Source organism: Acanthochromis polyacanthus, chromosome 24 (assembly GCF_021347895.1).
Source record: "Acanthochromis polyacanthus isolate Apoly-LR-REF ecotype Palm Island chromosome 24, KAUST_Apoly_ChrSc, whole genome shotgun sequence".
Classification (NCBI taxonomy): Eukaryota; Metazoa; Chordata; class Actinopteri; family Pomacentridae; genus Acanthochromis; species Acanthochromis polyacanthus.
The window spans coordinates 5,570,968-5,707,332 of record NC_067136.1 but is presented as its reverse complement, the minus strand read 5'-3'; the positions used below and the strand labels follow the sequence as shown (position 1 = coordinate 5,707,332).

General features: G+C 45.2%; 7 protein-coding genes and 4 long non-coding RNA genes across 118 annotated transcripts; 8 read left to right on the top strand and 3 right to left on the bottom strand.

Moving 5' to 3' along the window:
- The first annotated feature begins 19,183 nt into the window (after positions 1-19,183).
- LOC127532667 (uncharacterized) lies at positions 19,184-22,616 on the top strand. The gene is made up of 2 exons (XR_007940241.1): positions 19,184-21,915; positions 22,001-22,616. It is a non-coding gene; the product is annotated as an uncharacterized LOC127532667 (long non-coding RNA).
- A 5,992-nt stretch (positions 22,617-28,608) lies between these two features.
- On the top strand, positions 28,609-30,705 carry LOC127532668 (uncharacterized). 5 transcript variants are annotated; one of them, XR_007940244.1, is made up of 4 exons: positions 28,609-28,935; positions 29,185-29,231; positions 29,959-30,016; positions 30,402-30,705. It is a non-coding gene; the product is annotated as an uncharacterized LOC127532668 (long non-coding RNA). The 5 variants fall into 5 exon arrangements; XR_007940245.1 differs by having other exon boundaries at positions 28,611-28,935; positions 29,967-30,016; XR_007940242.1 differs by having other exon boundaries at positions 28,619-28,828.
- A 5,608-nt stretch (positions 30,706-36,313) lies between these two features.
- On the top strand, positions 36,314-39,251 carry LOC127532742 (RNA-binding protein 25-like). The gene is made up of 5 exons (XM_051944784.1): positions 36,314-36,997; positions 37,564-37,613; positions 38,402-38,576; positions 38,745-39,048; positions 39,241-39,251. The coding sequence occupies exons 1-5, from the start codon at positions 36,314-36,316 to the stop codon at positions 39,249-39,251; spliced, it is 1,224 nt and encodes a 407-aa protein (XP_051800744.1).
- On the bottom strand, positions 38,908-70,096 carry LOC127532656 (uncharacterized). Of its 5 annotated transcripts, XR_007940187.1 has the most exons (8): positions 69,991-70,096; positions 54,422-54,901; positions 50,250-50,789; positions 49,578-49,977; positions 48,819-48,893; positions 41,935-42,003; positions 40,354-41,836; positions 38,908-39,310 (listed from the first exon to the last, which is right to left on the bottom strand). XR_007940187.1 is itself a non-coding variant. In XM_051944607.1 (7 exons), the coding sequence occupies exons 2-7, from the start codon at positions 54,893-54,895 to the stop codon at positions 40,875-40,877; spliced, it is 2,520 nt and encodes an 839-aa protein (XP_051800567.1). In that variant the 5' UTR covers positions 54,896-54,901; positions 69,991-70,096; the 3' UTR covers positions 39,953-40,874. The 5 variants fall into 5 exon arrangements, 4 of the variants coding, with proteins under 4 accessions (XP_051800567.1, XP_051800568.1, XP_051800569.1 ...); XM_051944607.1 differs by lacking the exon at positions 38,908-39,310 and having other exon boundaries at positions 39,953-41,836; XM_051944608.1 differs by lacking the exon at positions 38,908-39,310 and having other exon boundaries at positions 39,953-41,836; positions 54,422-54,904; positions 69,991-70,092.
- Positions 70,097-70,207: 111 nt separating this feature from the next.
- Positions 70,208-78,068, top strand: LOC127532664 (tumor necrosis factor receptor superfamily member 19-like). Of its 50 annotated transcripts, none has more exons than XR_007940235.1 (9): positions 70,208-71,056; positions 72,508-72,583; positions 73,710-73,793; positions 74,198-74,299; positions 74,415-74,451; positions 75,949-76,034; positions 76,124-76,497; positions 76,733-76,783; positions 76,824-78,068. XR_007940235.1 is itself a non-coding variant. In XM_051944673.1 (7 exons), the coding sequence occupies exons 1-7, from the start codon at positions 71,042-71,044 to the stop codon at positions 76,138-76,140; spliced, it is 417 nt and encodes a 138-aa protein (XP_051800633.1). In that variant the 5' UTR covers positions 70,208-71,041; the 3' UTR covers positions 76,141-78,068. The 50 variants fall into 50 exon arrangements, 1 of the variants encoding a protein (XP_051800633.1); XR_007940226.1 differs by adding an exon at positions 76,682-76,732 and having other exon boundaries at positions 76,764-78,068; XR_007940231.1 differs by having other exon boundaries at positions 76,682-76,752.
- On the bottom strand, positions 71,028-72,501 carry LOC127532670 (uncharacterized). Of its 2 annotated transcripts, none has more exons than XR_007940253.1 (3): positions 71,398-72,501; positions 71,321-71,362; positions 71,028-71,145 (listed from the first exon to the last, which is right to left on the bottom strand). It is a non-coding gene; the product is annotated as an uncharacterized LOC127532670 (long non-coding RNA). The 2 variants fall into 2 exon arrangements; XR_007940254.1 differs by having other exon boundaries at positions 71,103-71,362; positions 71,398-71,950; positions 71,993-72,501.
- An 871-nt stretch (positions 78,069-78,939) lies between the features above and the next one.
- On the top strand, positions 78,940-87,594 carry LOC127532594 (2-acylglycerol O-acyltransferase 2-A-like). Of its 2 annotated transcripts, none has more exons than XM_051944504.1 (9): positions 78,940-79,170; positions 81,499-81,677; positions 81,799-81,859; positions 81,985-82,128; positions 83,179-83,309; positions 84,976-85,019; positions 85,108-85,292; positions 85,867-85,975; positions 86,939-87,594. In XM_051944504.1, exons 1-9 carry the CDS (start codon positions 79,077-79,079, stop codon positions 86,991-86,993), a joined length of 1,002 nt encoding a protein of 333 aa, XP_051800464.1. In that variant the 5' UTR covers positions 78,940-79,076; the 3' UTR covers positions 86,994-87,594. The 2 variants fall into 2 exon arrangements, with proteins under 2 accessions (XP_051800464.1, XP_051800463.1); XM_051944503.1 differs by having other exon boundaries at positions 78,945-79,170; positions 85,108-85,198.
- A 2,271-nt stretch (positions 87,595-89,865) lies between these two features.
- Positions 89,866-96,346, top strand: zgc:153012 (TSC22 domain family protein 4). 45 transcript variants are annotated; one of them, XM_051944507.1, is made up of 7 exons: positions 89,866-90,208; positions 90,265-90,354; positions 90,455-91,339; positions 93,007-93,746; positions 93,981-94,114; positions 95,370-95,421; positions 95,688-96,346. In XM_051944507.1, the coding sequence occupies exons 4-7, from the start codon at positions 93,081-93,083 to the stop codon at positions 95,841-95,843; spliced, it is 1,008 nt and encodes a 335-aa protein (XP_051800467.1). In that variant the 5' UTR covers positions 89,866-90,208; positions 90,265-90,354; positions 90,455-91,339; positions 93,007-93,080; the 3' UTR covers positions 95,844-96,346. The 45 variants fall into 45 exon arrangements, with proteins under 45 accessions (XP_051800467.1, XP_051800504.1, XP_051800473.1 ...); XM_051944544.1 differs by having other exon boundaries at positions 89,866-90,354; positions 90,545-90,610; positions 90,851-91,339; XM_051944513.1 differs by having other exon boundaries at positions 89,866-90,354; positions 90,545-90,610; positions 90,677-91,339.
- A 6,565-nt stretch (positions 96,347-102,911) lies between these two features.
- On the top strand, positions 102,912-129,148 carry LOC127532549 (phosphatidylinositol 4,5-bisphosphate 3-kinase catalytic subunit alpha isoform-like). Of its 4 annotated transcripts, none has more exons than XR_007939980.1 (28): positions 102,912-103,279; positions 110,627-110,754; positions 111,149-111,252; positions 111,331-111,493; positions 111,589-111,798; positions 112,314-112,381; positions 112,500-112,628; positions 112,762-112,815; positions 113,120-113,229; positions 113,314-113,455; positions 113,554-113,639; positions 115,493-115,598; positions 116,133-116,285; positions 116,370-116,501; positions 117,133-117,257; positions 118,382-118,463; positions 118,717-118,881; positions 120,944-121,047; positions 121,178-121,292; positions 121,617-121,688; positions 123,227-123,333; positions 123,564-123,685; positions 125,054-125,132; positions 125,225-125,395; positions 125,479-125,596; positions 125,727-125,878; positions 125,930-126,139; positions 126,334-129,148. XR_007939980.1 is itself a non-coding variant. In XM_051944366.1 (28 exons), the coding sequence occupies exons 2-28, from the start codon at positions 110,670-110,672 to the stop codon at positions 126,456-126,458; spliced, it is 3,213 nt and encodes a 1,070-aa protein (XP_051800326.1). In that variant the 5' UTR covers positions 102,913-103,279; positions 110,627-110,669; the 3' UTR covers positions 126,459-129,148. The 4 variants fall into 4 exon arrangements, 3 of the variants coding, with proteins under 3 accessions (XP_051800326.1, XP_051800325.1, XP_051800327.1); XM_051944366.1 differs by having other exon boundaries at positions 102,913-103,279; positions 121,193-121,292; positions 125,991-126,139; XM_051944365.1 differs by having other exon boundaries at positions 102,913-103,279; positions 125,991-126,139.
- Positions 117,615-118,478, bottom strand: LOC127532564 (uncharacterized). Of its 2 annotated transcripts, none has more exons than XR_007940035.1 (3): positions 118,368-118,478; positions 118,272-118,331; positions 117,615-118,223 (listed from the first exon to the last, which is right to left on the bottom strand). It is a non-coding gene; the product is annotated as an uncharacterized LOC127532564 (long non-coding RNA). The 2 variants fall into 2 exon arrangements; XR_007940036.1 differs by having other exon boundaries at positions 117,615-118,173; positions 118,272-118,295; positions 118,332-118,418.
- A 3,231-nt stretch (positions 129,149-132,379) lies between the features above and the next one.
- LOC127532741 (eukaryotic translation initiation factor 4E type 2-like) lies at positions 132,380-135,982 on the top strand. The gene is made up of 3 exons (XM_051944783.1): positions 132,380-132,541; positions 133,852-133,942; positions 135,779-135,982. Exons 1-3 carry the CDS (start codon positions 132,525-132,527, stop codon positions 135,980-135,982), a joined length of 312 nt encoding a protein of 103 aa, XP_051800743.1. The 5' UTR covers positions 132,380-132,524.
- Positions 135,983-136,365: the final 383 nt, after the last annotated feature.

The following is a 136,365-nucleotide window of genomic DNA, read 5'->3' as shown; positions in this document are numbered from 1 at the left end:
GCTGTTACCTGTTAGCTGTAAGCTGTTACCTGTTACCTGTTACCTGTTAGCTGTTAGCTGTTGACTGTAAGCTGTGAGCTGTAAGTTGTTATCTGTTAGCTGTTACCTGTTAGCGTGCAGTCCGATGTGGGATCATTGATTAGTGATCAGAGGGATTATTGATCATTGATCAGGCGGATCAGGTATCAGACAGGTGTTGTGCACTCGGCTGATTCTGGCCTTTCCACTTTTTCAAACTGGACTTGGTTCTGAGACCAGGCGGACTGCAACCCCAGAACGGGTTCCAAGCATAGACTGTATATATAGTGGAAATAGCATCTGGCTCCAGAATTGAAGCCAACCCGGAAGTGTCAAAAACTTGCAATATCACACCGTCCGCTAGGGCTGGCTCCAAAAAGCTTTTTCTCCATAGACCCCAATTCATTTTTGGAAAAAATAAAATTTGATAGACTGATGTTCTACAGCTCAGGATTTTTTTCCCGTTAGTTTTCATGGTCAAAATGAGAGATCAGGTGGCCGATCTTAAAATAAATCAATACTGAATTTTAAATAAATCGTTAAAGTTGGTGGAGCCAGGGGGCGTGGCTATACTTGATAGACAGCAACAGAAGCCTCTGCGGTAAAATGTGGGCGGGATAAGAGAGTCCTCAGCCAATCCTGCCCCTAGTTGCTCTCCGGTCCAGTCTGTTTGATGACGCTTTTTACGTCACTGGCTCCAAAAAATCCAAAACGGCGACCAGGAAGGAGCAAAATCCGGACTTCATTTTCTCGGCGTTGAAACCAACGGGTGACGTCACGGTTAGTTTACGCCTGGTTCCAAGGGGAACAAACAGAACCAGCTGGTCCTATTGGTCCAAGTTCACTGTGATCTGGACTCGTGTATGTGCCGAGGGGGGGGCCTCCTCAGGTATGCAGGAGACGGGGCACTGCAGTGTTTCCTGGTTGCTAGGAAACAAAAAAACACAGAGCCACCAGGTGTTGTGTGTCTGATATGAAGATTGTGTTTCCAGGTGAGCGTTGTGTGTCTACTGCTGGAGATGATGGTGATTGGACGGAACGCTGCGTCATGTCCTCCCTGTCAGCCAGGTGTGTGTCTGTCCTCATGGTGTTGTGTGTGTCTGTCCTCATGGTGTTGTGTGTGTCTGTCCTCATGGTGTTGTGTGTGTCCTCTTGGTGTTGTGTGTGTCTGTCCTTATGGTGTTGTGTGTGTCTGTCCTCATGGTGTTGTGTGTGTCTGTCCTCATGGTGTTGTGTGTGTCTGTCCTCATGGTGTGTGTCTGTCCTCATGGTGTTGTGTGTGTCTGTCCTCATGGTGTGTGTCTGTCCTCATGGTGTTGTGTGTGTCTGTCCTCATGGTGTGTGTGTGAGACTGTCCTCATGGTGTTGTGTGTCTCTGTCCTCATGGTGTTGTGTGTGTCTGTCCTCATGGTGGTGTGTGTCCTCATGGTGCGTGTGTGCCTCATGGTGCGTGTGTGTCCTCATGGTGCGTGTGTGTCCTCATGGTGCGTGTGTGTCCTCATGGTGCGTGTGTCCTCATGGTGCGTGTCTGTCCTCATGGTGCGTGTTTGTCCTCATGGTGCGTGTTTGTCCTCATGGTGCGTGTGTGTCCTCATGGTGCGTGTGTGTCCTCATGGTGTGTGTCTGTCCTCATGGTGCGTGTCTGTCCTCATGGTGCGTGTCTGTCCTCATGGTGCGTGTTTGTCCTCATGGTGCGTGTGTGTCCTCATGTTGTGTGTGTGTCCTCATGTTGTGTGTCTGTCCTCATGGTGTGTGTCTGTCCTCATGGTGTTTGTGTGTGTCTGTCCTCATGGTGTGTGTCTGTCCTCATGGTGTTGTGTGTGTCTGTCCTCATGGTATGTGTGTGAGACTGTCCTCATGGTGTTGTGTGTCTCTGTCCTCATGGTGTTGTGTGTGTCTGTCCTCATGGTGTGTGTGTGACTGTCCTCATGGTGCGTGTGTGTCCTCATGGTGCGTGTGTGTCCTCATGGTGCGTGTGTGTCCTCATGGTGTGTGTCTGTCCTCATGGTGCGTGTCTGTCCTCATGGTGCGTGTCTGTCCTCATGGTGCGTGTTTGTCCTCATGGTGCGTGTTTGTCCTCATGGTGCGTGTTTGTCCTCATGGTGCGTGTGTGTCCTCATGTTGTGTGTCTGTCCTCATGTTGTATGTCTGTCCTTATGGTGTGTGTCTGTCCTCATGTTGTGTGCGTGTGTGTCCTCATGGTGTCTGTCCTCATGTTGTGTGTCTGTCCTCATGTTGTGTGTCTGTCCTTATGGTGTGTGTCTGTCCTCATGTTGTGTGCGTGTGTGTCCTCATGGTGTCTGTCCTCATGTTGTGTGGCTGTCCTCATGGTGTCTTTCCTCATGGTGCGTCTGTCCCCATGGTGTGTGTCCTCATGGTGTCTGTCCGTCCTCATGGTGCGTGTCCGTCCTCATGTTGCGTGTCTGTCCTCATGTTGCGTGTCTGTCCTCATGTTGCGTGTCTGTCCTCATGGTGTCTGTCCTCATGGTCTGTGTCTGTCCTCATGGTGTGTGTCTGTCCCCATGTTGTGTGTCTGTCCTCATGTTGTGTGTCTGTCCTCATGTTGTGTGTCTGTCCTCATGGTGCGTGTCTGTTCTCATGGTGCGTGTCTGTCCTCATGGTGTTGTGTGTGTCCTCATGGTGTCTGTCCTCATGGTCCGTGTCTGTCCTCATGGTGCGTGTCTGTCGTCATGGTGCGTGTCTGTCCTCATGGTGCGTGTCTGTCCTCATGGTGTGTGTCTGTCCTCATGGTGCGTGTCTGTCCTCATGGTGCGTGTCTGTCCTCATGGTGCGTGTCTGTCCTCATGGTGTCTGTCCTCATGTTGTGTGTCTGTCCTCATGGTGCGTGTCTGTCCTCATGGTGCGTGTCTGTCCTCATGGTGTGTGTCCTCATGGTGTGTGTCCTCATGGTGCGTGTCTGTACTCATGGTGCGTGTCTGTCCTCATGGTGCGTGTCTGTCCTCATGGTGCGTGTCTGTCCTCATGGTGTGTGTCTGTCGTCATGGTGCGTGTCTGTCCTCATGGTGTGTGTCCTCATGGTGTCTGTCGTCATGGTGCGTGTCTGTCCTCATGGTGTGTGTCCTCATGGTGTCTGTCCTCATGGTGTGTGTCTGTCGTCATGGTGCGTGTCTGTCCTCATGGTGTGTGTCTGTCCTCATGGTGCGTGTCTGTCCTCATGGTGCGTGTCTGTCCTCATGGTGTGTGTCTGTCCTCATGGTGCGTGTCTGTCCTCATGGTGTGTGTCTGTCGTCATGGTGCGTGTCTGTCCTCATGGTGTCTGTCCTCAAGGTGTCTGTCCTCATGGTATGTGTCTGTCCTCATGGTGCGTGTCTGTCCTCTTGGTGCGTGTCTGTCCTCATGGTGCGTGTCTGTCCTCATGGTGCGTGTCTGTCCTCATGGTGCGTGTCTGTCCTCATGGTGCGTGTCTGTCGTCATGGTGCGTGTCTGTCCTCATGGTGTGTGTCCTCATGGTGTCTGTCGTCATGGTGCGTATCTGTCCTCATGGTGTGTGTCCTCATGGTGTCTGTCCTCATGGTGTGTGTCTGTCGTCATGGTGCGTGTCTGTCCTCATGGTGTGTGTCCTCATGGTGTCTGTCCTCATGGTGCGTGTCTGTCCTCATGGTGCGTGTCTGTCCTCATGGTGCGTGTCTGTCCTCATGGTGTGTGTCTGTCCTCATGGTGTGTGTCTGTCCTCATGGTGCGTGTCTGTCCTCATGGTGTGTGTCTGTCGTCATGGTGCGTGTCTGTCCTCATGGTGTCTGTCCTCAAGGTGTCTGTCCTCATGGTATGTGTCTGTCCTCTTGGTGCGTGTCTGTCCTCTTGGTGCGTGTCTGTCCTCATGGTGCGTGTCTGTCCTCATGGTGCGTGTCTGTCCTCATGGTGCGTGTCTGTCCTCATGGTGCGTGTCTGTCCTCATAGTGCGTGTCTGTCCTCTTGGTGCGTGTCTGTCCTCTTGGTGCGTGTCTGTCCTCATGGTGCGTGTCTGTCCTCATGGTGCGTGTCTGTCCTCATGGTGCGTGTCCGTCCTCATGGTGCTTGTCTGTCCTCATGTTGCGTGTCTGTCCTCATGTTGCGTGTCTGTCCTCATGGTGTCTGTCCTCATGGTGCGTGTCTGTCCTCATGGTGCGTGTCTGTCCTCATGGTGTGTGTCCTCATGGTGCGTGTCTGTCCTCATGATGTGTGTCTGTCCTCATAGTGCGTGTCTGTCCTCATGGTGCGTGTCTGTCCTCATGGTGTCTGTCCTCATGGTGCGCGTCTGTCCTCATGGTGCGTGTCTGTCCTCATGGTGTCTGTCCTCATGTTGTGTGTCTGTCCTCATGGTGCGTGTCTGTCCTCATGGTGTCTGTCCTCATGGTGCGCATCTGTCCTCATGGTGCGTGTCTGTCCTCATGGTGTCTGTCCTCATGGTGCGTGTCTGTCCTCATGGTGCGTGTCTGTCCTCATGGTGCGTGTCTGTCCTCATGGTGCGTGTCTGTCCTCATGGTGTGTGTCCTCATGGTGTCTGTCCTCATGGTGCGTGTCTGTCCTCATGGTGCGTGTCTGTCCTCATGGTACGTGTCCTCATGGTGCGTGTTTGTCCTCATGGTGTCTGTCCTCATGGTGCGTGTCTGTCCTCATGGTGCGTGTCTGTCCTCATGGTGCGTGTCTGTCCTCATGGTGCGTGTCTGTCCTCATGGTGCGCATCTGTCCTCATGGTGCGTGTCTGTCCTCATGTTGTGTGTCTGTCCTCATGGTGCGTGTCTGTCCTCATGGTGCGTGTCTGTCCTCATGGTGTGTGTCCTCATGGTGTCTGTCCTCATGGTGCGTGTCTGTCCTCATGGTGCGTGTCTGTCCTCATGGTACGTGTCCTCATGGTGCGTGTTTGTCCTCATGGTGTCTGTCCTCATGGTGCGTGTCTGTCCTCATGGTGCGTGTCTGTCCTCATGGTGTGTGTCTGTCCTCATGGTGTTGTGTGTGTCCTCATGGTGCGTGTCTGTCCTCATGGTGCGTGTCTGTCCTCATGGTGTCTGTCCTCATGTTGTGTGTCTGTCCTCATGGTGTGTGTCTGTCCTCATGGTGTGTGTCTCCTGCAGGTTTCTTCTTGGTCCAGAACTGTTCCCTCCGTAGTGGTGGGGGTGGGTGGGGATCCGGTGTCAACCTTGCACTGACTGTTCAGGTAAACTCACCTGTTCAGGTAAACTCACCTGTTCAGGTACAGTTTTACTAAATGAATTCATGTCCTTCTAGTTTTCTCCTTTTCCTGCTCAGATTCATTTACCAAAAATAAACCAATGATCATTTCAGTTAAAGAGAAACTAGATTCCTGTAAAGTTACAGTTATTGGCAGGTGATTGGTTGATTATTGGCTGGTTATTGGATGATCAGGACTCTGTGGTCTGGTTGGTGGTTGGTTATTGATTGGTTATTGGTTAGTTAGGGTTACGACTCTGTAGTCTGGTTATTGATTGATTTTTGACAGGTTATTGGTTGGTTATTGACTGGTTATTGGCTGATTATTGGATGATCAGGACTCTGTGGTCTGGTCGGTGGTCCAATCGTTCTGTCTTCTGTGTCCTCCAGCTACTCATGAGGAAACTGAGGTTGAGTGCTCGAAGTTCTCCGATTCTGTGTGCAGAAACCAAACCACCAGCGCCATGACGGCAACATCTGCAGGACCTCCAGGTGAGCTCACCTGAAGCAGCATGCTTCCTGTGACATCACAGTCAACTGAAAGCTTTCAGTCTGAGCTCCTCATGACTCTTCTCCTTGTTCTCTGTCCTCCTCCTCCTGTCTACAGTCTCTCCTCATGACACGTGGCTCATCCTCAGTGTGATGTAAGATTCAGTCCCCTGTAATCTGCTGATTCTCTAATCACTGAAGAAACTCCAATCTGTCAGCAGGAGGATGGCACAGTTCATATTTCTGGGGGAATAGACGGGAAATAAAAGCATCTTAAAAGTGAAGTCACTTTCAGAGTTGAATATCTCCAGAAACGGAAAACAGTTTCCAGTAGATTCAAATGATTGAATGGATCCAGCAGAGATCAGAGCTGTCATTATTTCAACATAAAAATAAAAAACTGGTCTGGGGTCTCCATAAAGCTCCATCCAGACTGGTCTGGGGTCTCCATAAAGCTCCATCCAGACTGGTCTAGGGTCTCCATAAAGCTCCCTCCAGACTGGTCTGGGGTCTCCATAAAGCTCCCTCCAGACCGGTCTGGGGTCTCCATAAAGCTCCCTCCAGGCTGGTCTAGGGTCTCCATAAAGCTCCATCCAGGCTGGTCTAGGGTCTCCATAAAGCTCCATCCAGACTGGTCTAGGGTCTCCATAAAGCTCCATCCAGGCTGGTCTAGTGTCTCCATAAAGCTCCATCCAGACCGGTCTAGGGTCTCCATAAAGCTCCCTCCAGGCTGGTCTGGTGTCTCCATAAAGCTCCATCCAGACCGGTCTAGGGTCTCCATAAAGCTCCATCCAGGCTGGTCTAGGGTCTCCATAAAGCTCCATCCAGACCGGTCTAGGGTCTCCATAAAGCTCCATCCAGGCTGGTCTAGGGTCTCCATAAAGCTCCATCCAGACTGGTCTAGGGTCTCCATAAAGCTCCATCCAGGCTGGTCTAGTGTCTCCATAAAGCTCCATCCAGACCGGTCTAGGGTCTCCATAAAGCTCCCTCCAGGCTGGTCTGGTGTCTCCATAAAGCTCCATCCAGACCGGTCTAGGGTCTCCATAAAGCTCCATCCAGGCTGGTCTAGTGTCTCCATAAAGCTCCATCCAGACCGGTCTAGGGTCTCCATAAAGCTCCATCCAGACCGGTCTAGGGTCTCCATAAAGCTCCATCCAGACCGGTCTAGGGTCTCCATAAAGCTCCATCCAGACCGGTCTAGGGTCTCCATAAAGCTCCATCCAGACCGGTCTAGGGTCTCCATAAGCTCCATCCAGGCCGGTCTAGGGTCTCCATAAAGCTCCCTCCAGGCCGGTCTAGGGTCTCCATAAAGCTCCATCCAGACCGGTCTAGGGTCTCCATAAAGCTCCCTCCAGGCTGGTCTAGGGTCTCCATAAAGCTCCATCCAGACCGGTCTAGGGTCTCCATAAAGCTCCCTCCAGGCTGGTCTAGGGTCTCCATAAAGCTCCATCCAGACCGGTCTAGGGTCTCCATAAAGCTCCCTCCAGGCTGGTCTAGGGTCTCCATAAAGCTCCATCCAGACCGGTCTAGGGTCTCCATAAAGCTCCATCCAGGCTGGTCTCGTGTCTCCATAAAGCCTAACCCTAACCCTAACCCTTTTTTTAGGGTGAAAACAGAAAAATTCTCAGATCTGAAACCTAAAATCAGTGAATCATTTGACAGATCTTAGGTTTGGGTGTGAACTAATGAATGTGCAGCAGTCTGGTGTTTCAGCTCTTTAAATCTAGACCTAGTTAGTTCACCTCTGCAGGTAGAACTCCTGTCCTAACTGCTGACGGCCTCTGATTGGCTGCACAGATGGATAGGCTGATCTGATTGGCTCTGGCTAACGTTTGGTGTGTTTGTCTCTGCAGATCTTTCTCCGTCTTCCTGATCCTGCTGCTCAGTCTGTCTCTCGCCCTGCTGGCCTGCAGAAAGCAGCACGGCAACAAGCACCCTGGTAACAAGCTCCTCCCCAGCCTCTACCTGCTCCCATCAGATAAGAGGCCCCGCCCACCCTGGCACTCACCTGGCTGTTTTCTGTGCAGGTCTGAATGTGCCCTGACTGGCGAGGCTGCAGCTCTGAAGGAAAATCATTCCACCGTCTCCTCAGCATCCCTGCTGGAGGAAGCTGATCCAGGTCCTGATCCAAGTCCTCATTCGGGTCCTGATCGAAGTCCTCATCCAGGTGCTGATCCATTTCCGGATCCAAATCCTCATCAAGGTGCTGATTCAAGTCCTGATTCAGGTCCTGATCTAGTTGCTGATCCAGGTCCTGATCCAGATCGCCACAACCCAGGACCTAGGGCGAAAGAACATCTGTAGTCCAGGTGTTGACCAGGCCCAGTCCAGTCTGACCGCCTGAGTCCAGGTGAAGCTGCTTTAGTCCAGGTGTAGTTCAGGTCTAGTTGGTTTAGTCCAGGTGTAGTTCAGGTTTAGTTGGTTTTGTCCAGGTTCAGTTGATTTAGTCCATTTTGTTTGTTGAGGTTTAGTTAGTTTAGTTAGTTTAGTCCAGGTGTAGTTGGTTTAGTCCAGGTGTAGATGGTTTAGTCCAGGTGTAGTTCAGGTCTAGTTGGTTTAGTCCAGGTGTAGTTGGTTTAGTCCAGGTGTAGATGGTTTAGTCCAGGTGTAGTTCAGGTCTAGTTGGTTTAGTCCAGGTGTAGTTGGTTTAGTCCAGGTGTAGATGGTTTAGTCCAGGTGTAGTTCAGGTCTAGTTAGTTTAGTCCAGGTGTAGTTGGTTTAGTCCAGGTGTAGATGGTTTAGTCCAGGTGTAGATGGTTTAGTCCAGCTCTTGGTCCAGACATTTCAGAAGCAGTCTAGCATAAGCAGACCTGTGTCTTTTGTTAGCCAATCAGATGGAAGAACCTGTGTGCTGTGACCTCACCGTGTGCAGAGTGTCATACATGTAGTTTCTGTCAGAGACACGTTGTCTCCTCCTGCTGGTGGACTCTCCTCTAGAAGTCCTGCAGATGTTCGGTTCTCCAGTTTCCCAGAATGCACCTGTCTTCCTGCACAGTCGCAGCAGCCGAGAGGAAAATCAGTGGAATGATCCTTTATCTGTATTCATGTATGTGTGAGACGTAACCATGGTAACAGCTTATTTGACAACATTAGTTTACTGGGATCACAGTAACTGCAGTCTACTGTAGCCATGGTTACAGCAGTTAAACATAACCATGGTAACAGTTTTATTCATGTTTATATGATCATACAGCTATGATATTTAGTTTATTTATGTTATTATTAACATACAGCTGTTATATTTAGTTTTAATATTTTTATTAACATACAGCTGTTATATTTAGTTTATTTATGTTATTATCATACAGCTGTTATATTTAGTTTATTTATGTTATTAACATACAGCTGTTATATTTAGTTTTATTTCTATTTTTATTAACATACAGCTGTTATATTTAGTTTTATTTCTATTTTTATTAACATACAGCTGTTATATTTAGTTTTATTTATGTTATTATTAACATACAGCTGTTATATTTAGTTTTATTTCTATTTTTATTAACATACAGCTGTTACATTTAGTTTTATTTATGTTATTATTAACATACAGCTGTTATATTTAGTTTTATTTCTATTTTTATTAACATACAGCTGTTACATTTAGTTTTATTTATGTTATTATCATACAGCTGTTATATTTAGTTTTATTTATCTTATTAACATACAGCTGTTATATTTAGTTTTATTTCTATTTTTATTAACATACAGCTGTTATATATAGTTTTAATATTTTTAATAACATACTGCTGTTATATTTAGTTTTAATATTTTTAATAACATACAGCTGTTATATTTAGTTTTATTTCTGTTTTTATTCACATACAGCTTTAGTTTTATTTCTTTATTTTGCTGCCAACACTGTAACTGTAACATTGTTTATGACACTCAGACGTCGGTGTTTTAAAGAAGAACTCAGTTTATTTCTACCAGACGTTTGTTAAATCCACAGAGTGGGCAGATCTGTGACGACGGCAGCGTGTTTAATGGATCAAAACTTTATTGTGAATAAATCATGTTTAATATCTTCTGTTTACTGTTAAAGACTTTATTCACAATATATGGTGTTTAATGATGGATCAAAACTTTATTGTGAATAAATCATGTTTAAACTTCCTCTTTTTGCTGCTGAAGCATTCTTTCGTCTCAGTTTCACAACCGTCTGTTTCTGAGGATTATGAGTCAACAGCTGCAGTTCACTGGGACTTCTGGTCACACAGCACACACACACACACACACACACACACACACACAGCGTTGCCATGACGATGTCACACACTTCCTCACTCTCTGACATCGTGACCAGAGTTCAGCCTGTCTCAGACTGATCAGGTTATTGATTATTGCTGAGATTTAAATGTGTTGATTTGATCACAGCTTCAACCTGAACACTGCACTCATTAACAATAGATCGATCACTCCTGACCACTATTGATCACTATTGATCACTGATTCTGTCACAGCACATACTTCATATTTTATCCTTCATACTTTGAACCTTAAACTGCGCTTTCAGTCTCAGCCACTGATCTATAAATAGAACCTGGATGTTGCATCTGACTAAGCGGGCAGCTAAACTTTGAGGTAAGCGGGGCTGGGCTAGCAGCCATACTACAGCCCCCAATAAGCAGTAGTGCAGAGTCCCGGGCTTTGGCTTAGGCATTTAGTTTTATGTGAAGGCCTGCTTAATAACAGCCTCAACTATTATTTCTTGTAAATAAATTCTGCGTGTCTTTAGCTTATTATAATTATGTCAATAATATAGAGGGGAGAATTAGAGATGTCTTCAACTTTAGGCAAAAATATTAACAAACTACTTGGACTATAAAAACCAGACACTTGCTTTAGTTCCAGTAATCAGTACTGTACAGTACTATATGCACAATGAAACTGTTTTCTGGTTATGCAAAATGAATATTAACAGATTTGTTTTAAATTCAAATAATGTTTTATTTTTGTTATGCAATAAACTTAAAGTTTTAATATGTTCACAGTATTATTTAAGTGAAATAACCTGTTTTTCACATTATTACAGGAACAGGTTAATATTATATTATTCAATATACATGTAAAACACGCAAATGTACACGTGTTTATATAATATGATAAAAGATAACACACAGCAATAGAAACAAGCAAATACAACTGAATAACAAAATGAATAAATACAATAAAGTTACATGTAGGCCTAGCTGTACATGTCACATTCTACTGGTGTTTAAGAGAACTAGCTTCAAAAACTGTTTTCTTACTTTTTCTCCTGTCATCCTCTCTGTGTGTGATTTAGCAATGTGGTGCATGCAGATTTTACAGTAACAGCTAGAGAGGATTTAATTAGCTATAGATGTGTAAATATTTATTTACCCGTTTAACTTCAGTGGCCCGTATATGGGCCGTCTTGAGATGTGCAAGCGTATGTTGCTAAATTTACCGAAGCTGCAAACTCGATGATAAAAACATTATACACCATGGAAAGCTTAGATTCTCATGAGGGTCGCAGGGCTACTGGAGCTTATCCCAAATAGGAACAAGATTGTGTTGGTTTGTTCCACTCACGTGGATCTACATGAACTCTGCTTTATAAGATATATCTATTGCTAATTAGTGCCCCAAAAAAGTTTCTACTCACTGTTTCCAGTCGTTTTTTAATAATTAGCGTTTTTGTGTCGGTCTTTTTTTACTGTGGCGTAGTGATATTTCAACGGGCGGACTAGGATTTGCAGTGCGTGCAGCGGTTTTTGGTCACGTGGACCAATAGGAGCCAAGTCCTGTTGCTGTGGTTTCAGATCAAAACAACATGGCATCCACTGTGTCGAGCACAGATACGAGTGAAAAGAAAAGACAGACAAGGAAACCGCCTTCAAAAGTTACTAAAAAAGGATCAAAACGATGCTATATGCATCTCGCAGATGTCCAGGGTGAAGACGTGCAGGACTTTACACGGAAACGGTGGGAAACTTACACAACCTGCGTTTAGGCTGTATTGGGACCATGGAAAAAGTGCCTAGAAAGTGAATTTCGCTCCACTACGCTGGATCTACGTGTTCGATGCATTTTTTCATAGACAATACCCGTCTAGACTCTGGGTTAACAGTTCTACTCAGAATATTTGTCTGAACTTTGTCACCAGCCAGAAATGTATCTTTATGAGAATACCCAAAAAACAAAATCTGGTGCTGCTGTTTTTGCTTGTTTTAAGTGCTATGTTAATTCTGGCAACACAAAATCTTTATCACATGTCATAAACACATCTACCAAACATTTGAATCGGTGCCTTAGTGTGCACATAGGTGAATTCAGCGCGAGAAATGTAGGTAACTTCTTGAAGGAAACGCTTCATCTTCAGTGATTTGCACCCAGCACAATGAAATATATCGTACATTTAGCTAAAAGCTTATGTGTCATATATTAAAAATATCACAACCTACTGTGTAATGAAAGATATAAAATAAAAAATGCACACCATGGCCATAAATGGCTGAAAATCAACAGAATTGCTACCACGCCCTCCTAAATCGGAATAATGGCAAAAATGGAATAAGACAAAAAAATAAATGCACAAAAGGTCAGAGTCATTCACAAGTATGGTATAAAACATTTATTCTAATATGACAGTGTCTCTGAATATGAAAATATAGATTAATACACATACAAATACGTTGCAGACTCATACATAAGTTTGTGTGCCCTCATGCTGCGGTTGTACTCATGACCACTGATCACCCCATTGATGGATCCTGGGGCAACAACTTCTGACTCAATGAGTGTATCTTGCAATCCTGCATCACCAAACCTTTTCCTAAAATACCTAGGAAAGACATGCATGTATGAAACTCACCTAGTCGAATCACGAGCCGCTTCATGAAATCGTCAATTTTCCAGCGGATTTGTTGAGCTTTGGCATATACAGCTTGGTCAAAAACTAATACTACCTGGTCCAGTTCTAGCTGATCAGCAACTGCAACACTTCTCATTAGAATTGTGTTAACAGTTGACATCTCTGTTGGTGAAGCCTCAATGACTGGAAGATAATACAATGCTGACTTTTGCAAAGTCGCATTACATTGAAGCATTGAATGGAAACCTGTCCAGCTTGGCACTGTGCATGCTTCAGCATCTGCATACTTCAATAAAACATATGCCAGTTCAGTTTTCAACCTGGATGTTTCTGCCTGCAGTGGAACACTTTCCTTGTGAGAAGCTCTGTGGCCCTTGTCTTTTAGACTGTTGGTAATGTTCTACAGGGATGCTAGGAGGTGCTTTGAACGTGTAAACTGCCTTCTGTAGCGGCGGTCTGTCTGATCCTGACTCATTTCAGTGACAGAACTTTGGAGCATAATGCCATTTGTATGGTGAGTGGTTCCACCACCAGACAGTGTCTCCTCCCCAAAATCAATGTTGTCCCACACCAGTATTGTAGGCACCTTCTTTGAGAAACCCTTTGGGATTTTGTCTCTATTCTCTAGCAGTTGTAGTTCAGCTAGGCTAGTGTCTAGACTGAGTACTGTGTTCCATGAAGCACAATGTCCTAGTCTACTCAGCAATGACAGAAGATTAGATGATCCTGTTACATGCCGTACAGTTAGCCCAAGGCACAATGACTTTGGTGTCTGCTTTCGACCTTTAGATGCAAGGTAAACAATGTCTTGACAAACAGATGGAACCTTTAGCCTAACATCATCAGGAATATGGACATAACCCACTCCTGTTACCTCTTCTGATGCCCCTATAATCCGTTTAATTAGATTATATAGTTGTTCTGGCACAACAGACTGAGCATCAGACACATTTAAATTGTCAGCGGTGGGAGGCCAGGGGCAAGTCATACCAGGAGAGTCACTGAGAACCCTCTTTAAGATCAAGCCTGCACTGTACAGTGTCCTCATCAGTAGTATTCTGTCCAGATGTTGTGCTAGCCATGTGTTCACTGTCACTTTCAGTTTGGCTTTCAGCTTGGCTTACCTCAGTGGGCTCAGTACATTTACCTGACTGTGGAGGTATCTTTTGTAATCGTCTATCAGCTGACAGTGTCTCAACAAAAACAAGTTCACTGATGTTTCTCTTGGCAGGGCAGTGGAAAGTGAGCTGCAGGAAGTCACAGTCAGCCGCCTCTTCAGTAGATCCTGCCTGAAACACAACAAATATGGGGAAAGATGAGTATGTGTGTGCACATGCACGTGTGTGTTTACATAAACATACGCACATACCCTTTTTGTGAGAATAAGTCAATAACAGTTAACCCTGTAGTATTTACTTTTTTGGTTTACAAGAACCGTGAGACAGACACATGATATTTGGGTTACCTGTATTCTGAAGCATCAAGACCCTCTTGATTCTTCACTATGTCCACGAATGTCTTTCATATCTTGTCCATTCGTAGCACTTCCTGGTCAACTATAATCCTTTGACGGATGACAGTCTCACAGAAGAAATTGTAGCTGTCAGTGAATGGTGTTTCAGTTCTGAAAAACACACACACACAAACCTTGTGTAAACTGTTGCAGCCGTGTCATATTTACAGAATCATCCAATCAAGATATTCTAAGCTTGTCTATTCCGCCAATTTTTCCTGAATAAAATGATCAAATAGGTTTTTGGAGCTACAGTTAAACAAACTAAAGACTATGTTGTTTGTCAGTGCCTCATATTAAAATGTACAATGTGTAATAGAATGTTAATGCATTATAATAACTCACGCTTCATCTGGGGCTGCAGTCCTTGTTTCCATTGGCCTTGACAAACTTTGTGTTCTGTTCGTAACAGGTCCTGTGGTACCACACCTCCAGGGCCACACAGTCTTTTCTTTAATGTGCAAAAGCACGCTGGCGTCCTCCTTCAGCTCAGCAGCCTTCTGCAACCGGAGAAAGTCACTGTCTAACACAGGTTCTGTAAGTTTCCCACCGTTTCCGTGTAAAGTCCTGCACGTCTTCGCCCTGGACATCTGTGAGATGCATATAGCATCGTTTTGATCCTTTTTTAGTAACTTTTGAAGGCAGTTTCCTTGTCTTTTCCTCATCTTTGCTGCGAGATACAGTGGACGCCATGTTGTTTTTATCTGAAACCATGGCAACAGGACTCGGCTCCTATTGGTCCACGTGACCAAAAACCACTGCACGCACTGCAAATCCTAGTCCGCCCGTTGAAATATCACTAAAAAAAAGACCGACACAAAAACGCTAATTATTTAAAAAATGACTGGAAACGGTGAGTAGAAACTTTTTTGGGTACTAGTTATATCTTATAAAGCAGAGTTCATGTAGATCCACGTGAGTGGAACAAAATTCACTTTCTAGGCACTTTTTCCATGGTCCCAATACAGCCTAAAATATGGGATGCTCGAGGTGCATGTTCACGAAAACCAGCTATTTGTTGATTCTTTACTGATTTCAAGACATGTTTTGGACAAAATATTTTACTGGCTTGTTTTGTCTGGATGTCCAAGGTTGGATTATGGCCGTTTTGTGGAATATTTTCATCTGTGACCAGTTATGAGCCTTCAAAGGTGAATTGTGCTGTTTACGTTATTTGCTGTTTGTTGAACAAATGTGTTTATATTACCCGCTGTGGTAATCACATCTGAAAGTGGTTTATACCGGCGGATTCATGAGAATCTAAGCTTTCCATGGGTGTATAATGTTTCTGTCATCGAGTTTGCAGCTTCGGTCAATTTAGCAAAATACGTTTGCACATCTCAAGACGGCCCGAATACGGGCCGCTGAAGTTTAATGGGTTTTGAATGACATAAAATAAACTATAAATTCAACTTACTTATGAAAAGTTTTCCCCTCTCCTGTCCCTTTTCTGTAAGTACAGTTAATTGCTGCACAAGACGGCATAATAAATGATAAGAAACGTTGTGAAAAAATTAAAATACCGAGAAAGAATAAGTGTAGGGGACCACAGCAGGACTTTGTTTTGGGGCTCACAGGATGTCTGCTTTAGTATGTCCGGTTACCTCAGCTTCAGCCCAGTACAACATCCAGGGTTTATTATAGATCAGTGATCACAACTCCTCGTGTCCGTGATGTGAACGCGCCCAACTCCACGCTCGCTCCCGACATATTTCTACACGAGCCCTGACTGCAGCCCACAGATCAGGGCGTGGCTCAACAAGTCCGCCCCCATAGCGCAGTTGAACCACCGGAGAAGAAGAAGATTGTATTAAAGAAGAAGAAGAAGTTTGCAAAATGAAGGTAAGCACGTTTATATTTTGTTTAAACGTGCTGTTTTAACGTGCTTTAATGTTGCTGTTTTGATATTTTGTGACAGACAAGGAAGGAAGTGATATCATTTTATCTCCAGTTGCATCATCTCCTTGCATTAGTTTTAGACTCACGTCAGACTTATTTATTTGTCGTGATGTCGTGATTTTGTCACATGCTAAGTGGCAAGCCTATTAGAAAGAAAACATTAAAACGATGCCATTCCTTTTCGCATTAGACTAATTCAAAATAAGTAATCTACTGGAACGATCATGTTTAATTAATGAAATATTGCCTTAGACATGAAATAGAACTTATTGCTTTTGTTTGTGGAATAAATCCGGATCGGGAAGAAAAATCATGGTGGTTGATATGTACATAGATATACATTTAAATGTTGTATTGGGCCAGTCTGGACTAAAAATGCCAATCCGGCTCCAGCTGTCATGTTACCAGACGGTGAACCGTTCTTTCCTGTCCTGTTAGCATCCATGACATGACATGAATCAACATTTGTTGTTGAGGTGAAAAATCGTTTCAGATTCTTTTGTCTTGTGGATTTCTCAGTATTGTGCCTTTTTTAAGTCTATTTTTCCCCTCTGATTTGTAGAGACACATTACCATACTTCTGGATGGCGAAACACCAACCACAACAAAATGCAGCAGCAGTGAACATTTCCACTGTCCTTTCTGCAGATATGAGGCAGCTGAACATATGGTGGAGAACCATGTCAAGTAAAACACAGAGGTACTTCCTGATGACACATATGTGGATGATCAATATATTGTTAGTACAAATGTTCTTTACTTCATTCCTCTCTTTCAGAATTCACAGTTATTAAGTGTGGCTTAAGTTGTCAGACAGCTGCACATTTTCATTGCTGCTGTTGTTCTGCAACAGTTATTAATAGAAGACAGTTTCTAAGACATAGAAATACACCAAGAGGAGGAGCATGCTGCAGCCCCCAAAGAACAAAGGCCCTGCTGTACAGCTCCCTGTGGCCCCCACTCAGCTCCCTGTGGCTCCTGCACAGCCCTCCCATACCCCTAAAGCATCTCGTCACACAATATATGGAAAACACAAGAAAGTCACTTGTCCTCACTGCAGCATGATGTTGATCAAGAAAAACTTCAAAACACACTGCAAAACAAAGCATACCACCACTCTGAGACAGTGCTGAAGGACAGATGTTTGGCCTCTCAATGTGTTGATGTAAAAATAGTGTTTGCAGATGAAAAATCTTTTTGTGGTCCAGCAGCACCCAAACATGTAATTAAAGCTCGTATCTGGAGTTTGAATCGCAGCGTCTCCCAAAACACTGTTGGTCCCTCCCTCTGATTTCACCCCTTTATTTGTGCACGCGCTCAGTACATGAGAGGAGTGCCCGGAGTGCTGCAGCATCTCGCCTGTTTTGCTGTTTTCCCCTCTTCTACATTTAGTACATTTAGTAAATAATAAAGGAATTACGTTAGAATGCTGTATTGAGTCTAACTTGTCCTAATACCAAAATAACATGAATCTGCTAGGACGAACGAGTAAAGTTTCAATATGTGATTACACTCGTGTATCCCTCTCGATGACGTTGTTTATCAAACTTAGTGCATTTACGCGTGTATATGTGTTACATTGTTTATTTATTTCTATCTAGAGTTCAGAATTGCATGACTCCTCTGACGAAGAGCATGTCCCAGACGCCCCAACATCTTCCTCCAGAGGTCGGGCATCTAAACGAAGCCGTCAGGCGGGCTATGGAGGCCGTGGTCGGGGAGCGAGGCGAGCACCCCGAGCCAAAAAACGTCCTGCAGTCTCTTGGCCCGACAAGCCGTGGGATTGGTAACTTTTCTGGAAGTTGCTGATCCCTGATGCTCTCTCCTCCACAAGCAAAACAAATGTGCGCGTGGTTGCGTAGTGCGTAGCTCGCCCACCTCTGCATGGGCTTGCTTGCTGTGCGCGTAACCGTTGATTGACAGGATGACAAAGCTGAAGCTCGAACTTGATTGGTCGGCAGCGACCGGCGCTTTTTGGAATAACATGGGGGTCTATGAGAGGAAGGCGGAGCTCAGGAATAAATTTTCATATCGCGTTATTCTAACTTTATATTATAGTATCGAACTAGACTAACACATTTAAGCTTTGTTAAAAAATGATACATAAATTGAAAACAAACGGAAACTCTGGACAGCAGCTTTAAGAATACATGGGGACCAACACACAAGGTCATGTGAGGTCAACCAGTGCCGTCTGAACAGTGACTTTGCACAGAGAGGCAGGATGTTGCCATATGAGCGCCCTCATATACTCTCTAACAGCTGAGGGGTTGAAAACAATGCTGGACAATAAATAGTTTGGTGAGGAGCGTAAAGCCAGTGTCTTGTGTTTTCAGCAAAGTGCTGTTGCAGAGGGTCTGTGCATCTGACTGTGGGTGGTCCACTTTCCAAGTTTCAAATCTCTGTTTATGAACCAAAGATAACCTGTTACAGTAGGTTGGAAGAGTGATTGTGTCTTATGACACAAAACAGAACAACTGGTATTGTCCCTGCTCTAAAGCAGGACACTCTTTTATTCACAAAGCTGTTGCTAAGCGGCATCTCTTTGTCACAAAGAGGGAACTAAAAGCTGAAGAGCACAGAGGAAGACACACAATCCAGGCCAGGCCACCACAGATCAGAATGCAGGTGAGGACGGTGTGGAGGACAGTTATCCACCAGATGACAGAAGTGTTGAAAGGATGCTGAAGTACCTCCTCACAAATAAAAAGCTCCCTGCAGATCTGCCCCAAGCTCTCATGGAGAGAGAGGGACGAGCAAAGGACAGCTTTCCAAGAAAGAAACTAAATGTGTAGAATGTGAATACACAATGTGTGAACAACAACTGATGACATCAAAAGCCACGATCCTGACAGACACGGCTGTAGCTGAAGGTCGGTCTGTCACAGGTCTTTCTATGATCATTTAGTGTGTGGCATCATTTATATGTATGTGACAAACAAAAGAACAGTTCTACTGATGTCAAAGGACATTCCAGTACCAACCATAACCTTTGGTTGGACTGTGTTTTAGGACTATCAGCGTACAGGAAGTCATGGCTGAACTGTGGACTGATCTACAGGAGTGGAGGATGGTGTCCACCGCTCTGACCACATAATGTTTTCTCTGCATTTGTTCCTGATGTTAGGAATGTTTTACAGTGAGATCGTATAACTATAATAATGCATTTTGCTCACTGAACAGTCCTGTGAGGTGGTTTTGTACGTAATGTGATGTTATTTTAATTTCTTTCCATCCTTTTGAGTGACACCACAGTTCAACTCACAGTAATAGAAAAAAGTTCTGACAAGATAAAATATATTTAATTGTAGTTCTTAAGGTGATTGAAGATTCTAACAAAACTCACATTCTGAAATGATCTAACATTAGAATACTGTTCTCATGTTCCAGACGCACACAGCTCTCAGCAAAGTGACAGAAATAACTAAAACAAAGGAGAAGGTTAGGGTTAGTTCATGAATGTTTATGCACATTATTGTCCTCATCCACTTTATACAACGTATGGAACATCATCTATTCTTTTTGCTCATTCCCAGCGGGGTGATCTGACAACAGCAAAGACCAGGAACAGTGTCAACAGTGGGAGTCCCTGATAGAAATAATATATACATATATACACTCAAGGAAAAAGGAAACGCACCATTTTCATTTTCTCAGTTTCTCAAAAACATTACAGCCAGTGAAACATGACAGACTCCAATGAGTTTAGTTCTATTCTGAGCCAAACTGCAGTGACTGTTTCCTGGTTCTGGTTGATGGATTCTGATGAGCAATAAACTGTATTTTTGTATTAATCACCTATGTGTGGGTCAAACTCAGAAATGGACCTGTCCTCAACTGTGAACAACCATTCCCTATAAAAAGACTCCAAAATGGAAAAAAGCACATTTGTTCACAGTGCCATCAGCTGAAGGAGCACAGGGCTGCAGCCTGTTTGGACTCCATCACTCTACTGCTGAGCGTTTCCACACCACTGGATCCTCCATGACCGTCCCAGACCTGGTGGACCACATGTCACTGCTGCACAGCACCGAGTGGATCAGCTGTCAGATCTCTGTGACGGGTCCATGAGGAGACGGATAACGAGTGTCCATGAGGTGAATGGATCATGTTAGTTACTGACAATGGAATCAAATATCTGTTTGTGTTTACTGTGCTGCTTCATTGTTTGGTCCTGGTATTGTTACTGGAACTGTCCTCAGCGTTCTGTATCACAGGAGACTGCAGTGTTCCTCATAGAACGTCTGCCTCTTCTGTTAAAGCTGCTAATGAATGGAACAAGCTCCCTGACAATCTGAAGAACGATGATGGTCAAAAACTGGCTTTAGAGCATCAGTTTAGCACTCACTAACTATGGAGCAGACAGTAGTAGTGAAGCTGTTACATGTTATTATCTACACTTTGACTATTCTGTATTTTTGTTTTCTATGAATTTTATGTGTTTTTAATGTTTGTATTGTATTCTATATTGTATGCCATCTTTATGACTGCTATATTTTTATGTATGTTTATTGTGCAAAGGACTGCAGATGGAAATGAGCTCTGTGCTAAATCTGGTGCAGGCTTATTTTTAGTGTTACTGCACATTGTCCTTTTAAATAAACTAAACTAAAGCATTGATGAACTGGGTCTGAATATCAGGGACAGTAAATGGTTGATGTGCACGTGTAATATTCCATCAGAAATAAGTAACAAAAAATGTGTTAAAAGAGCAGTGGTGCCTTTCTTTTTCCTTGTGTGTGTGTGTGTGTCTGTTTGTCTCTCTCTCTCTCTCTATGTGTGTGTGTGTGTGTGTGTCTGACTGAAAGTAGAAATGTGACATTTCCCACTTCTTTTATTTTGATGTTTTTTCTCCCAGGACTAACTGATGCAGTCACATGGACCTCATGGACTCACGTCTCCATAACTTGTCAGCACACAGAAGCTCAACGACATCCAGAACAACTGCTAATGTCAACCATTAATATAAACTGTTAATATAATCAGAAACATGTTTGAAGACTTTGTTTTCTTCTTGGATCAGACCAACAGTCCCACTGAGTACGTTGTAATGGTGGAGTCCTGGGGCCTGTTTCATGAAGCAGGTTCACTGAAAACTCTGAGTTTCTTAACCCTGAAATGAGGGAAACTCAGAGTTTTCTGTTTCACAAAGCGAGGTAACTTAACCCTGAGACAGAGGGGTAACTCTAGCCTGTTTCACAAAGAGGGGTAACTTCAACTCTCGGTCAGTTACCGCAGTAACAGACTCTATGACTCTAACCTGGTCACCAGCAGGTTTATCTGAGAAAACCTCCAGTTTCTCTCCGTCTCCGCCCTCTTTCAGCCACACGCTGTTTCATTTCCTCATTCATTCAGTCAGTAAGCGAGCGAGTTTTGGCGTAGAACAGCTTTTATTAACGATCCAGTGGATAAAGGAGCAGCATTACTGCACAGATAATTAAATATTCGTCGGTAGATTGTTATCAGACCGAGCATCAATGTTCTCGCATTTCCGGACAGTTATCGGTTTGAGCGGTACCGTTTCATAATCGTTTCAAGTCCATAATCTGCATAAACAACCTAATCCGTCCTTACATTTACATTACCAACCAGTCATGCTCTCACATCCAGCAGATATTGTGTGTTGCGCTGCGGTTCTTTGCAAATGAAAGTTTTTATATGATGTCAGAGATGCAGAGTAAGGCAACTGTATGGAGGACAGTCAGAAAAGTTTTCCTGGCTCTGAAACGACTTTTACCATCATTGTGGACATAAACCTGTCAGAGCATCAAGGAGGATCCACAGGATTACAGGTGAATGATGTAGAGATCTGTTAAATTCATTTTAAATCATATTCTGTTAATGACATTGTGCTGCAGCCTCAGACTGGGATTAGTCATTTTAATTTCTTTTAGGATTTCCCAGTGTGATTGGCTGCATAGATCCACACACATCCCCATCACAGCTCCCTCACATCATGAACAGGAAGTCCATTCACAGCATAAATGTGCAGGTAGGCTACAGGTAGACTGACTACTGTTTCTAAATGTTAAAGACTGCATCATAGTTCTACATCTGTCATTCTCTGCACTGTCCAGATCAGATGTGATGCTGCATACATCATTTCTAATGTGGAGGCCACGTGGTCTGGGTCTGTTCATGACTCCAGGATTTATGGAGAGTCTAACCTGAGCAACAGACTGCAGCGTGGTCAGCAGCATAAAGATTTTCACAATAGAATTCTCTTGTCTCCCTCCTTTAATATGCTCTGATGTATCCACTATACATTACAGGAGAGTTTGATGGCCTTCTGCTGGGTGACAGGGGTTACCATGACAACCCAGGCTGATGACCTCATACCCTGACCCTGAACCAGGCCCCCAACAGAACTTCAACCGGACTCACTGCAGGACCAGAGCCCGGGTGGAGATGACCATAGGCCTGCTGAAAGCCCGTTTCCAGAGCCTACGTCTCCTCAGGGTGACCCCTGAGAGGGCCTGTGATATTACTGTGGCATGTGTTGTTCTTCATAATATTACCACTATTAGAGGAGAGCAACACCCTGCCCTACAAACTGAAGACCCAGATGATGAGCCCATCCACCTGCAGCTATCCAGGACAGCAGAGCAGTCAGAGACACCGTATGCAATAATCACTTTAGAGTTTAAGTCACCATCATCACCACCACAGCAAATAAAGACATGATACACATTTCATTTGCTCTTCTTTATTTCCTACAAATAAAAGATGGTTCAGTTCATGTTCCAGTAGTTAACATAATTCACCTGTGACCATCACCACCTCTAACTTGTGCTCCAGTATTTCTATTTCCAGATCTGCTCTCCTAATCTGTTTTTTGGATTCTTCTCAGCAAATGCAGTTTGTAAATCTGTTTTACTGATAACTGGGAATACATAGAGGACATTCAATTCTACAGTTGCACATGAATTCCACAGAATGAAGCTCTGGTGTTTCCTGAACATCCATCTCACTGTGTCAGTCTGTGCAGTGGAAGCTGAGGAACCATCCTGCTGCTGTCCAGCCATGCTCTGTTAAAAAGGATGAGAATGTGCAACACTTCAGTGTAGGCTAAATGTCACACTCTATATTCCACCCAAAATGTGAATGAGAAGAGAACTATCAGTAACATAGCTCTGTATGCCTTTCTGGATCCCCCTCTGTAAAGGCAGCAGACACAGTTTCATCCTCTTCATCCTAGATCAGTGACATGTTTCAGTAAACTTAAACTACCATTTGGATCAATCTGTGGAGTGTTGTCTACTTACAATTACAAGGTCTGTTGTGGTGTGAAGGGGCCAAAAGACAAAAAAGACACAAAAGAGAACTAAATAATCATATATACATGTATATATATATATGCATCCATGACCTTTTATTCCACCGTTTTACAGGCATCTGCTTTCTTTCTGTTGGCTGAGCAGAAGTCTATGTTAGTTTAAAAAGTCTTAATTATTTAACAGGACATGATATGGATGCAGACATTTAGGCTATGTGTGGATAAAACAACTGCACAGTCAAACAGCCACTTAATATTTAGGCTACTTTACAATGTAAAACATGATCAACATGAAGTACCTCCATGAGATAATGAACAATGTTTTTATATTTCATCTTAAGCTGCTGCCCCGTCAGGATTTCCTCTAAATGAAATAACTTAATGTTCTACCATTCAGACAGTTATTCCCTGTAATATTATTACGATTACAAAGGACTACATTTAAACTTACGCATTGATCCGGGCTGTTCTCCACGCCGTCTCTCTCTCTTTTGCAGCTGCAGCGGTGTTGCACTTCTTTCTAAAAACGTGTTCAAACTCGCCATATGAGCGCGTTAAAAACTTCCAGTTCAAAAACGCAGCCTTTCGCTTCCCCGTTTCCATGGTGACTCGTCGAATCGGGGCTCCATTGATGCTGTCTTTTCAGAGTTGTGGTTCACGCGTGTAACTCCGGGTCAAACTACTCCGAGTTAATTAACTCATATCAGCCGTTGTGAAACCGAAAACTCAGAGTTTTCTATCTCAGAGTAGATCAACTCAGAGTTGAGGAAGAAACTCAGAGTTTGTTAAACCTGCTTCGTGAAATAGGCCCCTGGTTTGAGTCGAGACATTGACGGGATGGTAGGCACAGAGAATGTGTTGTTCTGATATGATTTATGTTTTTTTTGTTATTATTTTAATGTAATTTGTGTTAGTTTTCTACTAGATCCTGAACTCTTGTATTCAGGTCATTGTGAAGGTAGAGCTGTAGATAGTTAACTATCTACCTGTTATTAGATAGTATAGTTAACTATCTACCTGTTACAGAGAACAGAGCATGTGTTTGCTGCAGACAGTCATTACCACATGGTTTCCACCATCATCCACAAACCCATGGATCATTTGTTAAAACGTTTTGCCCAAAACATGGCTGACACATATTTTCACGCTCTTTGGCTATGTACACCTGTCTATCAATTCTGGGCACTAATCACACAGAAACTCTCCGATATTTTGGGCTATGGGATTCCACATTCCCCGAACATTTGCCTAATTGGTGACCTAACGCTAACAGCCTTACCGGTTATCCACATCCAACCCACACTTGCAGCTATCGCCATTGCCAAAAAAAACTATTTTAGTCAACTGGAAAGATAAGAAAGCCCTCAACATCATCCATTGGCTGAACCTCCTCACATAACACATTTCACTGGAGAGAATGTCTGCTACCCGGAAAAAACAATTGGACTCATTTAAGGAAAAATGGTCTCCATTTATTAATTCATTAAATATTAACTTATAGCTCCTGCTTGTATGTGGGCGTATGCCACTGCCTCCATTATTAAAAAAAAAAAAATCTGTAATACCTGTTCTGTCTGTGCATATGGTCTAACTTTCCTCTGCTTTATTTCAGTTTATTAACACTACAACTCTCAAAGATTGATAGCACCATGGACTTCAAGACCGTATGCATGCACTGGTGGTGACCTTCCTCTAGGGTTCCCGGGGTTGCTCTCTGGCTCTGCAGGGTCGGGGTGGCTTGTGCCCCTCTCCCTGGTGTTGGATGTCTCGGGTGTCTCCCCCATTGAGCTCTAGGTCTGCTGGGTCTGCACGCTCTCCCTGGACCTTGGGGTGTCGGCGGCTGATCTCTCCTGGGCGCCTGGCTGGTCCGGGGGGCTTCGGGTGAGTCGACCCCTCCGTTGCTCCCCTGTCCCTTCCTGCTCCGCTACCCTCCTCCTCCCTCCTCTCCTGCCTGCCCGCCCCTCCTCGCCCCTCTCCCCCTCCCGTGGGGGGCCGGTGGCCCTCTGCGGGCGGGTGGTCTGGCGCGGGGGCTGGGTGTTCTCTCTGGGGGGTGGCTCTGGCCCACCTGGGCACAGGCCTTCATCCTGGCCTGTGTGCCCCCACTGGAGTCCAGTTTCTGCTGGCTGGGGGCCTCCGTCCGGGCCTGGTGCTGTCCTGGGGTGTGGTGGGGTGGGTGGGGTCTCGGGGGCGCTGCGGGGTGGGCGCCCTGCGTCCTTGTCGTGCCGGCTCCTGGGTGGGCGTGGCGGCTTGCGGCCCTCGCTTCCTTGTGGCGCGGCCTGGTCCCCCCTTCGGGGTGGGGTGCCGCATGCAGCTGACCTGTGTTGGGGCTACGGTGCCTGCCGGGGCGCTGCTCTGATCTGCAGCTCCCGGGGGGTTCTTGTGCCGGCTGGGCCAGTTGGTTCGTGTGGGCCCTCCCCGGTCCCTTGCCTCTTGGCTCTGGGGGCCCTCTGCGTCAGTACCGGTGGTCTTGCTACCTGCCTCCCCCACTGCTTTGTCCTCTTGGGCCGGATCCACACCAGAATACCTCTGATTGTGCACCTCACATTTTTCACACCTCACTGTAAATCGCAACCTTTAGGCACATATAGGGACACAACATTTAGGGCCCCGAGGGCAGGTGGGGGTGGGAACGATGGGCACTGTGGTGGGGCGGGTGGCAGGGCTATACGGCCCTGTCTCCCCCTCATCACCTTCTTGCCTGCCTCCCCTGCTCTCCAATCTTTTTTTTTAATGCACCACACACACTCACCTTGGGGCTAGGTCTGGGTTGGCTAACGCCCCCCCAGCCTCCCCACTTTTAATGCACCACATGACACCCAGGGTTACACTACCACGGTGCTGGGATAATGTTTCCCGTTAGGGATTGGGAGACATATTAATAGGAGAGTAATGGGTGGGTTTCACCGTTATGGCCTCGCTGGTGGGATCTGGCCCCCCATACGGCTATGGGGCGGCGGGGTGCACCATCATCCGTGTCGCTGTGGCTGGGGGTCCCCGGGGCTGGGGGGCCGTGGCCTGTGGGGGTTCTCCTGCGTGTCCTGCTGGTCCCGGCTGGTGCGGTGGCTCTTGCTGGGCTGCGGGATCTGGATTGGCTGTCCCGGTGGGTGCTGTGGCTTTGGCGCGGGCTGGTTGTGTGTGGTGGCTCTGTCCTGGTGGGGGGGTTGGTTCGCGTCGCGGGATGTGGGGGCCTTGGGTGTGCTGTGCTCGCCCGGGGGCTGGTGCGGGTGGGTATGCGGGGTGCCCCCCCATTGGCGTTGCCGGGCCCCACCGCTCTGTCCATTTTTGCCCTCTGGACTTGCATTGGGTCCTGGCTCCGGTTCCCTCTGGCCGGCCTCCGGTGGCGGCCTGCCCGGTGTTGGGCTGGTTGCCGTCCCTTCGGCGGGGCGCTCTGCCCCTGTGTCTGGCTTCCCGGCTGCTTGGGGCCGTCGGCCCCCCCTGGGGGTGGGGGGTGGGTGGGGTGTGGGTGGGTGGGGTGTGGGGGTTTGGTGGGGGCTGGGGCGGGCGGGGTTGGGGTTTGGGTGGCGGGTGGGTCCTCTTGCCCCGGGCTGCCTGGGCCGGTTCTGGCGTGCTGGGGGTGTTGGTAGCTTCGCCCTCTTGTCTTCGGGGTCCGTGTGGTACATGGTGGCCCCGGTTGCTCTCTGGGGGCGCTGCCCCGTGGCTCCTCGGCCTGTGGGGGGGTGCCCTGTCGGCTTGGCACTGCACTGCTGTGATGGCTGTTCTGGGCTTCGGGGTCTTTCACACTTGCATGTGCATGTTTGCTCAGGTCCCACCAGCTCCTGTCAAGTTCCGCTGTTGAGCAGTGATGGGACCCGCCGGAATGTGCTGAGACTCTCTCCAGAGTCTAATCTCAAACTAAACCCACTCTCCTTTTCTCTAGTATCTTCCTCTAGTATCATCTGGCCTATTCCGCTCTATACTAACATGACACCCACAACTATGGTGTTTAGTACTGTCTGGCTAATTATTCTTTCATTTATTTATTTATTTATTGTTTGTTTGGTTTTCTGTTCTCTTGTGTATGTGTTTGTTTGTTTGTCTTATTGATGGGTAATTATTAGTTGGGAATAACACAACACCTGATATTCTTCAGCTGTAATAGCATCGCTTGCTAGACCCTGTCCCTGTCTGTCCCCTCTCGTCCTGTCCACCCTTTGTTTCCCCTCACATCACCACTGAGGTGTAGCACTGCCCTCCCTGGCTCTTAAACAGGGAAATGTAATAAAGAGTGTCAGCTCAGCTTTCAGGGAGGGCTGGTGATGGTCACACGCATGCACTAAATAATAAGATATTTGCTGCAAGACTAAAATATGCATTAATCTCATAAAGTGTTGACACCCCTTTCATGGAGTTAAACAATGAGAATAAATGCAGACAAAGAAAAGAAAAAAAAACGTTTTGCTTTTGTAGTGGAGTTTGAGCATTTCATATTCAGTTATTGAAATCTTTTTACAGGACCATGCAGCCGGTCCACAGTGGGTTCTGCTTCCAGTACCTGTACCTGGATTCTCTGTAAATACATTTATATCTTCCTCTGTTATTACCTCACACAACAAAGTTCATTGCTGATTCAATGTTTTGTATATTGTGGTATCTGATCTGTTACATGTATTACTTAATAAGTTAGTAGTATAGAATCTGTTTTGTTTGTTCTAGTATCTGATATGAGTTGCTTGTTATATGTAGTGTTTGCTCTGGTGTCTCTGACCACAGATGGAACCTGCATTATATTCTACCCATGCCATGGGAAAGTGTTCTCCTGTTTACAGAGCCCTGTTGGAGGTGTTTTTATGAGGGTTCTTCTGTCCAAAACACTGATTTAGGGATTCTTCAGCTGTTTTAGACAAGGGGGTTTGTTTGGGGATGCTCTCTGCTTTCCCCATATGGTAGGCAACAAAGAACCATTTGTTTTAACTCCTCCTATATGTTGAAAACCTATAAACCTGATCGCTGGTCATTGTCAGCAAGGGGGATTCAATTGGCCGACTCCTTCCAGGCAGGTTCTGTCTGTACTGATGCTGCTCTTTCTTTTAATAAAATACTTTTAAAGAAAGTCAGTGTCACGGACATTTTCTCCTTCACCTGGACATCATGGACACCAGAGAGAGGAACAACGACAATATTAAATGCAGCTTTGTTAAGTGTTTCTGTAACATTCCATAACTTCATGTGTCTGCTTATATTTGAACACATTGAACAGATACTGAGGCCACAGGCTGATCCTCTGTGGCAGCAGTTCATCTATTCAGGTTTTAGGAAACCTTCCAGGATCCTTCCTGTTCAGTGGTAGTTCTGTTTTAAACCACTTGTCCTTTGTTTGTTTAAGAAATGCTTTTGTTTTTATTTGAATGCATTATCATGTTCCACACAAACAACAAACAACAAAAGTGAGTGTTTGTGAGGGATAGAAGTGATTGTTACGTTATTCTTATTTATTGTTACATTATTCTACGCAGATGGAAACAGAACCATGTTTGTTTAAGCCCTTTACAAAAACGTTTGAAGTTCCAGCCTCTTCCAACTTTGTTCCCAGTGTTGCTTTAAAATGGTTTATTGTACTTTTATTTCCTCTTTGAGCTCATTGCTCACATCTCCTGGCCCTTGGAGGCAGCTTGGTGTGAATGATGTTCAGGTGAGACATTACTACATTGCATTTGCTAACATTTGCTATTTTCTTTCCATTCTTTTATTAAAACACTGCAAAGATGCTCCACCAACTGTGGCGTGTTTGTTTTGATGGTATGTTATATGGATGACACCTATAAAATGTTTTTTCTGCATTTAAAACACACTCTTTGTATTGAAAAACTGTATCCTGACAGAATATACATGACATTATATTAACCAGTGTCTCTGTACATTGTAATGGGGGCCAGTTGTGATTTCAGTGAGGTTTTGTGCAAATTGTGACACGTTATGTTTGACTGTAGCGATGAAGGTTTTATTTTTGGAAACATATTTTAATCTTCTGCATTTCCTTCTTCACAGGAAAACATGCTGCAGATTAGAAGATGGTGGTGTCTTGTTCTGCTGCTGTTAGAGTCCTCAGTATCACACTTTTAAACCAGATTCTTTTAAATCACGTTTTATTCACTGTCATCTGACCTGCATGAATGTTTTCATTGTGAATGTTTGTTGTCATTAAGGGGCCGTTTACATGAGGACGCTTGCAGGTAAAAATATCAAAATATTTCAACAAAACACCCTATCGTTTATACGAGGACGGCGTTTTGGGGGCTTAAAAACGCAAAAATTTGAAACCGGCCTCCAGAGTGGAAAAGTAGAAAACGCTCCGCCGTTACGTTTCCGTCTAAACAGCAAAACGCAAAACTTTGCAGAGATCTGACCACGTCGCGCACGCCATTACGTCACATACGTGCTTTGGTTTGCCGGCCGGTACAAGGAAGTAAACAAAGATGTGTGATTATTTCCATCCTTCGTACCTTCAAGCAACTCTGGCAGCTCTATGTACACTACAGGAGTCGTACCAACAAACGTACAGAATCTGTACAGATTCCATTCATGAACATTTACCGCGGCGGAGATCCGAAAAGGGAGATAGTACACATGCGCGTAGACATGGCAGAGTTTTATCACAGCGCCACCCAGCTGCCTGGCATGCATATCCAATAGAATTCCACACACTATAGAGTCACCGTATATACGCAGATTTCCTTCAAAACCGCTCGTCTAAACGTGAAATGACAAGACGCCACTTTCTGTTAAGATGGTCCTCTTATAAACGTAGCCTAAATCACCAAGATCTGAAGAAGAGAGACTGCAGCAAAGAAAAAGGCAACGAGAGCAGAAAAAACTACAGGTGAGAGGTCATGTGATAAATGAGTATACAGTGAAACTACTGCTTGAAGACTAATCCCCACCACTTATTTCAGGATGTAGCTGAAAGAGTTTAGGCTTTGGGAATCTGAAGCATCAGGTATTGTTCCAGCCAGCATTGTCTCACACATATCCATCAAGGTTGTTGAGGTTCCATGTCACAGAGCAGTCATTATTTCTCTGTTAATCATCAAAACATTGTCATTGTGCCTGTAGACACCACAATCTGTTTCCTTTCTAGATCAGGCTGAGAACAGGACTGGGAACAGGAAACGGGGTATATTGCCTGAGATGGGTAGTCTCATTTCAGTGTTTTCTGCAATCTCCGAGCCTTTACTTAAATAACTGTTTTCTTTATTTTTGTTTAGGAGAATCCTTTGGTCAGGGATGCCATGGCAGCAGCCCGGTGGTGTGGGACCAGAACTTTCAAGGGAAAAATTTCCCTTCCCCAAGTTGTTACCATGGCCAAGGAGCAACGCGTGAGGGCAGTGGAACTCCTTTATGTCTGTGATGACCAGGAAGAAGAGGAGACCGCTGATCTCAGAGAACCGTTCCTTTTTCTTTTTAGTCTGCAGGAAGACTATGAGACATTCTGTCAAGAAATCATTGACAGGAGAAACATGAAGGTGTTTTGTGGTTTGACAGAAAAGAATAAAGTTGTGTTCAACGGTGCTGAAGCTTCATTCATTACATCTGACCCCTACAAATGTACATGGTTCGTCAGTCGTACAGACTCTGATATATTATGTCTGGCATAATCGTATACAGAAAGTCTCTATACAGAGATCAGAGATTATGTTTTTGTTTCAGTTATGTAGAATGAAGGCCAAGCTAAGAGCCCTCTTTGATTTGAGGAAAGACATGTAACACAGACTGTCAGTTCAGTCTTATATCCTTGAGTGGATTAGTGACACTTTAAGAAAGTCGTTAGTGCAAAGTTTAGGAAATCTGTGTTATCAGCCAGGAATAACCATGTTCAGGTATCAATGGCAGAGACATTGCTGCTGTCTCTGATCTCCTTTAATGTAGCTGATATAATTCAGTGTACAAAAAAATCCAAATGTGTCTCTGTATGCTGTATATCACAGATTTCACTTCACTGTTTCAGTCCAGCTAGCCCTAGTTAGACAGGGTTTGAGTTAAAGAGAGTTGAACCCAAGTAAAAAGTTGTCGGCTATAGTATTACAACTCCTGGCAGAAATGATGGAATCACCAGTCTGGGAGGACGCTCGTTCAGTTGTTTTAATTTGTAGTAAAAAAGCAGCTCACAAACATGACAAAAAACTAAAGTCATTTTATTTTGCAACTTTCTGGCTGTAAGAAACACTAAAAGATATCAAGAGGGAAAATTGTAGTAGTCAGTAACAATTACTTTTTTAGACCAAGCACAGGGATAAAATTATGGAATCAATTCTGAGGAAAAAATGATGGAATCACCCCATAAATTCTCATTCCCAAAACTAGCTCCCATATCAGATTAAATCTGCTCGTTAGTCTGCAGTTTAAAAGGAGTGATCACACCTTGGAGAGATGTTGCACCAAGTGGACTGACATGAATCATGACTCCAACATGAGAGATGTCAACTGAAACAAAGGGGAGGATTATCAGACTTCTCAAAGAGGGTCGGTCATCACAAAATGTTGCAAAAGATGTTGGTTGTTCACAGTCAGCTGTGTCTTAAACCTGGACAAAGTACAAACAACATGGGAAGGTTGTTAAAGGCAAAGCATGCTGGAAGACCAAGGAAGACATCAAAGCATCAAGACAGAAAACTTAAAGCAATATGTGGAATACAGAAAATGCACAACAAAACAAATGAGGAACAAATAGATGAGTGGATGAAAGTCATATTCAGTGATGAATCATGAATATGGCCTTCATCCAGTCATCCACAGTCCACCATTGCTTTTCCATTGTCCATTGTAACACTGTTTTTTCTGTTTAGGGGTTAATGATGGCTTTCGTTCAGCTTTTCTGTGTATTAATCCCATTTCTTTTAAACCGTTTCCTGCAGTTTGGTCATAGACGTTGACTCCACTTTCCTCCCATTTGTTTTGTTGTGCATTTTCTGTTTTCCAGACATATTGCTTTAAGTTTTCTGTCTTGATTCATGTCAGTCCACTTGGTGCAACATCTCTCCAAGGTGTGATCACTCCTTTTAAACTGCAGACTAACGAGCAGATTTAATCTGATATGGGAGCTAGTTTTGGGAATGAGAATTTATGAGGTTATTCCATCATTTTTTCCTCAGAATTGATTCCATAATTTTATCCCTGTGCTTGGTCTAAAAAAGTGATTGTTACTGACTACCATAGTTTTCCTCTTGATATCTTTTGTTGTTTCTTACATCCAGAAAGTTGCAAATTAAAATAACTTCAGTTTTTTGTCATGTTTGTGATCTGCTTTTTTTCTACAAAATCCCATGACTCCATGGTCAAGTGGAAGAAGATTCTTTGGTCTGATGAGACCAAAATTGAGCTTTTTGGCCATCAGACAAGACGTCATGTTTGGAGGAAACCAAACACTGCACATCACCAAAAACACACCATCCCCACTGTGAAGCATGGTGGTGGCAGCATCATGCTGTGGGGATGTTTCTCAGCAACTGGACCTGGAAGGCTTGTAAAGATAGAGGGCAGAATGAATGCTGCAAAATACACTGAAATCCTGGGGGACAATCTTTTTCAGTCTGCAAGAGAACTACGTCTTGGGAGAAGATTTATTTTCCAGCAAGACAATGATCCAAAACATACTGCAAAAGCTACACAGGAATGGTTAATAAAGAACCAGGTAAATGTTCTGGAGTGGCCGAGTCAAAGCCCAGACCTCAATCCTATAGAGAATTTGTGGCTGGACTTGAAAAGGGCTGTTCATGCCCGATACCCACACAACCTGACAGAGCTTGAGCAGTTTTGCAAAGAAGAATGGAGCAAAATTGCAGTGGTCAGATGTGCAGACTGACTGAGACCTATCCACACAGACTCACTGCTGTGATTGCAGCCAAAGGTGATCTACTAAATACTGACTTGAAGGGGGGGAATAATTATGCAAACAATTATTTTCATTTATATAATTCTCTTTCATTAACATTACTTTATAGAAATCTGTTTTCACTTTGACATTAAAGAGTTTTTTCCAATAATTTTTTTTTAAAAAGCTAAATTTTATTGACCATGATTGATTTATGAAAGCAAGAAAAGGGTAAAACATCAAAGGGGGTGAATACTTGACAGGCACTGTAGATGGATACTTTATTAATCTCCAAAGAGAAAATCACAGTTCCAGCAGCATGAAAGGTAAAAAACATAAAAGCATGCAAGTTACATATAAGACTACAATAAACATATAAGAATATAAACATCTGGCAGTTCAACAGTGCAGTAGTGCAAAATGACAGTGTGTTACTGTCTGTAGCAGTTTGTTTTTCACACTTTAGTCCAACAAGTAGATGTGTGTGTGTGTGTGGTGTTAGTGTGTAGTGAGTCCGGAGTTGTTTTTTTTTGTTTATTTTGTCCATTTTATCGCCCTCCCCGGTTGGTGTTGAAGAGCCGGATGGCGTGGGGGAGGAACGATCTCTTCAGTCTGTCTGTGGAGCAGGACAATGACAGCAGTCTGTCACTAAAGCTGCTCCTCTGTCTGGAGATGCTGCTGTGCAGAGGATGACTTGGATTGTCTATGATGGACTGGAGCCTGTTCAATGTCCGTCGCTCTGCCACTGATGTTAGACTGTCCAGCTCTGTGCCAACAACAGAGCCAGCCTTCCTCACCACTTTGTCCAGGTGTGCAGCATCCTTCTTTTTCAAGCTGCTTCCCCAGCACACTACTGCGTACATGAGGGCGCTCGCTACTACAGACTGATAGAAGATCTGTAGCAGCTTCTTGCAGATGTTGAAGGACGCCAGCCTTCTGAGGAAGTACATGCGGCTCTGTCCCTTTCTACACAGAGCATCAGTGTTGGCAGTCCAGTCCAGTTTGTCATCCAGCTGCACTCCCAGGTATTTGTAGGTGTGGACCACCTCCACACGGTCCCCTTTGATCATGACCGGTTCTGGATGCGGCCTGGGTCTCCTAAAGTCCACCACCATCTCCCTGGTCTTGGTGGTGTTGAGTTGCAGGTGGTTGGAGTCACACCATGTGACGAAGTCCTGGATCAGTTTCCTGTACTCATCCTCCTGTCCACTCCTGATACACCCTACGATGGCTGTGTCATCTGAGAACTTCTGCACATGGCAGAGCTCCGTGTTGGACTGAAAGCCGGACGTGTACAGGGTGAACAGGACTGGAGAGAGTACAGTTCCCTGCGGTGCTCCTGTGCTGCTGGCCACAGTGTTGGACCTGCTGTCCCCCAGCCTCACGTACTGAGGTCTGTTGGTCAGGTAGTCAGTAATCCACGCCACCAGGTGTGTTTCCACTCCCATGTCTGTCAGTTTGTCCCTGAGGAGCAGTGGCTGGATCGTATTAAAGGCACTGGAGAAGTCCAAAAATGTAATCCTCACAGCACCACTGGGACGTCAGGGCGACCGGCCTGAAGTCGTTCAGCTCACCAGGATGTGGTTTCTTTGGAACTGGAATGATGCAGGATGTCTTCCACAGCTGGGGAACCCGCCCCTGTCCCAAGCTCAGGTTGAGTATGCGTTGGAGGGGGTGTCCCAGCTCCCTCGCGCAGGCCTTCAGTAGTCTCGGGGATACTCCATCAAGTCCTGCAGCTTTGTTGGGGCGCAGCCTCTTCAGCTCTCTGCAGACCTGAGCTGCTGTGATTGTCATGGGAGGTGTTATGGGAGGAGGGGTGGGGTCCTCATCTGTGTTGGTGGTGGCTTGTGGGGGAGTGGGGGCTGCTGTGTTTATAGGTGTGGATGGGTTGGGGTGGTCAAACCTGTTGAAGAAGTGGTTAAGCTGGTTTGCCCTTCCCACACCCCCCTCAGTGGAAGCACTTCTCTTGGAGCTGCAGCCAGTGATGGTCTTCATCCCCTCCCACACCTCCCTCATGTTGTTGGTTTGCATCCTTTCTTCTATTTTTCTTCTGTACTTCTGCTTCACCTCCCCGAGTTGGACTCTGAGTTCCCTCTGTATCTGCTTGAGCTCCTTCGTGTTGCCATCTTTAAAGGCTTCTTCTTCTGGTTCAGAAGGCCCTTTATGTCACTCGTTATCCAGGGCTTGTTGTTGGCAAAGCAGCATACAGATCTAACTGGGACCACAGTGTCCATACAGAAGTTAATATAGCTCGTGGTGCAGTCAACCATCTCCTCCATGTCCTTGTTGTGAGACCCCTGCAGTGTTTCCCAGTCCGTGGTCTTGAAGAAGTCTTTCAGGGCCTGCTCGGGTTCAGGAGACCACCTCCTGAATGAGCGTGTGGTTGTAGGTAGTTTCCTCACTCTTGGTGTGTAGTGAGGTTTAAGCAGAACCAGATTGTGGTCTGCTTTCCCCAGTGCAGGCAAGGGGGTGACTCTGTATGCATTCTTCACATTTGCATACATCAGGTCTAAAGTCCTCTTCCTCCTGGTGTTACATTCCACATACTGGTGGAAAGCAGCTAGTGTATTGTCTAAGGTGACATGGTTAAAGTCTCCAGAGATTAGCACAAGGGCCTCAGGATGCTGTGTTTGAAGTTTAGCTACAGCGCTGTGGATGACATCACACGCAGCCTCTGCTTCGGCTCGCGGGGGAATGTAAACAATGAGTACAATGGTGTGGCTGAACTCCCTGGACAGGTAGTAGGAATGTAAGCTCACAGCCATGAGTTCAATATCCCTGCAGCAGATGGAGATTTTAATGTTCACATGCCCAGGATTGCACCACCGTTTGTTCACATACAGTGCGAGTCCTCCTCCTTTGTGCTTCCCACAGGTTCTGGTGTCTCTGTCCGCTCTGACTGTGCTGAAGTCCGGTAGCTCCACGTTAGCATTTGGTATGCTATCTGTAAGCTACGTCTCAGTAAAACACAGTAAACTGCACTCCCTGAAGGTCTTTAGGTTCTTTGTCAGCGCAGCCAGTTTGTTGATCTCATTTGGTGGTGAGTTGACATTTCCCATGATCATTGAAGGCACCGGAGGCTTGAATCTCCACTTCTTTGCTAGCCGCTTAGCTTTTAGCATTGCGCCGGCTCTGCAGCCCCGGTACGGCTTCCTTACGTCCACAGGTAGGCAGGGAACCACTACGATGCGAGACTTTGTTCTCAGAGCGAGGAAAAAGTTCCTCGAATAAACGAGTCTCGGCGTAGAATAGACCATATCCATAGGATAGAATAATACGTTCCAGGAGAACCAGAAAGAGAAAATACAAATGAAGTATAAGAGCACACTGAGCTGCTGCTGGAGAGGCTGCCACTTGCGTCGGTGCCAGGGGGGGAAAAAAAAGGTTACAGACAGACAGGTTACAGAAAGACAGACAGACAGGTTACAGACAGACAGACAGGTTACAGAAAGACAGACAGACAGGTTACAGACAGACAGGTTACAGACAGACAGAAAGACAGACAGACAGGTTACAGAAAGACAGGTTACAGACAGACAGACAGGTTACAGAAAGACAGACAGACAGGTTACAGACAGACAGGTTACAGACAGAGAGAAAGACAGACAGACAGGTTACAGACAGACAGGTTACAGACAGACAGAAAGACAGACAGACAGGTTACAGAAAGACAGGTTACAGACAGACAGACAGGTTACAGAAAGACAGACAGACAGGTTACAGACAGACAGGTTACAGACAGACAGGTTACAGACAGACAGAAAGACAGACAGACAGGTTACAGACAGACAGACAGGTTACAGACAGACAGGTTACAGACAGACAGACAGGTTACAGACAGACAGGTTACAGACAGGTTACAGACAGACAGACAGACAGACAGGTTACAGACAGACAGACAGACAGACAGACAGACAGACAGACAGACGGGTTAGAGACAGACAGACAGGTTACAGAGACAGACAGACAGGTTACAGACAGACAGACAGACAGGTTACAGACAGATAGACAGACAGACAGGTTACAGACAGACAGACAGGTGACAGACAGACAGACGGGTTACAGACAGATAGACAGACAGACAGGTTACAGACAGACAGACAGGTGACAGACAGACAGACAGACAGGTTACAGACAGATAGACAGACAGACAGGTTACAGACAGACAGACAGGTGACAGACAGACAGACAGACAGACAGACAGGTTACAGACAGACAGACAGACAGACAGACAGACAGACAGACAGACAGACAGACAGACAGACGGGTTAGAGACAGACAGGTTACAGACAGACAGGTTACAGACAGGTTACAGACAGACAGACAGACAGGTTACAGACAGACAGACAGATTACAGACAGACAGGTTACAGACAGACAGGTTACAGACAGACAGACAGACAGACAGACAGACAGGTTACAGACAGACAGACAGATTACAGACAGACAGGTTACAGACAGACAGACAGGTGACAGACAGACAGACAGACAGACAGACAGGTTACAGACAGACAGACAGACAGACAGACAGACAGACAGGTTACAGAGACAGACAGACAGGTTACAGACAGACAGACAGACAGGTTACAGACAGATAGACAGACAGACAGGTTACAGACAGACAGACAGGTGACAGACAGACAGACAGACAGACAGACAGGTTACAGACAGACAGACAGACAGACAGACAGACAGACAGACAGACAGACAGACAGACGGGTTAGAGACAGACAGGTTACAGACAGACAGGTTACAGACAGGTTACAGACAGACAGACAGACAGGTTACAGACAGACAGACAGATTACAGACAGACAGGTTACAGACAGACAGGTTACAGACAGACAGACAGACAGACAGACAGGTTACAGACAGACAGACAGATTACAGACAGACAGGTTACAGACAGACAGACAGGTGACAGACAGACAGACAGACAGACAGACAGACAGACAGACAGACAGACGGGTTAGAGACAGACAGGTTACAGACAGACAGACAGACAGGTTACAGACAGACAGGTTACAGACAGGTTACAGACAGACAGACAGACGGGTTAGAGACAGACAGGTTACAGACAGACAGGTTACAGACAGGTTACAGACAGACAGACAGACGGGTTAGAGACAGACAGGTTACAGACAGACAGGTTACAGACAGGTTACAGACAGACAGACAGACAGATTACAGACAGACAGGTTACAGACAGACAGACAGACAGACAGACAGGTTACAGACAGACAGACAGATTACAGACAGACAGGTTACAGACAGACAGGTTACAGACAGACAGGTTACAGACAGACAGGTTACAGACAGACAGACAGGTTACAGACAGACAGACAGACAGGTTACAGACAGACAGACAGGTTACAGACAGACAGACAGACAGGTTACAGACAGACAGGTTACAGACAGACAGGTTACAGACAGACAGACAGACAGACAGACAGGTTACAGACAGACAGACAGGTTACAGACAGACAGGTTACAGACAGACAGACAGGTTACAGACAGACAGGTTACAGACAGACAGACAGGTTACAGACAGACAGGTTACAGACAGACAGACAGGTTACAGACAGACGGGTTACAGACAGACAGACAGGTTACAGACAGACAGGTTACAGACAGACGGGTTACAGACAGACAGACAGGTTACAGACAGACAGACAGACAGACAGACAGACAGACAGACAGACAGACAGGTTACAGACAGACAGACAGGTTACAGACAGACAGGTTACAGACAGACCTACCCCAGCTGGAGGCCGTCCTCCCCAGCAGTTCGTGGGTCCGCGGGTTCCAGAAGAATTCCCGCCACTCTCCGGAGCCTTTACGGTCCTCCTTGGATCCGGACATGACGTCAGTCTGCGGCTCTGGACGGCTGGTTCTGGACGATCGATCCGGACCGAAGAGGAGACAAACGGAGAGACGGAGACAGACGCAGACGATGCAGCACCTCCTCCCCCAACACCTGCTGACGTCACCGCTGCTGCCGGGGCAGCCAATCACAGAGCAGCTCCGCCCCCTGCAGCCTCTCTCTGTCTGTTATTGTGTGTTCGTGTTACAGTGTGTATTAATGTGTGTGTGTCAGAGGACATTTTACCGTGAGGAAGAACGTGACAGTGACGTCACTCACGTGTGTTTCACGCCAGCAGTCAGTAGTTGAAGACAGTGTAATCAGATTACTCCTTCAGTCCTCAGAGTCCACTCATTCCTTCTCTGTGTTCTCCAGCTGCTCTCTGATGGAGGGGTTCTGTTGTTCTTTCTCAGAGGTTCTGCTGGCTTCAGGATCCACTTTAACTCTGAAAACATGGTCCAGAAAGACAAAGCGTGTCCAAAAAGACTTTGAATGGTTAAACTTCTTCAGATGACTCAGTAATAAAGATCTGTACTCTCCAGTTTCTATCTACTGTGATGTTTTCTGATCTACCTCTTCGCCATATTCCATCTACTTTCATTTGCTCTGTGTGTTACTAAGCTGCAGGTTTTTGGTCTTATTTCTCTGTTTTATTTTTATTCTCATATTACCTGCTCTCCATGTGTACATATATTTATCCGTTTATTTCTCCGTCTTTGTTGCACCGACTGCTCTACGTGCCTTTTTAATTGCCCCCTGGGGACAAATAGTTTTCTGAATCTGAACTGAGGCTCCACAGCAGGAAGTCAGCAGAACTAAGGTGAGGTTCTCTGGTGTCTTCAGGATCACTCTGTCCAGGTCCTGGTTCATGTTTTATACACTTATTCTTCTCTTTGTGGCCATTTTGTGTCTCTACGTCAGTTCTGCATCTTTTTGTGGTTGTTTTGTGTCTGTTTGTGCGTCGGTTCTCCACCTCTGTTCTTCACTGTCAGGACCAGGACCAGGTCTCCACTGTGGTGGTCCAGGTCCATGTCCTGGTCCTGGTCCATAGAGGACAGTGTGTGATATAAAGACTCAGACTCAGGGCTGTAAAAACGTTTTTATTCCCTTAAAAACCTCAACAGTTCATTCCAGAGGACACGCTGCCATCTACTGGTGAACAGCTGACAGGACACACAGCTGACGGTTACCATGACAACAGCAATAACACTGAACGTGGTTGGTTAAAAATGGTAAATGGTTGTATTTATATAACGCTTTTATCCAAAGCGCTTTACATGATACGTCACATTCACACACTGATGGCAGAAGCTGCCATGCAAGGCGCTAACCACGACCCACCAGGAGCAATTCGGGGTTCGGTGTCTTACTCAGGGACACCTCGACATGAACTCGACGGGTAGACGGCCACTCTACCCACTGAGCCGTTAAAGAGTCCGACTTTTAAAGTTATGGAAACACACACAACTAAGACGGAACACACGTTACCTGGAGGGTCCACCTCAGAGGTTCTGGACCTGTCAGAACCTGGAGGGTCCACCTCAGAGGTTCTGGACCTGTCAGAACTTGTAGGGTCCAGCTCAGAGGTTCTGGTTTGTCCTCCCTTGGACTGTGCCAGATCAGACAGTAAATAAACTGTGCCTCTGCTCTGCATAGTTCTGACACCAGAACCTGGATTTATTCCACCTCCTGAACAGAACCCCCATGCTGGTTCAGGAACTGGTCCTCGGAGCAGAACCAGAGCCGACCTGCAGTACCAGGTCAGGTGGTCCTGTTCCTTCAGCATGTTCTCACATCTCCTTCAAAAAGCAGAAGTTCTGACAGTCAGTGAGCTCAGGGTCCGGTTAGAGGGCCCGTCTGTCCTCAATGTCTTCATGTGGACATGTCCATCAGAACCGGGCCTTGGCTGTCAGTAAAGTCCATCAGAACCGCTCCTTGTCAGTCAGTAAAGTCCATCAGAACCGGGCCTTGTCAGTCAGTAAAGTCCATCAGAACCGCTCCTTGGTTCCTCAGAAGTGGACGTGTCCAGAGTGTGGGTCCGGTGGTGGTCCTCCAGGAGGGACGTCCTGCAGCAGGTTCCGACCCAGCGGTCTGCTGAGCGGGTAGTTCTGGGCCAGGGCCTCCTCGGTCCAGTCTGTTCTGGACAGCAGCTGGTCCATGTGGGGTCCTGGGGCCCGGTGCAGCAGGGGGTAGGGGCTGATGGAGGGCTCCCGGTCCAGTAACGGATGTCCGGGTCCTCGGTGTCCGTCGGGTCCGTAAGGGGCCACCGTGAGGATGGAGGGGTCCCGGTCCAACGTCTGCAGGGTCTGCTGGTCCATCTGGTACAGCTGCTTCTTGTGGACCGGGCCATGGTCCTGGTGGTCCAGTCTGCTGTGGCACAGCTGCTTCTTGTGGACGTGGAGGTGGTCCTGGTGGTCCAGGTGGGCGTGGTCATCCAGCTTCTTCTGGTTCTGGATGCTATCCTGAGCCTGGTGGTTCATCTGGAGCTGGTACTGTGGTCTCTTCTGGTTCTGAGGGTTGTCCTGGTCACGTGGGTCCATCTGAGGTTGGTACTGTGGTCTCTTATGGTTCTGAGGGTTGTCCTGGTCATGTAGGTCCATCTGAGGTTGGTACTGGGGTTTCTTCTGGTTCTGGATGTGGTCCTTGTCCTGCAGGTCCATCAGAGCCTTCTGCTTCTTCTGCTTCTTCTGGTTCTGGTTCTGGATTTGGTCTTGGTGCTCCTGGTTCTCCTCCAGGTCCATCTGGGCGTTGAACTGCTGCTTCTTCTGGCTCTGGATCTGGTTGTGGACCTGGTTCTTGATGTCCTTCCAGTGTCGACCCCTGAGGACCGGCTCCAGGTCCAGACAGCGCAGACAGACCTCCTTCCCCGGTACTGTCTGGACCAGAACGTTTACCGCCAGCTGTCTCCAGATCGCCTCCTTCTCTGCAGAAGACCAGGGGCGGCGCTGGACCTTCCTAGGGGCTACAGGACCTGGAAGACAGAGGGACAGGTAAGAGAACCGAAGGACTGGACCAGGCCCTGGACCTGGACCAGGACCAGGAGGGCAATATGAGTCCAGGAGAACCCACCTGTGACGGGGGTCTGCAGTCTGGACTTAGGTGGAACCAGGGAGGTCCCCTGTGTGGGCTTGGACAGGCCTGGAAACAGGAAGAGACGTCAGACAGAACTACCTGGTGGTCCAGAGACACATCAGACAGAACCGCCTGGTGGTCCAGAGACACGTCAGACAGAACCGCCTGGTGGTCCAGAGACACGTCAGACAGAACCGCCTGGTGGTCCAGAGATATGTGAGACAGAACCGCCTGGTGGTCCAGAGACACGTTAGACAGAACCGCCTGGTGGTCCAGAGACACGTCAGACAGAACCGCCTGGTGGTCCAGAGACACGTCAGACAGAACCGCCTGGTGGTCCAGAGTCATGTCAGACAGAACCGCCTGGTGGTCCAGAGTCATGTCAGACAGAACCGCCTGGTGGTCCAGAGACACGTCAGACAGAACCGCCTGGTGGTCCAGAGTCATGTCAGACAGAACCGCCTGGTGGTCCAGAGTCACGTCAGACAGAACCGAGTCACGTCAGACTGAACTGCCTGGTGGTCCAGAGACATGTCAAACAGAACCGCCTGGTGGTCCAGAGACATCAGACAGAACCACCTGGTGGTCCAGAGACATGTTAGACAGAACCGAGTCACGTCAGACTGAACTGCCTGGTGGTCCAGAGACATGTCAAACAGAACCGCCTGGTGGTCCAGAGTCACGTCAGACAGAACCGAGTCACGTCAGACTGAACTGCCTGGTGGTCCAGAGACATGTCAAACAGAACCGCCTGGTGGTCCAGAGACATCACACAGAACCGCCTGGTGGTCCAGAGACATCAGACAGAACCACCTGGTGGTCCTACACCTTCTAAACCTTCTAAACACATTAGCAGCATGAGAACAGGAAGCTCTGAGGACCACATCAATCAGGGTTAGCTGCTGAGCGGGTCGTTCTGGACCACAGCTGTAGAACTACAACATTTCTTTAAGGCTGTCTATCTGTTCCTGTTTCTGGCTGAATGCAGACAAACACTACATTTCCCAGAATCCCACACTCTGAACTGAACAACTGGAACATTTTTGGCAGGAAAATATTTCATCAACTTCATCCAACAAGTTGATGCTCGTTTGTGTTTCACAGATTAAATAAAATGTTTCCTTCAGTTTCACACAGAGGAGAATGAAATCCACCAGTTAGAGTCCTCAGACACCAGAAATCATTAGAATGTTCAATATATAAATATGAACTAGTAGTGGAGGACTGATTTCATACAATTACACTTTTACAAGTCCAACAAAATAAAATAAAGTGGTAATAACATCACTTTCTTACAGTGTTTTGTTGTGTAGAAATACATTCTAGCATGGACTGTAATTAGAGCTTTGACTTGTTAAATTAATTTACATTTTATTGTGCCGTATTCAACTATTTCATATCAGAACAATTCATGCTAAGACTCATATTCTGATACTATTGAACCATCAATGCCTCATCATCTGTAGACTTTGTTAAAAATAAAGTTCTAATATGTTCATACACTAAGAGCTGCTGCTGCAATGTTGGAAAATGAAAACGTCTCAATGTTTTCCTGATTAGAGGCTAAAACAGTTTAAAAAGGAAAATAAATGACACCAGTATCATCAATGGGTTTCAGAGGGTTAAATCTGCAAAGATCCCGTCTACTATAAGTCAATAATCAGATATAACTAATATATTATACATATATTATAATAATGAAACATCAGCATCTTTTCCTGCTTTCCTGATAATAACTGTGTTTCCACCTTCACTTGTTTCTTCCTACAGACAGGTTTATTGGTGTATGTACGTCTGATTTCAGCTCCTTTAAACAAACTGCTGACATGTCCACTTATACAAGCTGTCTGTTACAGTTCTAGTTCAGGTTCATTCAGCTCCATTAGATCAGTTCTCTGTGCTAATATCCTTTCCTTTTCTAGGAGTAGCTTTAAATGACCTTTATTCCATCTGATACTGGTACATGGGAGAAATGACTCCTGTCTGTATTCTATGTTTTATCTCATTAGAATTCTGTACCGTTCTCAGAGAATCCCCTTTGAATGTGGAAAAGAGCTGCACAGTGTAACAGGATGGATTGATTAAAATGTAATTAGAATAAAAACTAAAAAGCATTAAAACATCAGCTTGATAACAGAAATAGTCTTTGTAACAGTGTTTTGGTAAATGATCACTTCTGGTAGCAGTCTGTTATAATCAGGTTACATTCTGAACTTTTTATCACCATTTAAAGGTATTTTTATGTTTAACTGTAAATTACAGTCTGCTGTCTCACACTGACCACAAATCACAGACATGTTAGTCTTTATAACTTTGAGTCTGTTTGTCAGATTTTCTCTTTTCTATTGTTCCACCTGCTGACAGAAAACACTGTTACCATAGCAACAGAATCTTTCTCAGTCTAAGGTTGGTATAGTATTGTTCTGTAAAGTTATTATACAGGTGATGATGTGTGGCATGTGGAGCTTCTTATTGTTTCATAGTGAGTTAAATCCCATCAGATTCATCCTGTAGCACTGACAGGACTTTTAGCTCAGATCCTTTAATTACATCCATTAAACCAGAGACAACATTTATTAAGAAACGTCACATTAACACGTAAACTAGAGACATACGGCAGCTTAAAAAAACACCTAAATAATTAGATCTATAACTAGAAGTTTGACCAAACTTGGACCGCCCGGCGACAAAGATGACTCCTGCGACCTTGAAAATGAGGTCACGGTCACCAAATGCGAACTTGACCTGTGTCTTATTTTGGTACACCTGTGTACCAAATATGGTGACGCTACATCAATGTTTAATGGAGTTATCGCGCAGAAACCAAAGTGTTACAGACAAACAAGCAAGCAAGCAAGACCATGCAGCTGAAAACAATACCTTCCAGAAAACGCAGTTTTGCCGGGCGATAAAAATATATGTTATTGATCACTGAGGATGTACAGCAGAAACACCCTGCTGACTGTCAATCAATCAATCAATCAATAGATCTATAATAATATACACTAACAGCAGAAACACCCTGCTGTCTGTCGATCAATCAATCAATCAATAGATCTATAATAATATACACTAACAGCAGAAACACCCTGCTGACTGTCAATCAATCAATCAATAGATCTACAATAACATACACTAACAGCACAAACACCCTGCTGAGTGTCAATCAATCAATCAATCAATAGATCTATAATAATATACACTAACAGCAGAAACACCCTGCTGACTGTCAATCAATCTTCTTCTTCTTCTTTTCCTTTCAGCTTTTCCCATCAGGGGTCGCCACAGTGAATCAATTGCCTCCATCTAACCCTGTCTGCTGCATCCTCTTCTCTCACACCAACTACCTTCATGTCCTCTTTAACCACATCCATAAACCTCCTCTTTGGTCTTCCTCTAGGCCTCCTGCCTGGCAGTGGGAAACTCAGCATCCTTCTACCAATATATTCACTCTCTCTCCTCTGGACATGTCTGAACCATCTCAGTCTGGCCTCTCTGACTTTATCTCCAAAGCCTCTAACATGTGCTGTCCCTCTGATGTCCTCATTCCTGATCCTATCCATCCTGGTCACTCCCAAAGAGAACCTCAGCATCTTCACTTCTGCTACCTCCAGCTCTGCCTCCTGTCTTTTCCTCAGGGACACTGTCTCCAGACCAAACAACATGGCTGGTCTCACCACAGTTTTGTAAACCTTTCCTTTCATTTTAGCTGAAACTCTTCTATCACACATCACACCTGACACTTTTCTCCAGCCGTTCCAGCCTGCCTGTACATGCTTCTTCACCTCTTTTCCACACTCTCCATTGCTCTGGACTGTTGACCCTAAGTACTTAAAATCCTCCACCTTCTTGATCTCTTCTCCCTGTAACCTCACTCTTCCACTTGGGTCCCTCTCATTCACACACAGATACTCCGTCTTGCTGCGGCTAACCTTCATTCCTCTCCTTTCCAGGGCAAACCTCCACGCCTCTAGCTTCTCCTCCACCTGTTCCCTGCTCTCACTACAGATCACAATGTCATCTGCAAACATCATAGTCCACGGAGACTCCTGTCTAACCTCGTCTGTCATCCTGTCCATCACCACAGCAAACAAGAAGGGGCTCAGAGCTGATCCCTGATGTACTCCCACCTCCACCTTGAACTCCTCTGTCACACCTACAGCACACCTCACCACTGTCTTACAGTCCTCATACATGTCCTGCACCACTCTAACATACTTCTCTGCCACTCCAGACTTCCTCATACAAAACCACAGTTCCTCTCTGGGCACCCTGTCAGAAGCTTTCTCCAGATCTACAAAGACACAATGCAGCTCCTTCTGACCTTCTCTGTACTTCTCTATCAACATCCTCAAAGCAAATATTGCATCTGTTGTACTCTTTCTTGGCATGAAACCATACTGCTGCTCACAGATGTTCTCCTCTGCCCTTAGTCTAGCTTCAACTACTCTTTCCTATAGCTTCATCGTGTGGCTCATCAGCTTTATTCCTCTGTAGTTGCCACAACTCTGCACATCTCCCTTGTTCTTAAAGATGGGCACCAGCACACTTCTCCTCCATTCCTCGGGCATCTTCTCACTATCTAAGATCCTGTTGAACAACCCAGTCAGAAACTCTACTGCTACCTCTCCGAGACACTTCCATGCCTCCACAAGTATATCATCAGGACCAAGTGCCTTTCCACTCTTCATCCTCTTCAATGCCCTCCTCACTTCATCCTCACTAATCTTTGCTACTTCCTGGTCCACAACAGTCACCTCTTCTACTCTTCGTTCTCTCTCATTTTCCTCATTCATCAACTCTTCAAAGTACTCTTTCCATCTTCCCATCACACTATTGGCACCTGTCAACACACTTCCATCCTTATCCTTTATCACCCTAACCTGCTGCACGTCCTTCCCATCTCTGTCTCTCTGCCTTGCCAACCTGTACAGATCAGTCTCTCCCTCCTTACTGTCCAACCTAGCATACAAGTCATCGTAAGCCCCTTGTTTGGCCTTTGCCACCTCTACTTTCACCTTACGCTGCATCTCCCTGTACTCCTGTCTACTCTCTTCAGTCCTCTCAGTGTCCCACTTCTTCTTAGCTAACCTCTTTCTCTGGATCCACTCCTGCACCTCCTCATTCCACCACCAAGTCTCCTTATCTCCTTTCCTTCCAGATGACACACCAAGTACTCTCCGACCTGTCTCCCTGATCACATTTGCTGTAGTTGTCCAGTCATCTGGAAGCACCTCCTGACCATCCAAAGCCTGTCTCAACTCTTTCCTGAAAGTCATACAACACTCTTCCTTTTTCAGCTTCCACCATTTGGTCCTCTGCTCTGCCTTTGCCCTCTTCATCTTCTTCACCACCAGGGTCATCCTACACACCACCATCCTATGCTGTCTGGCTACACTCTCACCTACCACTACTTTGCAGTCACTGATCTCCTTCAGATTACACCGTCCACACAAGATGTAGTCTCCCTGTGTGCTCCTACCTCCACTCTTATAGGTCACCCTATGTCCTTGCCTCTTCTAGAAGAAAGTATTCACTACAGCCATTTCCATCCTTTTTGCAAAGTCAACCACCATCTGTCCTTCTGTGTTCCTCTCCTGGATACCAAACCTGCCCATGACCTCCTCATCATCTCTGTTTCCTGCACCAACATGTCCATTGAAGTCTGCACCAATGACAACTCTCTCACTTCTAGGGATGCTCTGCATCACTTCATCAAGGTCCAACCAGAATTTCTGCTTCTCCTCCAGCTCACATCCTACCTGTGGAGCATACCCACTAACAACATTGAACATCACACTTACAATTTCTAGCTTCAGGCTCATCACTCGATCTGACACTCTTTTTACCTCCAGGACATTCCTAACAAACTCCTCCTTCAAGATAACTCCTACTCCATTTCTCTTCCTATCTACACCATGATAGAACAACTTGAACCCTGCTCCTAAACTTCTAGCTTTACTACCTTTCCACCTGGTCTCCTGGACACACAGTATGTCCACCTTCCTCCTCTGCATCATGTCAACCAGCTCTCTACCTTTTCCTGTCATAGTTCCAACATTCAAAGTCCCTACTCTGAGTCCTAGACTCTTGGTGTTCCTCTTCTCTCTCTTCCTATGAACACACCTTCCTCCCCTCCTTCTTCGACCAACAGTCGTCCATTTTCCACCGGCACCCTGTAGGTCGACAGCACCGATGGCGGTCGTTGTTAACCCGGGCCTCGACTGATCCGGTATGGAAGTCATACATTTGATTTGGCCAAAGTTTTACATCGGATGCCCTTCCTGCCACAACCCTCTGTATTTATCCGGGCTTGGGACCGGCACAATAAGACACTGGCTTGTGTCCCCTTGCGGCTACATTCTATCAATCAATCAATCAATAAATCTATAATAATATACACTAACAGCAGAAACACCCTGCTGACTGTCAATCAATCAATCAATAGATCGATCCGGATCAATACCCGTTGGTTCCTGCAGGTCTGTCTCTGTTCTTCTGTTCTCTGAGCTGGTCCATGAAGACATCAGGAGTAATGATCTGAGAACATCAACGGATCCATCCCTAAACCTTGTAGAACCACCAGGACCAGGTCAGGACTCACCTTCTGGTCTGAGGTTGGACCAGGACCGGGTCAGGACTCACCTTCTGGTCTAAGGTTGGACCAGGACCAGGTCAGGACTCACCTTCTGGTCTGAGGTTGGACCAGGACCGGGTCAGGACTCACCTTCTGGTCTAAGGTTGGACCAGGACCGGGTCAGGACTCACTTTCTGGTCTGAGGACCGGGTCAGGACTCACCTTCTGGTCTGAGGTTGGACCAGGACTGGGTCAGGACTCACCTTCTGGTCTAAGGTTGGACCAGGACCGGGTCAGGACTCACCTTCTGGTCTGAGGTCCTTCTGGGTGGTGGTCTGGACCAGACGTTTCTTCAGCTTGGTTCCTCCCTCTGGAGCAGCTGCAGGAGAGACGTAGATGGAGTTAAACATCTTTAGACCGTTCAGAAGGCCCTCTGAGCAGACGCTCTGAAGGCCCTTTGAGCAGACGTTCTGAAGGCCCGCTCTGAAGGCCCTCTGAACAGACATTCTGAAGTCCCTTTGAGCAGACGTTCTGAAGGCCCGCTCTGAAGGCCCTCTTAACAGATGTTCTGAAGGCCCTCTGAGCAGACGTTCTGAAGGCCCTCTGAGCAGACATTCTGAAGGCCCGCTCTGAAGGCCCTCTAAACAGATGTTCTGAAGGCCCTCTGAACAGATGTTCTGAAGGCCCTCAGAGCAGACATTCTGAAGACCCGCTCTGAAGGCCATCTGAACAGACGTTCTGACGGCCTGTCCTGAAGGCCCTCTGAACAGACGTTCTGAAGGCCCGCTCTGAAGGCCCTCTGAGCAGACGTTCTGAAGGCCCTCTGAGCAGATGTTCTCAAGGCCCTCTGAGCAGACGTTCTGAAGGCCCTCTGAGCAGACGTTCTGAAGGCCCTCTGAGCAGACGTTCTGAAGGCCCTCTGAGCAGATGTTCTCAAGGCCCTCTGAGCAGACGTTCTGAAGGTCCTCTGAACAGACGTTCTGAAGGCCCTCTGAACAGACGTTCTGAAGGTCCTCTGAACAGACGTTCTGAAGGCCCTCTGAGCAGAAGGTTCTGGTCCTACCTGGGTCTGGGCCGGGGTTCTGCAGCCCCAGGTTGTCCCACTCCCTGTCCAGCATGTAGTAGAAGTCGGTGGTCCTGGCCGCTGCCTCCCAGTCTCCGTCCTGCAGATTCTCTCCGATGGCGATCTCACACACCGTCTTCAGCGTGGTCTTCACCGCCAGAGGAGGACGGCTCCACCGGTACCCGGCCGCCTTCCTGGAGGCCGCCAGCGCCAGGCTGAGGCGGCCCGGGGCCAGAAGGTCCTGGAGATTCTGGACCTCAGAGTCCAGGGACTTGGCGGCCAGCAGCAGCCGACCCAGTTCCCTCAGCTTCTGGCTCACGTAGTCGTACCTCCTCTGGAGGCCATCCTGGTTCCCCATCAGCTTGTTACCGTACTTACAGATCAGCCAATCAGACTTCGCCTGGACACAGAGAGGCAGACAGGTAGGGAGACAGACAGGAAGACAGGTAGGTAGGGAGACAGAAAGAAAGGTAGGCAGGGAGACAGGCAGGTAGGGAGACAGAAAGAACGGTAGGCAGGGAGATAGGTAGGTAGGGAGACCGGTGTACAGACAGACAGACAGACAGGTAGGGAAGGAGACAGGGAGACAGAGAAACAGACAGGGAGACAGAGAGAGAGACAGACAGGTTTACAGGCAGACAGGTGTACAGACAGACAGGTGTCCATGGGTACCTGGTGGGACACGTTGTCCTGGTTCATGCGGTGCAGGATCTCACTGCAGCTCTCTGAAGCTCCACTAGAGATGGGGAGGAGGCGGGACGCTGCTGCCTGGACTCTGGTCCTCTTCCTGGGCCTAGAGGCTGCCGGTTCAGAGGACGGGTTCTGGTCCTCTCCGGAGTCAGAGGTCCCGGGACGTTTGGACCCTCCATCAGAACCACTAGTCTGCTCCGTGGTGGGCACGTCTGAGGGCTCAGGGGGCGTGTCCTCTGACATACCTGTGGCCGGGTCAGAGGACGTCTCTGTGGACGGGTCAATGGAAGGGTCTCTGGACGTCTCTGTGGACGGGTCGATGGAAGGGTCTCTGGACGTCTCTGTGGACGGATCTCTGAACGGGTCGATGGACAGCTTCTTCCTACAGGACACCTGGTGCTTCCACAGGTCGGCCCTCAGGAAGAACCCCAGACACAGAGGACAGGGCAGGTAGTTCCTGGCATCCACGTCCTCTGAGGGCTGACGCCACGGGACGATCTCCCCACTGCCCTGTCTGATCACCTGGAGACAGACAGAGAGACAGGTAGACAGGGAGACAGGTAAAGAGGTCGGGAGCCAGGTAGGAGGACAGGGAGACCGACAGGTAAACACAGGGATTAAAGTGAAAAATAATAATCCTAATCCTGAACTTAGGTTCTCTCTCACTAGTCATAACTTCAGATGATAAACTCCAGGTGACAGTAACACCTGGACAGGTCAGCAGGAGGAGGTAGTTCTCCATCTGACTACAACATGATGCAAATATATTATTAATAACCAATCAGTTAAAGACATGGAAAAGGACATTTATTCACCTTATAACAATATCTGCTCTATTTACTCTGAAATACAACTATGTAAACAGCTAGAGTGAAACAATAAAAGTAAATATAGTTTATAACAGCAAACTGTAGTTCAGTTCAAATAATAACACAAACATTAAGAACTGGTGACTGAAATAATCAGAAATAAGAAAATAAACAGATACAGTTTACTACAGTTCATAAAAACATGTACCGTGTTACTAGAACTGCTCATAAATCTGTTTATTCTCTCTGACATCTTTCTCTTCCTCTCTAGGTGATGAGGTCATGTTCATCTTTCTGTCTGCCAGATGTGGAGCTCCTCTGGAAACATGAACACATCCAGACAGGTGTCCAGCTCTGACTAGAGGATTCATCGTGTTTAAATAAAACACATTTACTGATCTGTTCAGGTAGTCTTTTCTTAATGCTGCTGCTCTGCCAGCTGTATTTATAGAACCATGAAGATCTGACAGTTTACACAAAACATTTTATCTTCAGATTAATGAGTGGCTGAGATCCGGTGAACGTGTTCTGTAAGGAACGAGCACACGCGTGTTTTAAATCCCAAACCGGTCAGTCTGATATGTTGTAGTTTCAGAGGACAGCAGCTCTGACTGCTGATGTGGTCCAGAAACACCACACTCCTTCACTTACCTACACCAGCTACCAAAGGGTTTTGTCTGTTTAACTCTAACAACCACACCAAGCACCTTTGATTTTTAGGTGGAGTTATGTGACGATCGGCGTCTGTCTGTCTGCAACATTCCTCTAAAACAGACCAACAGATCTGGATGAAATGTTCAGTGAAGTTCAGAAATGACTCAAGGACCAAGTGATCAAATTGTGTCAGTGATGCAGCTTATAGTCTAGATCCATGGATTGGTTAAAGATTTCTGTATCACAGCTTCACTGTAACCATGACAACCAGTGAACACTACATCAGTTGACTGTGATTCTACTACAGATCCACCACTGAGGACTTATCAGGACTTATCCATCAGAAATGATATAAAGACTGCTCTCTGAGGGCCGTATGGACTCAACCACAGCTGGATCTCACCGTGTTTCTAAGCCCCGCCCCACTCTGGTCTATTGGCTAGTGATATTAGTTTAGTTGGGAGCACAAAAAAAGCTAGAGAAGCTCTAAGGGACTGCTTTGAATCAACAGACTGGAACGTGCTTCTGGAAACAGATGAGGACAGTATGAACACTGACAGACAGGTTGATTGTTTTACTGAATACATCAGCTTCTGTAGAGACACAGTCAGACCTGCAAAGACTGTTCACTGTTTCCCCAATAACAAACCATGGATCACAAGCGACATAAAGGCAATCCTCAACCAAAAAAAACAAGCTTTTAGAGATGGTGACAAAGAACGGCTCAAAGAAGTTCAACATGAGTTGAAGAGGAGACTGAAAGTGGCAAAGATGGAATACAAAAAGAAGATAGAGAGGAATTTTCAACACAGTAACATCCGTGATGTGTGGAGAGGAATCAATACCATCTCTGGACACAACAATAAAAAGAGGAGGGAGCCAATAGTGGGTGATGTGGAAAGAGCTGACGAACTCAACTTGTTCTTCAACAGATTTGACACCGTGGACACACCTACTTCCACTTCTGCTCCTCCTTCTTCTCCTCCGTCTCCTGCATGTCTCCACTGTGTAGGACTGTGCTGCACAACTGTGTCAACCTCTCCACAGGATCTTCAACCTGAGTCTACAGCTGGGGCGGGTGCCTGCTCTATGGAAAACATCCTGTATTGTACCGGTACCAAAAATCAAATGTCCGGCTGAACTAAATGACTACAGACCTGTTGCTCTGACCTCACACATCATGAAAACTCTGGAGCGGCTGGTTTTACGTTTCCTGAGGCTTGAGGTCAAAGACAAACTCGATTCCTTGCAGTTTGCATACAAAGAACACATTGGAGTGAATGATGCCATCCTCTTCATGCTTCACCGTGCCCTGACTCATCTGTAGGAACCTGGAGTTTATGTGAGAATCATGTTCTTTGATTTTTCAAATGCATTCAACTCCATCCAACCCACCATCCTCAAAGACAAGCTCACAGAGATGGGAGTGGATCCTTCCTGTGTTTCATGGATCACAGATTACCTGACAGGAAGGCCACAGTTTGTCAGGCTGGGGAACTGTGTTTCTGGGACATTAATGAGTAGTACTGGGGCTCCACAAGGAACAGTCCTGGCTCCATTCCTGTTCACTCTGTATACATCTGACTTCAAATACAGCACTGAGTCCTGCCACATTCAGAAATACTCTGATGACACTGCTATGGTGGCATGTATCAGAAATGGACATGAAGCTGAATACAGAGGTATGATAAGTGCCTTCAGTGACTGGAGTCACAGAAACTGCTGCTACTCAACGCCTCAAAGACAAAGGAAATGATCATAGATTTCCACAGATCCAAACCCCCTCTTCATCCAGTGAACACTTGTGGCGTGGACATCGAGATGGTGACATCATATAAATATTTAGGTGTCCACCTTGATAATAAGTTGGTCTACAAACATAGACTTCATCCACAAAAAGGGCCAGAGCCGACTTTATTGCCTCAGAAAACTTTGATCTTTAGACATGTGCAGTAAGATGCTGCAGATGTTTTATCAGTCTGTGGTAGCAAGTGTCCTGTTTTATGCTGCAGTCTGCTGGGAGGCAGCATAAAACAGAAGGATGCAAGGCGTCTGAACAAACTGATTAAAAAAAGCTACTCTGTCTTTGGAATCACATTGAACTCATTGGAGGATGAGGTGGAGAGACGGGCACTGAGAAAGATGGAGGCCATTCTGACAAACATGGATCATCCACTTCACATCTGCCTCAGAGAACAACAAAACACCAGAGGGCAGCTCCTATCTGTGCAGGACTGGAAGATTCAGAAAGTCTTTCTCCCATCAGCAATCAGACTGTTTAAATCTAAAGTAAACAGATGAGAACCCTGACAACTGAATTTCCCTTCAGGGATAAATAAAGTGATTCTATTCTAAAAGCTGTGTTCCCCTCATTCCACTGGTAGATTACCATTCGTAAAGTAGTCTTTTTTTCTTTTGGAGCAAAACACTGGAAATACTTTAAGTCATGCAGAGAGACAGGTAAACAGGTAGACAGACAGGTAAACAGGTAGACAGACAGGCAGACAGGCAGGCAGGTAGACATGATGGCAACACCTTTGACCAATCGCACTTTTTGCACTCACTACAGGTTTTTCCTTATGTCTGAATTCTTGCTTGTGTTGTACGTGGCTTTGGAAAAAAGCATCAGCTAAATGAAACTGTAGAATTGTAGAATTGTAGACAGACAGGTAGACAGACAGGTGAGCTGACCTCGATGTTGTGCAGGTAGTTGCCTCTACAGCGCAGGTGTTCCAGCAGCAGGTGGCGCTGTTTGGAGCCTGTGGGCAGGGCGCTGGCAGCGACCACTTCCAGTTCGTCGGCGTGCTTCCTGAGCAGGTGTCTGGCGATCTTCACTTGCGGCCGGCGACAGAACACACAGTACTGCTTCTTATCCCAGCGCCGCTTCCCTCCGCTCCATGTCCTCTTCACCGTCACGCCCTCCTTCTCCTCTTCCTGGCCCCACCTCTTCTGCTTCTGGCCCCGCCTATTCTCTGTGGGGCCCCGCCTTTTCTCCACAGGGCCCCGCCTCTTTCCTCTCTGACTCCGCCTCCCCAGGGCGCGGCGGCGGGGCTGACGGGAGGAGATCTTCACCTCTTTGTCTGGAGGAGCCATCTGGTCCTGGACATCCATCCTGTTCACCATGGCAACATCAGCCTGGTCCTCCATGGTAACCGCTGTTTCCATGACGACCTGCTGGTCAGACAGGTGAGGTTTAGTCCTCGTTTATTACCAGTTTGTCATTATTATCATTATTATTATTAATATTAAATGGTAAATGGTTGTATTTATATAGCACTTTTATCCAACGCTTCACATGATACGTCACATTCACACATTCACACACTGATGGCGGAAGCTGCCATGCAAGGCGCTAACCACGACCCACCAGGAGCAATTAGGGGTTAGGTGTCTTGCTCAGGGACACCGCGACATGAACACAACGGGCCGAGGATCGAACCGGCAACCCTCCAGTTGTGAGACGGCCACTCTACCCACTGACCTATGCCGCTTCCAATAATAATAATATTATTATTAGTCCAGCCTGAAGCTCACACTGTGTTCAGCTCCTCACTTGAAGCTGGTCTGGAACCAGTTTAAACTGGTCTGGAACCAGTTTAAACTGGTCAGGAAGCAGTAAAAAACAGCTTATTACAATATACTTTAATGTCCCACTTGGTGAAATTTGTTTTGGATTCATAAATGCCATCTCATCAACAAGGACATGACAGCACTGCACATATCCTACGACATTACATATAACATGTACATAGACCACAGTAAAAATCACCACAGTAAAAATCACTACAGCAAAAATCATTACAGTGAAAATCACCACAGTAAAAATCACCACAGTAAAGAACACCACAGTAAAAATCACAACAGCAAAAATCACCAAAGTAAAAATCACCACAGTAAAGATCACCAAAGTAAAAATCACCACAGTAAAGATCACTACTGCTTCTTATCCCTGCGCCGCTTCCCTCCGCCCGTAAACAGCACAACTCACCTTTGAAGGCTCAAAACTAGTCACAGATGAAAATATTAGGGCTGGACCCGAATATCCCGAATATCCGAATATTCGTTCGCTATGGCACTATCCGGATATTAATTTGGTATCTGAATATTCGCCCCCCCCCGCCGCCGCCGCCGCCGCCGGACGTCACCAGGCGGAAAGAATATGCAGCGTTACTGTCTTCCCTCCGCCTTCTGCCCACATCGGCTCATCTCGTCCTGTGATCATATAAACATATACACACATATGTTGATGTGATCACCCCCTCCTCCCCCCAGACAAAAATATTTGGAGCTCGTCCTTCGGCTCATTTCGGCTCATTCCACCGTGTTCTTCGGCTCATTTCGGCTCCTCCATTCGTGTTTCTTACCACCACCCGAATGTCTGGGTGGCTGCCGACTCCGAAGCCACGCTTCACTTCGTTGCATAAACACGAGACAAGATGCTGAAGACCGGTGTTTTCTGAATTCTTCAGTTTAACTAAAGACTAAACGAGGGCAAAATGTGGACCCGGGAGACCAGACGAACGGATCCGACTATTCGGGCCGTCTCCGCTGCTGCGCCGCCGCACAAACCACACGAACGGATATCCGGATATTCGTCTTTAATAGGGCCCGAATATTCGGAGGCCAGAAACCACTATTCAGGCCAGCTCTAGAAAATATTCCACAAAAAACGGCCATAATCCAACATTGGACATCCAGACAAAACAAGCCAGTAAAATATTTTGTCCAAACCATGTCTTGAAATCAGCAAATCCACAAATAGCTAGTTTTCGTGAACGTGCACCTTGCACGTCCCATATTTGGGATAGGCTCCAGCAGCCCCCTCAACCCTCATGAGAATCTAAGCTTTCCATGGGTGTATAATGTTTTTATTAGGGATGGTTCGATCCGATCCACTGGATCGATATCAAATTCAATCCAGACCAAAATGACTGCATCGAGCATCGGAGTTTTTTTATTAGAACTCGTTCGATCCGATCCATAAGCCCAATCTGTCTCATATATCCTCATCTTCACTTTTCACGACATGCCGTAACACAGACGAGCTGTTGCCATGGTTGCCATGTGCCCGTGTTTTCGACACGTGAGCAGAGAGTGAACAGAAGCCTGCAGAGGCTGTGGGCTGTCTGCCGTGTGGAATTACAAACGGAGGAGAAAAGTAAAATAGCTGAGTGCAACGTTTGCAAAATGAGTGTCTCAAGGGGTGGCAGCAAAACCGGACATTTTAACACAACGAACTTAATAAAGCATCGGCAGAAGCATCATGGAAAGCAGTACAGAGACTTTTACAGGCGAGTGCGAAACAGAAAGTGAACCACGGCAGCCATCGTTGCAGGAAGCACTACAGAAGAGTAAAAACTCACTCTAACGCCAAAATATAACAGAGAAAATTGTTGAGTTCATTTTGCTGGATGACCAACCACCTTGTGTGGTGGAAAATGTGGATTGTTGTAGTATTTTTTGCATGAACGTGTGTGCCTTACGTTTCACTCTGTGGCCACTTGACGGCTTTTCTGTTGTACGTTTACTGTTTTTTTTTGTTGTTTTCTACTGTTTTTCGGGTTAAATGTGATTAGGTAGTGAACTGTGGACATGTTTTCGTGTTTAATATGATGAGGTGACAGGTCTCTCCTCCTCTAAACAGCATCAGAAGGAGATCCTACGCTGCTCTCAGCTTCACTCGGATGAGAACGTTAGGACAGGGTTTAATCGCCAGATATTGTTTATATTCCATCAGTGTTGTACACGTGTCAATAAAATAATTGTTCACTGTGTTTTACATACAGTACAACATCAGCGGCTGCATGCAAAAGAAGAAAGACACTAGATTGGTCTATCACTGTTTACCCTTGTTTTTCTGTTTTTGTTTTGGTGCAGCAAATCAGGTGTATAGCCTAGATTTTTATTGTTTTGATTGTGTGTCTTGAAAAGCCATGTGTAACTTACTGAGTACTACCTACATTGTTCTAGTGGAGATGCTATTATTTTATGTTAATTCATAAAATTATTTATTGCAGCCTTGCAATGCCTTTGAGGTGTAATGTGACTTTTCTGTTTATACACTGGGATTATTAACCCAGGAATACTGATCAACCACTCTCTGGACCCTTCAGACACCCCTTCAGATCACTTGAAACACATCCACACCACTCAGGTGATCTTCGTTTCACTAATTGTGAGACTAACCTACTAACCCACTAACCTGGGTGTCATGATTGATGACCAGCTGACCTTTAAGGTCCACGTGGCCTCAGTTTCTCGATCTTGTCGTTATGCCCTCTACAACATCAGGAAGATCAGACCCTTCCTGACCCAACAGGCCACACAACTTCTGGTTCAGGCTCTTGTGATGTCACGCATTGACTACTGCAACTCTCTTCTGGCAGGTCTCCCTGCATGTACAGTCAAACCTCTGCGGATGATCCAGAATGCAGCAGCACGTCTGGTCTTCAACCAGCCCAAAAGAGCTCATGTCACTCCCCTGTTCATCTCTCTTCACTGGCTTCCAGTTGCAGCCAGAATCAAATTCAAAACTCTCCTCCCGGCTTACAAAACATTTACAAGAACGTCCCCAGCCTACCTGGATTCCCTGATCCAGGTCTACTCCCCTTCACGCCCACTTCGCTCTGCATGTGAGAGACGCCTGGTGCTTCCAGCCCAGCACGGCTCCATATCTCTAGCCAGACTCTTCTCCTCTGTTGTTCCCAAATGGTGGAACAATCTACCAAACTCTGTGCGTTCTGCTGAGTCCCTTTCTACTTTTAAGAGACAATTGAAGACTCAATTGTTCAGAGAACACCTAGGCACTTAATCTGACTCCACCTTAGGGGTAGAATAAGTCAGGTGGTCCAAAACCCAGCAGTTATTTAGCGCTGACAAAGATAAAAAAAAAAAAACAAAGAGGGGGGGGGGGGTGGTTGGCAATTCTTCTGCAGCTTGATGGCAACACCTTTGACCAATCGCACTTGAAGCACTTTTTGCACTCACTACAGGTTTTTCCTTATGTCTGAATTCTTGCTTGTGTTGTACGTCGCTTTGGACAAAAGTGTCTGCTAAATGAAATTGTAGAATTGTAGACTATTGGCAACAATTTGATGGACCTCTATTGAATTAGACCATTAAATTTAAAAGGGGGTGAATAATTATACAAACAATTATTTTCATTTATGTAATTTTCTTTCATTAACATTACTTTATAGAAATCTGTTTTCACTTTGATATTAAAGAGTTTTTCCAATAAATGTTTTTGTTAAAAAAGCTAAATTTTATTGACCATGATTGATTTATGAAAGCAATAAAAGGGTAAAACATCAAAGGGGGTGAATACTTATGATAGGCACTGTGTATATATATGTATATATATATATATATATATATATATAAATATATATTATATTATTTTCAGCCTCAGAAAATAGGAAGCCACCAGCTCGCAGGGAAGCTTATCCTAGTGAGATGCCCCAAGCATATGGAGAAGATCAATGTTCCCCCCAGAAGGAAGGACCAGTCTCAACACCAAGTACATCAACACTGGATCACAACTACACAGTTGAAAGCAGCCCCAGGACACTGAAAAGAACGTTAGATCATGCTGTAGACAATCTGGACAATGCAAGAAAGAAGTTGAAATTTTCCAATCAGAAGGTACGCAGGTTAAGAAGACAAGTTCTCTCCCTTAAAACACTTGTCAAAGAAATCTGACAGCGAAAACCAATTACAGATGGAGGGGCAGAAGTGCTTGAGAAGACCTTTTCTGGAATACCTCGTGAGGTAATGAGACGGCTTCTAGCTCATAAGGGGAAAAAATAAGTAAAAAAAGCTTTTCTCCTCTACTTCGGTCATTTGCTCTCACACTACAATTCTATTCCACCAAGGCTTACAACTATGTTAGGTCAACTTTCAACTTAGCATTGTCACATCCAGCAACCATCAGAAGTTGGTACAAAAGGATCAGTGGTGACCCTGGGTTCACAGATGAGGCATTCACGGCACTGAAGGCAAAGGTTGACCAGGCAAAGCGAGAAAATAGAGAAGTTGTATGTCCTCTGATGAGATGGCCATAAAGAAGCACATTGAATGGGACGGAAGGAAATTTTCTGGATTTGTAGATGTTGGGACCGATATAGACGATGACACTACACCGATGGCAAATGAGGCACTTGTTTTTATGGTTGTCTGCCTCAATGATAACTGGAAAGCTCCCTGTGCATACTTTTTAATACAGGGAATGTCAGGAAGTGAACTGGCGAATCTCATAAGGCAGTGCCTCATGAAGCTGCACGATGTTGGAGTGCAAACTATTTCGCTGACATGTGATGGCCCTTCATGTCACTTTAACATGTTTACAGATCTTGGAGCCTCATTGGATGTGACCAGTATTGTTCCCTTCTTTGACCACCTAGTTGGGTCATCTACGATGGTTCCGTGACCGTTGAGCTTAAAGGTTCGTTTCTCGGTGGATTCGTCATCTGTGAAGAATAAATAAAAAAATTTGGCCCCCATGCCCCTCACGAAAATGTGGGCATAACCCGTGAGCACTGCAAATCCAAAATGGCTGCCGTGAGCTATTTTGAAAAATATCTCTTCAGTGGTTTGGCCTACAGAACCCCACAATATATGGTTTCTGACAATTTTTGGGTTCAGGAATTCATATTTGATGTTGATTTAAGGATTGAACCTGTTTTTGACCTTCAAATCCAAAATGGCTGCCGTAAAATCCAGGCATGCATGAAGGATTTTGATGCAGAGCCCTTTAACATGTCGAAACCTACACTAAGATCCCTACAGTCAGGCCTTGTCGCCTCACCAGATTCAGTTCAGGACCTGAGAACTGCACTTCTAGATGGCCAAGCTCAGGTGGAAGCCTTCCTGCAAGAGCGAGTGTTCAGAGTAAGCCTCTAAGTGCAACCCTTCACAGGAATAAGAGGCAAAATTTTGCCAATGAACAGATCTGTGCACCGTCTGGGGCACCCATGAAGGTGGCGCAGATGGAAAAGTCAGGGCTCGCAGCTCTTATAGATCTTGCAGAAGGGTCAGGTATGATCCAACTTGAGTCAGCCCTTGAGAGAAGAGTAACTGAAGAGTGTCTCTCGCTCTATAATGTAGATGGGTCTATCCATAAGACTGTGAAGAGCAAGTTGTTGCAGCTGTTCAATTTCGACCCCGTGACTGAGAAACCACATGACTATATCAGCCTTGTGGACATGGGGCTGATATGGAGGCTAGCAACTCCAACACCCGAGGACCATGATGGTAGGAAACGAGATGGCTCAGAGTACACTTGGAGTGACTACCTGGACAAGATATCTGCTATCATACTCTCACACCACAAAGATGCTCACCAAATTATACTGGTAAATGACCGGTATGACCTTCCCTTCTGCATCAAGGATGATGAGCATGATCGACGGGCAGAAAGACATACACACATCCCAAACGTTTTCCCCAAGCCTGAAGATGCATTCCCAGGAGCTGCTGAATTCAACAGACTAATGGTCAGGAAACAAGGTCAGACTGCAGAAGCTTGTGAAGGAACAATTGAAATCACCAGTGACTTCTCAGCGTGACATCACATACTGCGAAGGAGAGACATCCACTGACTTAAGAACCAGCAAAGTCAGTGAAGACTATGCCTTCAAGCATTCAGAGGCTGACACGATGCTTCTTTCAGCCTATGCCACACTGAGGACCAGAACTATGCGGAAGCAGTCGTACATGTTATTCCCGAACTGAAGTGCGCCGATTTTGATATGTGCCCTGCTTGGGGCAAGAGAAACCATGAGTCGAGCCACAGAGATCGGGAGGAGAGCGAGGGAACTGGGCGGAGGCATCGCCACACACACCGCTCACCTGAGCCTCAGAGCGGGGACGGTACGGGTTGCTGGCGGCGGAAGCGCAGACACCGAGGGAAGCGGGAAGGGCTGCTCGTGAAGCTACGTAGCCGCCCGTCGAGGATTCCGCTGCCATCCATCTACCTGGCAAACGTCCAGTCACTGTCCAACAAGAGGGATGACCTGTTGTGCCGCATCAACACCCAGCGTGAGGCCCAGGAGTGCTCCGTGTTGTGCCTGACCGAGACATGGCTTCACAGCAACGTGCCGGACTCTACTTTCCAGCCACCTGGTTTCTCCGTTCACCGCTCGGACAGAGTGGAAAAGCGGACCGGGAAATCGAAGGGAGGAGGTGTGTGCCTTCTTATTAATGAAAGCTGGGGCACGGATTGTATCATCGTTAACAAAACATGTAACGCTAACCTGGAATGCTTGGCTGTGAAGTGCCGCCCCTTTTATCTCCCCCGGGAGTTCTCTGTGTTACTTCTGTGTGCTGTTTACATACATCCACGGGCGGATTCTTCCGCTGCTCTGGCTGAGTTAAGTGACATCTTACATAAATTTCAGAACTCTCATGCTAACGCCGCGGTTATAGTAGCTGGTGATTTTAACAAATGCAATCTTAAAACTGTTATTCCCAACTACTATCAGCACATTAAATACCCTACTAGAGGAGCGCATTTTCTGGATCATTGTTACAGCAACGTCAAGTCTGCTTATCGGTTGAGCCTCAGACCAGCTTTTGGAAAATCTGATCACTCCTCTGTACTCCTTCTTCCTACCTACATACAGAGGAGCAGACAATCAAAGCCAGCTCTACAGACTGTCCAGTGCTGGACAAAAGAGAGTGAAATTAAATTACAAGGGTGCTTTGATGCTACAGACTGGTCTGTGTTTCATTCAGAGGATTTGGATGAATACTGTGAAGCTGTCACTGGGTATATTGAATTTTGCACTGACTGCTGTGTTCCTAAGAAGGTAATTAAAAGACATGCTCGTCAGAACCCTTGGATTAATGCTGATGTAAACATTAAAATTCAACAGCGGAACGCGGCTTTTAAATCTGGTGATGCTGTTGCTTATAAGCTATCCAGATATTCTTTGGAACATTCCATAAAAGCTGCAAAGCGTGCATGGGCTCAAGTTAGAGGGACATTTCATGCAGGGGGATTCACAACGCATGTGGAGGGGCCTGAACTCCATTACTTCCTGGAAACCAAACGGAGGATCCGCTGTGATTTCTGACCCCTCTTTGCCTAACAAACTTAATCAGTTTTATTGCCGCTTTGAAACTGAGGACATTGAACCTGTTGTTTTTTCTGCTTGTAATGTGCAGTGCAGTCAAGTTTTTACTGTTCTCTAGGAGGACGTCCAGAGGGTTTTGTCTAGGACCAAGGCTAGGAAGGCACCTGGACCAGATCGCATTCCTCCACGTGTCCTTAAACTGTGCTCTGAGCAACTTGCTCCTGTTCTTACAGACCTTTTTAACATGTCACTCAGGCAGTGTACTGTACCACTCAGCTTCAAGAGGTCAATCATAATCCCTGTGCCCAAGAAGACACTTGTGACATGTCTGAATGACTATCGGCCAGTGGCCCTCACATCCGTTCTCATGAAAACCTTCGAGTGTTTGGTGATGGAGTATATTAGAGATCAGATACCTCTGTCTGTGGATCCGATGCAGTTTGCATACAGACAAAACAGAAGTGTTGAGGACGCTATTTCCTTTGCTTTGAACTCTGTCTATAAGCATCTTGACAAAGGGAAATCATATGCAAGAATGCTTTTTATAGATTATAGTTCAGCTTTTAACTCGATGGTCCCATCAAAGCTTGTTCGCAAGCTGAAATCTCTTGAACTAGATGATACCATTTGTAAGTGAATTTTAAATTTTTTAACTTGTCGACCACAAAAGGTCAAAATCAATGGCTGTATTTCTGATGAGTTATGTGTCAGTACTGGTTCCCCACAGGGATGTATTTTAAGCCCACTGCTGTTTACCTTGTATACACATGACTGTAAAATATCGCATGAGAGTAATGTGATAATCAAATATGCAGATGATACAACCATCATAGGACTTATTAGTTCAAACGACGAATCACATTACCGAGAAGAGGTAGAGAATGTTGTTTGCTGGAGTAAAGAAAACAACTTGCTTCTAAACACTTCAAAAACTTGTGAGTTGATTATTGATTTTCATCACAAGAGAAACCATTTGTCCATTACAATTCAGGATACTGAGGTGCAGATTGTTGAAAACTGTAAATTTTTGGGTGTCACTCTTTCAAATGATCTGAGTTGGAACTCAAATACTACCAGCATTGTTAAAAAGGCTAAACAACACCTCTTCTTGTGCAAACTTAGGAAATTCACCCAAAATATGAAGATTCTTTTAAACTTTTATCATTGTGTGATTGAAAGTGTGCTAACCAGCTCTTTCATTGTGTGGTTTGGTAATCTCACCTTGAAAGAAAAGAAAGCTTTGGACAAAGTGGTCTGTTCAGCCAGAAGGACAATTGGCTACACCTTGCCGCTCCTGGAGGCCACATATAAAGCGACTCTTAAACCGAGCTTTACAGATCGTAAAGGACTCCTCAGGCCATCCTGCCAGGACCATGTTTGAAGTCCTTCCCTCAGGGAAAAGATATCGCTCAATCAAATGTACCACGTCTCGTCACTTTAAGAGCTTCTTCCCACAAGCTGTGATCACTTTAAATAATGTATCTTGTTTTTAATATGTTTTTATTTCTGTTACAAACTGTTTATTGGTTTTTAGCATTTTACTTTTAGGTATATTATGTGGCATTGTTTGTTATGTTCTCTGTTTTGTTATCGTTTTACTTTCTTCTGTACTGCTGTTGTTTTTTAGATGTTGACAGTGCACTTTGAGCTCTTGCACCTTTTTTCCAATGTGGTTTTATACTGCAAATGGCAAATAAACTTGAACTTGAACTTGGACAATGAGGACACTGATGTGTATGTCCAAGCAGCCTATTTGTCACAACAACTCAAAGGCGATCTGCTGATGAAACACAAGAATATCTTAGTCAACTGCTATGCCATGCTTTCAGAAGAAGTTGCAGAAATTATTATCCCTTTCCATGTCATCACAAGCAGTGATCACACTTCAGCTTTTTATGGTCATGGAAAAAAGCCACTGTTACAAAAGGTAACTGCAAATTCTGAAGCAAGAAATTTCCTTAAGCAAGTAGGCAACAGCTTGGAGCTGAAGGACGAAGTGAAAGCTGATATGCGGTCCTTTGTCCTCTCCTACATTTATGGTGAGGGTACAGATGTTACATGTGGTCAGGCAAGAGCTTCAAAGTGGAACAAGCTGAAGACGAAGAGCATGATCTGCCTCCCACCTGATGATGACACCTTGTCTCATCATCTAGAGAGGACAAATTACCTCACATATTACCAGCTACATTACAGTCTGACTGAGCATCCCTCTCCCATTGGCTTTGGATGGCAAATGGTAAATGGGAAGTGCAGACCAGTGCGGCACACCCCCCCTTACCCCAGCAGCTCTGTTCTCGATGTCCAGGTGTGAGTGGGGATGAGAGTGATGATGAAGAAAGTGAGTACGGAGATTCTACTGACTCAGAAGAAGATGAATCAATGTTCCAGTAGGTCTCTTCCTGCATGTACTTCTGTTAATCAAACAGCAGTCTGCATCAGCTTTGTGCTTTGGAAGTGAAATGGAAGGTCCATCCTACCACTGCTTCTGCTACATATTTTCTATCAAACAACAGTCTTCTTTGCCTTTGACCTTTGGAAGTTAAATGGAAGGTCCATCCTACCATTGCTTCTGCTACAGCCTTTTGATCTGAACTTACCTAGTGCTTATAAATTCTGCTTTGCTCTGTGGTATGGAAGTCAAACAGAGGTTATCCCCACCTAGCTGTTTCCTCTCTTGCTACTTAGCATATTCACAAACATCTACTTTACTGTAAATTTCAAGATAAACAAGCAGTAAAATCCATGATTATCATACTGAAGGTCACGGTAGAGTAAAGAGTAGCCATTCATCTTTGATATGTCAACATTCTAACATTTTAGAAGGCAAGTAGCAAGTACCATATCTAGAAAGCTAAGTTTTTGTTCAAATATATTACAAAATAAAAAAAAAAAAACAACAAAAAAAACAAAAACATAAAAACACCAAAAACCCCTTGTCAAGTCGTAAATACTGGGCCTCATCATGGCACAAGGGTGAACACCTAAAGTGGTGGCTAACAGCAGTATTACGCATTTTTACATTTTCAATTTCCTTGAGTCTTTATGTTTGCTAAACTTTTTTGTTGCGCCTTTCATCATGTCAAACCTTCAAGCAAACACTAAATACTTATCCTTCAACTTTAAAAAGTCCAAGAAACTATCCACGTTTGAGCCATGTGGTTAAAAAAAATAGAGATCATTTTTGATATTAATGATGGCGGCCAATTTGGATTTTATGGTGGCCATTTTGAATTTGAAGGTCAAACACAGCTCCAATCATTAAATCAACATCAAATATGAGATCCTGGACCCAAAAAATGTCAGAAACCATATGCTGTGGGGTTCTGTGGGCCAAACCACTGAAAAGATATTTTCCAAAATAGCTTGCAGTGGCCATTTTGGATTTGCAGTGCTCACGGGTTATGCCCACATTTTCGCGAGGGGCATGGGGGCCAAATTTTTTATTTATTCTTCATAGATGACAAATCCACTGAGAAACGAACCTTTAAGCTCAACGGTCACGGAACCATCGTAGATGACCCAACTAACCCATTGGATAGCACTCGCAAAGTTTATATCATGCTCGATATCTGCCACACGCTCAAGTTGATACGGAACACCCTGGCATCATCAAAAATTTAGGGCTGCAACTAACGATTATTTTAATAATCGATTAATCGGCCGATTATTTTTTCGATGAATCGATGAATCGGATAAAAAAAAACATTTTTAATTTCCGCCTCTTTATTCAGAAAGATTTGGAATGACAGAACAAATAAGATCATTATAGGGACGCCTTCATCTTCAACCATCAGAGGCCTCACGTCAGTGACGTTCATGTTGAGGATGCTCTCAGTCAGACAGCTGCTTGCTGTGGTGGACATGATGTCTTTCTATCATAAAGCCTGTTAATGTAATTCATCCTGCCTCACTCCAACACAGACCAGTGTCTTCACTCTGACTGTCAGAAAATTAAAACTTGAGGCTTAATCTTCAAATTATTACCACATAGTGTGCAAGTTCCATTTATTTGTAATGCATATCCAAACCCTGCTTAAGCTGATTAAAGTGAAATAAAAAGCATCTCTCACAGTCACGCATGCCCTATCACTGTCATTAATCAGTTAATAAGCTAACCCTAGCATCAGACAAGCTACCAGAGAGACTGATGTTACGTTTCCTCACTTTAAAACGGAACAAATGTAGGATAATGCAGTGACTTAAGGTGTGTGTCCACTAGATGCGACACATCGCATGTGACCGGTTGGTGCGTTTCCAGCTGTGATCCGGTGTGTTTACCTGCAGCTCATTTTTATAAAGTAGACTCTTCTGCTGTCCTTAAACATCTAAACTAGCCGTCGGTGAACTAAAACCAGGACAGGTTCAGCTGCTGCACAGATTATTTCTCGTCTCAAATGCTTTAAAAATACTTTTCCCTTTAGTGTTTTCAAAATAATAGAGAAAGTTTGCGGCCCAGCCACTGTGTTTTTTAGACTTATCTACCGGACCGTCAAACTGAAAGCGCGGTCACGTGAGCACGTAGTGTCCCGCTCACATCAGTGCGATTTTCAGATGCGTGCATTCGCATGTAGTGGACACGCAGCATATCTTTGTTTTGTGAAGCATGAAATGCTTCCATACTTTTGAGGACTTCCATCAAACTGTTTTCTCCGTGCTGGTCACGTTTCATCTGTTGAATTTACTTCCCTTTGAAAATGCCTCCTCTGCTCTGCCTCCACCTCGCTCTGTTCAACTCGCTCTGCAGGTGAAGCAGACGGCTCTGCGACATGACGAGTGACGCATGAATCACGATACACAACGAATCGATAATGCAGTTCGTTGTCAACGCTTTTAATAATCGATTATTATCGATTTTATCGATTCGTTGTTGCAGCCTGACAAAAATGATTAAAGACGAGCATGGTGAAGATGTGAAATGGAGCTATTTTGAAGAGCTACATAAATTACAAGATAAAGAGGGTCTTCAACTTGGCAACAAACTCAAATCTTCCCATATTATGTGGCAGAAGCAAAAGATGAAGGTGAACCTAGCAGCACAAACCCTAAGCATGAGTGTAGCAGATGCTATGGAGTTTTGTCGTGAAAATCTTGAATTGCCCCAGTTTCAAGGCTGCCAGACAACAGCTAGATTCATCCACATCTTTGATCGCTTATTCGATCTGCTTAACAGCCGAAATCCAGTAGCCAAGGGGTATAAAGGACCAATGAGAGCGAGTAACCAGAAGTTCTGGGAGCCATTCCTGGATGAGGCTGAGACCTACATATCTCAACTTAAAGATGTAAATGGTCACCTCATGACAAGCAGCCAGAAGAAAACTCCTTTCATTGGATTCCTGAGTGCTATTACAAGTATCAAGTGCCTTTTCCAACAGCTTGTGACTGGCAAAAATCCACCCTTGAAGTATCTGTTGACATACAAGCTAGCCAGGATCACTTAGAGCTCTTCTTTGGTGCTGTATGGTCATCTTGCGGCTGCAACAATAACCCTAATGCGCGACAGTTCACAGCTGCATATAAACGTCTCCTCATGCGCCATGAAATAAAGGGGGCGAATGTCAACTATGAGATGCTGGACAACACAGCCATCCTTTATGTGACGCGTGATTCCACCACGATTAATGATGCAACAAGCGACACTTTCAATGTTTCCCTTGCAAACTGGTATGATCTAGATTTTCCATCATCACTACGTTTTGATGATGCCACTGATGTTTCAACAGCACCAGTCATCCCAGCTTTGTCTGCATACGAGGAAGCTGCTGTAGGCTACATTGCAGGATATGTTGTGAAAATGGCTAAAAGAAGGATTTTATGCCCAACTTGCACTTCTGCCCTGACATCTGACAACAGCTTTATATGTGACTTGATCGCCAAAAAAGACAGAGGTGGCCTTCAGAAGCCGTCACGTGATGTTGTGACTGTTTGTGAGTCAACAGAAAAGTGTTTCCAACGAATTCTGGCTGCAAACAGTGGAAAAGTGCCTCAAAGAAGAGGAATTGTGGACGTGATTACATCTGCTGTTTTGAATGAGGTAGCTATAAACGCTGTATTTGATTCACTTTACCCTCACATGTTTGACTGCACCCCAGAAAACAATCATGTTTTCAGCCTAATTAAATCCTCTCTAGCTGTTACTGTAAAATGCGCATGCACCACATTACTAAATCACACACAGAGAGGATGACAGGAGAAAAAGTAAGAAAACAGTTTTTGAAGCTAGTTCTCTTAAACACCAGTAGAATGTGACATGTACAGCTAGGCCTACATGTAACTTTATTGTATTTATTAATTTTGTTATTCAGTTGTATTTGCTTGTTTCTATTGCTGTGTGTTATCTTTTTATCATATTATATAAACACGTGTACATTTGCGTGTTTTACATGTATATTGAATAATATAATATTAACCTGTTCCTGTAATAATGTGAAAAACAGGTTATTTCACTTAAATAATACTGTGAACATATTAAAACTTTAAGTTTATTGCATAACAAAAATAAAACATTATTTGAATTTAAAACAAATCTGTTAATATTCATTTTGCATAACCAGAAAACAGTTTCATTGTGCATATAGTACTGTACAGTACTGATTACTGGAACTAAAGCAAGTGTCTGGTTTTTATAGTCCAAGTAGTTTGTTAATATTTTTGCCTAAAGTTGAAGACATCTCTAATTCTCCCCTCTATATTATTGACATAATTATAATAAGCTAAAGACACGCAGAATTTATTTACAAGAAATAATAGTTGAGGCTGTTATTAAGCAGGCCTTCACATAAAACTAAATGCCTAAGCCAAAGCCCGGGACTCTGCACTACTGCTTATTGGGGGCTGTAGTATGGCTGCTAGCCCAGCCCCGCTTACCTCAAAGTTTAGCTGCCCGCTTAGTCAGATGCAACATCCAGGTTCTATTTATAGATCAGTGCACCTGACGCAGGTGAGGCACAGAGGACGCGGACTGGGAGCGCGCGGAGGTCAGACGAGGGCGTGTCCGATAATGGAAGCTTATTTACCGTTAGCCTGACAGCAGCAGCTAGCGGCTAACCGGAGCATCGGTAGCATTCAGCAGCGAGCGGGCAGATACCGGACCCGGTGAGCGCGGAGACAGAACCGAAGCCAAACCGGACAGCGGCTAACTAACGGACCGAACCAGAAACGGAACCAGAACCCTGGAAGGAGCCTCACCTGGAGGAGCAGAACTCTTCTTCTGTTCTTCTCTTCTGCAGCTTCGTCTTCTTCGGAGGTCTGAGTTCAGACAGCATGCTGCTACTCCTCTGGTCAGCTGGAGTACTGCAGTAAAGAGATGACTGTTCCCTCTGCTCAGCCATAGTACTGCAGTAATCAGATTACTGTTCCTCTGCTCAGCCATAGTACTGCAGTAATCAGATTACTGTTCCTCTGCTCAGCCATAGTACTGCAGTAATCAGATTACTGTTCCTCTGGTCAGTCAGAGTACTGCAGTAATCAGATTACTGTTCCTCTGCTCAGCCATAGTACTGCAGTAATCAGATTACTGTTCCTCTGGTCAGAGTACTGCAGTAATCAGATTACCGTTCCCTCTGATCAGTCAGAGTACTGCAGTAATCAGATTACTGTTCCCTCTGGTCAGTAAAGAGTACTTCAGTAATCAGATTACTGTTCCCTCTGGTCAGTAAAGAGTACTGCAGTAATCAGGTGGAACTAGACCAGATGGAACCGGATCATGGAGATCAGGTTCTTTACCTGCACCTCCAATCAGAGAAGTCAGGAAATAATTTCACTGAAGGAGTTTATTTAACAGATCAGAACTTTTCAGTGAGCTTCAAGACGTCCAGAACCAGGACCAGAACCAGAACCAGGACCAGAACCAGAACCAGGACCAGAACCAGGAGCAGAAGCAGGACCAGAACCAGGACCAGGAGCAGGAGCAGGAGCAGGAGCAGGACCAGAATCAGGACCAGAACCATGACCAGGACCAGGATGTTACATGTTGATGTTTCTGTGCAGCACGTGTGTGTTTCCTTCTGTTGTGTTTGTAACAGGGCTTGACTGTAAACACTCAGCTGATAACGGAGGTAACTCCAGTTCACACACACACACAAACACACACACTCAGCACTCGGCTTTGCTCCCTTCCGGTATTGGTCTGACGTCAGGGCGTGCTGGTTGTCATGGTGACCGTATAAACAGGGAGCGGCTCACGCTCATAAAAGCCTGCAGGAGTCTCTGCTCTGTCTGATCTGCGCGAGACGAAGAGATGGACGGACATCAGGTGAGTGAGGAACTGCTACCTGTTACTTGTTAGCTGTAAGCTGTTGCCTATTAGCTGTTACCTATTAGCTGTTACCTATTAGCTGTTACCTGTAAGCTGTAAGCTGTAAGCTGTTAGCTGTTAGCTGTTACCTGTTGGCTGTAAGCTGTAAGCTGTTAGCTGTTAGCTGTTATCTGTAATCTGTTACCTGTAAGTTGTTACTTGTTATCTGTAAGCTGTTGCCTATTAGCTGTTACCTATTAGCTGTTACCTATTAGCTGTTACCTATTAGCTGTTACCTGTAAGCTGTTAGCTGTTAGCTGTTACCTGTTGGCTGTAAGCTGTAAGCTGTTAGCTGTTACCTGTTGGCTGTAAGCTGTAAGCTGTTAGCTGTTATCTGTAATCTGTTACCTGTAAGTTGTTACTTGTTATCTGTAAGCTGTTACCTATTAGCTGTAAGTTGTTTCCTGTTAGCTGCAAGCCGTTACCTGTTACCTGTTAGCTGTTAGCTGTAAGCTGTTATCTGTTAGCTACAAGCTGTTAGCTCTTAGCTGTTACCTGTTAGCTGTAAGTTGTTTCCTGTTAGCTGTAAGCCGTTACCTGTTACCTGTTAGCTGTAAGCTGTTATCTGTTAGCTACAAGCTGTTAGCTCTTAGCTATTACCTGTTAGCTGTTAGCTGTTAGCTGTTACCTGTTAGCTGTAAGCTGTTAGCTGTAAGCTGTAAGCTGTTAGCTGTTAGCTGTTAGCTGTTACCTGTTACCTGTTAGCTGTTAGCTGTTACCTGTTAGCTGTAAGCTGTTACCTGTTATCTGTTAGTTGTTACCTGTTGGCTGTGAGCTGTTACCTGTTACCTGTTACCTGTTACCTGTTAGCTGTAAGCTGTTACCTGTTAGTTGTAAGGTGTTAGCTGTTACCTGTTAGCTGTGAGCTGTTACCTGTTACCTGTTAGCTGTTACCTGTTACCTTTTAGCTGGTACCTGTTACCTTTTAGCTGTAAGCTGTTAGCTGTTATCTGTTAGCTGTAAGTTGTTATCTGTTAGCTGTTAGCTGTAAGTTGTTATCTGTTAGCTGTTACCTGTTAGCGTGCGGTCCGATGCGGGATCATTGATTAGTGATCAGAGGGATTAATGATCAGTGATGAGGCGGATCAGGTATCAGACAGGTGTTGTGCACTCAGCTGGTTCTGGTCATTCCACTTTGTTCAAACTGGACCCGGTTCTGACACCAGGCAGACTGCAACCCCAGAATGAGTTCTAAGGGGAACAAACAGAACCAGCTGGTCCTACTGGTCCAAGTTCACTGTGATCTGGACATGGGTATGTGCAGAGGGGGCGGGGCCTCCTCAGGTATGCAGGTGATGGGTCACTGCACTGTTTCCTGATTTCTAGGAAACAAACACACACACACACACACACACACACACACACAGCCACCAGGTGTTGTGTGTCTGATATGAAGATTGTGTTTCCAGGTGAGCGTTCTGTGTCTACTGCTGGAGATGATAGTGATTGGACGGAACACTGCGTCATGTCCTCCCTGTCAACCAGGTCTGTGTCTGTCCTCATGGTTAGCGTGTCTGTCCTCATGGTGTGCGTGTCTGTCCTCATGGTGTGCGTGTGTGTCTGTCCTCATGGTGTGTGCATGTGTGTCCTCATGGTGTCTGTCCTCATGTTGGGTGTCTGTTCTCATGTTGGGTGTCTGTCCTCATGGTGCGTGTCTGTCCTCATGGTGTGTGCATGTGTGTCCTCATGGTGTCTGTCCTCGTGGTGCGTGTCTGTCCTCGTGGTGCGTGTCTGTCCTCGTGGTGCGTGTCTGTCCTCGTGGTGCGTGTCTGTCCTCATGTTGGGTGTCTGTCCTCATGTTGGGTGTCTGTCCTCATGTTGGGTGTCTGTCCTCGTGGTGCGTGTCTGTCCTCGTGGTGTGTGTCTGTCCTCATGTTGGGTGTCTGTCCTCATGTTGGGTGTCTGTCCTCATGTTGGGTGTCTGTCCTCATGGTGCGTGTCTGTCCTCATGGTGCGTGTCTGTGTCCTCATGGTACGTGTGTGTGTCCTCATGGTGCGTGTGTGTCCTCATGGTGCGTGTGTGTGTCCTCATGGTGCGCATGTGTCCTCATGGTGCGCGTGTGTCCTCATGGTGCGCGTGTGTCCTCATGGTGCGTGTGTGTCCTCATGGTGCGTGTGTGTGTCCTCATGGTGCGCATGTGTCCTCATGGTGCGCGTGTGTCCTCATGGTGCGCGTGTGTCCTCATGGTGCGCGTGTGTCCTCATGGTGCGCGTGTGTCCTCATGGTGCGCGTGTGTCCTCATGGTGCGTGTGTGTCCTCATGGTGCGTGTGTGTCCTCATGGTGCGCATGTGTCCTCATGTTGTGTGTCTGTCCTCATGTTGTGTGTCTGTCCTCATGGTGCGTGTGTGTCTGTCCTCATGGTGCGTGTGTGTCTGTCCTCATGGTGCGTGTGTGTCTGTCCTCATGGTGCGTGTCTGTCCTCATGGTGCGTGTCTGTCCTCATGGTGTCTGTCCTCATGGTGCGTGTCTGTCCTCATGGTGCGTGTCTGTCCTCATGGTGCGTGTCTGTCCTCATGGTGCGTGTCTGTCCTCATGGTGCGTGTCTGTCCTCATGTTGTGTGTCTGTCCTCATGGTGTGTGTCTGTCCTCATGGTGTGTGTCTCCTGCAGGTTTCTTCTTGGTCCAGAACTGTTCCCTCCGTAGTGGTGGGGGTGGGGTGGGGATCCGGTGTCAACCTTGCACTGACTGTTCAGGTAAACTCACCTGTTCAGGTAAACTCACCTGTTCAGGTACAGTTTTACTAAATGAATTCATGTCCTTCTAGTTTTCTCCTTTTCCTGCTCAGGTTCATTTACCAAAAATAAACCAATGATTATTTCAGTTAAAGAGAAACTAGATTCCTGTAAAGTTACAGTTATTGGCAGGTGATTGGTTGATTATTGGCTGGTTATTGGATGATCAGGACTCTGTGGTCTGGTTGGTGGTTGGTTATTGATTGGTTATTGGTTAGTTAGGGTTACGACTCTGTAGTCTGGTTATTGATTGATTTTTGACAGGTTATTGGTTGGTTATTGACTGGTTATTGGCTGATTATTGGATGATCAGGACTCTGTGGTCTGGTCGGTGGTCCAATCGTTCTGTCTTCTGTGTCCTCCAGCTACTCATGAGGAAACTGAGGTTGAGTGCTCGAAGTTCTCCGATTCTGTGTGCAGAAACCAAACCACCAGCGCCATGACGGCAACATCTGCAGGACCTCCAGGTGAGCTCACCTGAAGCAGCATGCTTCCTGTGACATCACAGTCAACTGAAAGCTTTCTGGCTGAGCTCCTCATGACTCTTCTCCTTGTTCTCTGTCCTCCTCCTCCTGTCTACAGTCTCTCCTCATGACACGTGGCTCATCCTCAGTGTGATGTAAGATTCAGTCCCCTGTAATCTGCTGATTCTCTAATCACTGAAGAAACTCCAATCTGTCAGCAGGAGGATGGCACAGTTCATATTTCTGGGGGAATAGACGGGAAATAAAAGCATCTTAAAAGTGAAGTCACTTTCTGAGTTGAATATCTCCAGAAACAGAAAACAGTTTCCAGTAGATTCAAATGATTGAATGGATCCAGCAGAGATCAGAGCTGTCATTATTTCAACATAAAAATAGAAAACTGGTCTGGGGTCTCCATAAAGCTCCATCCAGACTGGTCTATGGTCTCCATAAAGCTCCATCCAGACTGGTCTAGGGTCTCCATAAAGCTCCATCCAGACTGGTCTATGGTCTCCATAAAGCTCCATCCAGACTGGTCTAGGGTCTCCATAAAGCTCCCTCCAGACTGGTCTAGGGTCTCCATAAAGCTCCATCCAGACTGGTCTATGGTCTCCATAAAGCTCCATCCAGACTGGTCTAGGGTCTCCATAAAGCTCCATCCAGACTGGTCTATGGTCTCCATAAAGCTCCATCCAGACTGGTCTAGGGTCTCCATAAAGCTCCCTCCAGACTGGTCTGGGGTCTCCATAAAGCTCCATCCAGGCTGGTCTAGGGTCTCCATAAAGCTCCATCCAGACCGGTCTCGGGTCTCCATAAAGCTCCCTCCAGACTGGTCTGGGGTCTCCATAAAGCTCCCTCCAGACTGGTCTGGGGTCTCCATAAAGCTCCATCCAGACTGGTCTATGGTCTCCATAAAGCTCCATCCAGGCTGGTCTGGGGTCTCCATAAAGCTCCATCCAGACCGGTCTCGGGTCTCCATAAAGCTCCATCCAGACCGGTCTAGGGTCTCCATAAAGCTCCATCCAGACCGGTCTAGGGTCTCCATAAAGCTCCATCCAGACTGGTCTAGGGTCTCCATAAAGCTCCATCCAGACCGGTCTAGGATCTCCATAAAGCTCCATCCAGACCGGTCTAGGGTCTCCATAAAGCTCCATCCAGGCTGGTCTAGGGTTTCCATAAAGCTCCATCCAGACTGGTCTAGTGTCTCCATAAAGCTCCATCCAGACCGGTCTAGTGTCTCCATAAAGCTCCTACTGTCTATCTACAGATGGATCCATGTTTCCACTGAAATCCAGTCTTTGGTCCTCATTTCTCCAAAAGAATCTGATGTGTTAAAGTTTTATTTCTCATCATAATGAACTCTTAAAATGACTTCCTGGTTAAGATGTTTTGGGTTTTATTTAGGGTGAAAACAGAAAAATTCTCAGATCTGAAACCTAAAATCAGTGAATCATTTGACAGATCTTAGGTTTGGGTGTGAACTAATGAATGTGCAGCAGTCTGGTGTTTCAGCTCTTTAAATCTAGACCTAGTTAGTTCACCTCTGCAGGTAGAACTCCTGTCCTAACTGCTGACGGCCTCTGATTGGCTGCACAGATGGATAGGCTGATCTGATTGGCTCTGACTAACGTTTGGTGTGTTTGTCTCTGCAGATCTTTCTCCGTCTTCCTGATCCTGCTGCTCAGTCTGTCTCTCGCCCTGCTGGCCTGCAGAAAGCAGCACGGCAACAAGCACCCTGGTAACAAGCTCCTCCCCCAGCCTCTACCTGCTCCCATCAGATAAGAGGCCCCGCCCACCCTGGCACTCACCTGGCTGTTTTCTGTGCAGGTCTGAATGTGCCCTGACTGGCGAGGCTGCAGCTCTGAAGGAAAATCATTCCACCGTCTCCTCAGCGTCCCTGCTGGAGGAAGCTGATCCAGGTCCTGATCCAAGTCCTCATTCGGGTCCTGATCGAAGTCCTCATCCAGGTGCTGATCCATTTCCGGATCCAAGTCCTCATCAAGGTGCTGATTCAAGTCCTGATTCAGGTCCTGATCTAGTTGCTGATCCAGGTCCTGATCCAGATCGCCACAACCCAGGACCGAGGGCGAAAGAACATCTGTAGTCCAGGTGTTGACCAGGCCCAGTCCAGTCTGACCGCCTGAGTCCAGGTGAAGCTGCTTTAGTCCAGGTGTAGTTCAGGTCTAGTTGGTTTAGTCCAGGTGTAGTTCAGGTTTAGTTGGTTTTGTCCAGGTTCAGTTGATTTAGTCCATTTTGTTTGTTGAGGTTTAGTTAGTTTAGTTAGTTTAGTCCAGGTGTAGTTGGTTTAGTCCAGGTGTAGATGGTTTAGTCCAGGTGTAGTTCAGGTCTAGTTGGTTTAGTCCAGGTGTAGATGGTTTAGTCCAGGTGTAGATGGTTTAGTCCAGGTGTAGTTCAGGTCTAGTTGGTTTAGTCCAGGTGTAGATGGTTTAGTCCAGGTGTAGTTCAGGTCTAGTTGGTTTAGTCCAGGTGTAGTTGGTTTAGTCCAGGTGTAGATGGTTTAGTCCAGGTGTAGATGGTTTAGTCCAGCTCTTGGTCCAGACATTTCAGAAGCAGTCTAGCATAAGCAGACCTGTGTCTTTTGTTAGCCAATCAGATGGAAGAACCTGTGTGCTGTGACCTCACCGTGTGCAGAGTGTCATACATGTAGTTTCTGTCAGAGACACGTTGTCTCCTCCTGCTGGTGGACTCTCCTCTAGAAGTCCTGCAGATGTTCGGTTCTCCAGTTTCCCAGAATGCACCTGTCTTCCTGCACAGTCGCAGCAGCCGAGAGGAAAATCAGTGGAATGATCCTTTATCTGTATTCATGTATGTGTGAGACGTAACCATGGTAACAGCTTATTTGACAACATTAGTTTACTGGGATCACAGTAACTGCAGTCTACTGTAGCCATGGTTACAGCAGTTAAACATAACCATGGTAACAGTTTTATTCATGTTTATATGATCATACAGCTATGATATTTAGTTTATTTATGTTATTATTAACATACTGCTGTTATATTTAGTTTTAATATTTTTATTAACATACAGCTGTTATATTTAGTTTATTTATGTTATTATCATACAGCTGTTATATTTAGTTTATTTATGTTATTAACATACAGCTGTTATATTTAGTTTTATTTCTATTTTTATTAACATACAGCTGTTATATTTAGTTTTATTTCTATTTTTATTAACATACAGCTGTTACATTTAGTTTTATTTATGTTATTATTAACATACAGCTGTTATATTTAGTTTTATTTCTATTTTTATTAACATACAGCTGTTATATATAGTTTTATTTATGTTATTATTAACATACAGCTGTTATATTTAGTTTTAATATTTTTAATAACATACAGCTGTTATATTTAGTTTTAATATTTTTAATAACATACTGCTGTTATATTTAGTTTTAATATTTTTAATAACATACAGCTGTTATATTTAGTTTATTTATATTTTTATTCACATACAGCTTTAGTTTTATTTCTTTATTTTGCTGCCAACACTGTAACTGTAACATTGTTTATGACACTCAGACGTCGGTGTTTTAAAGAAGAACTCAGTTTATTTCTACCAGACGTTTGTTAAATCCACAGAGTGGGCAGATCTGTGACGACGGCAGCGTGTTTAATGGATCAAAACTTTATTGTGAATAAATCATGTTTAATATCTTCTGTTTACTGTTAAAGACTTTATTCACAATATATGGTGTTTAATGATGGATCAAAACTTTATTGTGAATAAATCATGTTTAAACTTCCTCTTTTTGCTGCTGAAGCATTCTTTTGTCTCAGTTTCACAACCGTCTGTTTCTGAGGATTATGAGTCAACAGCTGCAGTTCACTGGGACTTCTGGTCACACAGCACACACACACACACACACACACACACACATGTTTGTTTTTCTATACCGGTGGGGACTTACCATTGACTCCCATTCATATCTAACTCCTAACCCTTACCCTAACCCTAACCTTAACCATCACCAAATCAATGCCTAACCCTAAACAAACGTTTTTGCACTTTTACATTTTTTATTAACAACAATATGGCCAAGAAAACGGTGTTGCCACCCGTGGGGACCTCATTTTAGGTCCCCACCTTTATAGCAAATAGTCAGGTCAAAGTCCCCACCGGTATAGCAGAAACAAGTACACACACACACACACACACACACAGCGTTGCCATGACGATGTCACACACTTCGTCACTCTCTGACATCGTGACCAGAGTTCAGCCTGTCTCAGACTGATCAGGTTATTGATTATTGCTGAGATTTAAATGTGTTGATTTGATCACAGCTTCAACCTGAACACTGCACTCATTAACAATAGATGATCACTCCTGACCACTATTGATCACTATTGATCACTGATTCTGTCACAGCACATACTTCATACTTCATATTTTATACTTCATACTTTGAACCTGAAACTGCGCTTTCATCTGCAACTCCTCGTGTCCGTAATATGAACGCGCCCGACTCCACGCTCGCTCCCGACATATTTCGCCACGAGCTGCGATTGGCTAAGAGGAACCCACCCAGGGGGCAGGGCCCGGCGCGCATGCGCAATGCTGGAGTGGAGTAACAGCGTGTTGAAAGTTTTTTTTTATCAGTTTGTGTTTGATTAAAGAGGAGAGAATAGACAGACAGACAGGCAGGTGGGTAGGCAGACAGGCAGACAGGCACTCAGCAGCTCCGACATCCACACGGAGGCACCGGGACGACGCAACGCTCCAAGCCGGGCAAAGGAGCGCGACCGCCGGCATGAAGATCGAGTTCGCCCCGCTGAACATCCCGCTGCGGAGGAGGCTGCAGACGGCCGCCGTGCTGCAGTGGATCTTCTCCTTCCTGGCTCTGGGTAAGATCACTCTGGTTGTTGCAAACTCTTTTAGTTCAGGGGCTACATTCTGCCAAGTTTCATCTCAAATGGACCGGACCAGTAAAACCACAGAATAATAACCTCTAAATAAATAACCACAGCTACTAATGGTTCCTTTGTTTTAGTGCAAAAAGTCCATTCCGAAAATTTAAGGAAGTATCTTTTTACAAAACATTATGAACAACCTGAATTTTTTTAAAGAGAAATAAGTTCAGTTTCAATATTCATCCTCAGTTTGTCATTTCCTCATTACAACTTCCAGATCACAGAGTGTCTACAAAGAAACACAACATTTAGTCACCTGGACCTGAACCATGGAGGATTTACTGGAGGATCAACACGAGACAAAGAAAGACAAAAAACAAGATAATATATTACAAAAATGAGACAAAAATAAAAAATGAACAAATGACACAAGCGAGACAAAAAAGACACAAATGACAATAATGAGACCAAAAACAATGAATAAAGTGAAACCCAGAACGACAGAAAGCAACAATCTAGTATTTTACTTGATGATCAGAACAACTTGTCATGCTTCATAAATTATTTTGTCTTCTCTATAATTTTGACACTTTACGTAGTCGTCCCAGGGCCGCATTGGACCCTCTGGAGGGCCACTTTTGGCCCTCAGGCCTCATATTAGACACCCCTGGGTTATTGATTACTGCTGCTGAGGACTGGTTATTGATTATTCATTGACTGCTGGAGATCCAGTGAAGGAGATAAACTCAGCCTGACCTTCTGTCAATCTCTGATCATCACATGGAGGAACCAGAACCAGGGTTCCAGATCAGGTTCCAGCAGTAGAACCAGCCTGGTCGAAGCCTCTGATGTTCTGCACATCTACAGAACTCCTTCAGAGAAAAGACTGCAGATGTTTCCAGCTGCTCCTAGAACTCACCTACTGCAGGATGAACCCCTGGAGATGTTCTCCTTTGGTGTTCTCTACACAGAATCAGGATCAGGTACATTATATTGTTCTGACAGTTTACAAAAAACACAAAGTAATGATGGTAGTTACAGATTTAAGATGAACTCAGTGGTTCCACCAGTGTTCTTCTCCTTTAGTCAGGATCCAGTAGAAGAACCTTCTGTTGGTCTCCATCAGTCTGAGCGTTCTTCTTCATAAACTGTTAAACTGTCAGGTTCCTCAGGGTTCCTGATCAACAGAACTGTCCAGGTCCAGACTCTGGTTCTGGATTCAGGTCTGGACTCCTCCAGAACTTCCACCTAGTTGTCTTCAAACCATCTCTGAGGATCTGTGACTGTTTCCTTTATGATGCTGCCTCCACCATGCTTCACATCATGATGCAGCCTCCACCGTGCTTCACATCATGATGCAGCCTCCACCATGCTTCATCATGATGCTGCCTCCACCATGCTTCACATCATGATGCTGCCTCCACCGTGCTTCACATCATGATGCTGCCTCCACCGTGCTTCACATCATGATGCTGCCTCCACCGTGCTTCACATCATGATGCCGCCTCCACCGTGCTTCATAGCATGATGCCGCCTCCACCGTGCTTCACATCATGATGATGCCTCCACCGTGCTTCACATCATGATGCTGCCTCCACCGTGCTTCATCATGATGCTGCCTCCACCATGCTTCACATCATGATGCTGCCTCCACCGTGCTTCACATCATGATGCTGCCTCCACCGTGCTTCACATCATGATGCCGCCTCCACCGTGCTTCACATCATGATGCCGCCTCCACCGTGCTTCACATCATGATGCCGCCTCCACCGTGCTTCACATCATGATGCCGCCTCCACCGTGCTTCACAGCATGATGCCGCCTCCACCGTGCTTCACATCATGATGCCGCCTCCACCGTGCTTCACATCATGATGCCGCCTCCACCGTGCTTTAATCATGATGCCGCCTCCACCGTGCTTTAATCATGATGCCGCCTCCACCGTGCTTTAATCATGATGCCGCCTCCCCGTGCTTCATCATGATGCTGCCTCCACCATGCTTCACATCAGAGTCTCCACATGTGAACTCTCGTAGACATTTAATTGGAGCTTTTTCCATCAGAATCTTTCTCTTTGTCTCCATAAAGCTTTGACTGGTGAAGAACAGACAGCAGTTGTTGGATGAACAGTCTGAAGCTGGAACTCCTTCAGAGGAGTCATAGGAGTCTTGGTGGCCTCCCTCTCTCGTCTCTGTCTGATCCAAATATCAGAATGTTAGTTTGTTCTGGTGCAAGTTTGATTAAAGAGTTGGATCTTGATGTAAGTCACCTGTCTGTCTCTGTCTGTCTGTCTTTTCCTGTCTGTCTCTACCTGTCTGTCAGCTCAGTGCTGTCTTGCTGGCTTCGTCCTGCTGGCTCTCTCTGATTGGTGGTTGCTGGCTCTGCTGTACGCTGGTTGGCTGTGGCTGGACTGGGACACGCCCACCAGTGGGGGTCGGCGGTCCGGTTGGATCCGGAGCTGGATGGTGTGGGAATACTTCAGGGACTACTTCCCCCTGAGGGTGAGACCCTTCATTAATCCCACTGATCAGTTAGTCTGCTTACTGATTATTGATCCATGGTTAGTGATGATTGATTTCTGGTCACTGATTATTGATTACTGATTACTGATGATGTCTGCAGCTCATCAAAACTGTTGATCTGGATCCAAAGAAGAACTACATCTTTGGATTCCACCCACATGGTGAGAGACACACCTGTCTGCCTACATTATTAACCTGTCTGTCTGTACCTGTCTGTCTATTGACCTGCCTCTACCTGTCTGTCTGCCTCTACCTGTCTGTCTGCCTGTACCTGTCTGTGTTCCAGGTGTGCTGGTTGCCGGGGCGTTTGGTAACTTCTGTACGGAGGCTACAGGTTTCTCTCGGCTGTTTCCTGGACTCACTCCTCACCTGCTGATGCTGCCGTTCTGGTTCAGGGTTCCACTCTTCAGGGATTACATCATGTCTGGAGGTACTCGCCTGTCTGTCTGTCCACCTGTCTGTCATGTCCATGTGTTGCCATAGTAATGTGGTGACTCCTGCTCCGTGTGTTGCCATAGTAACGTGGTGATCCCTGCTCCGTGTGTTGACATAGTAATGTTGTGACCCTGCTCTAGATGTTGCCATAGTAACATGGTGGCCCATCTCTAGATGTTGCCATAGTAACGTGGTGACCCCTGCTCTAGATGTTGCCATAGTAATGTGGTGACCCCTGCTCTAGATGTTGCCATAGTAACATGGTGACCCTGCTCTCGATGTTGCCATAGTGACGTGGTGACCCATCTTTAGATGTTGCCATAGTGACGTGGTGACCCATCTCTAGATGTTGCCATAGTAACGTGGTGACCCCTGCTCTAGATGTTGCCATAGTAACGTGGTGACCCTGCTCCGTATGTTACCGTAGTAACGTGGTGACCTCTGCTCCTGGTTTCGTCAGGTCTGTGTACAGAACAAACTGGGCTGCAGGTCAGCAGGAGGAGGTAGTATCAGGCTCTTTGATTGGCTGACGGACCTCGCTGTCCCCAGACGTCCTCTGCTCGGTGTGTGGACTCTCTGATGTCCTAACCTGAGGACAGAGCTGGATCATGTGACTTCCTGTGGTCCTGATGGGATCTAGATGAAGACAGTTGTCATGTTCTGAGGGTTCCTTCAGTTCCTCTGAGTTCTCCAGTCAGTGTTCTGCTGGCTGTAGAGGAGATCCAGGTCACTACTACTACTACTACTACTGTTAGTCAGCTGTTGTGTTTTTTCATATTTCTACTCCTCATACTCAGATATTTCCTGATCTGTTTTTCCAATATTGTTCCAGATTTAGACCTGATGAGAAATTAGAGAGAAACTTTCACGTTTTTATCTCCAGTAGGTCCTCACACGTTGATCAGAGAAAAAAATCTGATGGAAGAAGATCAATAAAATGAAACACAACCTGAATAACCTGTCTGTCTGTCTGTCTCTCTACCTGTCTCTCTGTCTCTCTGTCTGTCTGTCTCTCTACCTGTCTGTCTGTCTGTGTGTTCTCCAGGTCTGGTGTCCAGCTGTAAGTCCAGTCTGTCCTACCTGGTCAGTCGTCCTGGAGGAGGAAACGTTGCCGTCATCGCAGTGGGCGGAGCTCCAGAATCTCTGGACGCCAGACCAGGAGCTTTAACACTACAGGTACCTGAGACGTCCTGATTGGATGTTAGGTAAGGACAGACAGCTGATTGGACATTAGATAAGGACAGACAGCTGATTGGACATTAGATAAAGACAGACAGCTGATTGGACATTTGATAAAGACAGACAGCTGACTGGACGTTAGGTAAGGACAGACATCTGATTGGATGTTAGGTAAGGACGGAGATCTGATTGGATGTTAGATAAAGACAGACAGCTGATTGGAAGCTCGATAAAGACAGACAGCTGATTGGACGTTAGGTAAGGACAGACACCTGGTTGGATGTTACATAAAGACAGACACCTGATTGGAAGTTAGATAAAGACAGACAGCTGACTGGACGTTAGATAAAGACAGACAGCTGATTGGACGTTAGATGAAGACAGACATCCTGATTGGACGTTAGATGAAGACAGACATCCTGATTGGACGTTAGATGAAGACAGACATCCTGATTGGACTTTAGATGAAGCCAGACAGCTGATTGGACGTTAGATGAAGACAGACACCTGGTTGGACGTTACATAAAGACAGACACCTGATTGGAAGTTAGATAAAGACAGACAGCTGACTGGACGTTAGATAAAGACAGACAGCTGACTGGACGTTAGATAAAGACAGACAGCTGACTGGACGTTAGATGAAGACAGACAGCTGATTGGACGTTAGATGAAGACAGACAGCTGATTGGACGTTAGATGAAGACAGACAGCTGATTGGACGTTAGATGAAGACAGACAGCTGATTGGACGTTAGATGAAGACAGACATCCTGATTGGACGTTAGATGAAGACAGACATCCTGATTGGACTTTAGATGAAGCCAGACAGCTGATTGGACGTTAGATGAAGACAGACACCTGGTTGGACGTTACATAAAGACAGACACCTGATTGGAAGTTAGATAAAGACAGACAGCTGACTGGACGTTAGATAAAGACAGACAGCTGACTGGACGTTAGATAAAGACAGACAGCTGACTGGACGTTAGATGAAGACAGACAGCTGATTGGACGTTAGATGAAGACAGACAGCTGATTGGACGTTAGATGAAGACAGACAGCTGATTGGACGTTAGATGAAGACAGACAGCTGATTGGACGTTAGATGAAGACAGACATCCTGATTGGACGTTAGATGAAGACAGACAGCTGACTGGACGTTAGATGAAGACAGACATCCTGATTGGACGTTAGATGAAGACAGACATCCTGATTGGACGTTAGATGAAGACAGACAGCTGATTGGACGTTAGATGAAGACAGACATCCTGATTGGACGTTAGATGAAGACAGACAGCTGACTGGACGTTAGATGAAGACAGACAGCTGACTGGACGTTAGATGAAGACAGACATCCTGATTGGACGTTAGATGAAGACAGACATCCTGATTGGACGTTAGATGAAGACAGACATCCTGATTGGACGTTAGATGAAGACAGACATCCTGATTGGACATTAGATGAAGCCAGACAGCTGATTGGACGTTAGATGAAGACAGATATCCTGATTGGACGTTAGATGAAGACAGACATCCTGATTGGACCTTCAATGAAGACAGACATCCTGATTGGACCTTAGTTGAAAACAGACAGCTGATTGGACGTTAGATAAAGACATGTTCTTGTGTGTTGTTCACTTGGTTGAATCTCATTTGTTTTCCAGGTGCGGAACAGGAAGGGCTTCATCAAACTGGCTCTCAAACACGGGTGGGTGGAGCTTGTAGAGGAGGCGGGGCACAGGTTGCAGCTGGGAGGCGGGGCTAAACGGCTGCTTACTGTGTTTGTGTTCCTGCAGAGCTCAGCTGGTTCCAGTGTTTTCTTTTGGAGAGAACGAGCTGTTTGATCAGATGGAGAACCCGACCGGATCCCCGCTGAGGAGGCTGCAGGTCAGAGGTCCCCATGGCAACCACAGTAGTAAACCAGCAACCATGGCAATGAACCAGCAACCACATTCATCACCCAGCAAGCAACCAGCAACTAGTATAACCAACCAGCAACAACATTAACCAACCAGCAACCACATTAATCAACCAGCAACCACATTAACCAACCAGCAAACACAGTAGCCAACCAGCAAACACAGTAGCCAACCAGCAAACACAGTAGCCAACCAGCAAACACAGTAGCCAACCAGCAAACACAGTAGCCAATCAGCAACTGATATCACCAACCAGCAACTAGTATAGCCAGCCAGCAACCACAGTAGCCAGCCAGCAACCACAGTAGCCAGCCAGCAACCACAGTAGCCAGCCAGCAACTGATATCACCAACCAGCAACTAATGTAACCAACCAACAAATAATGTGACCAACCAGCAACTAATATAACCAACCAGCAACTAATGTAACCAACCAGCAACTAATGTAACCAACCAGCAACTAATGTCACCAACCAGCAACTAATATAATCTACCAGAAACTAACATAACCTACCAGAAACTGATGTCACCAACCGACAATTGATATCACGAACCAACAACCACATTGTCCAACCAGCTGCTCCCTGTGTGTTGCCTGGTAACTAACAGTGATTATGGGATGTCTTCCTGTCCACAGAACCGACTGCAGTGCATCATGGGAGTTGCTCTGCCGCTGTTCCACGCCAGAGGAGTTTTCCAGTACAGCTTTGGACTGATTCCCTACAGGAAGTCCATCCACACCGTCGGTACGGCAACGCCACAGCAATGCACCGGACCAATAACCTGGTTCATTGATTATCTGATCATTAGTCTGGTTCATTGATTATCTGATCATTTGTCTGGTTTATGGATCTCCTCGTCAACAGTCAGAGGACATTAGTGTACACAGCATAGTTTAGCATCAGGTAGAAATAGCAGCTGGGAGCATAAGTTAGCAACAGGAAGCATACGTTTGTAATAGGTAGCAATATTTAGCAACAAGAAGCATAAGTTAGCATCAGTTAGCAATAATTAGCAGCAGGAGGCATAATTTAGCACCAGATAGCAATCGTTAGCAGCAGGATGCATAAATTAGCAACAGCTAACATTAGTAAGCAGCGGGAAGCATATATTAGCAACAGTAAGAAGCAGCAGAATTTATTCTCAGTTAGCATCATTTAGCTTCAGTTTGCATTATGCAGCTTCAGTTATCATTGTTTAGCTTCAGTTAGCATTATTTAGCTTCAGTTAGCATTATGAAGCTTCAGTTAGCATCATTTAGCTTCAGTTAGATTATTTAGCTTCAGTTAGCATCATTTAGCTTCAGTTAGCATTATGCAGCTTCAGTTATCATTGTTTAGCTTCAGTTAGCATTATGAAGCTTCAGTTAGCATCATTTAGCTTCAGTTAGATTATTTAGCTTCAGTTAGCATCATTTAGCTTCAGTTAGCATTATGCAGCTTCAGTTATCATTGTTTAGCTTCAGCTAGCATTATGAAGCTTCAGTTAGCATCATTTAGCTTCAGTTAGATTATTTAGCTTCAGTTAGCATCATTTAGCTTCAGTTAGCATTATGCAGCTTCAGTTATCATTGTTTAGCTTCAGTTAGCATTATGAAGCTTCAGTTAGCATCATTTAGCTTCAGTTAGATTATTTAGCTTCAGTTAGCATCATTTAGCTTCAGTTAGCATCATTTAGCTTCATCAGTTCTCTGTGTTCTATCTCTCCAGTGGGGAAGCCCATCCCGGTCACTCAGACTCCGAGTCCCAGCAGAGACGACATTGAGAGTCTCCACAAAGTTTACATGCAGAGTCTGACCGACCTGTTCGAGGAGCACAAACACACCTACGGGCTGGACGAGCATCAGCACCTCACCTTCATCTGACACCTGAGGACACCTGAGGACACCTGCAGCCTCATGGACTTCTGAAGGCTTCACTGATTTAATGAGGCATGCTAACTAGTGTTTGATGCCAAAGACAAGTTTTATCGCGTTTCTCTGTAAAAACATTACCTCAGATGATTGACAGGTGAGTTATTACAGGTGTGGTGTGACATCATAGAGGATGTTACATTGTGATTGGTTGGCGTGGACATAGGAAATGGTAACTGTTAGCTTCCTGTGAACTTCTTGTTAGCTCTCTGTTACCTCCCTGTTAGCTACCTGTCTACTACCTGTTAGCTCCCTGTTAGCTACTTTAACTTTCTGTCTGGTCTCAACAACAGAAACTGGATGAAGCTAACTGTTAGCTCCCTGCTAGCTACCTGTTAGCTCTCTAGATGAAGCTCCCTGTTTGCTCCCTGGATGAAGCTAACTATTAGCTCCCTAGATGAAGCTAACTGTTGCTAAATATTTCCTCACAATAAACTCAAACCTGGAATCAGATGGCATGTTTACTTTGAATCAACCTTTACTCACACCGAGTTTGCTTTCACAACATGTTTACCTAAATAAAACTTTATTCAAATCCTTGTTTCATTAAAAACATTTAATTTAAATCAAACTTTATTTACATTGTTTATATTCACAACATTTACTTCAAATCGACTTTTATTTACACCATGTTTACATTCACATGTTTACCTAAATAAAACTTTATACACATGATTATTACAGTAAAACATTTGATTTAAATAAAGCTTCATTGCATTTTTTATATTCACAGCATTCCTTTTAAATAAAAGGTCATTTACATGTTTATGTTTACAACATTCTTTTTAAATCAAACTTTATTTACATTGTTTATGTTTACAACATTCTTTTTAAATCAAACTTTATTTACATTGTTTATATTTACAGCATTCCCTTTAAATCAAACTTTATTTACATTGTTTGTATTTACAGCATTCCCTTTAAATCAAACTTTATTTACATTGTTTATGTTTACAACATTCTTTTTAAATCAAACTTTATTTACATTGTTTATATTTACAGCATTCCCTTTAAATCAAACTTTATTTACATTGTTTATATTTACAGCATTCCCTTTAAATCAAACTTTATTTACATTGTATTTACAGCATTCCCTTTAAATCAAACTTTATTTACATTGTTTATATTTACAGCATTCCCTTTAAATCAAACTTTATTTACATTGTTTATGTTTACAACATTCTTTTTAAATCAAACTTTATTTACATTGTTTATATTTACAGCATTCCCTTTAAATCAAACTTTATTTACATTGTTTATATTTACAGCATTCCCTTTAAATCAAACTTTATTTACATTGTTTATATTTACAGCATTCCCTTTAAATCAAACTTTATTTACATTGTTTATATTTACAGCATTCCCTTTAAATCAAACTTTATTTACATTGTTTATATTTACAGCATTCCCTTCAAATCAAACTTTATTTACATTGTTTGTATTTACAGCATTTCCTTTAAATCAAACTTTATTTACATTGTTTATATTTACAGCATTCCCTTTAAATCAAACTTTATTTACATTGTATTTACAGCATTTCCTTTAAATCAAACTTTATTTACATTGTTTGTATTTACAACATTCCCTTTAAATCAAACTTTATTTACAGTGTTTATAATTACAACATTCCCCTTCAGTCAAACTTTAATCATGTTTAAAATAACAACACTAAGTCGAGGAACAAGTCCAGCTCTGACTCTGGTCCAGCTTTGGCTCTGGTCTACAGTCGGTTCCACCAGATGCTCTGGGTCAGAACCGGACCTAAGGAGGAGGAGGACCGTGAAGGTGTTTACTGCGCGCTCATTGGCTGCTGAACGGAGACGCGCACAGAGGATGGAGAGGAAGAGGAAGAGAGAGGAGTGAGGAGGAGTAGTTCTGGAGGAGAAGCAACAGCAGAAGCAGAAGGAGAAGGAGAGCAACTCCAGCTCAGAGGATCCAACAGAATCACAACAAAGCCCGTAGGAGAACAACCGGAAGTTCACTTTCAAACTTTATTCTCGCAAAACTCTGTGCGCGCTCCCGAAACCTTTGGCTGCTCCCGGGCTGTGTCGCGCATGCGCTGTGCGCAGCCTGTTGTTCTGAATAATGGACCGATTGTGTCACCGGGCTCGGTGGTGACGTCACCGGCCGCTGATCCGAATCAGGACCAGCAGGACACGGGAACGCGCCTCGGCTCAGCGCGTGAACGTGAGTGTTTACCTCGTTGACGTCACATGTTGTGATTTACTGTTGATTTATTGTTTGTAAACAAACTTAAGTAACAAAGTGAAAGTACTTTTACTGTAGAGAACTTTTATCAGAGTTAAAGTACTTTTACTGTAGAGAACTTTTATCAGAGTTAAAGTACTTTTACTGTGGAGAACTTTTATCAGTTAAAGTACTTTTACTGTAGAGAACTTTTATCAGAGTTAAAGTACTTTTACTGTAGAGAACTTTTATCAGAGTTAAAGTACTTTCACTGTGGAAAACTTTTATCAGAGTTAAAGTACTTTTACTGTGGAGAACTTTTATCAGAGTTAAAGTACTTTTACTGTGGAGAACTTTTATCAGTTAAAGTACTTTTACTGTGGAGAACTTTTATCAGTTAAAGTACTTTTACTGTGGAGAACTTTTATCAGAGTTAAAGTACTTTTACTGTGAAGAACTTTTATCAGAGTTAAAGTACTTTTACTGTAGAGAACTTTTATCAGTGAAAGTACTTTTACTGTGGAGAACTTTTATCAGTTAAAGTACTTTTACTGTGGAATTTTCTGTTGTCTCTTTGTGGCTGTTTTATGTCTAATTTTTGGTGTTTTACGTCTTGCTTTTTCCCATTTTATGTTTAATTTTAGATTTTTGCATCTTGTTTTGGCTTTTATGTCTCATTTTTTCCTGTTTTATGTCTAATTTTTGTTGTTCTTACGTCTTGGTTTGGCTGTTCTATGTCTAATTTTAGTTTTTTGTGTTGTGGTATTTTTAAGTGGTTTTGGTTCATGTTCATGAATGGTGATGAGGTGTAGAGTGGTGATGTGGTGTAGAGTGGTGATGAGGTGTACAATGAGGTGATGAGGTGTAGAGTGGTGATGTGGTGATGAGGTGTAGAATGAGGTGTAGAGTGGTGATGAGGTGTATAGTGGTGATGAGGTGTACAATGAGGTGTAGAGTGGTGATGAGGTGTAGAATGAGGTGTAGAGTGGTGATGAGGTGTAGAGTGGTGATGAGGTGTAGAATGAGGTATAGAGTGGTGATGAGGTGTAGAGTGGTGATGAGGTGTAGGGTTAGATGACGTGTAGAATGAGGTGTAGGGTTAGATAAGGTGTAGAGGGGTGATGAGGTGTAGAGTGGTGATGAGGTGTAGAATGAGGTGTAGAGTGGTGATGAGGTGTAGAATGAGGTGTAGAATGAGGTGTAGAGTGGTGATGAGGTGTAGAGTGGTGATGAGGTGTAGAATGAGGTGTAGAGTGGTGATGAGGTGTAGAGTGGTGATGAGGTGTAGAGTGGTGATGAGGTGTAGAATGAGGTGTAGAGTGGTGATGAGGTGTATAGTGGTGATGAGGTGTAGAATGAGGTGTAGAGTGGTGATGAGGTGTAGAGTGGTGATGAGGTGTAGAATGAGGTGTAGAGTGGTGATGAGGTGTAGAGTGGTGATGAGGTGTAGAATGAGGTGTAGAGTGGTGATGAGGTGTAGAGTGGTGATGAGGTGTAGAATGAGGTGTAGAGTGGTGATGAGGTGTAGAATGAGGTGTAGAGTGGTGATGAGGTGTAGAGTGGTGATGAGGTGTAGAATGAGGTGTAGAGTGGTGATGAGGTGTAGAATGAGGTGTAGAGTGGTGATGAGGTGTAGAATGAGGTGTAGAGTGGTGATGAGGTGTAGGGTTAGATAACGTGTAGAATGAGGTGTTGGATGGTCTGACTGCAGGTCACTCTGCTGTCAGGGTATTCTGAGGTGCAGCAGACTGTTCTGACTGCCTTCTGGGTGAAATGCAGCACAGAATGCGACTGACTGCGGTCTGAACGGTTAAATTCCTGCAGAACCTGAAGTGCCACAAACACTCTGTGACTCACGTTAATCCATGTTGTGCAACAGGCAGCAAACTGAAGCAACCAGCAGCAGAAGCAGGAAGCAGCAGCAGCAGAAGAAGAAGACCATGAGACGAAGGCTGCAGGACCAGAGACACTGACGGGACACAGACAGAGAGACAGACAGATGGGATGTGTGGTGAGACAGTTTCCTGCCTTCACTGTGTTGTGTCTGGATTTAAATACACTGAGGTCACACAGCTTCCACCAATCAAATCACTTGTTCAGCCACTAATCAATCAATACGACCTGATCACAGCTTTTCTCCTTACTGTGGGATTGTTGTTGTTAAAATGTTGTGTTTGTTGTCAGATGACATCATAAAATCAGTATTTAAATGAAGCTACTGCTGATTAGAATGTTAGCAAGTTAGCATGTCGCCTGTTTCATCCTTGTTCTGCCGTCAGACAACAGACACATCTGGAACTGAGAGGAGCTGTAGTTCAGTAGTTTAATGAGCATGGAGAGCATTGGATAGGCTATCACATGCTAACAGAAGCTAAAAGATGTTAGCAGAAGTTAACAGATGTCTGACAACAGACACATCTGGAACTGAGAGCAGCTGTAGTTCAGTAATTTAATGAGCATGGAGAGCATTGGATAGGCTATCACATGCTAACACATGCTAACAAAAGCTAAAATATGCTAGCAGAAGTTAGATATTTGATAACAGAAACATCTGGAACTGAAAGCAGCTTTATTGTAGTTTAGCTGGATTAGAATGTAGTCAAATGAGCACAGAGAGCATAGGAGAAGCTGATACATGCTAACAGATGCTAACATATGGAACCAGAAGCTAACAGATGCTCACAGATACTAACAGAAGGAAACAGATGTGAACAAGTAAATAGATGCTAACAGTTGCTAACGGATAAAACCAGAAGCTAACAGATGCTCACAGATGCTAACAGATGGAAACAGATGCAAACAGATGGAAAACAAAGTAAATAGATGCTAACAGAGGCTAACAGATGTCTGACGCCAGAAATATCTGGAGCTGAAAGCAGCTTTATCGTAGCTGGATTAGAATGTAGTTTAATGAGCACAGAGAGCAGTAGAGAAGCTAACAGATGCTAACATATGGAAACAGAAGCAAACAGATGTAAACAGAAGATAAAAGATAGAAACATAAGCTAACAGATGTTAACAGAAGCTAACAGATGGAAACAGATGCAATCAGATGGAAAACAAAGTTAATAGATGCTAACAGATGCTAACGGATAGAACCAGAAGTTAACAGATGGAAACAGAAGCTAACAGATGCTAACAGAAGATGTCTGACAACAGAAACGTCTGGAGCTGAAAGCAGCTTTAATAGCTGGATTAGAATGTAGTTTAATGAGCACAGAAAGCAGGAGAGAAGCTAACAGATGCTAACAGATGTAAACAGAAGATAACAGATGGAAACAGATGCAATCAGATGTAAAACAAAGTTAATAGATGCTAACAGATGGAAACAGAGGCTAACAGATGTCTGACATCAAACTCTACTCAGTTCCAACTAGCTTAATGTTCTGGATCATCTGAAGAACCTGGTTAGGAAGTAAACAACAGAAGAAAACAACATGTTGCTTTGAATGTCAACATTTCTAATCGGGCTTTAAGGCTTCAGTGATTACACGAAATTAGTCACATGACCAGTAGCATAGTCATGTTTGTTTTTGTTTGTGTCTTTATGTGTGTATATATTTGTTTTTGTTTGTTTGACTGTCTGTTTATGCAGAACACAACTGTTTTTTGAACAAACTCCTGAGTGACACGAACACGTTCCTTATTTGTTTGTGTCTTTATGTTTGTGTGTTTCAGTGAGCCTGTAGAGCGTGTGTGTGTGTGTGTGTGTGTGTGTGTGTGTGTGTGTGTGTGTGTTTGTGTGTGTGAGGATGAGTGGTGGTAAAAAGAGGAGTGGCTTCCAGATCACCAGTGTGACCTCAGACTTACACCAAAGTCCAGCCGGCCAATCATCTCCCAGCGTGGTCCTGTCCGTCCTCCAATCAGACGCCTCCTCCTGCAGCTCTCAAGGAAGCTCCTCCCAGCCGACCACGCCCTCCCTGAAGAGGAAGTATGTCTCCCATGATGCTGCGGGGCAGGGGGCGGGGTTATCCTCCAGGTTCAGGGTGGTGAGGCTGGCAGTGGGTGGGGCCGGCGGCGGGGGGCGGGGCGAGTCATATCGCCGAGGGCGATGGACATGTATGGAGTTCCTGGAGAGACAGTCAGGGGCGGGGTTCAGGCGGGTGATGGACAGCATGAGACACGCCCACTCGCTGGAGTCTCTGGAGATGATTGGCCGAGACAGAGACACAGGTGGAGTCCACTCCCGGGACATCCCCCACCTCCTGGCTCAGCCAATGAGAGGGGTGGAAGGGGCGGGGCTTGTTTTGCGCAGCGGCCCACCTTCACCGACACACGAAGAGCCAATCAACATCCGGCTGCTGGACCGCAGGGAGCCAATGAGAGTGCAGGGCTTAGACTCCACCCCTCCACCGCCTTCTCCCCGCCCACGAAATGTCCCTCCTCCTCTACGATTGGACGTAGACGCTGCAGGACGGGTACACACACACACACACACACACACACACACACACACACACACAATATATATACACACATACATAACAAGATAATCCTAAATATATACATAAGATACATACATACATATATATATATATGTACACACGTACACACTCAAAAATGTACATTTTAAATGTTAAAATGTTCAAAGTCTCACCTGTCTGTCTCTCTGTCTCCCTACCTGTCTGTCTCCCTACCTGTCTGTCTGTCAGTCTGTCCTCCGGCTGTCCCACTCTCAGCCCAACTCCCCCCCTGCTGGACCGTACCATCCCTCTCTGACCCCTATCCAGACTCCTTCAGCCTTCAGTCTGGACCAAACCATCTTCAGCCTTCCGGGGGACGCCAGGTGATGCTTTGTTGTTTACCTGAGGTTGTTGTTTTTACAGTGTGTTGTTTGTTTGATTGTGTTGTTGTTGATGTGTTTTTAATTGGTTCCTGCTGATTGGTTCAAGCAGCTGGACAGGTCTCCTGTTGTGTGATTGGCTCAGAAGGGTGTGATGTCATGCAGGTGTGTGCAGGTGATCAGGTTGAGGCTGCTGCAGTCACAGAGAATGAATGAGGCTCTGTGTGTGAGTGGGCAGGAGGAGAATGTCCCCACAGCCCTCCCATTGGCTGACCATGAGTGGGCGGGAGCTGGAATGAGGCAGCAGCCAATCACAGAGCAGAGAGTAGGAGGGAGCTGGAATGAGGCAGCAGCCAATCACAGAGCAGAGAGTAGGAGGGAGCTGGAATGAGGCAGCAGCCAATCACAGAGCAGAGAGTAGGAGGGAGCTGGAATGAGGCAGCAGCCAATCACAGACCAGAGAGTAGGAGGGAGCTGGACATGAAAGCCTGGGGTGTCTCCGTCTTCTAGAAGATCCTCTGAGTCCAGTCTGAAGACAACATCTGGACCTTCACAGCTGCTCCTCATTGGACGAGGCTCTCTGAGCAACCAATGAATGATATGATTGCCCGATAGTGAACTGACAGGGAGATCTGATTGGCTGAAGATGTATGCTGGTTTAAAGAAGATGATGCCAGGTCAGCAGGTCTCTGACTCCGCCCCACATCCTCAGCGGCGTCCCCCATCGACCCCGCCCCTTCCTCTGAGGACACGGCTGCTTGTTGCGAAGCAACCAGAGACGACTGTGGTGTTACGGGACCGTAGGAAGGTCAGAGGTCACGTCTCAGGTGTGCGTGAGTCCTGGCCCACAACGACGACTCACAGGTGTCTGGCTCCGCCCTCCAGAACTCAGCCAATCACAGAGGTCCAACCCAGACTGACCAACCAACCACGACCTCTCAGGCTGCCAGCCCCGCCCCCTGCTGCCCCTCACCCCCATTGGTCAGTCCCTGGGCAGGACTCCAACTCCACCATGATGTCACTGCTGCTGTTCTGCCACAGGTAACCACGGCAACCAGGTGCAGGGGTGGAGCTTCTTCTACAGACATGCTCAGATTGGCCTTGAGGTCATCAGATTGATTATTGATCACTGATTGATACATGTCGTGATACCTGTCTGTCTCTGCCTGTCTGTCTCTGACCTGTCTGTCTGTCTGTCTGTCTGTGTGTCTCTGACCTGTCTGTGTGTCTCTGACCTGTCTGTCTCTCTGTCTTGCAGTAGTTCCAGTAACAGTCTGACCGCCATCGACAACAAAATTGAACAGGCCATGGTGAGTCTGATATCTGCTGTAGTTTACTACTGAGGAGCTAGATCTCCATGGTAACTGATGCTGAGGAGCTAGATCTCCATGGCAACTGATGCTGTAGAGCTACAGCTCCATGGTAACCGATGCTGAGGAGCTAGGTCTCCATGGTAACTGGTGATCTGAAAGTTACTAAAACCACTGAATGAAGCTGTTACAGCAACCTGCATGCATCCAGCTCCTTATACAGACTCCCCATAAATCTGTTTTAACGTTTGTTTACATGTGTGTAGGACCTGGTGAAGAGTCACCTGATGCTAGCTGTCAGGGAGGAGGTGGAGCTTCTGAGGGAACAAATCAGAGACCTGCAGGAGAAGAACCAGCAGCTGGAGAGAGAGAACCACATCCTGAGAGCCCTGACACACAACCTGAACACAATACAACGCTGATACACAACACAACACAACCTGAGCACAACACAACCTGAGCACAATACAACGCTGATACACAACACAACTTGAGCAAAACACAACACTGATACACAACACAACACAACCTGAGAACAACACAACACTGATACATAACACAACCTGAGAACAACACAACACTGATACACAACACAACACAACTTGAGCACAACACAACACCGATAGACAACACAACCTGAGGACAACACAACCTGAGCACAACACACTGCAACACAACATGACCACTATACAACGCTGACACACAACACAACTCAACCTACACAACACTGATACAACCTGCACACATCCTACACACCTGATCACCAGGTGCTGTTCCTCTATGGATGTCATCATGGTAACAAGTGCGACTGTTGAGGAGCCTGGTTACCGTGACAACAGGACTGTTGGTATCAGTTTCAGGTGTTCTGAGTGACGATGATGAAGGTTAGAGTGTAATAAATTAATAAAGTCTAACTGCACAACAAGCTGCACTTCCTACTGTTTGTTTGTTTACGACTGGCTGGTGTTTGTTTGTTTATGACTGGCTGATGTTTGTTTATGTTTGTTTGTTTACAACTGGCTGGTGTTTGTTTATGTTTGTTTACAATTGGCTGGTGTTTGTTTATGACTGGCTGGTGTTTCTTTGTTTATGACTGGCTGGTGTTTGTTTATGCTTGTTTGTTTATGACTGTCTGGTGATTGTTTGTTTACAACTAGCTAGTGTTTGTTTATTTACAACTAGCTGGTGTTTGTTTACGACTAGCTGGTGTTTGTTTACATTTATTTAAAACTGTCTGGTATTTGTTTACATTTGCGTGTTTACGACTGGGTGGTGTTTGTTTACATTTGTTTGTCTACGACTGTCTGGTGTTTGTTTACATTTGTTTACGACTGGCTGGTGTTTGTTTAATTTGTTTGTTTACGACTTGCTGGTGATTGTTTATGTTTGTTACGACTAGCTGGTGTTTGTTTACATTTGTTTAAAACTGTCTGGTATTTGTTTACATTTGCTTTTTTACGACTGACTGGTGTTTGTTTACATTTGTTTGTTTACAACTGGCTGGTGTTTGTTTACATTTGTTTGTTTACGACTGGCTGGTGTTTGTTTCCATTTTTTGTTTACAACTGGCTGGTGTTTGTTCATGTTTGTTTGTTTACGACTGGCTGGTGTTTGTTTATGACTGGCTGGTGTTTGTTTCCATTTTTTGTTTACAACTGGCTGGTGTTTGTTCATGTTTGTTTGTTTACGACTGGCTGGTGTTTGTTCATGTTGTTTGTTTACAACTGGCTGGTGTTTGTTTATGCTTGTTTATGACTGGCTGGTATTTGTTTATGCTTGTTTATGACTGGCTGGTGTTTGTTTACATTTGTTTGTTTATGTTTGTTTGTTTACGATTGTCTGGTGTTTATGTTTGTTTACGACTGGTTGGTGTTCGTTTACATTTATTTGTTTACAACTGGCTGGTGTTTGTTTGTTTGTTTGTTTATGACTGGCTGGTGTTTGTTTATGTTTATTTACGACTGGCTGGTGTTTGTTTACGTTTGTTTGTTTATGACTGGCTGGTGTTTGTTTACATTTGTATGTTTACAACTGGCTGGTGTTTGTTAATGTTTGTTTATGACTGGCTGGGGGGTATTCCATGAAGCTGGCTTAGGTCTAAGCCTGGCTTATTTCGGTCAGCTTCGCTAACTTTAGTGAGAGTTTAGTTCCACCAACAAGGCTTAGGGCTAGCCTGGCTTGGTAACCATGGTAACTCAGCCAGAGCGACAAGCCTGGTCCGGGACAGGCTAACAGTCAAGCTTACTTTAACTCCATGTCAGAGAAGGTTCTGACGAGCTTCAGAAAGACGCCTGTGAACCGCATGTTACACATTAAATTCATCTTGATCTGTAATCAGTGATGTTCTTGTTCGGTGACATACATTGAGACCTTTTTTAAATAACGCCGGAATAACCGTGAATCAAACTCTATCATATTACACTACACATTTTGTCACAGTGTGTAACTGTGGATCAGTGGTTCGAGCGTAGTTAAGTAGATTAAATGTGGTTTTACTTTTCATTGCGCCGTGGGTTGGAATCCACCAGCGGTAAATACTTGGAAATATCTGATTTTCTTTCTTCTTTCACCCTCAAAGTTCAGTCAACACGTAACAGGAATAGGCACAGATTGTGTTAAAATAAACAGGACACAGTTTTCCATAAAGAATACCTTCCTTTTACCAGCGGTCCAATCTGATCATGATGAGAATCCAAAGGTGAGGCCAAATGATGAGAGAACTATTTAGTGTACAGCTCATTTGTGTCTTCTCCCTTATTTAAATGTAGGGCACAGTAGCACTATCATCTCTGATAAAAATGACATCTCCTCTGTAGGCCTACATGTTTTTTTCTGCTTTTCATTCAAAGTTTGAGTGTTTGATGAAACATCTCCACATGAAGTTGCCCCTTTTTTCCAAAGTATTCCTCCTTTGGTTTTAGGTGTTACCTGCTGCTTTATTCATCTATGGTGGATATATATTTGTCACATCAAGAACATGAATTAGGCCTACCAGAGTAAAAAGTGAAAACCACCATCACATTACACAAAACCAGGCTGTAGCCTCTTTCTCTCATATATATGTTTATACACACATAAAAAATGTCTTCAGTGGGTTTTGAAAGCTTTATTTCATCAGATTGATCTCCTCTGGGCCACAGTAGTGTGACAAACTTCAGGGTGAGGAAAAAAAAGTCATCAACCACTGCAGCTGTGGGTTATCCCTAATCAGTGTCAAAAACTTGCCCTCTGAAAATTAAATTTTCAGACGTGTGTGTGTGTACGCTCAGACTAAGTGCTTCATTAAAAAGAAAATAAACACGCATTTAAACGGTCGGCAATGCTTTGCCAGGCAGCGTCTGGAGCTTTATTTATCAACCGTGTTGCCTTTTCTTGTGATAATCTCCCTGTAGTCCTCGTACAACTCCGTGAGAAGTTTCTGCTCCGCTGAAGAGAAAGTCTCCGCTCTGTTTTTAGACATAATATCATCATTTCGACGATCGACACGTCGGGGCTTTTTATCTCCCCCGGACGCGCGCTCAGCCGCAGCTTGGATCAGCCTGGCTTGAATAAGCGTCTCTGAAAAACAGCTGAGCCTCGTTTGTGGAACTACTTGCAGCTGAGATTAAAGTTGCCGCTTATTTAAGCCACGCTTACCGGCGTAAGCCCAGCCTGTTTTAGCCAGCTTCGTGGAATACCCCCCAGGTGTTTGTTCATGTTTGTTTGTTTACGACTGGCTGGTGTTTGTTTACATTTGTTTATAACTGGCTGGTGTTTGTTTACGTTTGTTTATGACTGGCTGGTGTTTGTTTATGTTTGTTTACGACTGGCTGGTGTTTGTTTGTTTGTTTGTTTATGACTGGCCGGTGTTTGTTTACATTTGTTTATGACTGGCTGGTGTTTGTTTATGTTTGTTTACGACTGGCTGGTGTTTGTTTGTTTGTTTGTTTATGACTGGCGGGTGTTTGTTTATGTTTGTTTATAACTGGCTGGTGTTTGTTTACGACTGGCTGGTGTTTGTTTATGTTTGTTTATAACTGGCTGGTGTTTGTTTACGACTGGCTGGTGTTTGTTTGTTTGTTTGTTTATGACTGGCTGGTGTTTGTTTATGTTTGTTTATAACTGGCTGGTGTTTGTTTACGACTGGCTGGTGTTTGTTTATGTTTGTTTACGACTGGCTGGTGTTTGTTTGTTTGTTTATGACTGGCTGGTGTTTGCTTACATTTGTTTGTTTATGACTGGCTGGTGTTTGTTTACGTTTGTTTGTTTGTAACTTTAGCCGCGTGTCCACTAATGCATTTTTCCCGCACGGCAACGTACCGCACCTGAACATCTCACGGCCGGCGGGCGGTCACTAGTGGACCACAGCGTGGTCACATGACCGAGCTTTCAGCTGACAGTCCAGCAGATCAGTCTGATAATCACAGCGGCTGGACCACAAACTTTCCCTTTTATTTCTAAAACACTGATGGTTACCATGCGTGCTCAGATCCAGCTGTTAGAGGCTTCTCCTCCACAGTGAACTGTGTTCAACACCTTCTTTAGGCTGCTTTCCTCCCCTGATTGGACAAACGCATCGACTCGGGGGCTGGTCTGCTCCTGGATTTCAAACCGGACCAACATGGCGGCTCGGCTGCAAACTTTGTCGATTATTACAAAACACTTCAGGGAAAAGTGTTTCTGAAATCATTTGAGGAGAGAAATAAGCTGCAGCAGCTGAATGTGTCCTGGTTTTATTTCACTGATGGTTAGTTTAGATGTTTGAGGACAGTTTCAGGATGTGTGGAATCTCTGCTCTACTTTATGTAAATGAGCTGCAGGTAAACACACCGGATCACAGCTGGAAACACCCCACATGTGGCATTCTGGTCCGGTTGTGGTGCCTTTCCATCTGTGATCCGGTGTGTTTACCTGCAGCTCATTTGCATAAAGTAGACTGGACTCTACTTTATGTAAATTAGATGCAGCATGCAGAGATTCCGCGCATCCTGAAACTGTCCTCAAACATCTAAGCATCAATGAAATAAAACCAGGACAGATTCAGCTGCTGTAGATTATTTCTCACCTCAAATGATTTCAGAAATACTTTTCACTGAAGTGTTTTCTAAATAAAAGGGAAATCAGACTCATCTGCTGGACTGTCAGCTGAAAGCTCGGTCAGTGACCATGCTGTGGTCCACTAGTGACCGCCCACCAGCCGTGAGATGTTCAGATGCGGTGGGTTGCCGTGCGGGAAAATCACATTAGTGGACACGCACCTTCAGACTGTTTGTTTGTTTGTTTGTTTGTTTGTTTACACCTCTGATGTAATAATATCCACTGAAGAAACAAACGGACCTTGGAGAAAAGTTCTGAGCAAAAGTCAAAGCAGCTTCTTCAAATTTTCACTGACACATGACCGGAGGTAAATAAATAACAACAAACTGAACAAAAACATGTAAACAATGCCAACAGTGATGCTGAGGTCATAGTGACGTCACACATGAAGATCAAATGTAGAAGAGATGTTCCAGAGATGTTTCAGAGGTAATTCAAAAATGTTTCTACATTCTGAGAAGTCAGAGTTGACCTTCAGTTTTATTTTTAACGTCTCTGATCTATCTGGTGTTTGTCTGGAATCACAGCAGCTTTGAAAAAACAACAAATAGAGCAAGGAGATGGATTAATCTGTGGTGGCACAAGCTCCGCCCCCTGTACACACACACACACACACACACACACACACACACACACACACACACACACACACACACTCACAGAAATACAAAGAGAATCTGGAAAACAACAACAGGATTAAGATTATCAGAGTGTGTGTGTGTGTGTATTTAGTGATCAGGTTGTGGCTATACTTGTGGGGACCAAATGTCCCCACAAGTATAGCCACATGTTGTTGTTACTGAAAAAGTAAAAGTGCAAAAACGTTTCTTTGGGGTTAGGGATTGTTTAGTCTGGGTTAAGGTTTGGTTAAGGTTAAGGTTAGGGTTAGGGGTTAGATATGAATGGGAGTCAATGGTATGTCCCCACAAAGACAGGAATACACAGTATGTGTGTGTGTGTGTGTGTGTGTGTGTGTGTGTGTGTGTGTGTGTGTGTGTGTGTGTGTGTGTGTGTGTGTGTGTGTGTATAGGTGTACTTGCTACATGGTGAGTACCATTTTCTGCATTTAACTATCAAAGTGAGGACATTTTTACAAAGTGAGGACATTCTGGCCGGTCCTCACTTTGAAACAGCCATGTTTGAGGGTGAAGACTTGTTTATAGAGAACAGGTATGAATTGAGGTTTGGTTAGGGTTAGGGTAAGGATTAAGTTTAGGCAATCAGTTGTGATGGTTAAGGTTAGGGTAAGGCTCTAGGAAATGCATTACGTCTATGGATGTCCTCACTAAGATAGAAGTAGAAGAGTGTGTGTGTCTGTGTCTGTGTGTCTTTGTGTGTGTGTGTGTGTGTGTGTGTGTGTGTGTGTGTGTGTGTGTGTGTGTGTGTGTGTGTGTGTGTGTGTGTGTTCTTGTACTTGCTACATGGTGAGTACCATTTTCTGCATTTAACTATCAAAGTGAGGACATTTTTACAAAGTGAGGACATTTTGGCCGGTCCTCACTTTGAAACAGCCATGTTTGAGGGTGAAGACTTGTTTATAGAGAACAGGTATGAATTGAGGTTTGGTTAGGGTTAGGGTAAGGATTAAGTTTAGGCAATCAGTTGTGATGGTTAAGGTTAGGGTAAGGCTCTAGGAAATGCATTACGCCTATGGATGTCCTCACTAAGATAGAAGTAGAAGAGTGTGTGTGTCTGTGTCTGTGTGTCTTTGTGTGTGTGTGTGTGTGTGTGTGTGTGTGTGTGTGTGTGTGTGTGTGCCCATGTTTGTCCTTGTGGGGACCTCATTTCGGTCCCCACAAGTTTAAACAGTGTTTTCTTGGTCATGTTGTTGTTACTGAAAAAGTAAAAGTGCAAAAACGTTTCTTTAGGGTTAGACATTGTTTTGGTCTGGGTTAGGGTTAGGGTTAGGGGTTAGATATGAATGGGAGTCAATGGTATGTCCCCACAATGATAGAAAAACAGTGTGTGTGTGTGTGTGTGTATTTAGTGTGTGTGTGTGTGTGTGTATTTAGTGTGTGTGCGTGTGTGTAACCATGGTAACGTCCAGCTGTTGCTCCAGCAGTGTGTCTGGAGTTCAGCTGACAGTCTGAGCAGGAACTCACTGTGCTCTGATTGGTCACCTGCGGAGCCCACACCTTGATGACATCATCAGGTGTGTGTCAGGGTGTACCTGCTGCAGAGACGGTCTACAAGCAGAGGTCCCACTCCCACAGAGATCCAGAGGTCAGATCTATCCTCCGTCTTAGTTCTTGGTTTCAGGACGTTAGTGCAATAAATCTACTTCCTGTCTGAGTAATCCTCAGCTCTAACTGAACCGTCTCCATGGCAGCAGCAGGGCATTGTGGGTAATGTAGTCTGTTCCTGCTGCTCCCGTCTCAGAGCTGCTGGCCCTTTAAGAGAGAGGATGGGCCCCTCCTCCACCCCCACCTCCTCCTCCATCCTCCTCCTCCAGCAGCACATTGTTCTACCGGCAGCAGCTTCATCCTGTTACTGTGGACCAGGACAGCAGACAGGCAGAGAGACAGACGGACAGAGAGACAGAGAGACAGGCAGACAGCCAGAGAGACAGACAGGCTGTAAGTGTCTCTCTGTGAAGCAGCACTGAGCAGGGCGGCGACTGATGGATCCACCGGCTGCTATATGAACGGAGACAAAGACAATCAGACGTTAGGACTGACGTGAGGACAGACGGGAGGACAGGAAGACAGACGGGTGTCCAGGCAGACAGACAGGTGGGCGATATGAGCGGAGGAATGCGTCTGTGGAGCAGCAGGCAGCCCAGGTGAGAACAAAGACTCTCTTCTTCTTCTTCTTTGGTTTCACGTCTCGGTGATGCTCCCGCCGCTGTTGTCATGGAAACCATATGATAGTCTGATGTCATGGTGAGGAGATTCTGACGACACTTCAGTTCTTCCTGTTTCACAACAAACTCGCCTGCTTACTGTTTACCTGAGGGACGCAAACAAACATATGACATCATCATTAAACACCTGCTCCCAGCTGTCAATCAATCAATCCATCAATACAGTGATCAGAGGTCACATGACTCCCTCCTCCTGCTCTCATTGGATCTTTGGTTTGTTCTCCAAACACAACTTTTTGTTCTGTGGAACTTTATCGACACCTGATCCTGTCAACAGAACTTTATTTACAACTTTCAGGTCAGAGTGTTTTCTGCATCAGCTGATCATATTGAGGATCAATAACAACCAGAACATGATCCCAGAAAGGTCCGGGTTCTCCTGGAGATGGTTCTGGTTCTGGGTCAGACCTTAGATCTGATTCTAAATAGAAACCAACGGCTTCTTTAAAAGAGCCGGTCAACAGGAAAATAAGAGGAGGAAGCCCACTTCCTGACACACAACACAGGAAGCACACACACACACACACACACTGACACAGAGCGCGCGCGCGCGCGTGTGTGTGTGTGTGTGTGTGTGTGTGTGTGTGTGTGTGTGTGTGTGTCCTACTTTCTTTGTTTGACGGCTCGGCTGCAGAAACACAAAAGGCTGCAGAACAATGAGACGTGTGACGCTAGAACATGTTGACGGACGCTAAGACACAAACAGCAGGAAATAAACAAAAGTAAACAAGAACAACTTACAGAGAGTGGAACAGTGAGAGAACATCCAGGAGAACGAGAGAACATGGCAGCAGAATGTCTGACATGTTTAATGTCACAACTCGCCTTACTGGACGCTAAGCTGCACCATCAGAACTCCTCAGATGGAACCTGATGTTCTCTGGAGGTTCCCCATACAAAACATGTTCTACAGGTTCTTTAAATGTAACACATATAAAACACACACTGGATGTGTGGAACATTTAGAACATTTGGAACACTGGTGGAAGACTTAGAACATTTAGAATATGTGGAACATTTAGAACATGTGGAACATTTAGAATATGTGGAACATTTATAATATATGGAACATTTAGAACATACAGAACATTTAGAACATGTGGAACATTTAGAATATGTGGAACATTTATAATATATGGAACATTTAGAACATACAGAACATTTAGAACATTTAGAACATGTGGAACATTTATAATATATGGAACATTTAGAACATGTGGAACATTTAGAACATGTGGAACATTTAGAATATGTGGAACATTTAGAACCTTTAGAACATATAGAACTTTTAGAACATAATGAACATTTAGAATATGTGGAACATTGAGAACAAATGGAACATCTAGAACATGTGGAACATTTAGAACATGAGGAACATTTAGAACATAAGGAACATGTGGAACATTTGGAACACTGGTGGAAGACTTAGAACATTTAGAATATGTGGAACATTTAGAACATGTGGAACATTTAGAACATAAGGAACATTTAGACCATTCAGAATATATGGAACATTTAGAACCTCTAGAACATATAGAACATTTAGAACATAAGGAACATGTGGAACATGTGGAACATTTAGAACATAATGAACATTTAGAATATGTGGAACATCTAGAACAAGAGGAACATCTAGAACAAGAGGAACATTTAGAACATAAGGAACATTTAGAACATAAAGAACATGTGGAACATTTGGAACATTTAGAACATGTGGAACATTTAGAACCTCTAGAACACATGGAACATTTAGAACATGTGGAACATTTAGAACATAAGGAACATGGGGAACATTTGGAACATTTTGAACACTGGTGGAAGACTTAGAACATTTAGAATATGTGGAACATTTAGAACATGTGGAACATTTAGAACATAAGGAACATGTAGAACATTAGGAATATGTGGACCATTTGGAAAATTTGGAACATTTAGAATGTGGAACATTTAGAGCATGTGATTCACTTAGAACATTTAGAACATGGAAAACTTTGAACATTGAGAACATGTGATTCACTTAGTACATTTAGAACATGGGAAACTGAACATTTAGAACATGTGATTCACTTAGTACATTTAGAACATGGAAAACTGAACATTTAGAACATGTGATTCACTTAGTACATTTAGACCATTTAGAACACGTGGAACACTTAGAACATTTGGAACATGTGGAACATTTAGAACATAACATTTAGAACATATAGAACATTTAGAACATAAGGAACATTTAGAACATAATGAACATTTAGAATATGTGGAACATTTAGAATATGTGGAACATCTAGAACAAGTGGAACATTTAGAACATAAGGAACATTTAGAACCTAAGGAACATTTGGAACATGTGGAACATTTAGAAGATAAAGAAGATTTAGAACATTTAGAACATAAGGAAAATTTAGAACATTTAGAATATGTGGAACATTTAGAATATATGGAACATTTAGAACATGTGATTCACTTAGAACATGTAGAACATTAGGAATATGTGGACCATTTGGAAAATTTGGAACATTTAGAATGTGGAACATTTAGAACATGTGATTCACTTAGAACATTTAGAACATGGAAAACTTTGAACATTTATAACATGTGATTCACTTAGTACATTTAGAACATTTAGAACATGTGGAACACTTAGAACATTTAGAACATGTGGAACACTTAGAACATTTAAAACATGTGGAACATTTAGAACATGTGGAACACTTAGAACATTTAAAACATGTGGGACATCTAGAATATTTGGGACCAGAGAGCGTCTGTTGGTTGAACCTTGGGGTCTGTGGAGCTCAATCAGGCACCACCAGAAGGAGTAACACAGGGCCACCATCCAGTAGGCCTACCACCAATAGGGCTGGAAATCAAGGTTTGGTGCCATGACCACTGGGCAGGAGGTAGGAGTGAGTGTCTGGGTGCACCGCCCCCTGGTTGGGTAGACGAGCTCTGGGGATGTGAAACGTCACCTCACTGGGTGGAAGGAACCTGAGATGGTGGAGGTAGAGTGATTCCGACGAGATATAGTTGAGCTAACCTCCACACACAGCAAGGGTTCTGGAACCAGAATCCTGGAGATGAGTTGGAGTCTCTCCTTTTCTGGAGTTGCCCAGGGTGAGAGGTGTCAGGTGGGTGTGGAGATAATCACAAGCCCCCGGCTGAGCGCCGCTTTGTTGGAGTTCTCCCTGGAGAACCAGAGGGTTGCCTCTCTGAGACTTCATGTTGCAGAGGGGAAAACTCTGACTGTTGTCTGTTCTGATGCACCAACAGCAGTTCAGAGTGTTCGGCCTTCTTGGAGTCTCTGGGTGATTCCTGGAAGGGGTACCGCCTGGGGACTCCATAGTTCTCCTGGCGAACTTCAACGCTCACGTGGGCAACGACGGAGAAACCTGGAGGAGGTGATTGGGAGGAACGGCCTGCCCGATCTGAACCTGAGTGATGTTTAGTTATTGGACTTCTGTTCTAGTCATAGATTGTCCATAACAAACACCATGTTGGAGAAGAAGGTTCTCATTAGTGTACCTGGTACCAGAACACCTTAGGTCAAAGGTCCATGATGGACTTCGTAGTCGTATCATCAGGCCTGCAGCCATATGTTTTGGACACTCAGGTGAAGAGAGGATAGAGCTGTCAACTGATCTCCACCTGGTGGTGAGTTGGATCTGATGGAAGACTGCCAGACAGACCTGGTAAACCCAAACGTGTAGTGAGGGTGACCTGGGAACATCTGGTGGAGGACCCTGTCTGTGGGGTTTTCAATTCCAACCTCCAGAAGAGTTTCTCCTGCATCCTGGGGGAGGATGGGGACTTGGAGTCTAAGTGGTCCATGTTCAAAGCCTCCATTGCAGAAGCAGCTGTTAGGAGCTGTGTTCTGAAGGTCACTGGTGTCTGTCATGGTGGAAAACCAAAAAACTGCTGGTGGACACCAGCGGTGTGGGAAGCTGTCACAATGCAGAAGGAGGCTTTTAGGGCAGCTGTGGCTCAGGTGGTAGAGCGGGTCGTCCAATGATCGAAGGGTCGGCGGTTCGATTCCCGCTCTCGCCTAGTCATGTGCTGCATGCCGAAGTTTCCTTGGGCAAGATTCTGAACCCCGAATTGCCTACCAGTGACTGTTCCACTAGTGTATGAATGTATACTGACTGATGTTGCAGGTTGATTAGCAACCTGTACATTAGTGTGTGAATGTGTGTGTGTCTGGGTGAATGGGAGCAATTGTTGTAAAAGCGCTTTGAGTACTCTGATGAGTAGAAAAGCGCTATATAAGCGCAAGTCCATTTTAGGGCTTGGCTTGCTCAGGGGTCATTGGGGACATTGTCAGGTCGTGGAAAGAGAACTTGGCATTGGGTATGGTACCTGTGGAGTGGCAGACCGGGGTGGTGGTTCCCATCTTCAAAAAGGGGGACCAGATGAGTTCCAACTATCAGGGTATCACACTTCTAAGACTCAGTTTCCTCTAGGTTGCTGAAAGGGAGGCTCCGACTGATTGTAGAACCTCAGATTCAGGAGGAACAATGTGGATTCCATCCTGGTCATGGAATGGTGGATGAGATCTTTACTCTTGCTGCTGCTGAGGGGTATTGGGAGTTGGACCTGCCAGTCTACATGTGTTTTGTGGATCTGGAAAAGGTCTACAACCGTGTCCCCTGAGGACCTATGTGGGGGTATTGAGGGAGTATGGGGTACCAGACTCTCTGATACGAGCCTTTCGGTCCTTGTACAACCAAAGTGAGAGCTGTGTCCACATACTCAGCACAAAGTCAGAGATGTTTCCGGTGGGTGTTGGACTCCTCCAGGGCTGTCCCCTGTCTCTGATCCTGTTTGTGGTCTTCATGGATCTCAAGGATCAGCCGGGGTGGGGAGGGTGTCTGGTTAGAGGACCTCAGGACTGTATTTCTGCTTTTTGCAGATGATGTTGTTCTGTTGGTTCCTCAGACCTTCAGCAGCACTGGAGCAGTTTGCAGCCGAGTGTGAAGCGGTGGGGATGAGGATCAGAACCTCTAAGTCCGAGGTCATGGTACTCTGATGGAAACTGGTGGATTGAAAAACACAAAAAGCCGTCACAGCCCTCTTCTGGACCCCCTGCAGTTCGCCTACAGAGCCAACAGGTCTGTGGACGACGCCGTCAACCTGGCTCTCCACTTCATTCTGCGGCACCTGGACTCAGCAGGAACCTACGCCAGGATCCTGTTTGTGGATTTCAGTTCTGCCTTTAATACAGTCATCCCTGCCCTGCTCCAGGACAAGCTCCTCCAGTTGAGTGTGCCTGCCTTCACCTGCAGATGGATCACAGACTTTCTGTCTGACAGGAAGCAGCATGTGAAGCTGGGGAAGCAAGTCTCCGAGACCAGGACCATCAGCACTGGCTCCCCCCAAGGCTGTGTTCTTTCCCCACTGCTGTTCTCCCTGTACACCAACAGCTGCACCTCCAGGCACCAGTCCGTCAAACTCCTGAAGTTTGCAGATGACACCACCCTCATTGGACTCATCTCTGATGGGGATGAGTCTGCTTACAGACTGGAGGTAGACAACCTGGTGATCTGGTGCAGCAGGAACAACCTGGAGCTCAACGCCCAGAAGACAGTGGAGGTGGTGGTGGACTTCAGGAGGAACACAGCCCCCCCTGCTCCCATCAAGCTCTCAGACTCCACGGTGCTCACCGTGGAGTCTTTCCGCTTTTTGGGATCCATCATCTCCCAGGACCTGAAGTGGGAGATGAACATCACCTCCATAACCAAGAAGGCACAGCAGAGGATGTACTTCCTGAGGCAGCTGAAGAAGTTCAACCTGCCAAAGACTATGATGGTGTACTTCTACACGGCCATTATAGAGTTCATCCTCTCCTCCTCCATCACCGTCTGGTACCCTGCAGCCACTGCTAGGGACAAGAGCAGGATGCAGCGCATCATCCGCTCTGCTGAGAAGGTGATCGGATGTAACCTGCCATCTCTGCAAGATATGCACACCTCTAGGATTTTAAGGCGTGCAACCAAGATCACCCCTCTCACCCTGGCCACAAACGTTTTGAACCCCTCCCCTCAGGCAGGAGGCTGCGGTCCATCAGGACTAAAACCTCTCACCACAAGAACAGCTTCTTCCCCTCTGCTGCATCGCTGATAAACACTGCCCGTGCCACTGCAAATCAGCTCTGTTGACTACATTAATTACTACTGCATAGTAACTGCACATGCCTGTCTATTTTATCCATATTTCCTACATCTCTTACTTACTATTTTATTTGTACTTGCACCAAGAGCACCATAGAAAATTCCTTGTAAGTGTAAAAACCTACTTGGCAATAAACCACATTCTGATTCTGATTCTGATCCCTCTGGGTTGTGGGGGTTGCTTCCCCAAGCAAAGGAGTTCAAGTATCTCAGGATCTTGTTCATGAATGATGGAAAATGGAGCTAGCGATGGACAGGAGGATTGGTGCAGCATCAGCAATAATGAAGGCGTTTTACTGAACCGTCGTGGTGAAGAGGGAGCTGAGCCTCAAGGAGAAGATCTCAATTTGCCATTCATCTACATTCCAACCCTCACCTATGGTCATGAGCTCTGGGTAGTGACCCAAAGAATAAGATCATGGATACAAGTGTCTGAAATGAGCTTCCTCTGTAGGGTGTCTGGGCTCAGCCTTAGAGATAGGAGGAGAAGATCAGACATCTGGAGGGAGCTCAGAGTAGAGCTGCTGATGCTTCACCTCTGAAGGAACCAGTGGAGGTGGTTTGGACATCTGATTCTGATCCTCCAAGGAGAATTCCTTTGGAGGTTTTCTGAACATGTCCTCCTGGGAGGAGATCCCGAAGTAGAACCAAAACTCACTGGAGGAATTATGTATCTCGTCTGGCCTGGGAACACCTCGGGAAGAGCTGGAAAATGTTTCTGGGAGGAGGAACGTCTGGAATGACCTGCTTCATCTGCTGCCTCCATGACCCGATCCCTGATAAGAGGAAGAAGATGGATGGATGGATGGATGGATGGATGGATGGATGGATGGATTAATGATGAATGATGGATGGATGGATGGTAGATGGATGGATGGATGCATGATGGATGGATGGATGATGGATGGATGGATGGATGATAGATGATGGATAGATGGATGGTAGACGGAACATTTAGACTATGTGGGACAATGATAAAATGGGCAGACTGGCTTTAAGTTATTGGTTTTACTGGTGTTGATTCATCAAAGAAACGGGGTGCTGTGTTTCTACCAACAATCTGGTCTGTCTGTTTGTCTGTCTGTCTGTCTTACCTGTCCAGGGAGCCAGCGCTGAGGTGAGGCAGCTTGTGATTGGTGGTTACCATGGCACCCAGGCCGTCCTCAGGGGAATTATGGGGTCTCCATCTGATGCCTCCTCGGATCCTGGTGGATTGTTGCCTCCCCAATGGTACCGTTCTATTCTATAATAATCTACTGCATTTCTACTGTGTATTTCTACTGCTTTTTCATAGTATCTCTACTGTGTATTTGTCATACGTTTTTATAGTGTTTCTACTGTGTTTTCACTGTTTTAACTTTATTTTTACTGTGCATTTCTACTGTGTTTTTATAGTATTTCTACTGTGTATTTCTACTTTGTTTTTATAGTATTTCTACTGTGCATTTCTACTGCGTTTTACTAGTATTTCCACTGTGTATTTCTACTGCATTTTCATAATATTTCTACTATGTATTTGCACTGCGTTTTCACTGTATTTCTACTGTGTATTTCTACTGCGTTTTCATAGTATTTCTACTGTGTATTTGTACTGCGTTTTCACAGTACTTGTACTGTGTTGCAGGGATGATGGTGAGTCTGGAGTGTCTCAGGGAAACTCCCCTCATCAGCATCAAGCAGCAGCTCTTCACTGAGGCCAGGAAGTATCCTCTGTACCACCTGCTGCAGGTAGCCCCGCCTCACCTTTAGCCCCGCCCCCTGCCCACCGCTGGCTGCAGCATTAACCTCTGCTCTCTGATTGGCCAGGAGGAGTCGTGCTACATCTTTGTGGGTGTGACCCAGGAGGCAGAGAGGGAGGAGTTCTATGATGAGACTCGGCGCCTGTGCGACCTGCGACTGTTCCACCCCATCCTGAAGGTCATTGAGCCGCTGGGCAACCGGGAGGAGAAGATCCTAAACCGGGAGATCGGTGAGACACGCCCCCAGCCACACCCTGATGAGGTCATCAGGTGGTGAGGTCACTACAGGCTCCGCCCCTCCCAGACTAACACTGCCCTCCTGCAGGCTTCGCCATTGGGATGCCGGTCTGTGAGTTTGAGATGATGAAGGACCCAGAGATCCAGGACTTCAGGCGGTCCATACTGAGCGTGTGCAGAGAGGCCATGGAGGAGAGGGAGGGGGGTGGGGCCCACAGCCAGGCGCTCTACGTTTACCCCCCCAACGTGGAGTCCTGCCCCCAACTGCCCCAGCACATCTACAGCAAGCTGGACAAAGGTGGGATCTGCCCCATGGTACACCTGTCTGAACATGTTTGTTTTAATCTGTCTGCCTGAACCTGGGGCTGCAGAGTGGTATAGTGGTTAGCACTTTCGCCTTGCAGCAAGAAGATCCCCGGTTCAAATCCCGGCCTGGTCCTGAGATCTTTCTGCATGGAGTTTGCATGTTCTCCCTGTACATGCGTGGGTTTTCTCCGGGTACTCCGGCTTCCTCCCACAGTCCAAAAACATGCTGAGGTTAATTGGTTACTCTAAATTGTCCGTAGGTGTGAATGTGAGTGTGATTGTGTGTCTGTATATGTATCCCTGTGACAGACTGGTGACCTGTCCAGGGTGTCCCCTGCCTTCACCAGAGTCAGCTGGGATAGACTCCAGCACCCCCCATGGCCCTAGTGAGGATAAAGCGGTGTATAGAGGATGGATGGATGGATGGATGTCTGAACCTCTGTCTATAACCTGTCTCTCTGAACCTGTCTGTCTATAACCTGTCTGTCTGAACCTGTCTGTCTGCAGGCAGGCTGATAGTGACCATCTGGGTGATCGTGTCTCCGTCTAACTCCAAACAGAAATACACTCTGAAGGTAAAGCTGCTTCATGTCCTGCTCTGTAGGACGGCAGAACGTCTCGTTCTCGTGCTGGGAACACTTTCCTCTGACTGAGGAGAACCAACACTTCTTCCTCACCTGTGTCTGTGTGCAGGTGAGTCACGACAGTTTACCTGAGCAGCTGATCGCTGAGTCCATCAGGAAGAAGAGCCGATCGATGCACCTTTCACCTCAGCAGCTCCGCCTCTGTGTGCAGGAGTACCAGGGCCAGTACATCCTGAAGGTACACCTGTCTGTCTGCCTGCCTGCCTGCCTGTCTCCCTGTCTGTCTGTCTCACCTGTCTGCCCGTCTGTCTGTCTCACCTGTCTGTCTGTCTCACCTGTCTTACCTGTATCTCTGTCTGTCTGTCTCTCAGGTGTGTGGCTGTGATGAATACCTGTTGGAGAAGTTTCCTCTCAGTCAGTACAAGGTAAGAACAAGAAACACTGAACTCCACCAACCACCTGTCTGTCTGTATGTCTCTCTTCCTCACCTGTCAGTCTCCCTGTCTCTCTGTCTCACCTGTCTCACCTGTCTGTCTCCCTGTCTCTCTGTCTCACCTGTCTGTCCTCCTGTCTGTCTCCCTGTCTCTCTGTCTCACCTGTCTGTCCTCCTGTCTGTCTCCCTGTCTCTCTGTCTCACCTGTCTGTCCCCCTCTCTGTCTCCCTGCCTCACCTGTTTGTCTCCCTGTCTCTCTGTCTCACCTGTCTGTCCTCCTGTCTGTCTCCTTGCAGTACATCCGGTCCTGCATCATCGTGGGACGTCTTCCTCACCTGATGCTTGTGTCCAAAGACAGTCTGTACTCCCAGCTCCCGGCCTCGGGCTTCGTCACGCCGTCCTACAGGTAGGCCATCGGTGGCTGTGACTGACAGGCGTGACGGCCAATCCAGAGGCAGCTCAGGTGTGAGGTGTGGTGTTTGTGTTTCAGCCGTCGGACGCCTCAGCCGTCCCCCTGTCCAGGAGGAGGAGACGGAAGTCCTCCTCGATCCCTGTGGGCCTTCAACACTCTGCTGAGGGTCCGACTGCTGTGTGCCACCTACGTCAATGTCAACATCCGGGACATCGACAAGGTCTGTCTGTACCTGTCTGTACCTGTCTGTACCTTTCTCTCTGTCTGTCTCTCAGTGGTGGTCCAGTGAGAGTGAACCTGCTGTTTGTCTGTCTGTAGATCTATGTGAGGACGGGGATCTATCATGGAGGAGAACCACTCTGTGACAACGTCAACACCCAGAGAGTCCCCTGCTCGAACCCCAGGTAAGGACACCTGTCTGTCTGTCTCACCTGTCCACAGGTCCATTTCTGAGGGATTTGTGAGGGAGACCAACGAGGACAAATGAGGATTCTTCTCATTTGTTCCAATGAGCAGGATCTCTGTTTTGTCAATGTTTAGTTTTAGGAGGCTTGAGGTGAACCAGGATTTTATTTTAGACAGACAGTTGGTGAAGGAGGAAGTTGGGAGTGTGGAGCTGAGTTTATGGATAGATAGAGCTGGGTTTACTGAATAGATAGAGCTGGGTATCATCTGCATAGCAATGGAAATAAATGTTGTATCTACTGAAGATATTACCAAGGGGAAGGAGGTAGATGATGAAGAGAAGGGCCCCAGTACAGAGCCCTGGGGGACACCTGAAGAGACGGGGGAGAACTGCGAACAGAAGGACTTGAGGTGGATGAGTGTGTCCTGAGAGATATGAATGAAACCAGTCCAGTTTGTACAGTGATTCCAACGGAGGATGGTCTATTGAGGAGGATGGAGTTAGAAATTGTGAGTAATCCAGAATCAGCTGGTACTGTAGGAGAAGATGATTGGTGATTTCTATGAGAGCAGTTTCTGTACTTTGGCGGACACCAGACTGGAATAGAAATGGAGTTGGGAAGCAAAAGTTTTTTCAAGGATTTTGGAGATGAAGGGCAGGTTAGAAATTTGCCGAGGTTGTTGAAGTTGTTTGATCTGAACCAGATTTCTGGAGGATTGGGGAGACAGCTGCAGTTTTAAGAAGAATGGGAACAATTCCAGGACAGAGAGGAGTGGATGATGGCAGTTATGAGGAGGAGCATTGAGGAGAGACGGGATATAACCAGAGCTGTTGGGAGGGGATCTAACTGACATGTGAAGGGCTTGGATTTTAGGAATGAAAACAGTGAGCTAGTGTTATCATCATTGGAGTGGATGGGACTGGAGTAGTGGTCAGATTTGGTTTGAGTGACTGAGTCCTTGTGTCAAAATATGCGAGTTTTGTGAATTTCTTTGTGGATTGTGAGACCAGTTTTTCTATGAAGTCACTCAAGATGACGACATTTGGTTTCATGGACCGGAGTTCAGGGGTAAACCAGGGGGCAGTTTGTGTGGAGGAAACGGATCGAGTTTTCAATGGAGCGAGGGAGTTGAGGATGTCCTTTAGTCCGCTGTTGTATTGGCAAACCAGTTGATCAGTGGAGGAGTAGTCAGGAGTCAGAAAATAGTCCATACTGGGGGGGAGGGTGTCCAGATTAATGTCTTTGAGATTCCTGAATGAAACATGTTGGCTTGGTTCTGGAAAGGCAGAGTGTGACGGGGAATGATAGGAGGAAGTGGTCCGATATGTGACGTTCATCAGATGTACAGTTGGATGGGGTAAGACCAGAGCAGCAGACTGGATCCAGAGTGTTTCCTTTTGTGTGGGTGGGAAAATCAATGATCAATGGGGGCGGTAGACTGTAGTGACACTAGTGGGAGTGGGAGCAGGCAGTCTGCAGGTTGTACACTGGAAGGAGGCAGGGATACTGGCAGGACTTTCCACTTCTCACTGTAAATTATCACGAGACCACCTCCATCACCTGAGCTAAGTGGTTGACAGATGTAAACAAAGCCATGCAGAGTGGAGTCACTGAGGTGAGAAAAGTCATCAGGATGGTCCCAAGCGTCAGGTCAACACAGAAAATCCAACCTATGGTCAGTGAGGAGATCCTGGAGGAGATGATCCCTGTTGGTGAGAGAGAGGATGTTAAGACATATGACATCTACCTGTCTGTCTGTCTGTCTGTCTGTCTGTCTGTCTGTCTGTCTGTCTGTCTGTCTGTCTGACTGACTGACTGACTGACTGACTGACTGTCTCACCTGTCCCCAGGTGGAATGAGTGGCTGACCTATGACATCTACCTGGCAGACCTCCCTCGTTCAGCCAGACTCTGTCTGTCTATCTGCTCTGTGAAGGGAAGGAAAGGAGCCAAGGAGGTAGGAGAGCACACAAGGACATTCATGGAGACGTAGAGAGAGAGGGATTAAACTGTCCACCTGTCTGTCCTCCTGTCTGTCCTCCTATCTGTCCTCCTGTCTGTCCTGTCTGGCCTCCTGCCTGTCCTCCTGTCCTCCTTTCTGTCCTGTCTGTCCTCCTGTCTGTCCACCTGTCTGTCCTGTCTGTCCTGTCTGTCCTGTCTGTCCTCCTGTCTGTCCTGTCTGTCCTGTCTGTCCTCCTGTCTGTCCACCTGTCTGTCCTGTCTGTCCTGTCTGTCCTGTCTGTCCTCCTGTCCTCCTTTCTGTCCTGTCTGTCCTCCTGTCTGTCCACCTGTCTGTCCTGTCTGTCCTGTCTGTCCTGTCTGTCCTCTTGTCTGTCCTGTCTGTCCTGTCTGTCCTCCTGTCTGTCCACCTGTCTGTCCTGTCTGTCCTGTCTGTCCTGTCTGTCCTCCTGTCTGTCTACCGGTCTGTCCTGTCTGTCCTCCTGTCTGTCCTGTCTGTTCTGTCTGTCCTGTCTGTCCTGTCTGGCCTCAGGAACACTGTCCTCTGGCCTGGGGGAACGTCAACCTGTTTGATTATAAGGACATCCTGGTGTGTGGTAAGGTAGCTCTCAGTCTATGGCCCGTCCCTCATGGTCTGGAGGACCTGCTCAACCCCATTGGAGTCGCTGGTTCAAATCCCAACAAGGTTAGTGATGTCATTCTGGTGGACAAATGATCACTGATCAATCACGGTTCTCTGATCAATAACTGATCAATGACTGCTCTGCAGGAGACTCCGTGTGTGGAGCTGGAGTTCTCCTGGTTCAACCAGACTGTGGTGTTTCCTGATGAGCAGCAGATAGAAGAACATGCTAACTGGACCATCAGCAGAGAGCTGGGCTACAACTACTGCCACGGACTGGTAGGACATTAATATAAATATGAATAACAGAGCTGGACTACAACTACTGTCATGGACTGGTAGGACATTAGTATAAATATAAATATAAATAACAGAGCTGGACTACAACTACTGCCATGGACTGGTAGGACATTAATATAAATATAAATATAAATATAAATAACAGAGCTGGACTACAGCTACTGTCATGGACTGGTAGGACATTAATATAAATATGAATAACAGAGCTGGACTACAACTACTGCCATGGACTGGTAGGACATTAATATAAATATAAATAACAGAGCTGGACTACAACTACTGTCATGGACTGGTAGGACATTAATATAAATATAAATAACAGAGCTGGACTACAACTACTCTCATGGACTGGTAGGACACACACACAGGACATACTATATATATATATATTATTATTATTATTATTATATTATATATAGTTATATATAGGGACAAAGAGACAACATGTTAATATAATAAAAATCTCCCTCCCTCCCTACCTGTCTCTTTTTCTACCTACTTGTCTCCCTCACCTACCTGTCTCTCTCTCTACCTGTCTCTCTCCCTTCCTGTCTGTCTCTCTCCCTACCTGTCTCCCTCTCTCCCTCCCTACCTGCCTGTCTGTCCTCAGAGCAGTCGTCTGGCCTGTGACAGCAGTGTTTCAGCAGCAGATGCAGAGCAGCTTCGTTCTCTTTGCTCCAGAGATCCTCTCTATGAGCTGTCAGAGCAGGAGAAGGACTTCCTCTGGAGACACAGGTGAGACAGAGGTGAGGGCGGGGCCTAATGAGCAGACACAGCTCAGACAGAGGTGAGGGCTGGGCCTAATGAGCAGACCCAGCTGAGGGTGGGGCCTAATGAGGAGACACATGTGAGACATCGCTGAGGGCGAGGCCTAATGAGCAGACACAGGTGAAGGCGGGGCCTAATGAGGAGATACAGGTGAGACCAAGCTGAGGGCGGGGCCTAATGAGCAGACCCAGCTGAGGGCGGGGCCTAATGAGGAGATACAGGTGAGACCAAGCTGAGGGCGGGGCCTAATGAGCAGACACAGGTGAATGTGGGGCCTAATGAGCAGACACAGGTGAGGGCGGGGCCTAATGAGGAGATACAGGTGAATGTGGGGCCTAATGAGCAGACACAGGTGAGGGCGGGGCCTAATGAGGAGAGACAGGTGAGACACAGCTGAGGGGAACAGTCTACACAAATGCAGACTTTTTTGACCAATAACTGATTATTGTCCACACCTGTCTGTCTGACTGTCTACCTGTATGTCTACTTGTCTCTCTACGTGTCTCTCCACCTGTCTCTCCGCCTGTCTCTCCACCTGTCTCCCTACCTGTCTCTCCACCTGTCTCTCCACCTGTCTCCCTACCTGTCTCTCCACCTGTCTCTCCACCTGTCTCTCTACCTGTCTCTCCACCTGTCTCTCCACCTGTCTCCCTACCTGTCTCTCCACCTGTCTCCCTACCTGTCTCTCTACCTGTCTCTCTACCTGTCTCTCCACCTGTCTCTCCACCTGTCTCTCTACCTGTCTCTCTACCTGTCTCTCCACCTGTCTCTCTACCTGTCTCTCCACCTGTCTCTCTACCTGTCTCTCCACCTGTCTCTCTACCTGTCTCTCTACCTGTCTCTCCACCTGTCTCTCCACCTGTCTCTCCACCTGTCTCTCCACCTGTCTCTCCCTACCTGTCTCCCTACCTGTCTCTCCACCTGTCTCCCTACCTGTCTCTCTACCTGTCTCCCTTCCTGTCTCCCTACCTGTCTCTCCACCTGTCTCTCCACCTGTCTCTCCACCTGTCTCTCCACCTGTCTCTCCACCTGTCTCCCTACCTGTCTCTCTACCTGTCTCCCTTCCTGTCTCCCTACCTGTCTCTCTGCAGACATTACTGTGTAAACATCCCAGAATCTCTTCCTAAGCTGCTTCTGTCTGTCAAATGGAACTCCAGAGACGAAGTATCCCAGGTACAACCCCAACAATCAGTCACCATGGTTACCAAGGCTGTTTCAGTCTCACTCACCTGTTACCTGTCTGTCTGCCCCTCATGCTCCTCCTGGTCCTGGTCCTCCTGGTCCTCCTGGTCCTGTTCCTCCTGGTCCTGTTCCTCCTGGTCCTGGTCCCCCTGGTCCTGGTCCTGGTCCTGGTCATGGTCCTGGTCCTGGTCCTGGTGCTGGTCCTGGTCCTGGTCCTGGTCCTCCTGGTCCTGGTCCTCCTCAGATGTACTGCTTGCTGAAGGAGTGGCCTCTGATGGAACCTGAATCTGCTCTGGAGCTTCTGGACTGTAACTTTCCTGATCCGATGGTCAGAGAGTTCGCTCTGCGCTGCCTGGTGCAGGGTCTGACGGATGACAAGCTGTCGCAGTACCTGCTGCAGCTGGTTCAGGTACGCCTCCACATGTACAGATGTACATACACCTGTACAGGTATGCACACCTATAGAGGTACGCTTACACCTGTACAGATACGCTTACATCTGTACAGGTATATACACACTTGTACAGATGTACATACACCTGTACAGGTACGCCTACACCTGTACAGATGTACATATACCTGTACAGGTACAGTGTCTTGTGAAAGTATTCGGCCCCCTTGAACTTTTCAACCTTTTGCCACATTTCAGTCTTCAAACATAAAGATATAAAATTTTAATTTTTTGTCAAGAATCAACAACAATTGGGACACAATCGTGAAGTGGAACGAAATCTATTGGATATTTTGTATTTTTTAACAAATAAAAAACTGAAAAGTGGGGCGTGCAATATTATTCGGCCCCTTTACTTTCAGTGCAGCAAACTCACTCCAGAAGTTCAGTGAGGATCTCTGAATGATCCAATGTGGTCCTAAATGACTGATGATGATAAATAGAATCCACCTGTGTGTAATCAAGTCTCCGTATAAATGCACCTGCTCTGTGATAGTCTCAGGGTTCTGTTTAAAGTGCAGAGAGCATCATGAAGACCAAGGAACACACCAGGCAGGTCCCAGATACTGTTGTGGAGAAGTTTAAAGCCGGATTTGGACACAAAAAGATTTCCCAAGCTTTAAACATCTCAAGGAGCACTGTGCAAGCAATCATATTGAAATGGAAGGAGTATCAGACCACTGCAAATCTACCAAGACCCGGCCGTCCCTCTAAACTTTCACCTCCAACAAGGAGAAGACTGATCAGAGATGCAGCCAAGAGGCCCATGATCACTCTGGATGAACTGCAGAGATCTACAGCTGAGGTGGGAGAGTCTGTCCATAGGACAACAATCAGTCGTACACTGCACAAATCTGGCCTTTATGGAAGAGTGGCAAGAAGAAAGCCATTTCTCAAAGATATCCATAAAAAGTCTGGTTTGAAGTTTGCCACAAGCCACCTGGGAGACACAGCAAACATGTGGAAGAAGGTGCTCTGGTCAGATGAAACCAAAATCCAACTTTTTGGCCACAATGCAAAACCATATGTTTGGCGTAAAAGCAACACAGCTCATCACCCTGAACACACCATCCCCACTGTCAAACATGGTGGTGGCAGCCTCATGGTTTGGGCCTGCTTTTCTTCAGCAGGGACAGGGAAGATGGTTCAAATTGATGGGAAGATGAATGGAGCCAAATACAGGAGCATTCTGGAAGAAAACCTGTTGGAGTCTGCAAAAGACCTGAGACTGGGACGGAGATTTATCTTCCAACAGGACAATGATCCAAAACATAAAGCCAAATCTACAATGGAATGGTTCACAAATAAACGTATCCAGGTGTTAGAATGGCCAAGTCAAAGTCCAGACCTGAATCCAATCCAGAATCTGTGGGCAGAGTTGAAGACTGCTGTTCACAAACGCTCTCCATCCAACCTCACTGAGCTCCAGCTGTTTTGCAAGGAAGAATGGGCAAGAATTTCAGTCTCTCAATGTGCAAAACTGATAGAGACATACCCCAAGTGACTTGCAGCTGTAATTGCAGCAAAAGGTGGCGCTACAAAGTATTAATGCAAGGGGGCCCAATAATATTGCACACCCCACTTTTCAGGTTTTTATTTGTTAAAAAAGTTTAAAATATCCAATAAATTTCGTTCCACTTCACGATTGTGTCCCACTTGTTGTTGATTCTTGACAAAAAATTAAAATTTTATATCTTTATGTTTGAAGCCTGAAATGTGGCGAAAGGTTGAAAACTTCAAGGGGGCCGAATACTTTCACAAGGCACTGTATGCACACCTGTACAGGTACGCTTACACCTGTACAGGTATATACACACCTGTAAAGATACACATACACCTGTACAGGTACACTTACACATGTACAGATGTACATACACCTGTACAGGTATGCACACCTGTACAGGTACGTTTACACCTGTACAGGTACACTTACACATGTACAGGTATGCTTACACCTGTACATGTGTGTCACCATGTTCTGACACCTGTACGTGTTGCTGAGCTGACCTTTGTGTTTCAGGTGTTGAAGTATGAGATGTACCTGGACAATCCTCTGGCTCGCTTCCTCATCAAGAAGGCTCTGACCAATCAGAGGATCGGACACTTCTTCTTCTGGCACCTAAAGTCAGTTTACTTACACACCTGTATCTGTTTGGTTAGTTAGTTCGTTAGTTCATTAGTTAGTTCATTAGTTAGTTAGTTAATTTGTTCATTCATAGGTGTGTTTGTTTGTTTGTTTATGCTCTGGTAACAGGTTCTGTTGTCACAGGTCAGAGATGCACAACAAAACTGTTTCTAGACGGTTTGGTCTGCTGCTGGAAGCTTTCTGCAGAGCCTGTGGCATGTACCTGAAACACCTGAACAGACAGGTGAGACCTGAAACACCTGAACAGACGGGTGAGACCTGAAACACCTGAACAGACGGGTGAGACCTGAAACACCTGAACAGACGGGTGAGACCTGAAACACCTGAACAGACGGGTGAGACCTGAAACACCTGAACAGACGGGTGAGACCTGAAACACCTGATCTGTTCATCTACAGTCTGATGGATCCATGACGCCTTTCAGAACTAGTGTTCACTGAGTCATGAATGAATGTGTAGTATTTTCTAATAATGTTTATTACTGTGTGTGTATTTGTGTGTGTATTAATGTGTGTATTTGTGTATATGTATGAATTTGTGTGTACAGGTGGAGGCGATGGATAAACTGGTGAATCTGACCGACACACTGAAGCAGGAGAAGAAGGATGAGACCCAGAAGGTGAGGAACAGACTCATCCAGTGATATGAAAAGTATTTGCCCCCCGACAGAATCGTTCCGTTTCTGGATATCTGTCACCTAAATGTTCCACATCATGATATGAAACTAGTTTAATATTTAGATATAATATGAAGAGATAAGATTAAAGATAAACAAGAAAACACAAAATGCAGTTTTTAAATGATGGTTTTATTCATTAAAGGTTAAATTCTATCCAGAACATCTTGCCCTATGTGAAAAAGTAATCGCCCGCTGAGCTACCAATCCACCAAAGGACCACATTCATTGGCCAGTTGGGTTCAGGTTCTTCATCCAGACCTTCAGATGGTTCCTGCCAGGCTGGTGGAACCTAAACATCACTAGATAGAACCTGTCTTCATTGTGAAGCCGCTGAAGGGTCTCAGAAAGCAGAACATGATGCCACGTTCTACAGAGATTCAAGAACAGATGAGGATCAAAGTCATGAACATTCATCAGTCTGGAGGGTTCCAAAGCCACTGCTGAGGTTCTGGGACTCCAGAGAACCTCAGTGAGAGACGATATCCACACATGAAGAAACATGGAACAGCGGAGAACCTTCAGGAGTGCACCAATGACCAACATTTCTCCAAAGAACATCCATGTCTAATCCAGGAGGTCACAGAAGAACCCAGAGGAACATCTAAAGATCTTCAGACCTTACTGGCCTCAGTTAAGGTCTGTCTACATGGTTCCACAATAAGAAGACTCTGGAGGAAATGGATCCATGGGAGAATTAAAGATCAAACCTCTACTGACCTAAAAGATCATAAAGGTTCCTCCAAGACTTTAGGAGAACATCCTCTGGACTGATGAGTCAAAGGTGGAACTTTCTGGAAGACATGGGTCCATTCTATCTGGAGTAAAAATAAAAAAGATCATGGTACCAGCAGTGGAACATGGTGGTAGTGAGGTGGTTGGAGGACCTGGACGACTGGTCATGAATTCTGCTCTCTATCAGAAGAACCTCCAAGAGAACATCTACCATCAGCTTAGGACCTGAAGCTCAACACTGATGGATCCAAAGAACACCAACAAGTCCACCTCTGAGCAGCTCAACAAGAACTAAATGAAGGTTCTGTAGTCAAAGTCTGGACGTGAAGATGCTGGTTGAAGACCTTCAAAGATCAGCTGATGTTCTAAAATCATCTGATGTGACTGAATTAAAATTGTTCTCCAGAGAAGAGTGGACAAACGTTCCTCCATGGATGTAGAAGATGATCCCAGCTGGAACAAACATTTACCTGCTGCTGTCAAACCAGTTGGTAGGTTCAGAGGGGCAATTACTTTCTCACAGGTTTTCAACAAATCATCAATAAACCATCATTTCAAACTGTATTTAGTGCTTAGGTCTAATATTAAATATATCTAAATATTAGTTTGATGATTTGGAACATTTAAGTCTGATATGCAGGAATAAAAGATTTCTATAGGGGCCAAATACTTCTATCACGATGTTATACATCTGACTCTGTGATTGACTGATGCTGATGCATTGCTGCCTTGTGATTGGTTGTCAGACCCAGATGAAGTTCCTGGTGGAACACATGTCTCGTCCAGACTACATGGAGGCTCTGCAGGGCTTCGTGTCTCCTCTGAACCCAGTCCACCAGCTGGGGAACCTCAGGTAACGACCCAGCTAACCAGCTAACTAGCTAACAGACTAACGGGCTAACCAGCTGAGCAGCTAACCGGATAACTATCTAACCAGCTCACTAGCTGACCAATTAACCAGTTAACTAGCTAACCAGGTAATTAGCTAACTGTCTAACCAGCTTCTCAGCTAACTTACCTAACCAGCTAACTAGCCCGCTAACAGTCAGACAGGTGCGTGCCAGTAACTCAGGTGTGTTTCAGGCTGGAGGAGTGCAGGATCATGTCGTCAGCAAAGCGCCCCCTGTGGCTGAACTGGGAAAACCCCGACATCATGTCTGAGCTGCTCTTCACCAACAACGAGATCATCTTCAAGAACGGAGATGGTAATGAGCTCAGCGCTGGCCCTAGCAGGGGATTGTGGGTAATGTAGTATATTACAGTGGTGGAGAATTGTAGGTAATGTAGTGTGTTACAGTGCTGGGGGATTGTGGGTAACGTAGTGTGTTACAGTGCAGAGGGGTTGTGCGTAATGTAGTGTGTTACAGTGGTGGAGGATTGTGGGTAACGTAGTGTGTTACAATGCTGAGGGATTGTGCATAATGTAGTGTGTTACAGTGGTGGAGGATTGTAGATAATGTAGTGTGTTACAGTGGTGGAGGATTGTAGGTAATGTAGTGTGTTACAGTGGTGGGGGATTGTGCGTAACGTAGTGTGTTACAGTGCTGGGGATTGTGCGTAATGTAGTGTGTTACAGTGGTGGAGGATTGTAGGTAATGTAGTGTGTTACAGTGCTGGGGGATTGTGGATAATGTAGTGTGTTACAGTGGTGGAGGATTGTGGGTAACGTAGTGTGTTACAGTGCTGAGGGATTGTGCGTAATGTAGTGTGTTACAGTGGTGGAGGATTGTAGGTAATGTAGTGTGTTACAGTGCTGGGGGATTGTGCATAACGTAGTGTGTTACAGTGCTGGGGGATTGTGGGTAATGTAGTGTGTTACAGTGGTGGAGGATTGTAGGTAATGTGGTGTGTTACAGTGCTGGGGGATTGTGGATAATGTAGTGTATTACAGTGCTGAGGGATTGTAGGTAATGAAGTGTGTTACAGTGGTGCAGGACTGTAGGTAATGTAGTATGTTACAGTGCTGGGGGATTGTCGGTAACGTAGTGTGTTACAGTACTGAGGGATTGTGGGTAATGTTGTGTGTTACAGTGGTGGAGGATTGTAGGTAATGTAGTGTGTTACAGTGGTGGAAGATTGTGCGTAACGTAGTGTGTTACAGTGCTGGGGGATTGTGAATAATGTAGTGTATTACAGTGCTGGGGGATTGTAGGTAATGTAGTGTGTTACAGTGGTGGAGGATTGTGCGTAACATAGTGTGTTACAGTCCTGGGGGATTGTGGGTAATGTAGTGTGTTACAGTGGTGGAGAATTGTAGGTAATGTAGTGTGTTACAGTGCTGGGGATTGTGGGTAACGTAGTGTGTTGCAGTGGTGGAGGATTGTGGGTAATGTAGTGTGTTAGTGGTGGGGGATTGTAGGTAATGTAGTGTTACAGTGCTGGGGATTGTGAGTAATGTAGTGTGTTGCAGTGGTGGAGGATTGTGGGTAATGTAGTGTTACAGTGCTGGGGGATTGTAGGTAATGTAGTGTTACAGTGCTGGGGGATTGTGGGTAATGTAGTGTGTTACAGCAGTGGAGGATTGTAAATAATGTAGTGATTGTGGGTAATGTAGTGTGCTTTGTGTGTTGCAGACCTGCGTCAGGACATGCTGACGCTGCAGATCATTAAGATAATGGAGAACATCTGGCAGAACCAGGGTTTGGACCTGCGGTGAGACACTGATATCATCAGTGACACGCCTCTGACATCATGACTCCCATGGCTAACAGAGTGTGTGCGTGTGTGTGTGTGTATGTGTGCAGCATGCTGCCGTACGGCTGTCTGTCCATAGGAGACTGTGTGGGTCTGATCGAGGTGGTGAAGAACAGCTTCACTATTATGCAGATTCAGTGTAAAGGAGGCCTGAAGGGGGCGCTGCAGTTCAACTCTAACACTCTGCACCACTGGATCAAAGACAAGAACCGCGGGGAAGCGTTAGTACCAGTCTCTCTGACCACCTGTCTGTCTTTCTGTCTGACTGTCTCACCATCTGTCTGACCACCTGTCTGTCTCTCAGGTATGACCGGGCCATAGACCTGTTCACCAGGTCTTGTGCAGGTTACTGTGTCGCCACCTTCATCCTGGGAATTGGTGACCGTCACAACTCCAACATCATGGTGAAGGAAAACGGACAGGTGAGCTGATGACTCCTTCCCCTGATCAATGGCTCCTCCCCTGACTCCTCCCCCTGATAAATGGCTCCTCCCCTGACTCCTCCCCCTGACCAATGGCTGCTCCTCTGACCCCACCTCTTCTCTTCTTCAGCTGTTCCACATCGACTTTGGTCACTTCCTGGATCACAAGAAGAAGAAGTTTGGCTATAAGAGGGAACGTGTCCCCTTCGTCCTCACGCAGGACTTCCTCATCGTCATCAGCAAAGGAGTCCAGGAGTCCACCAAGACCAAGGAGTTTGAAAGGTGTCCCCTCAGTCCACCTGTCTGTCTCACCTGCCTATCTTACCTGTGCAGGTTCCAGGAGATGTGCTATAAGGCCTACCTGTCTGACCACCTGTCTGTCTCACCTGTGCAGGTTCCAGGAGATGTGCTATAAGGCCTACCTGGCCATCCGGCAGCATGCCAGCCTCTTCATCAACCTGTTCTCCCTCCTGTTGGGATGTGGGATGCCAGAACTGCAGAGCTTTGATGACATCGCGTACCTGAGGAAGACCCTCGCCCTGGGTGAGACAGACACACAGGTAGACAGGTGGTCAAGTAGACAGACTTTACTTCAAAAAGAAAGATATTAATGGAAACTCAACCAAATGGTGACAAACACCTGAACACATCTTTGACTGTACCTGTCTGTCTTTCTGTCTGACCACCTGTCTGTCTGTCTGTCTGTCTGTCTGTCTGTCTGTCTGTCTGTCTCTCAGAGAAGAGCCAGCAGGAGGCGCTGGAGTACTTCACCAAGCAGATGAACGATGCTCACCATGGAGGCTGGAGCACCAAGATGGACTGGATCTTCCACACCATCAGACACATGCCCAACGAGCACTGACATCCTCCAGATCCACGGAGAACAACTCTGGACTGGCACAGTAATCAGATTACTGCAGTCATACTCAGTGATCTTCTACCAGTGTGTGATCTTCTCCTGCTGGAATATTCCTCCTCTTCATCTAGAAATGTCTTCAACACCTCCTGACCTCATGCAGCCCCAGATCATCATACCGCCACCTCCATGCTTCACTGTCAGGACTATGATCCACTGTGGTAGTCCTGGTCAGTGGAGACAAAAGAAGAACCACAAAGAGACACGAAACTACCACAGACACAAAACAACCATAAAGAGACGCAAAACGACCACAAAGAGACACAAAACGACCACAAAGACACAAAACAACCACAAAAAGACACAAGACGACCACAATGAGACACAAGACGACCACAGAGACACAAAACGACCACAAAAAGACACAAGACGACCACAAAGAGACACAAAACAACCACAAAGAGACACAAAACAACCACAAAAAGACAAAAAACAACCACAAAAAGACACAAGAAAACCACAAAAAGACACAAACTGCTCTCCACTGTGGTCCTGGTCAGGTTCTCGCCAACATCTGGACTCCATCTGAACCAGAAGTGTTTGTTTTCTCTGCTGTTCTGCTTAAAGTAATCTGATTACTGTGGGGGATCCAGTCAGCTGGTATTGTGTGTGTGTGTGTGTGTGTGTGTGTGTGTGTGTGTGTGTGTGTGTGTGTGTGTGTGTGTGTGTAAATCACATGTCTCTTCTGTACATAGCACACGTATTTATCATGGAACACACACCTGTAGCACACGTGTGTCCGTTTACTGCACTAACTGAGGACGACGAAGACGATGAAGACGATGATGTTGTCTGATGTCACGGGTTTCAGCCTCACGTCGTCGTGTCGGTGGGACGGTTGTCATAGTAACGTGAATCTCAGGGTGGTGGTGAACGTCTTCCAGTTAGCATGTTAGCTCTGCCAAACTTTATAAGCTTTATTGAAACCAGCAACGTGAACACTGGGTCACTGTGAGAGCAATAAAACCTCCAATCACTGATCAGTACCTTTTGACAATCAGGAGCTCTGACCAATGGGAGGGCAGGGCTGTGGGCGGAGTCATCAGCGACCAATCAGCTTTCTAATGTGAACAAATAATTCTCAACATTTACGTGTTTATGATCTGCTAACAGAGACTTTTCAGCAGGTTTTTAAACCATATTTTAAACTGTTACAGTAAAAGTTCTTCCTGTGAAATGATTCTTCAAATATTTGCACCTTTCATTCGTCCCTCAGTGTTTCTGAATATTTAAAGTCTTTCTGAATATTTAAAGTGTTTCTGAACATTTAAAGTGTTTCTGACACTAACAGACGCCGTCCACAGCTGCTGTCCAGTCAGGTCCAGGCTAGTTCTGAAGTATTTCTGAGTGTTTTTGGAGTATTTCTGAGTATTTTGGAGTATTTTTGAGTGTTTCAGGGAGAGCTGATTTCCTCTGAACTGACATATCATCAGGTGTATCAGGGATCAAAGACAATCTGAACCAATCAGCTGCTCGCTCAGTCACTGGGTCCAATGCTAAGCTAATTAGCACTGTTAGTCTGTTAGCTCCGTCACTGTGTCTAATGCTCAGCTAATTAGCAGTGTTAGTCTGGTCGCTGAGCCAATGTGTCCAATGCACTATGCTAAGCTAGTCAGCACTGTTAGCCTGGTAGCGCAGTCACTGTGTCTAATGCTAAGCTAATTGGCAGTGTTAGTCTGGTAGCTGAGCCAATGTGTCTAATGCACTATGCTAAGCTAGTAGGCACCGTTAGCCTGTTAGCTCAGTCACTGTGTCTAATACACTATGCTAAGCTAGTTAGCACTGTTAGCCTGTTAGCTCAGTCACTGTGTCTAATGCACAACGCTAAGCTAGTTACCACTATTAGCCTGTTTGCTCAGTCACTATGCTAAGTTAGTTAGCACCATTAGCCTATTAGCTGGGCTGCGGCTCCATAGTTAATACTGAGCTCAGCTGCTGCACTGGAACAAGGAATTCTGGGTAGCGTTAGTTAGCATAGTGTAGCATCAGTAGAAGCCCCGCCCCTCCTGCCTCATTGGCTGCTATTCTCAATGGGCAGGGCGAGACACTGACAGGGTGATGACGCCCAGTTTTAATGTGAAAGTGTGTTTGTTCCTGCTCAGGTAGTCAGGCTAAGCCCCGCCCACACCTGTCAGTAACCATGACTACCGGTCAGGCGGCACAGACCCGCCCCCTGCTGCATGCTGATCATTCAATGGTTCATGACATTATGACCATGCTGGTTGCCATAGTGACTGTGTTTTGCTGTGATCGGTGTTATTGATTGTTTGCTGAACTGATGTATTGATGATTGATCGGTGTCTTTACAGCCTGATCACTATTGATTACTGATCATTATTGATTTCTGGCAAGTATTGAGGATCAATCGGTGTTTTTACAGCCTGATAACTATTGATGATTGATCAGTGTATTTACAGCTTGATCACTTTCTTCATGTTGACTATTGATTTCTGATAACTATTGATGATTGATCGGTGTATTTACAGTCTGATCACTTTCTTCATGTTGACTATTGATTTCTGATAACTATTGATTGTTTGAACCAATCCTCCCGCTGTGGGGGCGGAGTCACGCTGCAGGTGTAGCAGCACCTGTTGGTCTGTGAGTGTTGTCATGGAAATAAAGGCTGGACAGCTGCTCTGTGTTTGGTCTGCTTGAAGGTTCTTCAGGACAGCGCCGCCTGCTGGGGAGGAACCCTAACCCTGGATGAGACACAGAAGGTGTTAAAGATGGCTGAATCCCAAACCGCCCCCCCTACACCCCCCCCCCCCCTCCACTACCGAGTGTCACTCCAAAAGAAGTCACACTCACAGCTGTGGAGGGCACCTATTATTGAAGGGGGAGGGTATAAATACGATGGTCAGGAATGGGACGCCCTGTCGCCTCACCAGAAAACGGAAGACGTCATCGCCATGGTAACACAAAGACGCCTACTGTCATGGCTGTAGCGCTGTGGCACAGGTTGCAGGCAATGATGTAGGGGCTACATTCTGCTTCAAATAATTTGAAGTCATCCCACATGTTTTCCAATCCTATTATCTGGCATTTCAAATCCAACAAATGAATGAATAAATGAATTCTGTCAGTTGTGTTCAAATTTTAAGGTGTCAGGGGGTGCACAATTAAATCAAACGTCAGCAGAGAAGAAGATTTGTTTCTTTTGATTTATCTTTTTTCACCACTCTTTTTGTGATGTTCTGTCAGTGTGAAAAAGGCGTGGGCAGAGCTGGCTCTGGACATCAGGGGGCCCTAAGCAGGATCACTTTGTGGCCCTGCCTTGCGGTGGTTAGTAGAGTATTGCCATCGCAAACCAGCAACTGTATGGAAAACCTTACACATTTTGTTTGTATTTGATTTTAATTTGCTGGGACACAGTAATTTTGCTGCGTAGACAAAGTAAAGCTTACAGATTTGCCACATTTCTACTGCAACTTTGTTACTATTGAACTCCTTATAAATATATATATATATATATATATATATTAGGAAGATAAAATAGAAGACTAAAAAGACTTAAAAAATCACATAAAAGCAGTTCTGTCAAAGTATGTTTTTAAAAGTGACTTAAAAGAAGCAGCAGACTCCGTACGCCTTATCTCCCCTGGCAGGTCGCTCCAAAGTCGAGGAGCTCGGATGGCATGTATAGTGCCACTTCTAAAACTGCATTAATCGTCCAAAAACTCATTAGTTTCCCCAATATTTCATCATGGTCTCCTGAAGCACTGTTTGGATCAGGAAAGCCTTCTGGGTGAGTATATTGTTCTACTTCATCCTACAAACAATGTGAAAGCTGCAGGAACCGAGCTTAATCTTAATCTATAATACAAGAAAACACATCAATATAGAAGCTGTCTGTACCTAGAAATTGACCGCGCCGCTAGCTAAACAGCGCTAGCATTAGCAACAACGATTTGGTCACCGTCAGCTGAGCTGAATATATCAAGGACAAGTGCATTTAAAAATGAGACTCACGATCATAGTATCCACAAAACAATCAACTGATGTTTTCAAAAATTACCTTGCGTATCTCTCTTTTGTTCGTCCTCCTTCCTCTTTTTCCTTTTTTCCACACCTGAAGGATAAACTAGCTTCATCTTGTTTTTTTTCTGTTCTTCTTCTAAACATCCTCCTTGATGCCAGTTTTTGATCAACCAACCAAATATTTTGACACATGTCTGGGGCTGCAGCTGCCGCCCAATCAGCGACACTGAACTTACAACGTGTGTTGGGTGGTTGCCAGGTCAGTCCGAAGCAAGTAATGTTAGATGGCAGTCTGTGGGTCAGACCATCAGACACAGTCAATTCGGGGGCCCCCTAGTGGCAGTGGGGCCCTAAGCAGCCGCTTAATTCGCGTATAGGGAGAGCCGGCCCTGGGCGTGGGAGAAATAATGGACGCATGTGGAACTTACATCAATATGTTGCTTCCTCCTCCATTTCAACATTGTACTTCCCGAAAAAGTTGTCCAGAGTGAGCATGGATGCAGACTCGCTATTTAAGGGCTGAACAGTCCACTCTCCCTCCGCACTACTCGGTTTGGGACGGCCCTTAATATGGAGGACCCTCCACGGGAACGCGCAAACGGAGGGGTAGTGTGTAGGGATAGTGTGTAGGGGGCGGTTTGGGATGCAGCCGATGAGTCCAGGACAGGTGGAACACTGGAACACTGCAACCTGCAGGTACACGGTCAGACAGCGGCAGTGTGGCCCCATCTGGTGGATGAAAGCCGACAGTAACAGGAAGTGTTCCAGTGTTTAAAATGATTCCTATTAATCACCTTATCCTTCGTGTCGTCCTGCAGGTCAGAATTGACCCTTCTTAAAGTTTGAAAATGTGGAGAAAATACATATTTTCACAGAGAAACTTCTGATGTCCACATTTTCAACATTTTTGGGATTTTTTTTAAACATTTTTAGGTGAAAAAAAAAGAAATATTAAAGATGTTTCTTTCAAAACATTCACATAAAAATCCCTGGATTTTGGTTAATTTTTATGTGAATGTTCTTAAAGAAAATATCAGGAGTTTTACTGACATATGTGTAATCACTTCATATATTTTATGATTTTTTGGAAGATTTTTACTCATTTATTGAAAATATTTACAAGAATTTTCTTGCCAAATTTGAAGAATTTTTTAAAATAAACATTTTTAAGGGAAACTTTTAAGGAATTATTGGAATTTTCTTCGTGAAGGTTTTGCAAATTTTCAGAAATTTGGGGAATTTTTTTTGCTGATTTTTTGGATTTTTATCGACGAAGGAAACAATATTTTTTGGTGCCTGTAAATGAAGACAACAGGAGGGTTAAACACCATAATAGAACCAGCAGAGTATAACAGAACATTAAACAGCTTCTGTTATATTTAGAACAAAATGTAATAAATAATATAACTGTTTACAATAACATAAAATACTTACAATAATATAATGTATTATAACAGAATAACATACTCACATTATTGTTTTTATTTACATTTGCTCTGTTACAATAACAAAAGATGTTAGAATTTACTGTTTGTTTTCTTTTTATGTATAATATATTACATATTTGCTCTATTAGTTATCAGTTATGTTAATCAGCGACATTATAATGTTAACAGCAGAACCTCAGAGGAAAAATACTGATTTTATTGGCTGTTAATGAGGCAGATAAATACTGAAAACACACTTTCATTGTATACCTACTGTGTAGTATTCGTGTATACTGACTACTACTGATTGCATATATGTACTGTGTAGTATTAATATATACTGAGTACTACAGAATGTATATTTACTGTGCAGTACTCATGTACACTATGTACTACTGACCCTATATTTGCCGTATGCGAACAAAGAAATGCTTTGTCCCTTCTCACCTCCCGTCCGCTGCTCCCGCACATGCGCAGTGCCGTTAGCCGTTAGCCGCCGTGGTGAGCCTCGGAGTGGAATCAGAAGGAATAAAACGGAGCCAGAAAACCCGAAATACGGAGAAGAACAGCAGAAATCCAGAGGAGCCGGTGTGACGGAGGAGACATGAACCAACTGGAGCGGTGAGACTCCCGGTGAAGCGGGAAATAACCGGAAATCCACCGGAACACACCGGGGCGCTGACAGCTAACGGCTAGCAGCTAGCCTCCACTTTTATTCATTTAAACTTTATTGATAAAGTTACTGGTTAACAGGGCTCTGACCCGCAGTAATCTGATTACCTGGAAAACACTGCGTTACTTCTCATCGACAGAGTTTTAACCTGCTGTTTCAGAGAAACTAGACGTTTAGATGAGGGTTATTTCTGTTTGTGTGAATTAAAGCTGCTGCTCAGTAACAACAACAATAATAATATCAATAGTAATAATGAACCTAGTTCAAATATGAGGATTTATTTACATATCATTAATGATAATAATTAATAATAATAATAATGATGATGTAAAACTCCGGTTAAACAGGAGGAGTTGTTTTATATTATTATTAATAATGATAATAATAACATCAAACCTGGGTTAAACCATAGACTGTATATATAGTGGACATAGCATCTGGCTCCAGAATTGAAGCCAACCCGGAAGTGTCAAAAACTTGCAATATCACGCCGTCCTCTAGGGTTGGCTCCAAAAAGCTTTTTCTCCATAGACCCCAATTCATTTTTGGAAAAAATAAAATTAGATAGACTGATGTTCTACAGCTCAGGATTTTTTTCCCGTTAGTTTTCATGGTCAAAATGAGAGATCAGGTGGCCGATCTTAAAATAAATCAATACTGAATTTTAAATAAATCGTTGAAGTTGGCGGAGCCAGGGGGCGTGGCTATACTTGATAGACAGCAACAGAAGCCTCTGCGGTAAAATGTGGGCGGGATAAGAGAGTCCTCAGCCAATCCTGCCCCAAGTTGCTCTCCGGTCCAGTCTGTTTGATGACGCTTTTTACGTCACTGGCTCCAAAAAAATCCAAAACGGCGACCAGGAAGTAGCAAAATCCAGGCTTCATTTTCTCGGCATTGAAACCAACGGGTGACGTCACGGTTAGTTTACGCCTGGCTTAAACAGGATAATTTCTTTACATATTATTATTAATATTAATGCAGAAACATGTCGATGTTTCACAGATTAAATAACCTTTATAGTCAAACCTTTATTAATTAGATATTAATAAGGAAATGCAATTACAAGCAATATTAAATAAACAAACTGAGTTAAAACAGAAAATGAGATGAAATACAAAGAATCAGTGAAGACCAGCTGGTAGATCTGAGGACCTGGTTTCAGAGACTGATTATTGATTGATTGATGGATTGATGGATTGATGAGTGTGTGACTCTCATTCATTGATCCGTAAACTGACCGGGTTCTGGTGTGTTTTAGTCCTAGAGACGAGGAGGACCAGGAGGACGCGGACTGTCACCATGACAACAGCGACGGCACCAACAACAACAACAACAACAACCGACGCAAGGTCAGACTGTTCAGCAGCACTGCTGTGTACTAGTACTTTAGACTAGTTTACTGTGTACAATGATGACAGAGTGTGTTACTGTGTGTATAACAGGTTGTGTTACTGTGTGTATAACAGGTTGTGTTACTGTGTGTATAACAGGTTGTGTTACTGTGTATAACAGGTTGTGTTACTGTGTGTATAACAGGTTGTGTTGCTGTGTATAACAGGTTGTGTTACTGTGTGTATAACAGGTTGTGTTGCTGTGTATAACAGGTTGTGTTACTGTGTGTATAACAGGTTGTGTTACTGTGTGTATAACAGGTTGTGTTACTGTGTGTATAACAGGTTGTGTTACTGTGTGTATAACAGGTTGTGTTACTGTGTGTATAACAGGTTGTGTTACTGTGTGTATAACAGGTTGTGTTACTGTGTGTATAACAGGTTGTGTTGCTGTGTATAACAGGTTGTGTTACTGTGTGTATAACAGGTTGTGTTACTGTGTGTATAACAGGTTGTGTTACTGTGTGTATAACAGGTTGTGTTACTGTGTGTATAACAGGTTGTGTTGCTGTGTATAACAGGTTGTGTTACTGTGTGTATAACAGGTTGTGTTACTGTGTGTATAACAGGTTGTGTTACTGTGTGTATAACAGGTTGTGTTGCTGTGTGTATAACAGGTTGTGTTACTGTGTGTATAACAGGTTGTGTTACTGTGTGTATAACAGGTTGTGTTACTGTGTGTATAACAGGTTGTGTTGCTGTGTATAACAGGTTGTGTTACTGTGTGTATAACAGGTTGTGTTGCTGTGTGTATAACAGGTTGTGTTACTGTGTGGTATAACAGGTTGTGTTACTGTGTGTATAACAGGTTGTGTTGCTGTGTATAACAGGTTGTGTTACTGTGTGTATAACAGGTTGTGTTACTGTGTGTATAACAGGTTGTGTTACTGTGTGTATAACAGGTTGTGTTACTGTGTGTATAACAGGTTGTGTTACTGTGTGTATAACAGGTTGTGTTGCTGTGTGTATAACAGGTTGTGTTACTGTGTGTATAACAGGTTGTGTTACTGTGTGTATAACAGGTTGTGTAGCTGTGTGTATAACAGGTTGTGTTACTGTGTGTATAACAGGTTGTGTTACTGTGTGTATACAGGTTGTGTTGCTGTGTATAACAGGTTGTGTTGCTGTGTATAACAGGTTGTGTTACTGTGTGTATAACAGGTTGTGTTACTGTGTGTATAACAGGTTGTGTTGCTGTGTGTATAACAGGTTGTGTTACTGTGTGTATAACAGGTTGTGTTACTGTGTGTATAACAGGTTGTGTTACTGTGTGTATAACAGGTTGTGTTACTGTGTGTATAACAGGTTGTGTTGCTGTGTATAACAGGTTGTGTTACTGTGTGTATAACAGGTTGTGTTGCTGTGTGTATAACAGGTTGTGTAGCTGTGTGTATAACAGGTTGTGTTGCTGTGTGTATAACAGGTTGTGTTACTGTGTGTATAACAGGTTGTGTTACTGTGTGTATAACAGGTTGTGTTGCTGTGTATAACAGGTTGTGTTACTGTGTGTATAACAGGTTGTGTTGCTGTGTATAACAGGTTGTGTTGCTGTGTATAACAGGTTGTGTTGCTGTCTATAACAGGTTGTGTTGCTGTGTATAACAGGTTGTGTTGCTGTGTATAACAGGTTGTGTTGCTGTGTGTATAACAGGTTGTGTTGCTGTGTGTATAACAGGTTGTGTTACTGTGTGTATAACAGGTTGTGTTACTGTCTATAACAGGTTGTGTTACTGTGTCTATAACAGGTTGTGTTACTGTGTGTATAACAGGTTGTGTTACTGTGTGTTACTACAGACGGTGTGTCCAGCAGCAGGAGAACACCCCCTCCAGTACAACTACACCTTCTGGTACAGCAGGAGAACCCCGACCAGACCGGCCAGCTCTCTGAGCTACGAGCAGAACATCCGACAGATCGGAACCGTCGCCTCGGTAACTACACACTCTTCAAATACTAACACACACATACTAATACACACTAATACAAACGTTAAATACTAACAGACACATACTAATACACACGTTAAATACTGACACATGTCCCCAGTCCTTCCTGAAGGTACTACTACTCAGCAGTACTGTGATCATCAGCTCCTCCTCTGGTCCTCTGGTTCTCTCTGACCTTTGAGATTCAGTCATTACATGCAGTACTTGTTCTGGGACAGTATTTATGTTGTATTGCAAGTACTTCTTCCTCCTGCTGCTGTTGGAGTGGTTTGGTTCTGGTAGGTCTGAACTCAGTGGTTCTGGACAGGTCTGAGGTCAGTGGTTCTGGTTCTGGTAGGTCTGAGGTCAGTAGTTAAATGCTAAATGGTTGTATTTATATAGCGCTTTTATCCAAAGCGCTTTACATGATACGTCACATTCACACATTCACACACACA

What these genes read in the sequence shown, in the direction of transcription:
- LOC127532742 (XM_051944784.1), top strand. Translation starts at nt 36,314, where the DNA reads ATGAAGTATAAGAGCACACTGAGCTGCTGCTGGAGAGGCTGCCACTTG. An exon ending in ACAGACAGACAGACAGACAG is followed by an intron (nt 36,998 to 37,563) that starts GTTACAGACAGA and finishes ACAGACAGACAG; the next exon opens with GTTACAGACAGACAGACAGA. An exon ending in ACAGATAGACAGACAGACAG is followed by an intron (nt 37,614 to 38,401) that starts GTTACAGACAGA and finishes GACAGGTTACAG; the next exon opens with ACAGACAGGTTACAGACAGA.
- LOC127532656 (XM_051944607.1), bottom strand. Translation starts at nt 54,895, where the DNA reads ATGGAAACAGCGGTTACCATGGAGGACCAGGCTGATGTTGCCATGGTG. An exon ending in AGGACAACGTGTCCCACCAG is followed by an intron (nt 49,978 to 50,249) that starts GTACCCATGGAC and finishes CTCTGTGTCCAG; the next exon opens with GCGAAGTCTGATTGGCTGAT. An exon ending in GAAGGACCTCAGACCAGAAG is followed by an intron (nt 42,004 to 48,818) that starts GTGAGTCCTGAC and finishes TCCTGTTTCCAG; the next exon opens with GCCTGTCCAAGCCCACACAG.
- LOC127532664 (XM_051944673.1), top strand. An exon ending in ATGTCCTCCCTGTCAACCAG is followed by an intron (nt 72,584 to 73,709) that starts GTCTGTGTCTGT and finishes TGTCTCCTGCAG; the next exon opens with GTTTCTTCTTGGTCCAGAAC. An exon ending in AACATCTGCAGGACCTCCAG is followed by an intron (nt 74,300 to 74,414) that starts GTGAGCTCACCT and finishes TCCTGTCTACAG; the next exon opens with TCTCTCCTCATGACACGTGG.
- LOC127532594 (XM_051944503.1), top strand. Translation starts at nt 79,077, where the DNA reads ATGAAGATCGAGTTCGCCCCGCTGAACATCCCGCTGCGGAGGAGGCTG. An exon ending in GGGACTACTTCCCCCTGAGG is followed by an intron (nt 81,678 to 81,798) that starts GTGAGACCCTTC and finishes TGATGTCTGCAG; the next exon opens with CTCATCAAAACTGTTGATCT. An exon ending in AAACTGGCTCTCAAACACGG is followed by an intron (nt 85,020 to 85,107) that starts GTGGGTGGAGCT and finishes GTGTTCCTGCAG; the next exon opens with AGCTCAGCTGGTTCCAGTGT.
- zgc:153012 (XM_051944507.1), top strand. Translation starts at nt 93,081, where the DNA reads ATGAGTGGTGGTAAAAAGAGGAGTGGCTTCCAGATCACCAGTGTGACC. An exon ending in ACGTAGACGCTGCAGGACGG is followed by an intron (nt 93,747 to 93,980) that starts GTACACACACAC and finishes TCTGTCTGTCAG; the next exon opens with TCTGTCCTCCGGCTGTCCCA. An exon ending in ACAAAATTGAACAGGCCATG is followed by an intron (nt 95,422 to 95,687) that starts GTGAGTCTGATA and finishes ACATGTGTGTAG; the next exon opens with GACCTGGTGAAGAGTCACCT.
- LOC127532549 (XM_051944365.1), top strand. Translation starts at nt 110,670, where the DNA reads ATGGCACCCAGGCCGTCCTCAGGGGAATTATGGGGTCTCCATCTGATG. An exon ending in CTACAGCAAGCTGGACAAAG is followed by an intron (nt 111,799 to 112,313) that starts GTGGGATCTGCC and finishes GTCTGTCTGCAG; the next exon opens with GCAGGCTGATAGTGACCATC. An exon ending in TGGTGAAGGAAAACGGACAG is followed by an intron (nt 125,597 to 125,726) that starts GTGAGCTGATGA and finishes TCTCTTCTTCAG; the next exon opens with CTGTTCCACATCGACTTTGG.
- LOC127532741 (XM_051944783.1), top strand. An exon ending in ACAACAACAACCGACGCAAG is followed by an intron (nt 133,943 to 135,778) that starts GTCAGACTGTTC and finishes GTGTTACTACAG; the next exon opens with ACGGTGTGTCCAGCAGCAGG.